The sequence below is a fragment of the Oncorhynchus gorbuscha genome, linkage group LG24 (genome assembly GCF_021184085.1).
Source record: "Oncorhynchus gorbuscha isolate QuinsamMale2020 ecotype Even-year linkage group LG24, OgorEven_v1.0, whole genome shotgun sequence".
Lineage (NCBI taxonomy): Eukaryota > Metazoa > Chordata > Actinopteri > Salmoniformes > Salmonidae > Oncorhynchus > Oncorhynchus gorbuscha.
This window is the reverse complement of record NC_060196.1, coordinates 49,888,763-50,032,941: the sequence shown is the minus strand read 5'-3', so window position 1 is coordinate 50,032,941 and position 144,179 is coordinate 49,888,763. Positions and strand designations below refer to the sequence as shown.

At 42.6% G+C, this 144,179-nt stretch overlaps 5 protein-coding genes across 22 annotated transcripts in view; all 5 read left to right on the top strand.

The window, feature by feature from the left end:
- grinaa (glutamate receptor, ionotropic, N-methyl D-aspartate-associated protein 1a (glutamate binding)) overlaps positions 1–17,329 on the top strand; it is a 28,535-nt gene extending 11,206 nt beyond the window's left edge. Inside the window, exons 2-7 of the mRNA XM_046327164.1 lie at positions 6,424–6,795; positions 7,351–7,463; positions 8,190–8,390; positions 8,968–9,096; positions 12,770–12,913; positions 14,985–17,329. Of these exons, the coding sequence (XP_046183120.1) occupies positions 6,447–6,795; positions 7,351–7,463; positions 8,190–8,390; positions 8,968–9,096; positions 12,770–12,913; positions 14,985–15,134 (1,086 nt within the window). The 5' untranslated portion in view covers positions 6,424–6,446 and the 3' untranslated portion in view covers positions 15,135–17,329. The remainder of the gene's footprint in view (positions 1–6,423; positions 6,796–7,350; positions 7,464–8,189; positions 8,391–8,967; positions 9,097–12,769; positions 12,914–14,984) is intronic.
- Positions 17,330–32,523: 15,194 nt separating this feature from the next.
- LOC124012543 (regulation of nuclear pre-mRNA domain-containing protein 1A-like) lies at positions 32,524–51,297 on the top strand. 2 transcript variants are annotated; one of them, XM_046326289.1, is made up of 7 exons: positions 32,524–32,906; positions 39,622–39,751; positions 40,038–40,144; positions 42,450–42,541; positions 42,826–42,952; positions 47,264–47,439; positions 49,731–51,297. In XM_046326289.1, the coding sequence occupies exons 1-7, from the start codon at positions 32,756–32,758 to the stop codon at positions 49,884–49,886; spliced, it is 939 nt and encodes a 312-aa protein (XP_046182245.1). In that variant the 5' UTR covers positions 32,524–32,755; the 3' UTR covers positions 49,887–51,297. The 2 variants fall into 2 exon arrangements, with proteins under 2 accessions (XP_046182245.1, XP_046182244.1); XM_046326288.1 differs by lacking the exon at positions 49,731–51,297 and having other exon boundaries at positions 32,527–32,906; positions 47,264–48,085.
- A 217-nt stretch (positions 51,298–51,514) lies between these two features.
- Positions 51,515–63,447, top strand: si:ch211-13c6.2 (uncharacterized protein LOC100000125 homolog). 2 transcript variants are annotated; one of them, XM_046325903.1, is made up of 13 exons: positions 51,515–51,832; positions 51,966–52,034; positions 54,860–54,884; positions 58,895–58,981; positions 59,093–59,238; positions 59,382–59,501; positions 59,840–59,885; positions 60,051–61,245; positions 61,378–61,423; positions 61,938–62,015; positions 62,164–62,277; positions 62,432–62,660; positions 62,780–63,447. In XM_046325903.1, exons 1-13 carry the CDS (start codon positions 51,773–51,775, stop codon positions 63,028–63,030), a joined length of 2,466 nt encoding a protein of 821 aa, XP_046181859.1. In that variant the 5' UTR covers positions 51,515–51,772; the 3' UTR covers positions 63,031–63,447. The 2 variants fall into 2 exon arrangements, with proteins under 2 accessions (XP_046181859.1, XP_046181860.1); XM_046325904.1 differs by lacking the exon at positions 54,860–54,884 and having other exon boundaries at positions 51,770–51,832.
- A 1,608-nt stretch (positions 63,448–65,055) lies between these two features.
- LOC124012608 (nuclear transcription factor Y subunit gamma-like) lies at positions 65,056–123,969 on the top strand. 16 transcript variants are annotated; one of them, XM_046326422.1, is made up of 12 exons: positions 88,598–88,705; positions 88,856–88,861; positions 106,036–106,139; positions 106,283–106,354; positions 109,758–109,871; positions 113,410–113,505; positions 115,263–115,421; positions 117,520–117,591; positions 121,241–121,393; positions 121,669–121,779; positions 122,102–122,155; positions 122,238–123,969. In XM_046326422.1, exons 3-12 carry the CDS (start codon positions 106,041–106,043, stop codon positions 122,355–122,357), a joined length of 1,050 nt encoding a protein of 349 aa, XP_046182378.1. In that variant the 5' UTR covers positions 88,598–88,705; positions 88,856–88,861; positions 106,036–106,040; the 3' UTR covers positions 122,358–123,969. The 16 variants fall into 16 exon arrangements, with proteins under 16 accessions (XP_046182375.1, XP_046182373.1, XP_046182389.1 ...); XM_046326428.1 differs by having other exon boundaries at positions 88,599–88,705; positions 106,286–106,354; XM_046326429.1 differs by lacking the exons at positions 88,598–88,705; positions 88,856–88,861 and adding exons at positions 90,234–90,382; positions 90,560–90,661 and having other exon boundaries at positions 106,286–106,354.
- Positions 123,970–139,573: 15,604 nt separating this feature from the next.
- The window catches only part of LOC124012854 (potassium voltage-gated channel subfamily KQT member 4), a 149,257-nt gene continuing 144,651 nt past the window's right edge, over positions 139,574–144,179 (top strand). The window contains exon 1 of the mRNA XM_046326859.1: positions 139,574–140,758. Coding sequence (XP_046182815.1) covers positions 140,457–140,758 — 302 coding nt within the window. The 5' untranslated portion in view covers positions 139,574–140,456. The remainder of the gene's footprint in view (positions 140,759–144,179) is intronic.

Genomic DNA, 144,179 nt, shown 5'->3' with positions numbered 1-144,179 from the left:
TGAATGAAATATTCTTATTAAATACTTTTTTCTTTACATAGTTGAACGTGCTGACAACAAAATCACACAAATTATCAATGGAAATCAAATTTATCAACCCATGGAGGTCTGGATTTGGAGTCCCACTCAAAATTAAAGTGGAAAACCACACTACAGGCTGATCCAACTTTGATGTAATGTCCTTAAAACAAGTCAAAATGAGGCTCAGTAGTGTGTGTGGTCTCCACGTGCCTGTATGACCTCCCTACAACGCCTGGGCATGCTTCTGATGAGGTGGCGGATGGTCTCCTGAGGGATCTCCTCCCAGACCTGGACTAAAGAAACTCCTGGACAGTCTGTGGTGCAATGTGGCGTTGGTGGATGGAGCGAGACATGATGTGCTCAATTGGATTCAGGTCTGGGGAACGGGCAGGCCAGTCCATAGCATCAATGCCTTCCTCTTGCAGGAACTGCTGACACACTCCAGCCACATGAGGTCTAGCATTGTCTTGCATTAGGAGGAACCCAGGGCCAACCGCACGAGCATATGGTCTCACAAGGGGTCTGAGGATCTCATCTCGGTACCTAATGTCAGTCAGGCTACCTCTGGCGAGCACATGGAGGGCTGAGCGGCCCCCCCAAAGAAATGCCACCCCACACCATGACTGACCCACCGCCAAACCAGTCATGCTGGAGGATGTTGCAGGCAGCAGAACGTTCTCCACGGCGTCTCCAGACTCTGTCACGTCTGTCACATGTGCTCAGTGTGAACCTGCTTTCATCTGTGAAGAGCACAGGGCGCCAGTGGCCAATTTGGCAATCTTGGTGTTCTCTGGCAAATGCCAAACGTCCTGCACGGTGTTGGGCTGTAAGCACAACCCCCACCTGTGTACGTCGGGCCCTCATACCACCCTCATTGAGTCTGTTTCTGACCGTTTGAGCAGACACATGCACATTTGTGGCCTGCTGGAGGTCATTTTGCAGGGCTCTGGCAGTGCTCCTCCTGCTCCTCCTTGTACAAAGGTTGAGGTAGGGGTCCTGCTGCTGGGTTGTTGCCCTCCTGCGGCCTCCTCCACGTCTCCTGATGTACTGGCCTGTCTCTTGGTAACGCCTCCATCCTGTGGACACTACGCTGACAGACACAGCAAACCTTCTTGCCACAGCTCGCATTGATGTGTCATCCTGGATGAGCTGCACTACCTGAGCCACTTGTGTGGGTTGTTGACTCCATCTCATGCTACCACTAAAGTGAAAGCACCGCCAGCATTCAAAAGTGACCAAAACATCAGCCAGGGAAGCATAGGAACTGAGAAGTGGTCTGTGGTCACCACCTGCAGAACCACTCCTTTATTGGGGGTGTCTTGCTAATTGCCTATAATTCCTGTTGTCTATTCCATTTGCACAACCGCATGTGAAATTTATTGTCAATCAGTGTTGCTTCCTAAGGGGACAGTTTGATTTGGAGTTACATTGTGTTGTTTAAGTGTTCCCTTTTTTTTTGAGCAGTGTATAAAGTTTGTACGTGAAAACACTACTTCTAAGACCCGTACATTCAGATGTTTCTGAACACACTTCGCTCGTGCTAAAGAGGGAGGCTCTCGGCAGGTGTTAGCAAATAGACCGCTGGAATGCTGATTTTTAAGGTTTTTACATGTCCTAATAATGCAAAAGATTGCTCAGAAAACCAGGTGTTTTAATTGGCATATGCTTACTTCGGTTTTGACCTCACACTGATTTAAGATGAGCAGAGTAAGGTGTTTACATAACTATTGTAAACTCTGCCTACTGCCATAATCAGTTTAGTATCCAATTATTAGTGTGCATGTAAACATACTCAGTGTTATTTCTTATCCCATATAACAGTGCTTGCGCTTTCTCCCCAGACCCAGTCAGATAAAACATCAGTCGACCTGTTGGTTGCTTGTTGTAGCCTTCTCCTTCTCATTTCACAAACTGTCATTTTATTAAATCTTGCATTAGTAAACTCATACTCCACTTATTAAATCATTTGAAATGTCATGTAATCCTTGTATGTAACAGTCACGTGGTTATTTGAATTTAATTTAGAAAAAGCCTTTTCAATGTGAAAATGTAGATCCTAACGTTCCAGAATCACCTAGCCTATTCTAGTAGGGATGTGCAAGATTATTAAAATATCCGAACAGATGTTAGTATTCGAATACTTGTGGGTATGATTTTTTTCCCCTGAGAAATTGGCCAGAAAACCTTTCTAGGCATTGGGACAACACTCATCCGTGAGCCAATCTCAAAGCTTCACATAAATGTTTTTAATCCATTTAAGCTATTGTATTTGATGCATTTAAATGTATGTAGTTCTGTCCTTGAACTGTTATATCATGTTCTGTATTATGTTGTGGACCCCAGGAAGAGCAGCAGTTTATGGGGATCCTAATAAGTAATTAACTTGTTCATCGCTTGATAATTTCATCAGTCATTTCTCTTTGCATGTTTTACTCCTATTATTTAGATAACTGTCTGCTGCTACTATAAAAAATATATAAACATCAGTTGTCGAGGTTGTTCAGTCGTGTCTGGACTTTCATTAAATGTGTAGACTTATTTGTATAAAATCAGTTCTATAGGTTAAATTATTACGTGATTAAACTAATCATGTAAACATTACTTAACTAGTCGGGGCACCATGGAAAACGTTGATTACGAAGTTATAATTTATAATATCTGATCAATTAATCTTCTATTAATGGATTATAACCTCATCAGTTCTCATTACTGAACGTTGCAAACCCTTGGATATCTGCAGAAACTCTAGTTTCCATAATGAATCGGCAATAGTAAATAAATAATTAAGCCAATTTATATAACTAACTAAATAATCACACAGAATTGCATAACAAACAGTAGATATTGGTTACTAACAATGATAGAAAAGTCCTTAGTGGGCTATGCTGATATGATGGCTTGGTAGACAAAATAAAGGGGTGGGGACTGAGAGAGCGGGAAAGACAAAATGGATTCACTACACACAGCGGAAATAATTATAATAATTAAAATGCTAATCCTTTGCACATGAACGGCTGCTCATTCGAGAATAATTGCAATGTTTATATTTACACCGTATGTTGTTTTCTCTGTTGGAATGTCTCAATCGTCCTGTAGAGTTCATCAGAGTCTCTGGTTAACTTTCCCAGAAGTCACCATGTCTTTCGTGGTTAGAATGGAACATTTTCTCATAGAATAGCTGCTTCGGTGGTTTTCGGTATTTTCGTTCAAGGTTTACGCAATTTCTAGCTGCACACTAGTAATTTGTGTCATCAAGATTTGCTACTTCTTCTGTAGTGATCGATAGTCTCAGAGTTGAACCATTTCCAGCCGTGTAGACAAAACTACAGCTGTATGGTCTTGTGGTCTATAGAATTGTAGCCATTCCAACGAGGGGACTCTGACTTGTCCTTTGGTAGAGTTGTAGTTTAAACCATTTCACATGAAGTGTGAGCTGCATGTTTTCTAGTCTAATGTGAATTTCGCCAGGAGTGGGTTTTATACACTTCAGGGAAAAGGTTGGTCCATGGCGCCTAATGGGATGTCTGGGTTCACGGTGGTGTGGCCACTGACTAGTTAATCTTTATTTGAAAATTCATACTCTCATATAGAAGGTCAACATCACATTACATCTTTTCACAAATAGTTTCATGTTTACAATCACATATGTTTCACAATATTTAGATGTTAACCTGTAGCTGGGAAGTGTACACTTTAAGAGTTGTGTGTTTCCTGTCCTTTGCGAGAGAGCGAGAGCGAGAGAGGCCATGTTGTCACTAACTTTACATCAATCTGAGGACTGTTATTTATCTAAATATGTTTAATTGTTACCTAATTTTTAAATGAATCATGTAACAATTAACGCATTAGGATCTGGGGCACCACGAGAGTGGTTCTTTAAAGAGTTACCATCTCCCAAATTAAACTCTAAATGTCTTCACCTATCACATCCGTAAACCGTTAACTTTTAATCATAAACTCGTATCATATCATCATTCTGAACAGTTGTAACCCCCTTGCATCTGTAAAATCCCGAGCCTTACGTATGATTCAGTACTACAGAAATTGGTTTGATTATTTATTTATTAGCTAACTAAATGGTAACACAGGATAAACATACCCACTTAATACATTAAAAACTGGTCCCTAGCGGACTAACAACAATATGGCTGCTTGTTACAAAAGATATGGAGAGGGCGAAAGAGGGACAGAGACACTTAACATTGGTACATTTTAGAAACTACTCTCACTTATAGCACTCCTATACTTTACACACAAACCCGCCGCCCGCTTGGAGTAAGAAATCATGAATGTGTTACGTGAAATTCCTCGGTTCGCCGTGTCTCTTCTCAGAATCGTACCATCTTGGAAAGGGTGTTTGGGGCCTTTTCGCGGCATTCTTTTAAAGCTCTGATTTTCCAAAAGGGTTTTCTCTGTTGTTCTCCTCTGCAGTCGTCTGGTATCCGGTGACTTGTCGTAGTCCTGAACAGAGCACCAGAGTTTATTCTACTTCCATTCGCTCTGGAAGATGCTTCTTTGAAGATGGGCTAGCCAGCTGTGTCGATGTTTCCCAGTGGGGTGATGAGTAGCGTACTATGGTGGTTTAAGAAGAGTAGTAGAATGGTCCCACTTAAATTCACTTTTCTAGATACTTTACTTAGGACAGCTAATCAGCCGTACCCGTGATTGTCCGGGAGGTGAATTTATCGTCTTTACCTCGTGTAGAGCTGCAGAGTTCAAACCACTTTAAACGTCAGCTGCAGCTCTACGTCTCTTTGGTCTGATATGTTAATTATTAACCAATAATTTTATACAGTTTGTTAGAAAGTGCGGTTCCGTCAGGCTGACACACTCCCTGACCTCGCTCAAGGGCGTGACTTGTCACTGTGCAAAGTTTATGTAAACAATTCTCTTATGGCACCTAAAATCATTTCCCTTAACAAAAACACTTTCATCATTGTTCATATTTCATGCACAACGCGGATGTAAACGTGGGTATACTTCAAATTTACAGTATTTCCTTTATAACATTTTTAATAACATCAAAATAACAACCGCAATTACATTAGTGTTCTTTAGATCGCCTCAGACCATACCCCATGTTCTATGTTCAAAATATTGTTCCAGTATTCGCTTTAGAACGTGTTAGAGTTTCATTGGGAAAAGTCTGAAACAATTAATATGCCATTTAGCAGACGCTTTTATCCAAAGCGACATACAGTCATGTGTGCATACATTCTACGTATGGGTGGTCCCGGGAATCGAACCCACTACCCTGGCGTTACAAGCGCCATGCTCTACCAACTGAGCTACAGAAGGACCACAAACAAAGGCACATTCCTCTGATGAACATTGGAGAGGGAAACCTGAATGTTCTGTCCTTGATTTACAACAGGGTGTGAGGTGTTAACCCCCACCAGTTCCCTCCTTCCCCCTCTGTGGGTGAGAGGGGTCTGGTTGAAGTTATTTATTGCAAAGCTGATCTGAATTATTTGGATCCTACAGAGGTTCATCCAGGTCAGACATTTGATTCCTATACACGATCGGAAAGATATCACTTTTTTGGTTGAAAAACAGTTTGTTCCTGCGACACTCAAGTTGTTTATAAAATATGTGTGTTGCCTGTGATCAGGGCAGGGGAATGTAATTGTGTCTTGTCTGTTTTAAGGAACTATATTGATTTCATTTGAATGGCACAGCCATGGCCTAGGCTGCACAAACCAGTGACATATTTAAATTTAAAATATGCTATTCTATTCTTTTGAATAGAATACCCACATCGGCACACCCCTGTTCCCACCCGTCACCGGTGCCGGCTGCGCAACGGGGATGTATAAAAGGTGTAAACCGGCAAGAAAGTGGTAATAATGGGACTGTTTGGAAGGGGGTCATATAAACATTGCCCAATTTTTAATTAAAACATTTTTCATTTAACATACCGTCAATACTGTGTGAAAACTCTGGGGGTTTCAGGAAGACCCACTGGGCTGCTGCCTGGGCCTCTTGCCAGCCTGCTTCCTCATTCTCATCACTCTTTTTGTAAACGGACAGATGCAGTGCTTGTATCTTTAGCAGTGTGGCCAAAACTGTGCTAAGACATTCATTACTTTCCCCGGTGCCTCTTGTTAGAGGGAGGGAGTAAAACAAGCAAGGAAAAAAACTTCACTTCCTCATGTTATTGGCCTAAGATGTCTGTTAAACCTTAATGCTGACAACTGGCTAACCGGTATGACAAATTAGAGAAGATGTCAAACATCATCATAGTCTAAGTTCACTATGTTTCACAATTTCACTTCCACACTTTCCAGAACTCCAGCTAGTCATGTTATCTCAAATGCAAACTCTCACCCAACACAGTGGTATGTGCATGTAAATGCCATACAGGTTTAACTCATGTTTTTGCTTGGTTTCCTTGTTCCTCAGGCCAACAGTGAGCAAAACAAACCATGTCTCAGGACAAGAACATCTACCCCGGGTTGATGGGGGAGAACAACCCCCTCCACAACAATGTCTACGGACCGCCCCAGCCCGGGTTTGGGATACCCCCTCCCAACTACACCCAAGCCTCAGTGCAAGCTCCATACCCCGGCCAGCCTGCACCCTACGGCCAGCCTGCACCCTACGGCCAGCCTGCACCCTACGAACAACCTGCACCCTATGGTCAGCCCGGGTTCCCCCAGGGAGGCCCTGGATTTGGACAGGGACCGTACCCTCAGATGCCTTATCCCCAGGCCCCGTACCCCGCGGGTCCTTACCAGCAACCTGCACAGCCAGGGTTCCCTAGTGACCCCAACGGTGAGTGGAAGGAAGTTGGCATCTACTAATACAGAATATGTTTTCAGAGACTGCTTTTTGTTGGTCATCGTTTAGGCGAGTGGAGTCTTCTTTCCTACACTGTAACACTGTAGGTAACTCTCAGGCTATACTGCAGTTTGGGAACCTTAACTACCCATGTGTTCCACATCATTATTCCATCATTATTCAGCTACAGTTAAATTAATTCTGTTACGAAAGTCTTCACTCCCGCTTATGTGCCATAAACCTATGTCAGTTTTCTGTTTTAAAAGGCACGTTTGGAAATTCTTTCTATTTAGGTCGTGGTTTGGTTTTCCACTTAGATGGATGTATAATTACCCATGGAAGCTGCTGCCTGTGTGTTTTTATTTCACTGTCCTTCATTAACCAAGTTTGTCTTTTTTAGCACACTATCTGACTAACTGATTGACAGATCAATGACTATCAATCTAGAACTCACTCAATGACCTGTGTTAGTAACGACCCATGCGGTGGTCTAACAATTGACAAGCATTTGATTGCCAATACTTTGTTGCTGTTGTCGGGGGTTTTCAGCTTCTATGGGTGACGGTTACCATGGTGATGTGCCACCATCTTACTACGACAATGAGGAGTTCACCAACTCTGGCTTTGAGGACAAGAGCATTCGACAGGCCTTCATTAGAAAGGTGAGGAAGGAGAGGGGACTGCATGAATGAGAACAGAATAGAAGCTTACCCTATTGCATGATAGTGAAAAGGAGAGATGTCGTTTGGGGAAACTGCTTTTTTTCTCCCGAACTGTCCACCTTATCGCCTCAAATGTAAATAAAACACTATAAAGAGTTTCTATGTGTCATTGCATACCTAGATTTGTGTCGAATTTAAAACCGTTTTGAAGGGCGGCACTAAAGTTAACAGCGGCTTTGGAGAGTCATGATGACTTGCGGTGATGACGCAAAAAATGACTAGGTATCCCCCTTACCCTGTCCCTGTCTTGTTTTTAAACAGTGAGAAAAGTGCTACATCTGGTGGAGAGAGGCTGTAAGACAGAATGAGTTGCTTCATACGTTACGTCATGACACGTCACAATTTAACGTACAGCGTCGGAGGAGTCCATTTTTAAAAACTTTTCTCCAATACTATAGAGCCATAACCATGTCAACCAACACTTGAATAGAAACGTAGTTCACACGCCAGATGTTGATGCCGACACAGTCGCTACAGTCCCATTCGTTTTCATTGCAGCCTCGTTTGAGTGTCGCGGTTGCGCAAGTCACCGTAAGCTAGAAAAGTTTCAGGATTTTATTTCCAAAGCCAATGTTATGTGTTGACTGACCTTTTATCATAGTTATTCAAAAACTTTGTTGAAACAGTCCTATAACATCTGTCTATCCAACCTTCTCCCCCTCCCAGGTGTTCCTGGTGCTGACCGTTCAGCTGATGGTCACCTTCTCCTTCGTGGCCGTCTTCACCTTTGTGGACGACGCCAAGTTGTTTGTGCGTCGTAACCCCTGGACATACTACGTGTCCTACGCTATCTTCTTCGTGTCTCTCATCACCCTCAGCTGCTGTGGAGAGTTCCGCCGCAAACACCCCTGGAACCTGGTGGCATTGGTACGGCCCTACCATATTCATTATACTAAACACCCCTGGAAACTGATGGCATTGGTACGGCCCTACCCTATTCATTATACTAAACACCCCTGGAACCTGGTGGCATTGGTACGGCCCTACCCTATTCATTATACGAAACACCCCTGGAACCTGGTGGCATTGGTACGGCCCTACCCTATTCATTATACTAAACACCCCTGGAACCTGATGGCATTGGTATGGCCTTACTCTGACTGCATCCCAAGTATCACCCCATTCTGTAAATGGTGCACTACTTTTGAAGTATTGCACTATTACATTTACATTTAAGTCATTTAGCAGACGCTCTTATCCAGAGCGACTTACAAATTGGTGCATTCACCTTATGACATCCAGTGGAACAGTCACTTTACGATAGTGCATCTAAATCTTAAAGGGGGAATGTAGGGAATAGGGTGGGATTGGGATTTATATCAACTATAAGATGGAACACAGATTTGAGTGATGACCTGACTGTCTACATATTAGTTGTATTAGACTCTGTGAGAGGAATGTGTTGTGGTTGTAATCCTGACGCTGTCTCGGTGTCTGTCCTCAGTCCATCCTGACCCTGAGTCTTTCCTACATGGTGGGGATGATCGCCAGCTTCTATGACACAGAGACTGTCATCATGGCCGTAGGTATTACCGCTGTGGTCTGCTTCACCGTGGTCCTCTTCTCACTACAGGTCAGTAGTACCCCCCCCCCCCCCCCACACACACACAGGCATGAACACACACTCTCTGTCCTTATTCCCACCTTGCTGTCAGTACCAGTCCCTCACATGGTCTTTTTCTGCCTCCGTGGCCTTTTGTTTCAGTTTTACTATCGCGTACTATTACTATAAATATAATGTACTATCCCACTGTTCCCAGGCCGTCATTGAAAATAAGAATTTGTTCTTAACTGACTTGCCTAGTAAAATAAAGGTAAAAAAATAAACATACATGCATACTAACACGTACTATCACTATCACCTACCATTACAATATCACCTACTATTACCATCACTTACTATCACCTACTATTACTTACTATCACTTACTATCACCTACTATTACTATCACTTACTAGCACCTACTATCACTTACTAATGCCTATCACTATCACGTACTATTGCCTGCTATCACTTACTATCACTTAATATTACTATCCCTTACTATTGCTTACTATCACCTGCTATTGCTATCGCTTACTATCACCTGCTATTACTATCACCTACTCTTACTATCACCTACTCTTACTATCGCCTGCTATTACTATCACTTACTATTAGTCACCTACTATCGCCTACTATTACTATCACCTACTATTACTATCACTTACTATGACCTACTATGACCTACTATTACTATCACCTACTATTACTATCACTTACTAGCACATACTATCACTTACTAACGCCTATCACTATCACGTACTATTGCCTACTGTCACTTGCTATCGCCTGCTATCACTTACTATCACTTAATATTACTATCACCTACTATTACTATCGCTTACTATCACCTGCTATTGCTATCGCTTACTATCACCTGCTATTGCTATCGCTTACTATCACCTGCTATTGCTATCGCTTACTATCACCTGCTATTACTATCACTTACTATTACTATCGCCTACTCTTACTATCAACTACTATCGCCTGCTATTACTATCACTTACTATTACTGTCACTTACTATTACTGTCACCTACTATTACTATCGGCTACTATTACTATCGGCTACTATTACTATCGGCTACTATTACTATTGGCTACTATTACTATCACTTGCTATCGGCTACTATTACTATCGCCTACTATTACTATCGCCTACTATTACTATCGCCTACTATCACCTATTACTATCACTTACTATCGCCTACTATTACTATCGCCTACTATTACTATCACTTGTTATCACCTATTACTATCGCTTACTATCGCCTACGATTACTATCACTTACTATATCGCCTACTATTACTATCACTTACTATATCGCCTACTATTACTATCACTTACTATCGCCTACTATTACTATCGCTTACTATCGCCTACTATTACCTACTATTACTCGTTTACTATCACTTATTATCACTTACTTTCACCTACTATCGCTTTCTATCACTTATTATCACTTACTTTCACCTACTATCACTTACTATTACTATCAAGTAGTAGTAAATATCACTTACTGTCGCGTACTGATAATATCAATTACTGTCGCGTACTGTAAATATCGCATACTGTAAATATCACGTACTGTCACGTACTGTAAATATCACTACTGTCAATATCACGTAATGTCACGTACTGTAAATATTGCTTACTGTATTACTACTACCTATCACTCACTTCCTATTACTATCACTATCACCTGTTATCAATTACTATCATGATCACTTAGTATTACTATCACTATTACTGTCACCTAGCGTACTTTAAATATCGCTTACTATTACGTACTGTAAATATTCGCGTAATATCACGCACTATCGCCTACTGTCGCGGACTGTAAAGATTGCCTACTGTCGCGTACTGTAAATCACTATTGCATACTGTAAATATAATTTACTACTGTCAATATCATGTACTATCACGCACTGTAAATATCACTTACTATCACGCACTGTAAATATCACTTACTATCACGTACTGTAAAGATCGCGTACTGTCGCGTACTGTAAAGATCGCCTACTGTTGCGTACTGTAAAGATCGAGTACTGTAAATATCACTTACTACTGTCTATCACATACTGTCACATACTGTAAAGATCACTTACTGTCACATACGGTAAATATCGCATACGGTAAATATCGCGTACTGTAAATCACTTACTGTCACGTACTGTAAATATCACGTACTGTAAATATTTCAAACTAAATATTGCGTACTGTAAAGATCACTTACTGTCGCATACTGATAATATCACTTACTATTGCGTACTGTAAATATCGCATACTGTCACGTACTGTAAATATCACTTACTATCGCATACTGTAAATATCACTTACTATTGCGTACTGTAAATATCGCATACTGTAAATATCACTTACTACTGTCAATATCACGAACTGTCTATCACGTACTGTAAATATCACATACTATCACCTGTAAATATTACGTACTGTCGCATACTGTAAAGATCGCCTACTGTCGCGTACTGTAAATATCACTTACTACTGTAAATATTGTGTACTGTAAATATTGTGTACTGTAAATATTGCGTACTGTAAATATTGCATACTGTCACGTACTGTAAATATTGTGTACTGTAAATATCACTTACTACTGTCACGTACTGTATATATCACTTACGATCGTGTACTGTAAATATAACTTATTATCAATTACTGTAAATATCACTTACTACTATTGCGCACTGTAAATATCACTTACTATCACGTACTGTCAACATAACGTACTGTCACGTACTGTAAATATTGCTTATTGTAAAGATCTCCTACTGTCGCGTACTGTAAATATTGCGTACTGTAAATGTTACTTAATATTGCGTACTGTCACGTACTGTCTATCACTATCGCGTACTGTAAATACATTTACATTTAAGTCATTTAGCAGACGCTCTTATCCAGAGCGACTTACAAATTATCACTTACTACTGTCAATATCACGTAGTGTCACGTACTGTAAATATTGCTTACTGTAAAGATCTCCTGTCGCGTACTGAAAATATCACTTACTGTCGCGTACTGTAAATATAACGTACTGTCAATATCACGTAATGTTGCGTACTGTAAATATCGCGTACTGAAAATATCACTTACTGTCGCGTACTATTACTATCATGTATTATCGCATGCTATAACTAACACATGCTATAACTAACACATGCTAGCCCATAGCCTTGACAAATGAGGAACTATGTTTTTAACCTGTGAGAATTGAGGAACTTGCGGAGGTGTCACGAACCGGCTCAAAGCCTGTAACAAAGGGAGACAACGTGGAGATAAGGAGTAGCAAAATATATATTTATTAACTAAAGCAACTAAGTATAATATACAATGGTGTGTGTAATCAGTAATCAGTAGTGTAAGTGAGTGTTTTGCATGAATGTGATAATGCAGGGTGTTGAAAGGTGCCAAAGCAAACAAACAAAAGGCCACCAAGAACCACAACAGAATCTACAAAAGGTGTCTGCATGGAGAGAGTCCCTTCCATGAATGTGGAAGAGGTCTATTTATCCTGGGAGACACCTGGCCCAGGTGTTTCCCATGTAGCTGACGACCCTCCCAACTCCGCCCACCGGCATCCTAATAAGGAAACAAGAACAAAGAGAGAATACGGCAGACAGAGTGGGAGGGTCGTCACAATCCTTGACAATCCCTAATTTCCTTGTTTTCTACCCCTATCCAGAGCAAGTATGACTTCACTTCTTGTCGGGGCGTTCTGTTCGTGTGTCTGATCGTCCTGCTGCTCTTCTCCATCCTCTGCATCTTCATCCGCCACAGGATCCTCCACATCGTCTACGCCTCCCTGGGAGCCCTGCTCTTTACCTGTGTAAGTAGTCACTTGACTGCATCAATAATGGGCTGCATATGAATAGCAGTTTTCATACAAATTGCTCAAACAGCTTTGTAAGGGGTGGGCAGTCAACTCATCCACCACCACTGTGTCACCTGCATAAGTATATTAATGATACGTGGCATAGTTTAATCCCAGGAAGAGACAGCTTTATTATAGAGGGTCTCTATTGTTTATCAAGTACATCTGTAATTGTTCTTGTATGGTCAATGGGATGGTTGCAAAATGAGAAGGTTGAGGCAGGGCTATACACATTGAGCTCTAACAGCATAAAATGCCATCTGCGTGGAAAAGTGGGAACGAAGCAAGAATTTAAAAAACGGTGCTACATTTTGGAAACTCGAAAAGGGAAGAAAATGACCTTAGTGATGCCATCAGTCAGTGATGGGAGCCAGTCAGACTTACCAAAAGTCTCATTCACCTTAAACCAAGGCAGTATAAAGGGAATCTGAGGGAAGAAGAGAAGGGATGGGAAGAGGACTGTGTGTTGGTGAGGATGGGGAGAGGACAGTGTTGGTGAGGACTGTTGGTGAGGATGGCGAGGGGATGGGGAGAGGACTGTGTGTTGGTGAGGATGGGGAGAGGACAGTGTTGGTGAGGACTGTTGGTGAGGATGGCGAGGGGATGGGGAGAGGACTGTGTGTTGGTGAGGATGGGGAGAGGACAGTGTTGGTGAGGATGGAGAGAGGACTGTTGGTGAGGATGGCGAGGGGATGGGGAGAGGACTGTGTGTTGGTGGGGATGGGGAGAGGACTGTGTGTTGGTGGGGATGGGGAGAGGACTGTGTGTTGGTGGGGATGGGGAGAGGACTGTGTGTTGGTGGGGATGGGGAGAGGACTGTGTGTTGGTGGGGATGGGGAGAGGACTGTGTGTTGGTGGGGATGGGGAGAGGACTGTGTGTTGGTGAGGATGGGGAGAGGACTGTGTGTTGGTGAGGATGGGGAGAGGACTGTGTGTTGGTGAGGATGGTGAGAGGACTGTGTGTTGGTGAGGATGGGGAGAGGACTGTGTGTTGGTGAGGATGGGGAGAGGACTGTGTGTTGGTGAGGATGGGGAGAGGACTGTGTGTTGGTGAGGATGGGGAGAGGACTGTGTGTTGGTGAGGATGGAGAGAGGGGATGGGGAGAGGACTGTATGTTGGTGAGGATGGTGAGAGAGGGATGGTGGAGAGGACAGCGTGTTGGTGAGAGAGGGATGGGGGAGAGGACAGCCTGTTGGTGAGGATGGGGGAATAAGGCTCCCGAGTGGCGCAGCGATCTAAGGCACTGCATCTAAGTGCAAGAGGCGTCACGACAGTCCCTGGTTCGAATCCAGGCTGAATCACATCCATCTGTGATTGGGAGTCCCATAGGGCGGAGCACATTTGGCCCAGTGTCGTCCGGGTTTGGCCGGGGTAGGCCATCATTGTAAATAATAATTTGTTGTTAAATTACTTGCCTAGTTAAAGGTTCAATTTTAAAAATAAGGAAGGACATCTGGAAAAGAGGGGTGGAAAAGCGGGCCCAGTGACCTGTAATGATGCCTGGAGGAAAGCAAGGAAACGGTGACATAAGGTTGTGGGACGCGAAGGAGAGCGGAGATGAAGAAAGACAATTTAAAGACGAGAACATTATTAAATGATTGATATTTTATTCAGTATCGTGTATATGATGATTTCAGGCTAATGCAGTATGGCAGACCATCACTGGTAACATTTTAAGAACTTGAGGCTTTAGAAAAACATCAGCATAACGGGCTGAATCCTAACCTGCAAATCCTGATGATGTACCTACTCTCCCCTATTTGACTGAGAGTTTGTGTGTGTATCTATTGATATGTAGGCTACGTGTGCTATTTCTGTCCTTGAGCTGTTTATATTGTATATTAATATAGAAAATGTCATGTTTTGTGTGGACCCCAGGAAGAGTAGCTGCTGCTTTTGTACCAGCTAATGGGGATCCTAATAAAATACCAAAATACTCAGATCTGAATGCATGAGTTACGATTCATTCCTACGTGACTGATTGCCTCGAAGTAATTATTCCTGACTCTATGTTCTGTGTTGTAGTTCTTGGCTGTGGACACCCAGCTCCTCCTGGGCAACAAGAAGCTGGCTCTGAGTCCAGAGGAGTACATCTTTGCCGCTCTCAACCTCTACACCGACATCATCAACATTTTCCTCTACATCCTGGCAATCGTAGGCCGTTCCCGCGAGTGATGGAGTGGCCCCCTTAGGGGAAAGGGAGAGGAAGGCATCCAGGAACCTCTCCTCAGTGTGGAAGAATGAATGATGCTCTTTCCCCTCGCTGTCTTTGTATGATTTGTTCCTGCTCTCATTCCTCTGTTACACCTCCCCCACCTTCACCCCACACCCTTCAGGAGACGAATTGGGTGACAGAAAATATGTTCTGTCACCTTTAGCAGTAGCGGATTAAACTCGGTTGAGTGTAAATCGGGAATTTAGTTTAGTCTGCTACTTTAGCAGCAGGTCTGTCATAGAGTGCCGCAAAGGGCATACTTTAATTTATTTATGTGAAATTCCTTTGAAGTATGTTACTACAGTGACAGAAGTTACACCTTAACATTCCTTGTTTTGTTTTTAATGCCTTCTGCTTGCTCTGTCATCCTTGGCAATCTGCTTCTACTTACACAGATGGTAGCTAGCTAGTACAGCACTTCTTAACATTAGCTGAACAAACACTATGGAACTCTCCTTGGCGCTCTGCCTTGCCTTGTAGGTTAAGTGCTGTAGAGAGATTGAGAGGGAAGAGAGAGTTATGCTATCTAATTGAGAGCAGTGCTGTGATGGAGGCAAGCGCTTTATAAGGAAGAAACCGTTCTAGAAACACCTTTCCTGCTATATCTTCTCCCTCTGGTGTTCCCTCCTTTTCCTGCCAATGTAAATGAACTCTGCATGGCACCTGAAACACAGCTGAGATGAGCTGAATAGATGAATAAAAACCCTCCAGAGGGATGATACCTCTCCTGGCCTTCTCATTACGTAGCTGTACATAGATCTATGGGAACTGTATATGACACTTCGTTCCCTAACTAGCTCTTTCTAGGCATGCCCGGGGAGTGTGTGCCTGTAATGCTTGAAGGGAGAACAATATGCTCACTCAATGTACAGTATATGACTAATGACATCACTACGCATAGCAGTACAAAGACCAAAACTTGAATAAAATGTGACTGATGTTATTTTTGTTAACATGGATGTGTGACTTATACACTAATACACATGAATATATTTATGGAATCCCTGATTCCCACCCACACTAAGCTAAGTGTGGAATGTATCATCTGCTTTTTTTAAATGTATTTTCCCCCTCGTATTTTCCCCTTTTCTTACTAATTCCTAATTTGTCTCCTTGTCTTTATGTATAGTAAACAATAGTGTTGATTTTTTTCTCTCCATTATTACTAATGTGAAATGTTGAAGTATTGGAATTTCTGAACACTTTTATACAGATGTTACAAAAATATCACTAGTTGCTTGTGATTTTAAAAACCTGACATGCTGTAGTAGATAGATGGACACGGAGATTGAAGGACTTAAGTTATTAATGATCTATTTATTGAAGTTGCTGTATAAGGCAAGGCTGCTGTGAAGTTGAAAGTGAATGAGAAGGATACTCAACACTACATTTTCTGCCCTTCTGAATGATGCATGGATGAAAGGTCCTCCTAGGAGAGGGAAGTTTATTATTCACCATTTGCGTCCCAAATGGAACCCCGTTTCCTACTTAGTGTGCTACTTTCCTACTTAGTTCTCTGGTCAAAAGGAGTGCTTTAAATTGTAAATCAGGTGGGCTTTGAGATGCAGAGTGATGTATATTCTGAGGTTTCCTGCTCAAACGTCAAGGATTAAATGAAATACTTGAAGACTCAAATGTACAATAAGGAAAGGCTGAAAACGGACAGAATCATTAACACTAGTCACTAGAGAGAACATTCTTAGTTTTAACACTCCACTACTACCAATGCTGACCAAGCCATTGAGATGTTCTCCATTGAAACAAAACACAAGATGCTTAATTTACATCTACTAACATGAATACCATTTTGAAAACCACATCAAAACTTTGAAACTCTTGAGTTCAGTTATGTTTTGACTCCTGTTGCATGACCCTTTCCCGTTGTTGCATGTGTTGTGATTGCACACTGGGCAGTGCACTAGCTGTTTCTTTGAGACATGTGGAATGAAGAGTAATCATAATGATATAATGATAGTGTTATAGTGCTGCCTAGAGCCCTGTTGTAACCATGTTGATTTAAATGGTTTTTACCTAACATATATATATATATACACACACACACACAACTCCTTAGTGGTTTGATGTGTTGAGTAATTTTGGGCTTTGTAGTTCTGTTTGCACTGTAAATTCTCATTAAAATTGAACTGGAATTGCATTCCTCTACATTGCTGTTTTGCTTTTCATCAGAGTTACAACAGAAAAATTGTCTTGGATTGTGTGGGGTTTGAACCACTGATTGATGTTAACACTATAATAGTGCTTACACGTTAAACTGCTTTTAATATCAGGGGCAAATTCATAGACAAGGGGCATGAGACAAGTATAATTATTCAACTTGGGCATGATTGATAGGCTACACATTACCAATAATGGCAACCTGAACATGTGGAAGAAGAATCTTAATTGTTAACACAAGCCACTGCTCTCCCCCACCACCTGACTATCTCTGAGAGGCCTACAATTATATCCCAAATGGCACTCTATTTACTTCAGTGAACTTCTTAAGACCAGGGCACATAGGGCTGTGGGCAAATGTACTGCACTACATGGGGAATAGGGTGCCATTTGGGATGAATCCAAAGTAGTTGCTTTATTTCCCAGACCAGCTTCTCCCATCTCCATAGAGGCAGTCTAATGGCAGGCTGCACTACTGGCTGATGACAATGATGCCTCTCCATGTCCTCTTTCCTCCTTGTTGTGGATAATTACATGAAGTGTGGTTCATGCGCACTTGAATGCTCCTGAGTCATTGCTTGCCACAGTTTAACGGAGACACCAGGGCCGTGCACAGACTTTTCAGGGACTGTGCTCCACCTATCCTACAAACTAAAAGTATTGGTCAATGCACATTGTGGTAATTGTATTGGATTGTTTGTGGTTTGAACATGGTATCACGCTTGACAGGAGAGAAACTGAACTGAACCACAGACTTTCTAACCCCAGATATGAAACATTGTGCGAGTTCCGAGTACGCAGGGTTTTTTTTAGAAGTCAATGAGAGAAGTGACAAATAATTCCTTGAGTTAATAAAAAAAAAAAAGTTAATATCTTTAACTGGCTAAGTCAGTTAAAAAACGCCCTATGGGTTTCCCAAAAAATGGCCGGTTGTGCTACAGCCTGGAATCGAATCAGGGTCTGTAGTGACGCCTCTACCACTGAGATGCAGTGCCTTGGACTGCTTGCGCCACTCGGAAGCCCTAAAGGCACAACCTAAATTCGAGCCAATGTCTTAAGTATTTGAACATGTTAGTCACTTTCACGAGGTTGGACTAACTGACACGATTTTATTTTAGTAAAAAACGTATTTAAATATTGGAGTGCCTTTGAGTTGTCGGCTGGCACTTGCGCAGTTCGGCACGAGACGAGCCTTATACCCGAGATGACGTATTCTTGCGCATGGGCTTGCCTAGCCAACGTCGCCATGTTATAACCGTCATCGGGGATTTCTGTTGGAGAATCAGTTGTAGCCTATTTTCATGCTCTCCTGTCTTTTTCTGAACATCTAAGATTTGAGAATTGTGTTATGATTACGTGATATGTTTAGACGTTGCAACTTAATTCAAATAGTGGGGCAAACTGTATTGACTTTATTAACACTTCGGTTCGGTAGCGACACTCATCATACACGGAAGCACACGTATGGTACCTTTTTTCTCGCGCTCTCACGGCACACTATATATCTTGTATTGAAAAGTACTGCTTTTATTTTTCTAATTAGTCCAATAACCTTTCAGCTTTGCTCCAAATCGTTTTGAAATCGAAGCATCTGCGCCTACATTTTGACCTAACGAGAGAAACCTCTATAATGTTCCTGACCTTTCACATCACTATAATTCGCGGCACATTGAAGCATATGATTGGTCTAGATACGTAAGGGACCAAGGGGATTGGATGCATGTCTTAAAGAAACGCCTCTCAATATCAGAGTGGGGTTGAATCGAGAGAACGTTCTCCGCTGAGTTTATAAACCTAAAAATATTAGCACGGTATTGCTGTTTTATGTCTAAGTGTGTTCAACATAATTTGGTTGATTTAATCCACACTTGCATTACTCCCCTCGTTTGGTGATTGGCATTTAGGCTGTGTCAACGAAAACGTAGCAGATAGAGACCTACAGTATGTTCAGCAGGGAAGTTTGGTACGGTGACCTGATTTGTAACTATGACAATTATTTTGTCTAACCGACCGTGAACCCAAAAGTGTAACCTAGGTAAAGTTGGTTTTATATTCACATATTCGGACATTCATCAGACATTCGCCAGAAGCCATTTAAATTGTAAAAATCAATAACTAATTCACCGTTTGTCACAGAATCATCAAGATAAGCTAGATATGATTTAGTCTATAAATGTCAGGCATACTTTATACAACCTGTGTTTTGAGGAAAAATTCGTTTTGATTTAATAGAAATACATCAAATCTATAAAATGCTATTTTAAAGCGGTAAAAATCGAACTAATTCACTGTTTGTCACAGAAACATCAAACTATGTATGATTTATTATATAAATGTCTAGCATACTATTTTATAACCTTTTTTGAGGAAAAAATCCAGTTCTGATTTTATAGATAGATTTATATATACATTCAGCAGACATTTGTTTTTAATAACTGTTTATATTTTTAGATTGTCCTTCGCTTAACTTTTTTCCTTCAACTTTTTCATCACGAACGCTATATCTGTAGATGGTTCTACAGGACATCCACCAGCCGAAGCTAAGTAGTAACATTAACATGAGCAGTGATACATTTCTGAACTTATTTGATGAAAAGATCATGACCATTAGAAAGCAACTCTGCGTATTTATCCAAAGCTCAGTTGTCCTGAGTCTACAAAACATTGCCAGGACCTAGGATCAATGGAGGCACTCAAGTTTTTTAATACTATATCTCTTGACACATTAATGAAAATAGTCATAGCCTCTAAACCTTCAAGCTGCATACTGGACCCTATTCCATCTAATCTACTGAAAGAGCTGCTTGTTGTGCTTGGCCCTCCTATGTTGAACATAATAAATGGCTCCCTATCCACCGGATGTGTACCAAACTCACTAAAAGTGGCAGTAATAAAGCCTTTCTTGATAAAGCCAAACATGACCCAGAAAATATAAAAAACTATCTGCCTATATAAAATCTCGCATTCCACTCAAAAATGTTAGAAAAAGCTGTTGAGCAGCAACTCACTGCCTTCCTGAAGACTAACTATCTATACAAAAAGCTTCAGTCTGGTTTTAGACCCCATCATAGCACTGAGACTGCACTCGTGAAGGTGGTAAATGACCTTTTAATGGCGTCAGACCAAGGCTGTGCATCTGTTCTCGTGCTCCTAGACCTTAGTGCTACTTTCTGACAAATCAACTGTACATTTCAGTGTTTCTCTTTTACACGTTTAATGATCTTCTGACATTTTTATTGAGAAACATTTCATTGTTAGCTAGTAATTCTTCATAATTAAAATGAAATTAATGTTGTAAAAGTGTATGATATAAATTACAGTGATCTGTCTTTGAATTTACTTCCTTGTTCATTTAATTTAAGCAGCATATTTTTGCTTTTGTTTATCTGTCTTTTCCCCTGGTGGCATTCATAAAGTATGTCTTTGTGTCTACAACTTGAAAACAAAACACCATTGAATTACACCCTAACCAAATAAAATGTGTTTATGAGTTGTGAGTCCCCCTACCATCTCTGCCTAGCATGTGCACAATACTAAAATGTCAAGAATGATATTTGTTTGCTGGAACATGTAATATATCCTATGCTTATTTGTATGACTTATTCAAGACTGTCCATGAATATAATACAATTTCTAAGAGAAAAGTAGGCATATCAGATTTGAAATATATGACTACATTGGAAAAATTTAGAAGAAGTGGAATAGTAAAATGAGTTTAAAGGGGTGTCCTAACTCTGTGGTCACTAAAGATCCTATGGAACGTATTGCAAGAGTATGTAAGTACCATTTTAGTTGTAAAACTATATTCCTTTCATGTAATGCTGTGTATTAAAGTACCATGTATGTGAAGTTTATGAATAATGTATATGCAACAAAATATTTGTAAAAACACAAACAAATGTTAAACAAAGTTACTTTTGCCCTCCGAAGAGGAGGGGTGAAATACATAAAAATAGAGTATGTAAGTGGGGTTATGGTGGTGATTTTGGGCCCAGTTATAACCCTTTCTTATTATACTGTAGCTCAGTGGTTATCGTTCTCGCTTCGCCTCTTCCTATCTGGTGTGACTCACACATTTCAGTTTTTTTTTAAATCCTCCTTTTATTTATTATTAAAAATTATTATTTTATTAACAACAACTCAATACAGGAAGTACATGTGGAACACAAGTGTATATAAATAATATACAAAGGACAATTGTGCTAGGGGGTACAATTTCACATTACACAAGGACCTTAAGGGACAAACACATTTTAAAGTTAATTACTGGAGCTCCCGCCTTGGGCCAATCAGTGTAATTTTGCAAATGGCAAGACGCATCATTCACTCAAGTTTCGTCAAAATCGGGCTAGTGCTGTCTGAGATGTTGTGTGTGATGAACGGACAGACAGATAGACGGATGGAGACCAAGGAACTTGAAGCTCTTCACCCTCTCCACTGCGACCCCGTTGATGTGGATGGGGGCGTGCTCTCTCTGCTATCTTCTGAAGTCCACGATCATCTCCTGAGGGAGAGGTTATTTTCCTGGCACTACTCCACCAGATCCCTCACCTCCTCCCTGTAGGCTGTCTAGTAGTTGTTGGTAATCAAGCCTACCACTGTAGTGTCGTCTGCAAACTTGATGATTGAGTTGGAGACGTGCATTGCCAAACAATTGTGGGTGAACAGGGAGTACAGGAGTGGGCTGAGAACGCACCCTTGTGGGGCCCCAGTGTTGTGGATCAGTGTAGCGGAGGTGTTGCCTACCTTCACCACCTGGGGGCAGTCCGTCAGGAAGTCCAGGACCCAGTTGCACAGGGCGGCGTCGAGACCCAGGGTCTCAAGCCTAATGATGAGTTTGGAGGGTACTATGGTGTTGAATGCTGTAGTGTAGTCAATGAACAGCTTACATCGGTATTCCTCTTGTCCAGATGGGATAGGGCAGTGTGCAGTGTGATGGCGACTTCATCGTCTGTGGACCTATTGGGGCAGTAAGCAAATTGGAGTGGGACTAGTGTGACAGGCAGGGGGAGGTGATATGATCCTTGACTAGTCTCTCAAATCACTTCATGATGACAGAAGTGAGTGCTACGGGGCGATAGTCATTTAGTTCAGTTACCTTAGCTTTCTTGAGAACAGGAACAATGGTGGCCATCTTGAAGCATGTGGGGACAGCAGACTGGGATAGGGATTGATTGAATATGTCCGTAAACACACCAGCCAGCTGGTCTGTGCATGCTCTGAGGACGCGGCTAGGGATGCCGTCTGGGCCGGCAGCAAGGGTTAACACGTTTAAATGTTTTACTCACTTCGGCCATGGAGAAGGAGTACCCACAGTCTTTGGTAGCGGACCGCATCGGTGGCACTGTATTGTCCTCAAAGCGCCTAAAGAAGTTGTTTAATTTGTCTGGAAGCAAGACGTCGAAGTCCGCGACGGGGCTGGTTTTCTTTTTGTAATCCATGATTGTCTGTAGACCCTGCCACATACGTCTCGTGTTTGAGCCATTGAATTGCGACTCCACTTTGTCTCTATACTGACGCTTTGCTGGTTTGATTGCCTTACAGAGGGAATAACTACACTGTTTGTTTTCGGCCATGTTTCCAGTCGCCTTGCCATGATTATATGCGATGGTACGTGCTTTCAGTTTTGCGTGAATGCTGCCATCAATCCAAGGTTTCTGGTTAGGGAAGGTTTTAATAGTCACAGTGGGTACAACATCTCAAATTTACTTCCTTATAAACTCGCTCACAGAGTCAGCGTATACTGTATGCCAATGTTATTGTCTGAGGCTTCCTGAAACATATCCCAGTCCACGTGATTGAAGCAATCTTGAAGCTTGGAATCCAATTGGTCAGACCAATGTTGGATAGACCTAAGCACGGGTGCTACCTGTTTTAGGTTCTGCCTATAGGAGGGGAACAACAAGATGGAGTCATGGTCGGGTTTGCCGAAAGGAGGGTGGGGGATGCATCGCGGAAGTTAGAGTAGCAATGGTCGAGCGTGTTTCTTGCTTGTGTACTGCAATCAATATGCTGATAGAATTTAGGTAGCCTTGTTCTCAAAATAGCTTTGTTAAAATCCCCAGCTACAATAAATGCAGCCTTAGGATATATGGTTTCCAGTTTGCATAAAGTCCAGTGAAGTTCCTTGATGGCCGTCTTGGTATCCGCTTGCGGGGGGATATACACGGCTGTGAGGATAACCGAGGAGAGTTCTCTTGGGAGATAATACGGTCAGCATTTGATTGTGAGGAATTCTAGGTCAGGTGAACAAAAGGACTTGAGTTATTGTATGTTGTTACAATTACACCATGAATCATACACCCCTGCCCTTCTTCTTACCGGAGAGATGTTTATTCTTGTGGGTGCGATGCACTAAAAATCCCGTTGGCTGTACGGACTCCAACAGCATGTCCCCAGCTAGCCATGTTTCCGTGAAACAAAGTATGTTACAATCCCGGATATCTCTTTGAAAAGCAACTCTTGCCCTGATTTCGTCGACTTTGTTAACCAGGGACTGGACATTAGTGAGTAATATACTCGGAAGCGGTGGGTGGTGTGCACGCATCCGAAGCCTCATTAGAAGACCGCTCGGCTCTCCTCCGGCAAGTTTGTTTTGGGTCAGCCTCTGGAATCAGTTCAAATGCCTTGGGAGCTGCAGACAAAGGATCCGCTTTGGGAAAGTCGTATTCCTGGTCGTAGTGTTGGTTGTGAAGCTGCTATCTCTATTGGCGCCATTTTGCTAATCATTCAGGACAGTTGGGGGTTAATACGCTTAAATGTCTTACATATCCACAAGGAAAGGTGTTGTTCTCCAAGTAGGTCAAATGGAGTCATCTTCTGTTATCTGTCTTCAAGATCAATGTTTTGTGGCTAATGATAACAATGCATGCATGTTGTATGTAGTTTGCTATCTCCCTTCAGGTTTTGGTTCTGTTGCCTCTGTTGTGTTCACTTGACAGTGGTAACCCTTAATGTCTATGGTGGTAATGCTGTCTCACTACACAGGGGCAGCGAAAACACTGATAAGTCAACATAAAGCAGCAGCCCCATTAAGAAATGATTCCTATGTACTTCTTATAACAGTCCCCTATAATAGTCCCTTGCTATTGAACTGCTCACACTCCCCTTCCCCACTCTACCATATCCAATTGAACTCTCTGAGGACAGATTTAGCAAACTGCAACTACTGACAATCATTGTGAATAGAGTACGTTGTGAGACATACCAGCTATGAGCCCTTTCTATTTTAGGGGAGCTCAGGTTAAGAATATAACACCTGGGTCTCTGGAATGTTATCAGACAACATAAATTACTTGATTACCGTTACAACCTATTGCTGTCAATGTACTTATATTGTAGGAGGCAGAAGGTTAAGATTTGGTTACAGTATTGGGTACATAATGTATTTTTGACTAAGAAATACATGCATAATAACAAGTGTGAGTATAGTGCAGCATCTAGATTCATGTGACCCTCTCCATTTTGACTGTTAGCACGATGACTATCGGGATTTTTGGCACTTGGGACCATTAGTACAACACCACTGAGCAAGCACTCACAGACAAGATCAAAAACAGACCGAGTTAACCATTCACTATGAGATCTATCGTTTACTCCTCTAATTTCTATTTCACTGCTTATTTTTATTTTTTCAGATGTTCCATTAAAGCTGGTTTGCTGGTTGATGATAATATGATATGATTTATTACAGTGTTTGTTCTTGAATACCTGCATGAAAACATTGGGAAAGGTTCACTGCTTGTCACGTTATTCGTAATAATGGTTGGGCCAAGGCGCAGCGTACATAGAGTTCCACATTATTTATTAAAGAAAGTGAAACTTAGAAAAAACAAAACAATAAAGAATAAATGAACTGTGATGACAATGCAGTGCTAACAGGCAATGAAACATAAACAATATCCCATAACCCACAGGTGGAAAAAATGCTACTTAAGGGAGGAGTACCACTACTACATCCACTCACACCTATGCCACAGGGGCCCCTTGCAGTTTCACAATTCCTGACATTTAATCCTAGTAAAAATTCCCTGTTTTAGGTCAGTTAGGATCACCACTGTCAGGTATGCGTAAATGGCTGTAAGGGAGTCAGGTGCAGGAGAGCAGATATTTGGTAGCAAACGGAGCCTTTCATAGGCAAAACAAAAGCACAAGGCACAATGAACGAAATAACAAAACGGGTTTAACATAACCCAGCGCAACAGACTAACATGAGCATACAATAAATCCAGAATAAACAATACCACACAAAGACATGGGGGAAACAGAGGGTTAAATACACAACACATAATGAGGGAAATGAGAACCAGGTGTGTGGGAAAACAAGACAAAACAAATGAAAAATGGATCGGCGACGGCTAGAAGAACGGCGACGTCGACCGCCGAGCTTTGCCCGAACAAGGAGAGGCATCGTCGTGACAACCACTTTATTTTAAGAATGTGAAATGTCAGAATAATAGTGGAGAGAATGATTTATTTCAGCTTTCATTTCTTTCATCACATTATCAGTGGGTCAGAAGTTTACATACACTCAATTAGAATTTGGTAGCATTGCCTTTACATTGTTTAACTCTGGTCAAACGTTTCGGTTAGCCTTTCACAAGCTTCCCACAATAAGTTGGGTGAATTTTGACCCATTCCTCCTGACAGAGCTGTTGTAACTGAGTCAGGTTTGTAGGCCTCCTTGCTCGCACATGCTTTTTCAGTTCTGCAAACACATTTTCTACAGGATTGAGGTCAGGGCATTGTGATGGCCACTCCAATACCTTGACTTTGTTGTCCTTAAGCCATTCTGCCACAACTTTGGAAGTATGCTTGGGGTCATTGTCCATTTGGAAGACCCATTTGTGACCAAGCTTTAACTTCCTGACTGATGTCTTGAGATGTTGCTTTAATATATCCACATAATTTTTGTGCCTCATGATGCTATCTATTTTGTGAAGTGCACCCGTCCCTCATGCAGCAAAGCACCCCCACAACCTGATGCTGCCACCCCCGTGCTTCACGGTTGGGATGGTGTTCTTCGGCTTGCAAGCCGCCCCCTTTTTCCTCTAAACATAAAGATGGTTATTATGGCCAAACAGTTATATTTTTGTTTCATAAAACCAGAGAACATTTCTCCAAAAAGTACCATCTTTGTCCCCATGTGCAGTTGCATACCGTAGTCTGGCTTTTTTATGGCAGCTTTGGAGCAGTGGCATCTTCCTTGCTAAGTGGCCTTTCAGGTTATGTCGATATAGGACTCGTTTTAGTGTGGATAGAGATACTTTTGTACCTGTTTTTTGCTGTTGTTCTGGGATTGAATTGCACTTTTCTCACCAAAGTATGTTAATCTCTAAGAGACAGAATGCATCTTCTTCCTGAGCGACATGAAGGCTACGAATGGGAAAAAATGTCAGTCGCTCGATGTGCAAAACTGATAGAGACATACCCCAAGCGACTTATAGCTGTAATCGCAGCAAAAGGTGGCGCTACAAAGTATTAACTTAAGGGGGCTGAATAATTTTGCACGCCCAATTTTTCCGTTTTTGATTTATTAAAAAAGTTTGAAATATCCAATAAATGTCGTTCCACTTCATGATTGTGTCCCACTTGTTGTTGATTCTTCACAAAAAAATACAGTTTTATATCTTTATGTTTGAAGCCTGAAATGTGGCAAAAGGTTGCAAAGTTCAAGGGGGCCGAATACTTTCGCAAGGCACTGTATGCATGATTACACAGAAGATTGATGAGGTGCTACGTACTGTTATTCTATCACCGTCAATGGGGCATTGTGATCCTTCATTCATGTCTCTGGGTGAAGGTCAGTCATGGACAACTGATGCTGAGATAATCAAAACAAAAGTGAAGGGATGGATGATGAATGGATGTCCAGAAAACAGACTGGTTTGTCTGCTATATCTCAAGGCACTGCAGGCTAATTAATGTTTATGACATGATTTCAGGACAGGGATTGCTATAATATAATAATAATAATAATAATAATATATAATAATAATAATAAATAATAATAATATAATAATATAATAATAATAATAATAATATAATAATAATATAATAATATAATAATAATAATAATAATATAATAATAATATAATAATAATATAATAATAATAATATAATAATAATATAATAATAATATAATAATAATATAATAAATATAATATATGCCATTTAGCAGACGCTTTTATCCAAAGCGACTTACAGTCATGTGTGCATACATTCTATGTATGGGTGGTCCCGGGAATCGAACCCACTACCCTGGCGTTACAAGCGCCATGCTCTACCAACTGAGCTACAGAAGGACCACTGATTGCTGATGTATAAGCTGATGCTGAATGGATGCAAAAGAGCAAGTTCAGTCGCTTCTCAGAGAAATGTGAGGCATCATTGCTGAGTGTAATGACTATTGGGTAAATACATTTGAATTAAATCCATTTTAAGCAAATCTGAGTTTACATGTTTTTAGATAATTGAAGTTCAAAAATTAAAGTTTTTATTCAGATTTTTTCTCAAGAAACCTTGTTTGTAAGCTTTTAAATCATGTCAATCTCAACCTTCTACCATGGGCAAACAGTCACTTCTGAGCCCTTCTACCATGGGCAAACAGTCACTTTCTGAGCCCTTCTACCGTGAGCAAACAGTCACTTTCTGAGCCCTTCTACCAATGGGCAAACAGTCACTTTCTGAGCCCTTCTACCATGGAAAACATGTATCAAATCAAATGTTATTTATCACATGCGCCAAATACAACTGTGAAATGCTTACAAGCCCTTAACCAACAATGCAGTTTTAAGAAAATAGAGTTAAGAAATATTTACTAAATAAACTAAAGTAAAACATTTAATAAAGTAACAAAATAAAATAACATTAATGAGGCTATATACAGAGGGGTACCAGTAGAGTCAATGGGGTACCAGTAGAGTCAATGTGCGGGGGTACAGGTTTCGTTCAAATCAAAAGGGGTGCTGTCAAAAAGTGACTGAAAACATGAGGGTTCTGGACTGCTGCTCAATCAATCATATACTGTATTTTAGTAAACATCTGACCACAGTGTAGTTGGTGATAGGACTGTTCAATCTCTCCCTTACTCATCCACTTACAGTAGTCATCACAGCCAGTGTTATTTTTTCCCCACGGCTGTTGGAACGCTACAATCAAATGTCTTTGCGTGTTTTAATATTATTGTTTTCTGAATGATCTCTTGAAATCATTAATTTGGTCTTCTACACCCAAGTCTTTATCAAATCATGTTGCCATCCCCAATATTATGCTTCAACTGTGACTATCTTTCCACGTTGCAACATATACAGTGCCTTGCAAAAGTATTCTCCCCCTTGGTGATTTTCCTATTTTGTTGCATTACAACCTGTAATTTAAATGGATTTTTATTTGGATTTCATGTAATGGACATATACAAAATAGTCCAAATTGGTGAAATGAAATGAAAAAAATACTTGTTTCAAAAAATTCAAAAGAATTTAAAAAACGGAAAAGTGGTGCGTGCATATAATTGCCTTCAGAAGTCACATAATTAGTTAAATAAGGTCCACCTGTGTGCAATCTAAGTGTCACATGATCTCAGTATATGTAAATATATATAAATGTAAATATATATATATATATATATATATACATACATATACACCTGTGCTGAAAGGCTCCAGAATCTGTAACACTACTAAGAAAGGGGCACCACCAAGCAAGTGGCACTATGAAGACCAAGGAGCGCTCCAAACAGGTCAGGGACAAAGTTGTGGAGAAGTACAGATCAGGGTTGGGTTACAAAAAAAATTCAGCAACTTTGAACATCCATTATTAAAAAAAGGAAAGAATATGGCACCACAACAAACCTGCCAAGAGGGCCGCCACACCAAAACTCCAAAACTCACAGACCAGGCAAGGAGGGCATTAAACAGAGAGGCAACAAAGAGACCAAAGAGAACCCTAAAGGATCTGCAAAGCTCCACAGCGGAGATTGGAGTATCTGTCCATAGGACCACTTTAAGCCTGAAGAGTGGCCAGAAAAAAGCCATTGCTTAAAGAAAAAAATAAGCAAAAGGCAAGTGGTAGACTCCCCAAACATATGGAAGAAAGTACTCTGGTCAGATGAGATTACAATTGAGATTTTGGGCCATCAAGGAAAATGCATTGTCTGGCGCAAACCCAACACCTCTCATCACCCCGAGAACACATTTACATTTACATTTAAGTCATTTAGCAGACGCTCTTATCCAGAGCGACTTACAAATTGGTGCATTCACCTTATGACATCCAGTGGACACCATCCCTACAGTGAAGCATGGTGGTGTTAGCATCATGCTGTGGGGATGTTTTTCATCGGAAGGGACTGGAAAACTGGTAAGAATTGAAGGAATGATGGATGGTGCTAAATACAGGGAAGTTCTTGAGGGAAACCTGTTTCAGTCTTCCAGAGATTTGAGACTGGGACGGAGGTTCACATTCCAGCAGGACAATGACCCTAAGCATACTGCCAAAGCAACACTCGAGTGGTGTAAGGGGAAACATTTAAATGTCTTGGAATGGCCTAGTCAAAGCCCAGACCTCAATCCAATTGAGAATCTGTGGTATGACTTAAAGATTGCTGTACACCAGCGGAACCCATCCAATTTGAAGGAGCTGGAGCAGTTTTGGCTTGAAAAAAGGGCAAAAATCCCAATGGCTAGATGTGCCAAGTTTACAGAGACATACTCCAAGAGACTTGCAGCTGTAACTGCTGCAAAAGGTGGCTCTACAAAGTAGTGACTTTGGGGGGTGAATACTTATGCACGCTCAAGTTCTGTTTTTTTGTCTTATTTCTTGTTTGTTTCACAATAAAAAATATTTTGCATCTTCAAAATGGTAGGCATGTAGTGTAAATCAATCTATTTTAACCAGGTTGTAAGGCAACAAAATAGGAAAAATGCCAAGGGGGTGAATACTTTCGCAAGCCACTGTACAGTAGGAATCTAACACTAACCAGGACTCAGTGGTAGACATAACATAGTAAATTTACATCCGAGATGTCCATAATCCATGTTATGCAATGTGTTACAAATTACAATTCATATATGTTCCGAAATTTGAATCCATACAAATGTCACAAATTGCAATTTGTACTATATGTTACAAATTTTCGAAACGTATGATATGCTACGAATTCCAATTTGTCGTGGCTAATGTTAGCTAGGTGGCTAACGTTAGCTATGCTAGTAGTTAGGGTTAGGGCGGGGTTAAGGTTAGGGTTAGGAGTTAGGTTAAAGGGGAAGGGTTAGCTAACATGTTAAGTAGTTGCAAAATAGAAAAACATTTGTAAGTAGTTGCAAAGTTGCTAAATAGCTCAATTGTTAATGTTGTCCGTGATGAGATTTACTTTAGTTTTTGCCTTAAAGCTGCAACATATAACTTTTTGGGTGACCTGACCAAATTCACATAGAAGTGTGAGTTATAGAGCTGTCATTCTCATTGAAAGTAAGTCTAAGAAGAGGTAGATATGTTCTATGTGCCCTATTTCTAAGCTTCCTGTTCTTAAGTTTAGTTTTTGTGTCTTTTACTTTTGTTTTTTGTTCACCAGCTTCAAACAGTTGAAAATAAAACATTTTTGGTTATTGAAAATATATTTCAGATGTAGATCATACATTGATTCTCTACACTATACATTGCTTGATTTGTCACAGTTTATCACAGTGCCATCCGTTTTGTCACTAAAGCACCTTATACCACCCACCACTGCGACCTGTATGCTCGAGTCGGCTGGCCCTCGCTACATATTCGTCGCCAAACCCACTGGCTCCAGGTCATCTACAAGTCCATGCTAGGTAAAGCTCCGCCTTATCTCAGTTCACTGGTCACGATGGCAACACCCACCCGTAGCACGTGCTCCAGCAGGTGTATCTCACTGATCATCCCTAAAGCCAACACCTCATTTGGCCGCCTTTCGTTCCAGTTCTCTGCTGCCTGTGACTGGAACGAATTGCAAAAATTGCTGAAGTTGGGGACTTTTATCTCCCTCACCAACTTCAAACATCTCCTATCTGAGCAGCTAACCGATCGCTGCAGCTGTACATAGTCTATCAGTAAATAGCCCACCCATTTTTTACCTACCTCATCCCCATACTGTTTTTATTTATTTACTTTTCTGCTCTTTTGCACACCAGTATCTCTACCTGCACATGACCATCTGATCATTTATCACTCCAGTGTTAATCTGCAAAATTGTAATTATTCGCCTACCTCCTCATGCCTTTTGCACACAATGTATATTAACTCTCTCTTTTTTACTTTTTTCTACTGTGTTATTGACTTGTTAATTGTTTACTGCATGTGTAACTCTGTGTTGTCTGTTCACACTGCTATGCTTTATCTTGGCCAGGTCCCAGTTGCAAATGAGAACTTGTTCTAAACTAGCCTACCTGGTTAAATAAAGGTGAAATAAAATAAAATAAAAAACATGAACGTTTGCAACCAGGAAATGACAGAGCAATTTCTGATTATTTTTATTTCACCTTTATTTAACCAGGTAGGCCAGTTGAGAACAAGTTCTAATTTACAACTGCGACATGGCCAAGATAAAGCAAAGCAGTGCGACAAAAACAACTACACAGAGCATATTGCACCTTTAAGTAACCGTTTGTCTTGTTATACTTTTTATTTTATGTTTTATAAAATATACAAAAAATACACATACAAACGACAACTTCATTCAAACATCAACTATATCACACCTGCCTTGATCCACTAGCACACACACCCATCTTCGATGCCCACATCACTTTCTGCTACATGGCCTGAAACTGCACCATTTTATTTCTCTCTGTAGCCCATACACTTTTAATACTTAAATAATAAATCATTAGATATTTCCATTGTATTAACGATGGTAGATTGATTGATTTCCAAGTTCCAAGCCATATCTTGAACTTTACAGACAGAGGGGTTAAAAGTAATTTGCTGTGTTTTGTAACCATACCAAACATAACATTTGAGACTAATTGGTATCCCGGAATTACGTTTACTATGGTATGTCTAGTCCATGAGATCAGGCTGCTAACACAGTTCATGAGATTGTAACGAGAATGTAAAATAATGCAACGTGGTATGTTTTACAAGCCACATCCCGCCTTCATTCTAGAATGAACCAATGGAAACACAGAAACATACGTGCACGGAAATAAAGGGGACAACGTGACCCTGCCTCTGTCCGTACACTTGCAGGGCTGGATTTTTTAAAATACAGAAACAGGCGTGCACGTAAATAGAGAGGGTAAAGTGACCCTGCCTTCGTTCGTACACACTTGCAGGGCTGCAGCGTTTGCACAAGCATATCTCGTGCTAGCCCAATTGCTAATTTAGCTAGCTGTAGGCCAGAGCTAGCATCCAACATTTGTTTTCCCCAAAAGTCGTCGACATGTCAGCTTTTTCAGAGGCAGCGTTGGAGAAGAAACTATTGGAGCTTAGCAACTCTCAACAAAGTGTTCAGACACTGTCACTTTGGCTTATCCATCATAGAAAACACTCGAAGACCATCGTCAACGTTTGGTTCAACGAATTGAAAAAAGGTAATGTTAGTTAGTTAGGTGAAGTATGTTCATCAATATTAACATGTATCTTTTATTTAGATATGACCGTGTAGTTAGCTAACATGTTAACGAACAATTGCGAAGGTTAGCTAGCTTGCAAGCTTTTTAGCTAACTACTGTTAGCTGAACAAGCAATGGTAGCAACTTAGCTAGCTAGATTACTAAACGTTGCAAGTAAACAAACACCAAATGTCGTCGGCTGCATCACAATCTACTAACCGTGTCATCAATTTATCTAATCTACATAACGTCAATTTGTCAACTACTGGCGGTTGGATACTTTACTTACCAGCTAACTTGTTTGTCAATTGTGTAGCTAGCTTACAGTAGTTGACTAATTAAGTGCAAATAAAGGCTTGCTAACAAGCTAGTGATCAAACTTAACGTTTAACGTTAGTTCTAGCGTTCGTTCTAGCTCCCCGGAAGGGTGCTTGGGGATAGTCGGTTAACAATCAACCTGCTAAGGTATTGCTGGAATGGACAACAAGACTGGCACGAGGCCCCAGTCAAGCAAGCCAGCGGCTAGCTAGGTACCTCGAGTCCTTTATGAAGTTGCAATTTAGTTACCTGCCTAGTTAATACAGTGCCTTCAGAAAGTATTCCCTTTGAATGATTCCACATCTTCTTGTTACAGCCTGAATCCCAAATAGATTGTAGCAAATGTATTACATTAAATTCAGAAATATCTGATTTCTCAAGTATTCACACCCCTGAGTCAGTATTTTGTAGAAGCACATTTGGCAGTGATTACAGCTTTGAGTCGTCTTGGGTATGAATCAGCTTTGCAGAATTGGATTTAATTTTCTCACGGTCTTCCTTGCATATTTACTCAAACTCTGAATTTAGATGGGGAGCGGTGGAGAAGGGCAATCTTTACACAGATTTGCGTTCAGGCCAAGGAGTGCAATTTGTCTCGGACAACAGAATCTTGTTTAAACTGTCATTATGGGTTATTTTGTATGTGTTTGATGGGTGAGAATAAAAATCAACTTTGAATTTGGGCTGTACGTCGAGGGATATGAATACTTTATAAATTCCCTATATCTCAAAGTTGGGTGATTGGAGTGATTGCTCTGATAGTGAATGAGAATGCAGTAACTATTAGCTCGCTACTCATTTGACACCTAAAACCAGGTAGTCTTGTTACAGGTAGAACCCCTCACATTGGCACTCCACTTCACTGTCATATTTCCTAGTATGTTCTACTTAACATAAGGGTGAACTAGGGTCAGTGTTGCTGCCCATAAAAATGTACATGTAAGTGGGTTATAGCTAGCCCAAGATGTTCTTAAGGAGTAATTGTAAGTCTCCTTAAGGTCCAAGGACCTGGTTATTTTCAGAGGTAGACTGGCTCTGGCAGTTAGTGCATTCAGAAAGTATTCAGACCTCTTCCCTTTTCTACATTTAGCTACTTTACAGCCTTACATGCTGACCACACCGCTCGAGTCACAAAGTAAATGTACACGTTATTCAGTCATTGCACCCACACTGCTCATGAGCGTCTGCGTAGCCAGGTGCGAAAATAGAATTTGGTTCTATTTGTGATGCTTGATGGGCTGCAAGTCCCATCTCTCCCATCTCATTGTTTTTTTAGGAGCATATGATGTGGGTGATTGAAAGTTGAACTGAGGTCCACACTCCAGTCGGTAGTGGTAATGCACCTTAAAGTTGGTTGGCAACAGCCATGGAGTCCGAAGAAGCATGAAGGAGGAGAGATTACTTGAAACCAATGTTTACCCTTTGAAATGTGGATTAATTGTCGGAGTGGAGGACCATGTGCATTTAAGAAAAATTAACAACACAATGTTTATATCCCAGGGCAAATTAGCTAGCTAGTTAAATTACCATAAGTGTTTAATGCTTTTTGACCTGTCCCGGAATTAATATAGCTGGTTCAGAGTTCGTTTTGATATTTCAACCTGCGTGTCCTGATCTCGTCTGGGTGGACAAAATCAACATGCGGTCGGTCTGGTCAGCTTGTTAATCTAAAATGTATTAAATACATTTCCCCCCTCAATCTACACACAATACTCCATAATGACAAAGCTTTATTAATTAAAACGGATACCTTATTTATGTGAGTATTCAGGCCTTTTTGCTTTGAGACTTGAAATTGAGCTCCGGTGCATCCTGTTTCCATTGATCATCCTTGATGTTTCTACAACTTGGGGTCCACCTGTGGCAAATTTAAATTGATTGGACATGATTTGGGAAGGCACACACCTGCCAATATAACGTCCCACAGTTGACAGTGCATGTCAGAGCAAAAACCAAGCCACAAGGTCGAAGGAATTGTCCGTAGAGATCCAAGACAGGATTGTGTTGAGTCACAGATCTGGGGAAGGGTACCAAAAATGTCTGCTGCATTGAAGGTCTCCAAGAACGCATGGGCCGCCATCCATCTTAAATGGTAGAAGTTTGGAACCACAAAGACTCTTCCTAGTGCTGGCCGCCTGGCAAAACTGAACAATCGGTGAAGGGCCTTGATTGGGGTGGTGACCAAGGACCCGATCGTCACACTGACAGAGTTCTCGAGTTCTCTGTGGAGATGGGAGAACATTCCAGAAGGACCAACAGCTCTGCAGCACTCTACCTATCAGGACTTTATCGTGAAGTGACCAGACGGAAGCCACTCCTCAGTATAACGCGCATGACAGCCCGCTTGCGTTTGACAAAAGGCACCTAAAGTACTCTGACCATGAGATGCAAGATGTTCTGGTCTGATGAAACCAAGATTGAACTCTTTGGCCTAAATGCCAAGTGTCACGTCTGTAGCAAACCTTGCACCATTACTACGGTGAAGCATGTTCGGGGCAGCATCATACTGTGGGGATGTTTTTCAGTGGCATGGACTGGGAGACTAGTCAAGATCGAGGCAAAGGTGAACGAAGCGAAGTACAGAGCTCCTTGATGAAAACCTGCTCTAGAGTGCTCAGGACCTCTGACTAGGGCAACGTTACACCTGTGCAGTGATGCTCCCCATCCAACCTGACAGTGCTTGAGAGGATCTGTCGAGAAGAATGGGAGAAACTCCACAAATGCATTGTGAAACCAAAGACTTGAGGCTATAATCGCTGCCAAGGTGCTTCAACAAGGTACTGAGTGAAGGGTCTGAATACTTATGTAAATGTGATGTTTCAGTTTATTTGTAATAAATTAGCAAAAAATGTCAACTTGTTTTTGTGGAAAAAGTTAAGGGGTCTGAATACTTGATGAATGCACTGTAATTACTCCATCTGAACGTGAATCGATTCTCAATTGCTTTACGGTTCTAGAAACATACTGTACAAATATAAACACAACGAAGTGTTGGTCCCATGTTTTATGAGCTGAAATGAAAGATCCCAGTAATGTTCTTATCCATAAGATTATTTCTCAAACTTTGCACAAATTTCTTTACATCCCTCTTAGTGAGCCTTTATCATTTTCCAAGATAATACATCCACGTGACAGGGATATCAAGATGCTGATTAAATGATATCATTACACAGGTGCATCTTGTACTGGGATAAAAGACCACTCTAAAATGTGCGGTTTTTGTCATACAATACAATGCACGCAATTGGCATGCTGACTGCAGGAATGTCCACAGGAGCTGTTGCCAGAGAACTGAAAGTACATTTCCCCACCATAAACTGACTCCAATGTCGTTTTGTATAATTTGGCAGGTAGTTTTGGTGTTTTTCAATGTGAAATCGTGTCAAAAGCGATATCAGGGAAGATTATCTGCGTGCTCGTCGTCCTCACCAGGGTCTTTGCCTGACTGCACTTTGGCGTCGTAATTGCTGTCAGTGGGCAAATGCTCACCTACCATGGCCACCGGCACGCTGAAGTGTGCTTTTCACGGTTTAATCTGTTTCAACTGTACATGGCAGATGGTATCGTGTGGGTGGGCACTTTGCTCATGTCAACATTGAACAGATTGCCCTGTGGTGTCGGTGGGGTTATGGAATGGGCAGGCTTAAGCTACAGACAACAATTGCATTTTATTGATGGCAATTTGATGAAATCCCGGGGCCCCTTGTCGTGCCATTCATCATCCTCCCCCTCATGTTTTGGCATGGTAATGCACGGCCCAATGTCGCAAGGATCTGTACACAATTCCTGGAAGCTGAATGTAATTTCTTCCATGGCCTGCATACTCACCAGACTTATCACCCATTGAGCATGTTTGGGATGCTCTAGATCGCCATGTGCGACAGCATTCAAGTTCCTGCCACAATATCCGGCAACTTTGCACAGCTATTGAAGAGGAGTGGGACAATGTTCCACATGCGACAATCAACAGCCTGATCAACTCTACAATGGAGATGCGTTACGCTGCATGAGGCAAATGGTTGTCACACCAGATACTAACTGGTTTTCTGTTCCACGCCCCCTACTTTACACATTTTGTAAGATATCTGTGACCAAGAGATGCATATCTGTAGTCTCAGTCATGTGAAATCCATAGATTAGAGCCTAATTAATGTTTTGCAATTGACTCATTACCTTCTATGAACTCCGTAAAATCTTTGAAATTGTTGCGTTTATTCAGTGCAAGTCCCTTTTTTGCTTTCATCACATCAAAATAATTGTACAAACTCATTGTTTTTAACCACCTTTATCGCGGTTGCAGCCAAATGCATTTTTCAGTTGCAGCATGTTTCTCACACGTGATCAGTGTGCTATTTAATCCCTCGGTTTTCCGTTAACACTCGCTGTGACATGGCTGTGTGGGAACACTAACCCTATGAAGGTGTGTATCAATCTAACTTTAGATTAAATTGTTATTTCTCGCTGATATGAAAGATAGGGAGGGTCCTTATGCTTCCAAAACCGTACCTCAGGCGCTGCACTTTAATGTTAAGACATTAACTAAACTCCCCTGTACAGAAGACCCCTTCATCCAATAACTTGTGGAATGGAATGGTGATCAAGTGGTAGGTTATAGCCTATATGCTTCATGCATCTGTTCAAAATGATTGCAAAGTCCCTCTTATGAAACGTTTTCCAAAAATGTATCTCTGCATCACATCACTGCACATGAGTGATGGGCTATATCTGAAATAAGTTGACTGGAATTAGCCTGCTTTGCCAAGGAATGTTCACAATAAAATTACACGGAAACACCAATGGAACTTTTATTTTTTTTAAAGGATTTCTTACACTACCACAAGGTCTCAATGATTACAACAGGTTCCCACAGGTATTCAATGACTGCCACATTCAGCTGTAGGGTGGCTAATTATTTTGGTCTTTTGCCATGTGAAATTGATGAGATGTTATGTAAAATGTGTTTGGGAAGAGGACAATCTGCATTGTGTATGACATTGCCTACTGATACTTGTAGCTGTCTCTCGTTTTAAAAGCCTACTGCCTAAATACAAATCTGAGCTTTTGTGGTATTTGATGCGGTCTGTTTTTTCTTTTGGTTAAAAGAACTCAATGATATCCCATTTGGGCCTCGGTATTTTGGGAGCTGCTCATACTTCTGTGGACTGGGAATAGCATCTGATGTCTTAGCATTGCCCTGCCTGTAGTCTACTCATGGTTAGTTGTGCTCTCATTTTTGTAGGTTTCTTTGTCATAACTTTCTTTTGTCATTTGTGTTTTGAATGAGTTCACTAACAATGTCACAGGGTTAGCTCTGGCTTCAAGTCTTTATGAATAGCTACAAAGTTTTTTGTGCTGTGTACTAGAGGTCGACCGATTATGATTTTTTTTTTTAACGCCGATACCGATTTTATTGGATGACCAAAAAAAAGCTGATACCGATTAATCGGCCGATTTTATTTGTAATGAGAATTACAACAATACTGAATGAACAATGAACAATTTAATTTTAACTTAATATAATACATAAATAAAATCAATTTATCCTCAAGTAAATAATGAAACATGTTCAATTTGGTTTAAATAATGCAAAAACAAAGTGTTGAAGAAAGTAAAAGTGCAATATGTGCCACGTAAGAAAGCTAAAGTTTCAGTTCCTTGCTCAGAACATGAGAACATATGAAAGCTGGTGGTTCCTTTTAACATGAGTCTTCAATATTCCCAGGTAATAAGTTTTAGGTTGTAGTTATAGGACTATTTCCCTCTATACCATTTGTATTTTATTAACCTTTGACTATTGGATGTTCTTATAGGCACTTTAGTATTGCCAGTGTAACAGTATAGCTTCCGTCCCTCTAGTTAGCGCGTGTTGACTAGCCAGCCATTACACTTCGGTTACACCGGCCTCATCTTGGTTGTTGATAGGCTTGAAGTCATAAACCAGGTACGGGCATGTCCAGCTTTTTGTTTACTTCGGTTGATCGCTCAGGGGGAGAAACCCTAAAGGCAGATCCACTTCCTACAATAGAGCTACATAACACCTGTTTGTCAACTGCATTATGATGTAAGGGCAATTGAATTTTGGCTTTAATATGCAGCGTCATACTGTTCTGCTGTTAGGTCTTAACCCAACACAGGCTGACTAACTGGGTTCTAAGTTAGTCATGTGTAGTCTGCCTGAGTCGTCCTCTCCCCTGTAACTATTCCACCGGTCCTTGCTCTAAATGACAATGTGTTCTGTCAACTTGCCTGGTAAAATAAGGGATAAAGGTATCCTGAGTTGAAACCCAGCAGGAGCATTTGACACTTGCCTCTGTTGCTTTGTGTAAGATCACTCTGCTTTGACTGTTTCCCACACTTGACTGTGATCTGTCTGCAGCCAAGGTATCCAGGAAGCTCACCTTCCTCTACCTTGCCAACGATGTCATCCAGAACAGCAAGAAGAAAGGACCCGAGTTCACCCAGGACTTTGCTCCTGTCATCGTTGATGCCTTCAAACACGTGTCCAGGTAAGAATCAAACCTGGCTCCAGCTGTTTTAGTTATTGTCGTGGTTGGCAGCAGGGTAGCCTAGTGGTTAGAGCGTTGGACTAGTAACCGGAAGGTTGCAAGTTCAAATCCCCGAGCTCACAAGGTACAAATCTGTCTTTCTGCCCCTGAACAGGCAGTTAACCCACTGTTCCTAGGCCGTCATTGAAAATAAGAATTTGTTCTTAACTGACTTGCCTAGTTAAATAAAGGTAAAATAAAAAAATTGTCACATGAGCCTTCTGATGGTAATTGGATGTGTGTGCAGGGATGGAGAGGATGGATGTAAGAAACAGCTGGGCCGGGTTCTGTCAATCTGGCAGGAGAGAGCGGTGTATGAGAACAACCTGCTGGACCAGCTCTCACACGTTCTGTGTAAGTACCCTCCTAACCAACGGAGACCTCGGGTGTGTTCATAGTCTTAAGTGTCTTCCTTGTCCTGGCCTCTTCCATGTACTCTGATCTGAACATGACTCCTTCTCATTTTCTACATTTTGTTACATTGCAGCCTTATTCTAAAATGGATTAAATATTATTTTCATGTCTATACACAATTTTTGCACTTTTTTAATTGATGTAATTAAAAAAAAAAATTAACAGATACCTTAGGTGTTCAGACCCTTTGCTATGAGACTTGAAATTGCGCTTAGGTGCGTCCTGTTTCCATTGATACTTGATGTTTCTACAACCTGATTGGAGCACCTGTGGTAAATTCAATTGATTGTACATTATTTGGAAAGGCACACACTTGTCTATATAACGTCCCACAGTTGACAAAGCATGTCAGAGCAAAAACCAAGCCATGAGGTCGAAGGAATTGTCCGTAGAGCTCCGACTGAAATGGCCGCCTCGCTTCGCGTTCCTAGGAAACTATGCAGTTTTTTGTTTTTTTTTACGTGTTATTTCTTACATTAGTACCCCAGGTCATCTTAGGTTTCATTACATACAGTCGAGAAGAACTACTGAATATAAGATCAGCGTCAACTCACCATCAGTACGACCAAGAATATGTTTTCCGCGACGCGGATCCTGTGTTCTGCCTTACAAACAGGACAACGGAATGGATCGCATGCAGCGACCCAAGGAAACGACTCCGAAAAAGAGGGAAACGCGGCGGTGTTCTGGTCAGACTCCGGAGACGGGCACATCGCGCACCACTTCCCAGCATTCTTCTTGCCAATGTCCAGTCTCTCGACAACAAGGTTGATGAAATCCGAGCAAGGGTGGCATTCCAGAGGGACATCAGAGACTGCAACGTTCTCTGCTTTACGGAAACATTGCTTACTGGGAAGACGCTATCCAGGGCGGTGCAGCCAACGGGTTTCTCCACGCATCGCGCCGACAGAAACAAACATCTCTCTGGTAAGAAGAGTGGCGGGGGCGTATGCCTCATGACTAACGGGACATGGTGTGATGAAGGAAACGTACAGGAACTCAAATCCTTCTGTTCACCTGATTTAGAATTCCTCACAATCAAATGTAGACCGCATTATCTTCCAAGAGAATTCTCTTCGATTATAATCACAGCCGTATATATCCCCCCCCCAAGCAGACACATCGATGGCTCTGAACGAACTTTATTTAACTCTTTGCAAACTGGAAACCATTTATCCAACTAAGCAATCAGTGGAGAAGGTCCTTCGTCAGGGAGGTGACCCAGTACCCGATCGGCAATCTGACAAGCTCTAGAGTTCCTCTGTGGAGATGGTTGTCCTTGTGGAAGTTTCTCCCATCTCTGCAGCACTCCACCCGTCAGACCCTTATGGTAGTGGCCAGATGGAAGAATCTCATCAGTAAAAGGCACATGACAGCCCGCTTGGATTTAGCCAAAAGCCACCTAAAGGACTCTCAGACCATGAGAAACAAGATTCTCTGGTCTGATGAAACCAAGATTGAACTCTTTGGCCTGAATGCCAAGTGTCATGTCTGGAGGAAACCTGGCATCAACCCTACAGTAAAGTGTGTTATTTGTGGCAGCAGCATGCTTTGGGGATGTTTTTCAGCGCGAGGGACTGGGAGACTAGTCAGGATCGAGAGAAAGCTGAACGGTGGAAAGTAGAGGGATCCTTAATGAGGGGCAGTGCCAAGTGGGGGTGGACCCCCCCCCCCCCCCCATTTTGACAGACGTGCATTGCGTTAACCAGCCTGATAATAGCTCACTTCCAATCTGGTTAATTTTTCTAAACTCTGAATAGAATAGGAATTGAGTTATAGGCCGACTCAGTCTGCCTCTAGCCTAGTTTTTGTTATTAAGCCCCAGTTCTCTTCAAGTAGTCAAGCACTAGGGCAGCCCACCTCTTCCAATGCATTGTGGAAAAGTGTGTCAAATTCTACTAGATGAAATAAGTAGAACATCCTGGCATTTTAAAACACTTGATTTTAGAAAATTCCCATTGTGTATGTATGTAATTTCTTATACTGGAAATGAGAAGTTCCTGCTAGTTGTTGATTTCGGCATGGCATCCCTGTATCTTATTGTTCAGCTGAAATGAGTGATGGAATTTATACTAGATTTTCAATGTTGTGTTCTGTTAGACTTTTTTATAGTGTACTCAATTGGCCTACTCGGACAGAAGTACGTGTATTCAGACATGGCCAGTGTCAAAGGATGTGACATAGTATTCATATCAGTATGTTGTCATCTTCACATGAGCGCTCACCCTGTATCAATGTTCCACAGTGGGAGAGAAGGCCAAGAAGAGGCCGTATGAGGAAATTCAACTGGATGACCAGGACATGGCCTCCCGGAGCTCCCCAGCAGAGCCCCCACAGGTACAGGCCAACCCAACACCTCACAGGGGGTGGCGTGGACTGTGTGAGGGGGGCTGTTTAATGGCTATGTTCATTCAACCGATCTGAGGTTCTTTCTGTCGTTGCATTTACCTCTTTGTATCCCACTTTATGATTTTTTTTTCTTCTTTTATCCGCATGGCTTTAAGAAGTTTCTTTGTTATTTTCTCGGATGTTTGGCCTGCTTTCTAACTGCAATGTGAGTCTGTCCCCATCTGTCATTTCTTCCTCACTCTCCCCCTTCCCTCTTTTTCTACCCCTCTCAGACGGCAGAGTTAATCCGGGCCCTGCAGGAACTGGAGAATTCCGCCACTGGGGACTCAGCGCTGTGTCAGCGGATCTCCTGCCTGCCTGCTGAGGTGCTGGACACGTCACTACTGCACAGGATCACAGGTGGGCCCTGGCATACACTTCTATCCCACACTCTTGCACCAGCTACAGTCAGCCCTGCGGAATGCTCCCGAGTGCCACTGGGGGTGTGGTTCTACTCCAGAGTGTGGCTTGGCCATTGCACTACTGCTGTGCTGACCCCTGCAAGTGCCCTAGTTGTTTTTGATGTTTCGGGGAACGTGTTAGTGTCTTCTGAAATCTACGACAGATATACACATAAACCATACTTAGTCAGTTCAACAGTTAAACAAACTGTATATTAGTTGTCCCTACAATTAGCAAGGTTCTCAATCACATACAGTACATTTGGAAAGTATTTAGGCCCCTTGACTTTTTCCACATTTTGTCACATTACAGCCTTATTCTAAAATTGACTAAATTGTTTCCCCCCATCAATCTCTCATCATGACAATGCAAAAACAGGTTTTTGGATGTTTTATAAATATCCCATTAGTATTCAGACCCTTTACTCAGTACTTTGTTGAAGCACCTTTGACAGCGATTACAGTCTTGAGTATGATTTTATTTTTTACCTTTATTTAACCAGGCAAGTCAGTTAAGAACAAATTCTTATTTTCAATGACTGCCTAGGAACAGTGGGTTAACTGCCTGTTCATGGGCAGAATGACAGATTTGTACCTCGGCTCGGGGGTTTGAAGTTGCAACCTTCTGGTTACTGCTACAAGCTTGTCACACCTGTATTTTGGGAGTTTCTCCCATTCTCCTCTGTAGAAACTCTCAAGCTCAGGTTGGATGGGGAGCGTTTCTGCACATCTCTTTTCAGGTCTCTCCAGAGATGTTCGATCGTGTTCAAGTCCGGGCTTTGACTGTGCCACTCGGTCATTCAGAGACGTGTCCCGAAGCCAATGCTGCATTGTCTTTGCTTAGGGTTGTTGTCCTGTTGGAAGGTGAACCTTTGACCCAGTCTGAGAACCTGCTCCAGAGTGCTCAGGACTTCATCAAGGATCTCAACTTTGCTCCGTTCATCTTTCCCTCGATCCTGACTAGTCTCCCAGTCCCTGCCGCTGAAAAACATCCCCATAGCATGATGCTGCCACCATGCTTCACCGTGGGGATGGTGCCAGGTTTCTTCCAGATGTGACGCTTGGCATTCAGGCCAAAGAGTTAAATCTTGGTTTCATCAGACCAGAGAATCTTGTTTCTCATGGTCTGAGAGTCCTTTAGGTTTTTATTTATTTTATTTTTATTTCACCTTTATTTAACCAGGTAGGCTAGTTGAGAACAAGTTCTCATTTGCAACTGCGACCTTTTGGCAAACTCCAAGTGGGCTGTCATGTGCCTTTTTTAGTGAAGAGTTGCTTCTGTCTGGCCAATATACCAAAGATGCTTGATGGGTGGAGTGCTGCAGAGATGGTTGTCTTTCTGGATGTTTCTCCCATCACCAGAGGAACTCTGGACCTCTGTCAGTGAACGTCTGGTTCTTAGTGACCTCCCTAACCAAGGCCCTTCTCCCCCGATTGCTCATTTTGGCTGGGAGGCCAGCTCTCGGAAGATTCTTGGTGGTTCTAAACTTCCATTTAAGAATGGAGGCCACTGTGTTCTTGGACCTTATATGCTGAATACATTTTTTTGGTACCCTTCCCCAGATCTGTGCCCTGGCACAATCCTGTCTCTGCACTCTACGGACAATTCCTTCTACCTCATGGCTTGGATTTTTTTATCTGGCATGAACTGTCAATTGGGGGACCTTTATATAGACAGGTGTGCCTTGCCAAATCATGTCCAATCAATTTAATTTACTACAGGTGGACTTCAATTTGGGTTGCAATTGGTCGGAAACTTTCTGTTAAATTTCCGGAAGCTTTTCTTGAAGTTTAGGGAATTTTGTTTTAATTAATCAGAAGTGGGATACACAAGGCAATTCTAGTTATTGTGGCTTATTTTTAGTTAAACTATCCCCAATTCAATGGAATTGCAACCCTCTGCATGCACAGTGCTCTCTTCCATCATGTACAGCTGATTCTCAAGATCTTGCACACTAATGAGATGCTATTGAGCCCACACTACACTCTGTGCCAAGGACTACATGCTTTCTGGTAAGTTTTGATTACAATACTGGGTGAGGTGAATATATTTTAAGACGAGATAAAAAATAAAAACTTGTAAATAGTAGCCTATAGCAAAGTGTTTAAATATTTTCTGCTGGTTAGTTTTTGCTACCATGTGGGTTAATTCACCTGTTTCCATACATGTTTAATTTGAAACCTCTATCTTACAAAGGAGTTGTTTAATCTAACTGCCTAACTATATATCTGTACATGGAATTGTATTTGTTTTTTTCTCATTTTCCCCCCTTATCTTTACAGGAAAATGCCACTGGCACGATCTGATGTGTGGAGACATTTCACTGCAGCTGATGTAGGAGGAAAAGCTATGAACATTTGCAAATTATTTGAAGAATGCAACAAAGACACAGAATCATCTGACCAAGTGCATAAAGTTCCCTCAGCGCTCACAACAAGCAACCTCTGGAAAAAGTCCCTCTACTTCTATTTGAGGTGAAAATGATGAATCAGACACTTTATCAATAGCAACAGCTTATGGTCCTCCTGGAATAATTTTTTTGTTTGTTTAACTCAATAGAGGTACGTAGTCAGAGAAATGCTGATGAATGTCTTGCTAAAGCTGTGTATGCAACTCACCTCTGCTCACAGGCAATGTGTATTGGAAGATATTTTTTCTCTCATCCTGTCTGATGTTCCGACTCTGCTTACAGATGTAAGAGAAATCTGAACTTCCCTGCCCACTTCAATGTTGGTCCAAGCAGAGAACTGCAGTTCTGAAATACATTTTAAAAAGTGTGAAGAATTCTGCCTGAAGCCTATACATGCCACAGTGTTCGTGTTGGACCCCAAGTGTGCTGGCATGAGCATCCTCCTGTCTGTTGCAGAGATCAACAATGCCTATGGTGTCATCACTACCATGTCTTGCCACCTTGGCCTGGATAAGGCCAAGGTTCTTGGCAGTCTGGCGAAGTACACTTCCAAGCAAGGACTTTGGGATAGAGATGCAATATGGCAGTCGTGCAAACATATCTCATCAGCCACCTGGTGGAAAGGACTTTGTGGATCTGAGGCTCTTTCCCCTGTTGCCTCTTATCATACTCTGAATCCCACCATCATCAGCCACCTCAGAGCGCAACTGGTCCTTGATTGGGAACACACCAAAGCACGCAACAGGCTGACCAATACAAGGGTTGAAAAATCGGTGGCCATCCAGGCAAATTTGAGGCTTTTTGAGCTTGACAATGAGCCACCCTCAAGGTTGGAAAGGGACATGAGGCCTCAGTTTGTTGAAGAGGTGGACATTGAGAAGGTCCAGGGCGAAGACATGGAAGACAACCAAAGCTTTTGTTTCTAAACTATCATTTTACAGATGTTAAAAATACTTTGGAGTTGCGATGGATCATTCAAAACGGTCTTTTATTCAGGGAAATAAATCATCCCATGTGAAGTCTACTCATTTAATTAAAGTTCAATTTGTAACAACTGTTTTTTTTTCTATTGGAAGGATTTAATCATTTGCAACGGTCCACTTCAGGTAAAATGTTTGTCTCCATATATGGTAAATATATCCAATGCAAAAAAAATCAACATTTTTAAATGGTATTAATATTAATTCCCATACTTTACCATGGAAAGTTACCACCTCTGGATATTCCCCAAAATGTGCAACCCTAACTCCAAGCTGTAGAAACATCTCAAGGATGATCAATGGGGTGGCAGGTAGCCTAGTGGTTAGAGCGTTGGATTACTAACCGAAAGGTTGCAATATCGAATCCCCGGGCTGAATAGGTACAAATCTGTCTTTCTGCCCCTGAACACTGTTCCTAGACCGTCATTGAAAATAATAATTGGTTCTTAACTGACTTTCCTAGTTAAATAAAGATACAATGGAAACAAGATGCACCTGAGGTAAATTGAGTCTCATAGCAAATGTCTCAATACTTATGTAATTAAGATATTTAAGTTTTATTTGTAATACATTTCTAAACCTGTTTTCACGTAGTCATTAAGGTGTGTAGATGAGGGGAAGAAAATATTTAATCCATTTTTAGAATAAAGCTTTAATGTAGCAAAATGAGGAAAAACGTTAAGTTCTTTGCCACAAATGACAAAGGGCTGTTAGGTTGGCGATGTAACAAAAGGCTCTTAAGTCCTCACCCGATTTACCTAAATGCTCATTACAACCACCCTGTCAGTGCTTGATATCGTTTGTCATCATTGGAGACACTCACTTGTCGCAATTAACCCATTCAGCTGAAGTGAAAGCGTTCTCTCATCCCTGTCTCAGATAAAGAGCAGGGCGAGCGCCTGTCCAGGCTGGTGGAGGAGGCTTGCTTGTTGCTGGCAGACTACAGCGGACGTTTAGCGGCAGAGGTCGATGACCGGCGGCAGCTCACACGCATGCTCACCCTGTTTCTACACAGCCAGAGGGATGGCCTGGCCCAGAACGAGCAGAAACTAGAAGTGCGTAAATCATCACCTTTATTTCACTACACTCTTGTCATTCTCCAGCTTCATTCGGTCTCTCTCACATGTTCTGTTTTTGTAGCAGGCTTTTTCCTCAGTTTGTGTCCTGTATCCCCTCAGCCTTTTGAATGTCTCCAATTGAATAGACTGTGGACTACTCACATTTTGCACAAGCAACACTTCTGAAGTATAATGATCTGTCCCTTATGGAGTAAAACTTTGATGGGAGAAATATTTTTATTTGGCCATGTCCAAACTTGAGATGCACGCTTAACTGGAACGGTCATGCTAATCCTGAATTGATGTCAGTGGGAGATTTGCACAACAGTTTGTTAGATGTTTACCTCAAGTTACGATTCAAGTCGTTATGCCTCCACTTTCCAGTGCTGTCATTCACATGATTAGTACAGGCTCACAATGCTTTAGCGAAGATGACATCTCTCACCCCATTACTTGCAGAACTACAATCTATTGCCATTGGTTTCTAATACACAGTGGAGGTAAAATGTGTGTTTTTGCAATTGCTGAATGCGTAACTGTCCAGCCTTTACCCACAGGAAGTCGGCAAGATCAAGTATTCTGGTCAATGTATCTGCAGTTCAACAAATCTCTTGTAATAAAGAAAAAAAAAAGAGAATAAAAATGAATCTGAGTGCTGTTATTTGCCTTTACTTGTGTGTATTGGTGGTGGTGGGTTGAATGACTCCAGTCCTATTTGATAGACCTTGAGTTATGGTATTAAATAATAAATGAAACTCTTAAGCATAACGCTCAACTTCACCTGTTATCGCATACACATGACATTTTTGTATATCCAAACCAAATACTTTACATTGAAAATAGCCATTGAGGTCATAGCTTCAACAAAGTAGACCAGAGAAATGGGATTGAATGCTGTTTAAAAGTTCTACTCAATGCACAAAGTAATGACAGATGGGCTCAAATGATATTTATTTTAAGTGTATTTAGGTGTGGTTAGTGTCAGGTTATAACACTCTTACTCATACTGGGGTAGTAAAAGTGTCTGAAATGGGCATGTTCAGCAGGTGTATATTGTGTTCATTGACCATTTATACTAGTCTTTGGTTTTCTCAATTTGAATTGTCAAGCCCCTAACTAAACCAGGCATGGGCCACTTGCCCTAGAGGGCTGTAGTAAGTGTAGGCTTTTGTTTCAGCCCAGCACTAACACACCAAATCAATAATACTGGGTCAACCCTAGACAATTTTCTTTAATCGGGTTTTAAGAGCCGGCCTGGAATAAAAAGCTGAATGCTGCAGCTCCCCAGGACTTGAGTTGCCTACCACCTTTCTCTAAACACATGTCTATTTGTGTCAGGACTATTGTCTATGGCTATTTTCTGACTTACCATGGCTGTTTACACTGGCAGCCCAATTCTGTTATTTTCCTCTAATTGGTCTTTTGACTAATCACAGCTCTTTCAGAGCTGATCTGATTGGTCAGAAGACCAAATAATTGAAAAATATCAGAATTGGGCTGCCTGTATAAGCAGTCATTGTTTGTGGGTAGTTTTACTCTTCCACTCTGAGGATGGGGGTTGACCTAGTTTTTACCCAGGTGTGTAGGGGAGTCATACACTTCAGTTAAGGGGTTGTTTTCAAACTGGGCCTTTGTTACAGGCCTTAACATATCCGTGACTTGCCTAGAAGGATGAATTTATCCCACACTACTAATAATTTGACTGATGTAATGCTCAATTTGCATATATTTGAATAGTTAGATGAGTTAAACTGACTTAAAAATAGTAAGGAGAAACACCTTGGTTTTTCGCTGTAGTAAATACATGACTGGATCAAACACTAGTTTCTGTCACTTCAAATTTAATGAAAGGATTTCATAGCTCACAACTAATGCCAGAATGGCTATAGGAAGGTTATTTCAGAAATATTTCCTTTTCCATAAAAGCTGTGATCCTGATGTGAGAGGTTGATGTAGGGAGGTGGTTTTCAGTTCAAGAAACAGTTCAAGAAACAATTCCTAACACAAACTAGTAATATAAAACCATGGAGAATGCACAGCACAGTTTTCACTCACTTATCTATACTTTAATGTTCTGTTTGCCACTTAAAGTAAATAGGACTTCACAATGAAACCAAAATGATTGAATGTCATCAGTTTACTCTGATGTGCCCAAATTACTTTGTAAACCCTCCCTTTCCCTAACCATTGTGCTAAAAGGTTGTGTCTAATAATTGAACAGTTTATCCCACTCGAAGTATGTTTTACAAAACATATCACATCACTCTTCATACCTACTCTTGTTTCAGGAGTACAAGCGCAAGCTGGCACGGGTGACCCAGGTACGGAAGGAGCTGCGTACTCGTCTCAGCAATCTACCAGACCTCTCTCTGCTCCCCAGTGTGACCAGTGGACATTTGCACCTGCCCTCATCTGGTGTCGAACTTTATGACCCCACAGCCTGACAGTTCACCTGTGCTTTTCACCCATGACTGACCACCCACCCTCTGATTGACATCTCTCACCATATCGTTTAACATCTGGACTTCATTGCACTACTTACTGTTTGACCTAGGCTCTCTCCTATCTTTCCCCATGTAGTCATGTTTATCATTGCTCCCTGATCGACACTGTCCATGCCTCTCTTACCAGTCATCATGTAACCCTCCCTCCTATTTGCCAATAATCTCTCATCTTTTCACAACGATAGATCATTCGTCTGATATATAATATATATAGAATTGATATATCCTATGCTTTCACATCTATTGCTATTTATTGAAAAGCATGACCCAGGTTTTCCATACATAATGAACTCTCTTTCTTCCCCTATTCTGTTCTTCCTCTGTATACATGGATACAGTGATTCCCTCTTGGCTTTTACTGACAGTCTTCCCATGATATTCCTTTTCTGTTTTCCCCTCTCTACCTTACCCCAACCTCCCGAAAATGGTCAGGAAGATATTGTTGTGATATTATTTTTGTATCGACAGGTATAGTGAATTTAGATAGCACCAGAAATTGTATACTGAAGTAGTCCCAATGAATACATCCCCTCTGTATGGTATCATTATAATCAGCTGCAGTATTTTATTACAAATGATTATCTTTGTGTTGTTTTATAACTGTTCTAAAGTATTCCCATTATGCGGACACAGCTCATGGGTTTTAGATATTGCTCTTGGGTGCTTCACTAATAGCAGGGATTGTTGCTGTTTAAGTTCTATATCAATGGCCTTAAAATAGTTAAGCATGTTCAGAGAGGTTCTCTTGCCCAGATTTAATTGCAAAATTAAATAGTTGGGAAATGTTAGGTTACTGTTAAAAGTAACAGGTTTGAATATGTTTCACTTGTTTTGAGAAAAGCTTTTGAGAAAACAGAAACATGCATTGTTCATTGTAAACATTGTTCTTGAAGCGGATAACCTATTTATTTATTTTTACCACATAGACAAAGTTGCATGTAAATACTAGGAACCATTTGGTTTTATCTTGTATGGTCGTTATGGGCTCTCCAAGACCTGCTAGTCATTCCAAAAAATCCTTGAGTCTCATTGCAGATGCAGCTTTATAGAAGTTGAAGGTCTCCATAATAGTTGAAGCCTTTCCCATTTTGGAACAAGTGAGTTGAGACATCAGTGTTGTGTGCTTGTTTACTGTATTATTTACTGCCCCTTGGCTTTAACCTCTAGTGAATGTTGTTCAGCCGCCTATGACAGCTATGCTCTTTAAAGAACTTGAAGGGCCCCACTGTTTGCAAAACCATACCTTATAACTTACTTGACTGATTTGAAAGTGTTCATTGAAACACATTGTTGTAACGCGTTCAGTTCTCAGAACCAAATAAACAGCAAAACAGAGGATAATCTATCAAGACTTGTTGTCATGTTTGTCTGCATCAATCCAGAATGATTTATTTTGGGGTGATTATTACCTGTAGTTTTAAAATGTGCATGTGTACTTGCAGTGACACATGACCTCTAAAAATACAGTACTTTCAATGTCACATTGTAAAGCGATGTTTGCACCAGTCCAGCAGGTGGCGGTATAGCATTTAGACCAGCAACATGGGGAATTATGTTGGTCGACCAGATTAAACAGGAAGTGGGTTTCTAAAAGCCAGCAAGCCATTTTCTCTTTTATTTGATCGAAAAATAACTAGCATAGTTTGCAAAAACTGTCTTATATTTATACTGTGTGAAATACGGTTGTCTTTTAACCTTGTTCTCGCTAAATTAGCATTAGCTGGTTATTCACCCATCAGCTAACGTTCGTTTACTAACAACAGGGTATCTTTAGGTCGGTTCAGCTAGCTAGGTAAGTGGCTACATTTCAAATTTCCGGGGCAACAATGGAAGGTTTAGAAACGACATACGAGGATTCTAATGCCGAGGACTACATTGATTGTGCTGTAAGTGAGGTTGAGTGTAGCCTAGGCACAATAAGCTAAACAAAAATATGTTTGTAACAAGCTAACGACGTTACTAGGCTCGGCTAGCCGTTTTTTTCCACCACCACATCATGAAGAAAATTCTGTTTTTCAGATCTGTACCAGATCCATTAGGGGTGAAACCCTGTATAAGATCCACCGGACTACAGTACTACACATGAGGGTAAGAAGCAAAGTTGCAGTCAAATATTTTAACTACTCAAGTCACAACGATCTGTTACCATCTTATAGCTAATAGAGTAATAAGGTCAAGACAAATCATGAGTAAAATTCCTGTTCATAAAATCAATCACAACGGTAAGTTTAAAAATAGTTATCAATTTCAAGCAGGAGGATGTGCTGAATGGGGCAATTCCATGGTGATGGAATTACAGACTTGTGATTATTTATTTTTTCACTTTAAAAATGTATGCCAACACAACCATTGATTTCAAAGTGTAATAATATAATATATGCCATTTAGCAGACACTTTTATCCAAAGCGACTTACAGTCATGTGTGCATACATTCTACGTATGGGTGGTCCCGGGGATCGAACCCACTACCCTGGCGTTACAAGCGCCATGCTCTACCAACTGAGCTAACCATACAACTCTATGCATACTGATTACTTGAACAATTTACACAGTAAAACAAATGACTGGATAATTATTTTTGCCGAGTTACGGTAAAATCTCCCTCAGTTATATTCTGTTATCCGCACAGTTCTTCCTGTAAATGTGTTGTAAAATTTTCTATGGAAATTGTTAAGTAATCCTTGTGCATCATCCATAGAGTTCAAAGTTTAACAAACCATAGAAATCAATGGTATTTGTTTGGTATACAATTGAAAAATAAGTCAGCATGATTCCTTTACCATGAAATTGCACATAGACGTCCTCTGTTATTAACCTCTTCTTTCCAGAACCAAGGTACTGTGTTTTGTGTTCTTCAAGAGCTTCCAGAAAGCAGCTTTTGTTCACTTGTGGTCTCGTATGATATTTCTCCTCTTTCCAGATGGCTTCATTCTGCTTGTACAAATAACCAACAAGGTATGGACTTAAATAAAGTTCATCTTTGCTTTCACCTTCTGGTGCACCTGATTTATTATACAGTATTTTCCATAAAACTCTTGTTTTAGTGAATATTGTTGATGAACATGGCACCACGCCAACAAGAATGAACGAACAAATCACCATGAAGTATCTAAAACCTCTTGATGTGTAACAAATATGTGCACACTGGAACTGTTTTAGTTTATTTCTACTATCTCTTGATTCCTCTTGCTCCCAGTAACATCTTTAAGATGGGAGTGTGCCAACAATATACTTTTTCATGTTGCGTCATGGTTGAACAGAAGCCACGAGAGGCAAAATCGTGGTTATATTCTTCTTGGAAAGGTGTTGACTTTGGAACTTACCGAATCCCTTCATTTTTACCCTGTGCCGTATTCATGACGCTTGGAGATGTCCCCTGTCTAGGTGCTGTAAAATACTGATGGATATTGCTGGGTTTGAGTCGTCATGACAACTTGTGGGAATATTGGAATGTAGAGAGAGTTGGTAGAAGGGAAAATGGTCTAATATTATATGTCATTTGGAAAAATGCAACTTGCATACATTTTTTACGTATGGGTCGTCCCAGGAACCGAACCATCTATCCTGGCATTGCAAGCGCCAGGCTCTACCAATTGAGTAACAGAGGACTATGTCTAGGCTCGTCTTTAAAGGATCAAATTAATCCCTTTACTTTTCCCATGCAAAGTTGAGTCTACTTTTGCCGTTAGGTTTGGTTCTTCAACCCCCATGTTTCATTCTAATGGAACAACTTGACTTTCCGCTTCAACTTCACTGCTGCTCCAAAGATGGATCTTTTTGCCCTCAAAAGCAGATCATCTCGAGAAGGGACACCTATGTCTTGTCTTCCTGCTTGGGTCTCTTCGTGATTTATATCAAAATCAAAAATGTCCTTTATAACTGAGTATTTCAAGATTTTTTTCTAAGTACTGTTGGCTCCTGTTAAGTGAGACAAGTGAACTCCGTACAAAGCTGTTCACTAGTCTCAATTGGAATATTGTTCATAATTTTTTACATTTTTATACACCAGATCTGCATGCTCTGGTTTAGTGTACAAATTCAGTCCGAAGCCCTATCCGGAGTCCTTTGGATTGAACCGTCTTCGAGCCAGGTATTATAGTAGAGAAATATCTTGACAATTTATTAGGGCAATGATTCGCCCTTAACTTAATATATAATAATAATATATGTCTTTTAGCGGATGCTTTTATCCAAAGCGACTTACAGTCATGTGTGCATACATTCTACGTATGGGTGGTCCCGGGAATCGAACCCACTACCCTGGCGTTACAAGCGCCATGCTCTACCAACTGAGCTACAGAAGGACCACAGGACTTTGTCACCATAATATCATGGTTCTTATTCACCTCTGAAGCATGCGGAGTGTCTTCCACTGGAATATTTCTGATGCTAGAAATTATAGTTCGAAGCAACCACATTCCGCTTTCAGTCGTTGTATGCCTCTTGGAGATATTTCATAGTTTTTAAACCACAATTTTGCATTACAATGAGCTTGTGATCATAAGAGGATGGACAGAGCAAACAAACAAAACACAAATTCCAATGTACTCAATATTTTTTAAAAGCTTTCAAATCAAATGAAGACACCCAGTTGCTAAGTTTGTGTCAAACCCAAACAGCGAAAGTATAGGTACTAAATTAAGAGGGGCAGGTAAGATCCAGGTCAGAGTCCAGATTGGGATGTATAGTATTACTCTCAAATGGCCCATCAGTGCACCTCGAGCTTTAGGTGTGGCTTCCTATTATATGTGTATGGTGTGCATGTGATTCCGTCCCGGGTCCTAACCCCATCTTTATCTGTAGTTCTGATAGCAAGGTTGCTGGTTACACCAACCAGTTACCCGCTGATCCATTGCTGATTGACTTAACTGAACCTGTTTTTCTCGGTTGCGTCTCCCTTCATTCCTGACAGAAAGAGGACCACCTGGTTTCTACTGGTAAGTAATTTCATCTTCCCTTCATTCACTGATTGTCGACGATGAGCTTGGGACCTCTGTAGGTGTCTTGTTGCTGCCCCTTCCTTCTGGCAGGGGTAAAGGAAGTTCAAACAGGCTCACTACCCTCTGTGCCAATAGTGTTAGTGCACGTTGTATGGAAGGGTTGGTACATTGTCATTTTTGTTGAGTAAAATTCAATTAAACTGAGACTGCGACATGAACCTGCCACGATGAGCACTATGCAGCACCTCAGATCAGATGTGTGATGCAAGACCATGTGCTCAGAGTATCTGCTCATATAAATGGAACAATACATTTAACATTAATGTGCACCCGTTTATTTATTATCCTATGAACTACTACTAGTTTGATGGCTGGAGCCATCAATTGTCCCATTAACAATCATACATATTAGCAAACTTTATTTTCAAACTTCACATTTCTCTTGTATAAGCTACTTATCGTAATGAACAATGTCAGCAAAATGCTTGCGATAAGTGATCGGTGTCGATCATTCTCGGGTTTATTGTCCCAGCTCTAGGGTATGGATGTTCCAAGGATCCCGGATAGCACTAACCATGCTTTCAGTTGTTGGGGAAATCAGTCCTATATTGCTGTTTGCTTTGCATTACTGACTCTACCTTCAGAGAGAGAGCGCAGTACCTTAGCTTCACATCATGGTAGCAGTTTCTGTGAACATACAGTACCAGTGAAACGTTTGGACACACCTACTCTTTGCAGATTTTATTTTTATATGATCAAATAATAGCTACGACATCAACTATGAAATCATGTAGCAACCAAAAAAGTGTTAACCAAATCAAAATATATTTTATTTTTGAGATTCTTCAAATAGCCATCCTTTGCCTTGATGATAGCTTTGCACACACTCAACCAGCTTCATGAGGTAGTCAACTGGTGTGCAATTTTTTATTTTACCTTTATTTAACTAGGCAAGTCAGTTGAGAACAAATTCTTAATTTCAATGACGGCCTAGGAACATTGAGTTAACTGCCTTGTTCAGGGGCAGAACGACACATTTTGTACCTTGTCAGCTCGGGGATTCGATCCAACCTTTCGGTTACTAGTCCAACGCTCTAACCACTAGGTTATGCTGCCGCCCCAAAAATTAACAGGTGGGCCTTGGTCATTTGTGGAATTTCTTTCCTCCTTCAATGCGTTTGAGCCAATCAGTTGTGTTGTGACAAGGTAGGGTTGGTAAGTAAGACACATCTCAACATCAACTGTTCAGAGGAGACTGCGTGAATCAGGACTTGATGGTCGATTGCTGCTAAGAAAACACTGCTATAGGACAGCAATAAGAAGAAGAAACTTGCTTGGGCCAAGAAACACATGCAATGGACATTAGACCGGTGGAAATCTGTTTTTTTGGTTCCAACCTCTGTGTCTTTGTGAGACGCAGAGTAGGTGAACGGATGATCTCTGCGTGTGTAGTTCCCATTGTGAAGCATGGAGATGGTGTGGGGGTGCTTTGCTGGTGACACTGTCTGTGATTTATTTCAAATTCAAGGCACACAACCAGCATGGCGACCACAGCATTCTGAAGTGATACGCCATCCCATGTGGTTTGCGCTTAGTGGGACTATCATTTGGTTTTCAACAGGACAATGACCCAACACACCTCCAGGTTGTGTAAGGGCTATTTTACCAAGAAGGAGAGTGATGCATCAGCTGACTTGGCCTCCACAATCACTTGACCTCAACCCAATTGAGATGGTTTGGGATGAGTTGGACCGCAGAGTGAAGGAAAAGCAGCCAACAAGTGCTCAGCATATGTGGGAACTCCTTCAAGATTGTTCGAAAAGCATTCCAGGTGAAGCTGGTTGAGAGAATTCCAAGAGTGTGCAAAGCTGTCATCAAAGGATGGCTACCTCAAAGAATCTCAAATAACATTTATTTTGATTTGTTTACAATTTTTGGTTACTACATGATTCCATATGTGTTATTTCATAGTTTTGATGTCTTCACTATTTTTTACAATGTAGAAAATAGTGGGAAAAACCCTTGAATGAGTAGGTGTCAACTTTTGACTGGTACTGCACCTGATTATGTAAAAAAAAAAATGCTCTTCCCATTTCCTGTGACGTCCACTCATTGGTATGAGAGAAACATAACTTTATTGTTGGTTACTGCAAAAAATAGCTGTTTTGTCAAACCAATCTAGCTGGCTCTTGCTGAAATAAGAATGGATTAAAGTCCATGCTCCCCGGTGGATTTCAACAGGTCATTAAACCATAGTATGTCTGCAGTCTACCACCTGAAACCATTAAGACTAAAGTAAATGTGTCTGTATGTGGAATGAAATTTCACACCAATCAATTGGATCCAAATCTGTGAACTGGGATTTGAGTCTAAGTAAGTATGTGCTTCTCCTGTTCTCCATGTACTGGAAGATGCTAGCTGGACAGAGGAAAATAAACATCCAAAGACCATTGTTGTCTATGCTTTTAAGAGGAGGACATGGCAATGGAATTGGAAAGCCCCTCAATCATTTTCTTTAAAGGACTCTCTATATAGGGAACTCCTAAGTACGAATGCAGTGAAGGCTTTGGCCCACAACTGACCTGCCAGCAATCACACAGCCCTTAACCAGACATGTGATTTAGCAAAGTCCCTTGCTTAGTGCAAGTGGCTATGCGTTGTCCCATTCTCCCACCCTGAGGACTGAAAAAAATCCACACTTTGGGTGATGTGTTTCTGAGTGAAAAGCACCTTTTCTGAGGCCGCAGTCATGTGGTCCCACAGCCTTCACACACTTGCTAAAAAATCCGGGACTCTTTGCATTGTGCTCACTCTTGTAGCTATCGGTATGCACACTTGAATGTTACTTTACAAAACTGTTTCGGCTGGCTTTTGGCGTAGAAGTATTTTCCTTTTATTTTTGAACAATGTTAAAAAGCTTAATCTGTATATATCGTATGAACTAGAATTAACAGCAAGAGGGCCGTACACATGAATGGTCACCTCGATGTTGATTTGCGTCACTATTCCTCGACTGCCTTCTATTTTTCTGCAATCGAATGTCTTAATGGACACTTCGAGTTCTACATTACACAGACCGTAAGACTTAACAGTGGATGTGTTGAGCTGTGCCTGCTATTCTCACAGGTCAGTGTGCAAAAAATAAAATCGGCTGAGATCTTAGACAAACATTGCGCAATCCTGTCCCTGGTAAGCATGCTGCAATCTCTTTGAAGAGACTCAGTTCTATTAGGATTGCAGTTCACTCCCCTTGGACCCACAGCTACTTCTGGTTTTCCTGCAGTTGTCAGAAATGGGATTTCTGCGCTGTATGCTCTATGGCTGATTTGGTTGAAGGAACTCTCCAAGAAACACTTGAAAACACCAGTCTCTTGGTAGTGACTCGCAGTCTGTGTGGAATGTCTGAAGGACTCAAACCATTTCCTTCAGCAGACCAATCCATCATTTCAGTATGTATCCGTAACGTATATCACGCATGGATGATGGCCAGGTTATCCATGAATTTGAACCATTCGTGAAAAACAAACACTTGAATGCAGTTGGTTGAACTGGAGAGAGAGCAGTTCATACACGCAGATGAAGGACCTGGAAGGATTCTGTATAGAGGAATGGTCGAAGAACCCTCCCAATGTGTTCTACAACTCATTAAACATTTTAGAAAAAGTTTTGAAAATAGGGATATCAATTTTGACCCATACTTTTGAAAGAACTTGATTGTTTAATAACAAGTAATCTTTATCTGAGCAATTGTATTAGCATAATATAATTTCCCTCTCTGTTGCATGCAATATAGATCAGTATATTTATTTGAGTCATTTTTGCTAGGGTTTATCAAGGGTGTCAATAATTCCAGACCCCACTGTATGTATGTCAATTATTGACTTTTCCAGTGCTACGATTTGTTAAGTTTTTACCGCTGTAGTCTGTTCAAGCACTATTTGTCATCTAAAGACCATGTCATTGATTGTGGCATTGATCTCTAACTTCTGATGTTGTGGATCTCACAGGGCGGGCTACCAGGGATCATGAGTTACCAGATTTCAAGGATATCAAACACTACCTCCAATACCTGAAACTTGATGAGCCAATCATCGGTAACTACTGTATTTTAAAACCATGTCTAATTCAACACACAATTAGTTAAGAGAGAGTTGTCGGTTTAAAGTATCCCTTTCTGACCTGTACGTCTCATTTCTTCATGTCAGGTTTGAGTTTTCTGGAGGAGGTGGAGCCAGTCTCCCATGACCGTCAGCCTGGCCCCAGATACATCTGCAGATTATGCGATCTGGAGGCATCCTTACCCAACATGGTCAATCATTTAATTGGTCGCAGACATCGACAGAATTACCTGGTAAGGAGGAGATTTACTGGCATAACCTGAATATGCGTCTCATGCATGATCCTCTTGCTGGACGTTTTATTAAAGCTAAGCAAGGATCATGGTGGTCAGGATCTTAAATATAGTGATGATTTGATGTACTTTCCTTTTTCTAGGATATGAAAAGGAAAGACTTGGTGACATGGAACAGTACCAATGCCCTGGCTCAATCAGGGAAGGCTTTACGAGCTTTGGCGGAGATTGTGGAAAGACAGAATGGGAAAGGAAGTCCAAAGGTAAGTCATCATGATTCCATCTGGTAAGGTACCTGCTTATTGACAAGAGTTTGCATTTATATTTTAGTCATTTTGCAGACGCTCTTATCCAGAACGACTTACAGGAGCAATTAGGGTTAAGTGAACATCAACAGATTGTTTTTACTTAGTCAACTCTGGGATTTGAACCAGCAACCTTTAGGTTACTGACCAACAATCTTAACGACTAGGCTACCTGCCACTGTACGTCTACATACCAGTCTATGTGCCTCTCGTAAAGTAATTGTTTCATTTATTTGCAAGTGTTATTTGTCTTCTATTTGAAATCTTCTGATCCTAATCTTTGGTTTTTATTTTAGCCTTTGAGGAAAAAACGAAATGTGGGCAAATTGAACACTTCTAGAGGTAAGATCTTTTCAGAATTCTTTCGACACGTCTATTACTAAAATCAGGAAGAAAAAAAAATCTAAACTAAACATCCGACCATGAGTCATTGAACTAGTAGTGTTTATTCTCAACTTGTCCAATATCAAACAGAAAACATTGACAATGTTATTTTCTCTTTTTCAGTTCCCCCGAAAGAAAGAGGGGCCAAGAATCAGTCAAAACCAACACTTTCTCATCCATCAGACATGAGGCGGGAAGGACACCTGCATCCAGGGAGGATGGATTTCCCGGACGGGGAGTACCACCACAGAGGAGGCCGTCCTGAAGATGATCTATATAGACCTCCCTTCCATGAAGACGATCCTTACTTATTGTCCGGGGCAGTGCGAGAGGTTTACCTGAGAGGAGGAGACCCCAGCCTGCGTGGTTTTGAGGAAGACGAGCTTCGTAGAGCAGGCTATCGTGAAGATGACCTTCGTAGAAGGGATCACTACCTTGAAGGACAAATCCATGGTCAGGATTATTTGGAGGACATGCGTAGACGAGAGTTTTTGGAGGCCAGGCCAGGCCACCAAGAGGAAATCCCTCATCGCCAAGCATACCCTGAAGAACATCCACGCAGGAGTGTCTACCCGGAGAATGATCCTCTCAAACAGTTCTATTCTGATGAGGTTCTCCGTAGAACATTTCATGCTGCTGAAGCTTCTAAGGAGCGGGCCTTTCGAGAAGATGAATCACCACATGGGAGGAGCTATCCTCATGTTCCAGCCTATCCGCAGGAATTTCCTCCTGAACGTGCCTATCCTGACAAAGCTCCTCTCTGCTTTGAACACGCCCATGGAAGGGCAGCCCACGGACCACCTGTTCATGAAGACCCTTACTCCGAGGATACCCGTAGAAGTGGATACCTTGAGGAGGCACAACGCAGGGCGTACAATGAGGAACAACATGGGCCAGCCTATCCAGAAGGCAACCCTCATAGGCGTTCTCACGACAGGGATCCAAACGGCCGTGGCTACCCCAAGGGGCCAGATGGGCAAGGAGCTGCTGACGAAGACTTGAGGTTCCCAAATCAAATGGAGGGACCAATGGAGACAGGGGGTCAAGGCAGCAGGGAGCATTTGTTTGACCTTGTCAAGGCCATTCGTCAGGAGGGGAGAGGTCCGCAGCATCCAGAGATGGAGCGAGGGATGGGACCACCAGGAATGAGGGGGACTCAGAAGCCAGCAGAGGGTGGCAGAATGAGAACAGAGATCCCTGAACCTTTCCGGCGCTTCCTGGAAGGAGCCACAGATGACCACAAGAGCCCCGGGAAACGGAAGAGAAAGAGCAGGTTCTCTGATGCCACAGAACAGGAGGAGGACGTGTTGAAGTTAATGTAAGTGTGAATAAGTACACATCACCACATGTTAAACTTCTCCATCATAACATCCTGAGGTGAAAGGTGTTTTGGTAACTATTACGCTAAGGGTGTTCTATAATGATTCTTACAAAATCTTCTTCCCTACAGGCAAGCTGGTGACAATAGAAGGTCAGAACCTTTTGCCAAGCCACAGGTATATAGACAATGTTTTTAATTAAACCTTTATTTAATTAGGCAAGTCAGAACAAATTCTTCTTTACAAGGACGGCCTACACCGGCCAAACCCGGACGACGCTGAGACAATTGTGCGCCGCCCTATGGGACTCCCAATCACGGCCAGTTGTGATACAGCCTGGAATTGAACCAAGGTGTTGGTATTAACTTCAAACACCGATGCAGTGCGTTAGACAGCTGCGCCACTCGGAAGCCCTCTGCTAAGCGTAACTGACATTTTTAAATGTTTTAAATTTTTTGTAATTCAGCAGGCACTCTTATCCAGAGTGACCTACAGGAGCAATGGGGTTAAGTGCCTTGCTCAAGGGCACGTTGACAGATTTTGCCTAGTCGGCTCAGGATTTGAACCAGCAACCTTTCTGTTACTGGCCCAATGCTCTTAACCACTAGGCTATCTGCCGCAACTGACAATTGTTAAAGTTTGTTAATTGTCTATGTAATGTCTTATTGAGTACCTTATTCTAATTGTTTAGGGTGCTTATCAAGGAGTAGCAGGCTCCAGACCAATGGCAGAGGCAACTCCAGACACTGGGAATGTTTTGGATGTACTGGTAAGATCCTAATAAAAGAGTAACACCAATCAAATGCCATACCTTTTGCATAAAGACAACTGTCGTAGCCTTTAGTTGACGACTTTTGGGAAGAGAAACTGTATTATTTAACTGACCATGTTCTTTAATGTACTTGCTTTCCCTCTAGAATAACATACAGGTTGAGAATGTGGAAGAGGCCAACTTCCTGAAGGACAAGCTGTGTAACCTTCTGAAAGAGTTCCAAGACAAAAAATATGAGAAGACAGCAGTAATGTCTGCGGTAGGTATTCGTTGTGTTGCACAGCATGTTGAGCAGTTTCTTTACAGATGTCAGTTGACGATGAATGGATCATAGGCTGACTTGAGAATGTGAACATTTCCCCAAAAAGTTGGTTTATGTAAGTAAGATGGTCCTTTCCTCATTTCAACTGTAGTACAAAAGCCTACATCCAACAGTCATTTCCAAAGAATATAATCACATGAGCAAGGATCACCTGGAAAATCCCAGAGATGACTATGAAAGAAACTACAGAGAAGTGCAAGAGGAGAGACATTACGAAGGCCATCCTCCCAGACACTCACAGGAGCACTACACTCCAGAGACCCCACAGGATCCTTACAGAGACACAGACATGAGAATGGAGAGGAGAGCTCAATATGAAGGTAAACTATGTATGCATGTTTCTCACAACAAAATTGCAGAAGTTCATTACAGTCATTTTGTATATCTTTTTTTGGGACTTTAAAATAATAATAATTCTACTACATCATTCTTCTTTCAGAGGTCTTTGGGCATGTTGAGATGTACCCACAATCTCATGCTCGTCCAGAGGAGCCAATGGCATACCCCCACGAGAGTTGTCAGGGGCCGATGTACCCTCGTGATTACCCACCTGCAGGGGATCTTCACAATCCATTCAATCCTACACCCCCAATACACTGGGAGCGGGGGTACAGGACGGGTGTCCCTCAATCCACCAGCCTAGACAAAATCACCTCCACTCTCCTGGAGCTTGTGGCAAGGAAAAAGTGATTTTACAGTAGAACCACCATGTGTGAAAAATATTTGTATTGATCTGAGCTCAACTGTATTTCTGTTGGAATTTTGCTTTTGAAATGTTTCTACACTTTTATTTGCTTTAATTGATCATCTTGATGGCTAGTTTTAAGGGTTAAAGGTTTTGTAGCAATTATTTGACATTAGTAATCCAAAAATATGCTTTGAAAGGTGTAGGCATGTTGTTGAAAACAAAATTATTTCTTTTGAATGACTTCTATTCACTTAACACTGCATTGTAACTGACAAAACATTTGTGACCACAAATCAGTTCTGATCCAAACAAGATGGTTAAAGAAATATTACACTGAACAAAAATATAAGCGCAACATGTAAAGTGTTCGTCCCTTGTTTCATGAGCTGAAATAAAATATCCTAGAAATGTTCCATACACACCAAAAGGTTCTCATTTTGTGCACAAATTATTTTACATCCCTGTTCTTGATCATTTCTCCTTTTCCAAGATAATCCATAAACATGATCATTACACAGGTGCACCTTGTGCTGGTGTCAACAGGTCACTAAAATGTACAGTTTTGTCACACAACACAATGCCACAGATATCTCAAGTTGAGGGAGCATGCAATTGGCATGCTGATTGCAGGAATGTCCACCAGAGCTGTTGCTGGAGAATTTAATGTTAATTTCTCTACCATACACTGCCTCCAACATTGTTTTAGAGAATTTGTCAGAACATCCAACCGTCCCTACAACCACAGACCACGTGTAACCACGGCAGCCCAGGACCTCCACATCCGGCTTCTTCGCCTGCGGGATTGTCTGAGATCAGCCACCTGGACAGCTGATGAAACTGGGTTTGCACAAGCGAATAATTTCTGCTCAAACTGTCTTAGGGAAGCTCATCTGTGTGTTTGTCGTCCTCACAAGGGTTTTGACCTGACTGCAGTTTGGTGATGTAACCAACTTCAGTGGTCAAATGCTCACCTTCGATGGCCACTGGCACACTGGAGAAGTGTGCTCTTTACAGACTAATACCGGTTTCAACTCTACATGGCAGACAGCGTGTATGGCATTGTGTGGGCAATCGGTTTGCTGATGTCAATGTTGTGAATAGAGTTCCCCATGGTGGCTGTGTGGTTATGGTATGGGAAGGCATAAGCTACAGACAATGATATTTTATCAAAGGCAATTTGAATACATAGAGATACCGTGACAAAATCCTGTGGCCCATTGTGGTGCCATTCATCCACCGCCATCACCTCATTTTTCTACATGATAATGCATTGCCCCATGTCTCAAGGATCTGTACACAATCCCTGGAAGGTGAAAATGTCCCAGTTCTTCCATGGCCTGCATACTCACCAGACATTTCACCAATTGAGCATGTTTGGGATGCTCTGGATCAACATGTATGACAGCATGTTCCAGTTCCTGCAAATATCCAGCAACTTTTTACAGCCATTGACGAGAAGTGGGACAACATTCCAAGGCCAGAATCAACATCATGATCAACTATGTGAATGAGATCTGTCGTGCTGCATGAGGTGACCAACAGATGCATATATGTGACCAACAGAATCATATCTGTATTCCCAGTCATGTGAAATCCATAGATTTGGGCCCAATTTATTTATTGTCAATTGACTGATTTCCTTATATGAACTATAACTAAGTAAAAGCTTTGAAATTGTTGCATTTTATATTTTTGTTCGGTGTAGTTTTCCATACAATGATTGGAAAAATATGGACATTGGGATAGAATGGGAACACAGAGTATTTTGGTTTTCAAATGTAGGTTATTATCATATAAGTGATGTGGTAGAATAAAATGTTTTACTTGTTCTTTCTGTGGCAGATACACGTTTCTCTGCATATTTGATGCAGAGAATCTCTTATGGAAAGGGGGTGGAACAGCACCATAGATTTATGGCCAGCAGCCAGCAGGTCCCTAAATTATTCACACACCATTGCACACCCTTTGACTTCCTGGGTTTGTAAAATAATTATGTGAAGCATTTTGTAGTTTGAGGCTCAGAATTTGAAGTTCTTGACGTCAGCGCACAAACGTAGCACAGTTTCCGGTTAGAGAAGAAGTACTTAGCAGCCATCTTGTTTCCCGTTGCTACTGAAATAAAATAAATAATACAGTGAGCTGAACTTCACTTGTGCTAACCCGTAAAACAAAGTGAGTAAAAATCAGATTATATACATGGTTAATATCTATATGTGAAACCATACTGTGTCGCTATGGAATTGGGGCTATGACTTTGCGCATTTTCAATTGCTGTTCTTGTCCAATAGACGATTGTTTTGGAAGATGATCATAGGCGCCATTTCCCTCCCAGCTCTCTGAGCCGCTTATTGGTGGCCAGCTGAAAGGAACCGAGGCGGCCAAGAAACTACCGCACTGAGGCCGCCATGTTGGCTCTTGTCTAAATTCTGCCTCGTACGACTGGCGATTTTTGGTAGATCCCTAATGGCGTCAGTTTCACAACTAACTGAACCCGTAGAAACCTTGATTGGTGGAATCTAGTCCGAGGTTTGATTGGTCTGAAGGACAGATCCAAACGTAGTCTTTATTGGTTAGAGAGCTTTACCCCAGTTTTGTAAACTTTCCATTGATCCGCAGTACCTGTTGTTCAGTGGCGAATTAGCTCTAACACATGGGCCAATGTGTAGCGTGTATCATCGTCTTCCATTGACTGCGTTGGGTTTACCATCGAACACAAGTAAACTAGCTTAAACAACTACCCGAGACCAGGCTCTCTAACCCTGTTTCTGGAGAGTTACGTTCCTGTAGGTTTTCGCTGCAACCCTAAAGCACCTGATTCTAATACTTATTGGTTGAGCAATTGAATCAGGTTAGTTATAACTGGTTGGGTTGAAAACCTACAAGGGTTTAAAAAGGGCAAAGATTGTTGTGGAAAATGAGTCTGAGTCGTTTCTTGTTGGAATATGTTCTTTGGATAAAGGTGTTTATTTTGGAAACTCTTTTGAAGTCAAGAGGATGGTTAAAAGGGAGAGTTGGGAAAAGTGAATTCGGTCAAAGTAACAAAGGAGTGTTATGGTGTTGATATCGTGTGTATCTAAAGAGCAAAAGGAGCGTGAATTGTGGCTTATCGACGCACGAAGTAGACTACATTGATTTTTGGAGTAGGGTATCGGTAAAAGGTGTCTTCTCTGGCATCCCGTTGGACATAGATAAATAATATCTTAGACCAAAAATTCCCGGAGTAGTTAATGTACTGGCTTGACCCGTATGGAGAATGGGGGAAAAGGAGTAAAGTTTATCTGTATGTTTGATGAGTATTTACCACCCTCTGTAAAGTTGGGATATACAGTGCATTCAGAAAGTAGTCAGAGCACATAACTTTTTCCACATTTTTGTTACGTTACAGCCTTATTCTAAAATGTATTAAATGAATGTTTTTCCTCGTCAGTCTACACACAATACCCCATTATAACAAAGAGGAAACAGGTTTTTAGATTTTTTTGCATGTTCATAAAAAATAAAAAACTTAAGTATTCAGACCCTTTGCTATGAGACTCAAAATTGAGCTCATGTGCATCCTGTTTCCATTGATCACCCTTGAGATGTTTCTACAACTTGTTTGGAGTCCACCTGTGGTAAATTCAGTTGATTGGACATGATTTGGAAAGGCACCTGTCTATATAAGGTCCAACAGTTTGACCGTGCATGTCAGAGCAAAAACCAAGCCATGAGGTCGAAGGACTTGTCCGTAGAGCTCTGAGACAGGATTGTGTCAAAGCACAGATCTGGGGAAGGGTACCAAAACATTTCTGCAGCTTTGAAGGTCCCCAAGAACAGGTCCCCAATGATGGCCTCCATCATTCTTAAATGGAAGATGTTTGGAACCACCATGTCTCCTTCCTAGAGCTGGCTGCCTGACCAAACTGAGCAATCGGTGGAGAAGGGCCTTGGTCAGGGAGACCAAGAACCTGATAGTCACTCTGACAGAGTTCCGGAGGTCTTCTGTGGAGATGGGATAAACCTTCCAGAAGGACAAATATCTCTTCAGCACTCCACCCATCAGATCTTTATGGTAAAGTGGCAAGACAGAAGCCACTCTTCAGTAAAAGGCAGATGACAGCCCGCTTGGGATTTGCCAAAAGGCACCTAAAGACCCTCATACCAAGAGAAACAAGATTCCCTTGTCTGATTTAAACCGAGATCGAACTCTTTGGCCTCAATGCCAAGCGTCAAGTATGGCGGAAACCTGGCACCATCCCTAACGTGAAGCATGGTGGTGGCAGCATCATGCTGTGGGGATGTATTTCAGTGGCAGGGACTGGGACACTCGTCGGGATCGAGGGAGAGATGAATTGAGCAAAGTTCAGCGAGATCCTTTATGAAAACCTGCTCCAGAGCAATCAGGACCTCAGACTGGCGTGATGGTTTGTCTTCCAACAGGACAATGACCCCTCCAGCCAAGGCAACGCAGAGGTGGCTTCGGGAAAAGTCTCTAAATGTCCTCAAGTGGCCCAGCCAGAGCCCAGACTTGAACCCGATCAAACATCTCTGGAGAGACTTGAAAATAGCTGTGCAGTGACGCTCCCCATCCAACCTGGCAGAGCTTGAGAGGATCTGCAGAGGATAATTAGAGAAACCCCCCAAATACAGGTGTGCCAAGCTTGTAGTGTCATACCCAAGAAAAGTCAAGGCTGTAATTGCTGCCATAGGCGCTTCAGCAAAGCACTGAGTTAATGGTCTGAGTACTTATGTAAATGTGATATTTCAGCATTTTTAAAACCTGTTTTGCTTTGTCATCTCCAATTCCACCAGACATTTTTCTTTACATTTTGCTAATGGCCATTTAACCAAAATATGCACCATATTCATTGTTTACATTTCCACGTACTGACTGCCAGTTATTGTGAACCACATTTTTGTGTGCACTGACTCTTATCAGAGAATGGGTTGCAAGCCCTGTCACATCCTACGAGCGTCAGAGCCGGTGTAGTACTATTTGACCTTAGTCCTGTATTGAAGCTTGTTTGATGGTTCATCGGAGGGCATAGTGGGATTTCTTATAAGCTTCTGGATTAGTCCCGCTCTTTGAAAGCGGCAGCTCTAGCCTTTAGCTCAGTGAGGATGTTGTCTGCAATCCATGGCATCTGGTTGGTATATGTACTAGTGATGCACCGATATGACATTTTTGGCCGATACCGATATCCAATATTTTCCTTGCCAAAAAAAACCTGATACCGATATTTTAAATTTTAGCTGCCTTTTAAGCATTCTAGTACAGTTAAATAGTTAACACACACACAAGCGGACACAGCGGTCTAAGGCACTGCATCTCAGTGCAGGAGGTGTCACTACAGTCCCTGGTTCGAATCCAGGCTGTGTCACATCCGGCTGTGATTGGGAGTCCCATAGGGCGGCGCACAATTGGTCCGGGTTTGGCTGGGGTAGGCCGTCATTGTAAATAACAATTAGTTCTTAACTGACTTGCCTAGTTAAATAAAGGTTACACACACACACCACACTGACCAAAAAGGTATTTTGTTGGCATTTACATATGTCCCCATTACAGTAAAACATAATCAAAACCCATTTATTTCACTTACTTGCTGTGCTGTTTCGTTGTTCAGTCGTTTCATTCTCAACCAGGATTTCTATGGAACGCCGTTTGTGTTTTTGCGTGTCAAAAAAGAAAACAATGACCAGTAGATAATGCTATTTGACATGTCAAATAAGCTTGTTGCCCAATCCGGACCTGAATATGACTGCATGCCACATAATTGAACGCGTTCATTAATTTTATACATTGATTTCACCATCGCTTGTATTTCATGTCACAACGATTCATCGATACATATGCTAAGATGCTGGTAAAGTTGTCCCGTGCACCTACAGTGCTGGTCATAAACATTTTTTATTAATTTGCATCACTGGCAATGACATTATTTTGAAGGCAAACTGCAAATTCCACTATTGTGCCTAATTTTTATTGTGGCTAACTTCACAACACAACCAAGTCCGGTCATGCCTCACAAGCTAGATGAAGCTAGCTGGCTGCTTATAATGTTAGCTTTGGGCAACAGGGTTAAGTAGCTGGCTAGATATTTATTTTCATGAACTGAAGTTCAATTTCAATAGGTGAACAACAAATGGCAACCTAGCTAATACTTACTCACAAGGATTCCTAAATCATTGCTAAGAATAATGAAAATGACTGCAGTTTCTACTGGTCATTGTTTTCAGGCTGGTTGTATTGGTGCTAGCTAGGTACCAAGCTAAAGCTAGCTACCCCAGAAGTTGTGGTCGAACAAATGATGCTTTATTACCGACACAGTAAATGCATCGTTTGTGGCCGGTATTTGCTGGTTTGCAGACTTTTTTTGTACAGCTTTGACAGTGCTGCTGTATCTTTTTTGACACGCAAAGACCCAAACGATGTTCCATAGTGTGTATGTTGGGGCGGCAGGGTAGCCTAGTGGTTGCACATTTAACATCCTGATAGAAATATGGTAAAACTGATTTAAGTTTCCCTGCATTAAAGTTCCCGGCTACTAGGAGCGCTAGCTCTGGTTGACCGTTTTAAGTTGCATTCGTATTGTTATTTTATGCCCCATTGTAAATCATCAACATCTAGAATCAGTTTTTCATATTGAGCGCAGCCAGGATTGAAGCCGGTGAGAGAGACTGTTTTATGATCCACATCTAGGATGGAAAATTGTGTGTGCATATTTTTGTGTTGGTAAGCCTATTTTATTCAGGGGTGTGTGCGTGCATGGCTTAGCCAAGCAGCCCTGAGGGCTCTCTTCTGTTGTGTGTTTATAAAACTGATAGCTCGGCTCGTTGTAAAAACGGATTTGTAAAACTGATAGCCTGGCTTGTTTATCTCTAAACAGTGTCAGTAAGCGAACATGTCCCAGGCAGCAGGCACCAGTTGCACATGTCATGGGAAGGCTTCTGCTGCAGAGTGACCTTGTCAGGTGTCATCATGGAGGTTTGGGTTTAGGCAAGTTTGCCTGCACCGCCATAGAGCTGCTCTATAATCATTAACCACCCTGGAACCAGCTCTACTCTGTTTGCCTGCTCTCCCTGTACCACAATTGAAAAGGAAACATTGAGCTTTGTGTGTGTCTCTTTCTCTCTCTCGCTTTCTCTTTTTCATATTTACCACTTAGAGGCAGATACGCCCCTTGTATTCATATCAGTGTGTAACTGGCAAATTGTGAGGGGTGCTGTTAAACCATGGGGGCTGTTTTCAGTTCAAATTAGGGAGGTGTGTTCACCATTCACCCAGACTCTATACCTGTATTTTGGTTACAGGGTCTTTGAAAATGCAGAACTCAAGACTAGGGCCCTATCCCAACTACGAGAAATGGAGATTCTGAGGAGCGGAATGCCTAAAGAGATTTCTACTTTTGAGTTCACATTACATCCTTGCCTACCTTTCATTGTCGCTGGCAACTCGACTTTCTTATCTGCAGCTGAAATTGACCGTAAATATCACAGTAGCCGCTAGCCAGTAAACACAAACGATTATAAAATGCAAGAAAATGTTAGTTTTTGAAAACGTTTTTTATTTGACCTTTATTTAACTAGGCAAGTCAGTTAAGAACAAATTCTTATTTACAATGACAGCCTAACCCGGACAACGCCGGGCCAATTGTGCGCCGCCCTTTGGGACTCCCAGTTACGGCCGGTTGTGATACAGCCTGGAATTGAACCAGGGTGTCTGTAGTGACGCCTCAAGCAATGAGATGCCGCAGCTTAGAACACTTGCACCACTCGGGAGCCCTTCTAAAACATATTACAATATTGAATAATCCAACCAAACCATATTACACTTGAATAATGCAACAATTCACAAGAATGTGCAGACAATTAAAGGGTTTGTCTCAGCCATACAAATTAAATTAGCTGAAAATACACATTATCAATTAACATCAGCATATCAATAATGAACGTTTACCCCTCCAATGCGAATATTAACGTTCTCGTACATTGTCACTGATATTATAGCCAAGCTACACCAGGGTTTTAGTGGTGGTGCTGAATAACGTCATTGAAAATAAGAATTTGTTCTTAACTGACTTGCCTAGTTAAATAAAGGTTAAATTAAAAAATAAAAAATAAAAAACGTGACCTGGAAGATTTTAATTTACCATCCGTTTGAGAAATTTTCATTGGGGCCATAACTGATCCACCCACGGTGCTCAGAATGTCAAAAATCATATTTAGATTATGGTAATTAATCTTAACAGAACATGCAAATCATGTAATGAAGCAGCCAATAAAATGTAATTTTCAAACATTTTCCAAAATGCAATTTGCGGGAAAATACCAGTCTAAACAGCGCACCTGATAGAGGTTCCATATGTGACAGATGGAATTCTCTTTTGGAAACTTAGAAGAATCTAAAGATGAAACGACTAGGATGGGTTGCTAATATGACTAGGCCTTTGCTTCTGGACAACGAAAGAAAGTTTAAATGAAACCAATAGAACAGGAGATAAATTGCATAGCGGTGGGTCCAATAGGGAAGTATATGGAAATAAATGATATAATTACTCCTGTCTATGCATGTGTATATATATATATATAAGATCATTCACCAGAAAGCATGACTTAGCCACAGAGTAATCGAGGATCATTAGCTTCTTTGGATTGTTTCAGATCACAAGCTTGTAGGCCTATGCCCATTTGGGAACCCCGCAATTTGGTCAGTGCGAGTGGCAATAGCACTAGCTGATTATGGAGTTGAGGTTGTCAGTAAAAAGCATCTAAAAATATGTGTGAAGATGTCTTGAGTATAATATAAATTTTGAGGCAAGAAGGAGAGGGGTGTGTGGCATATATATATATATATATATATGATTGTTTTACCTTTATTTAACTAGGCAAGGCAGTGTTAAGAACAAATTCTTATTTACAATGATGGCCTAGGAACAGTGGGTTGTTCAGGGGCAGAACATTTTTTTTCCCCACCAACCTTTCGCTTACTGGCCCAACACTCTAACCACTAGGCTAACTGCCGCCCTATATGTACATACATACACTACCGTTCAAAAGTTTGGACACACCTACTCATCCCAGGGTTTTTCTTATTCTACATTGCAGAATAATAGTGAAGACATTAAAACTATGAAATAACACATGGAATCATGTAGTAACCAAAAAAGTGATAACATCTTTAGAGCTACCCCCCTATTTTTTCCAATTTCTAACAGCCTGTAGCTCAGGCACAGAACCAAGGATATGCATATTCTTGGTACCATTTGAAAGAAAACACTCTGAAGTTTGTAAATGTGAATTGAATGTAGGAGAATATAACACAATATATCTGGTTTAGATAATACAATGAACAGAACCATACGTTTTTTAAATTTATTTTTGTATCATCTTTAAAATGAACAAGATAAAACAAACATTCAGATAGAATGATGGGGACAATTTCAGTGAAAAATATAAGAGGACAACAGTACTTGTGCAAAGTTTCAGAATGATGAACTTCCAAAATGAGTGTGCTACATGACATTTATCATGAAGTCACCGAGGTGTCCCACACAAGTAGCCCAAATGTACCCAAGTGGCCAAATTGGTGAAGGTGGACATTTTGAAACAAATAACTATATACAAAATGCCAAAATGGTATTCTAACACCACCCCCCCCCAAAAAAAATGGATTAAAAAAAATATGAAGAAAAAAATATATACATTTACAAAATAACATGGGTAACTATTTACACATTTTCAATATTTCGAAGACCCTCAGTCCTCTATCAAATCAAATGTATTTATATAGCCCTTCGTACATCAGCTAATATCTCAAAGTGCTGTACAGAAACCCAGCCTAAAACCCCAAACAGCAAGCAATGCAGGTGTAGAAGCACAGTGGCTAGGAAAAACTCCCTAGAAAGGCCAAAACCTAGGAAGAAACCTAGAGAGGAACCAGGCTATGAGGGGTGGACAGTCCTCTTCTGGCTGTGCCGGGTGGAGATTATAACAGAACATGGCTGAGATTTTCAAACGTTCATAGATGACCAGCAGGTTCAAATAATAATAATCACAGTAGTTGTAGAGGATGCAACAGGACAGCACCTCAAGTAAATATGAACAGTTTAGGGTTCCATAGCCGTAGGCAGAACAGTTGAAACTGGAACCGCAGCAAGGCCAGATGGACTGGGGACAGCAAGGAGTCATCATGTCAGGTAGTCCTGACGCATGGTCCTAGAGCTCAGGTCCTCCGAGAGAGAGAAAGAGAGAATTAGAGAGAGAGCATATTTAAATTCACACAGGACACTGGATAAGAGAGAAGATGTACTCCAGATATAACAAACTAACGCTAGCCCCCCGACACATAAACTACTGCAGCATAAATACTGGAGGCTGAGACAGGCGGGGTCAGGAGACACTGTGGCCCCATCCGATGTGACCCCCGGACAGGGCCAAACAGGCAGGATATAACCCCACCCACTTTGCCAAAGCTCTACACAATATTGTGCTGCTGATGTCATGTGCCATAGCAGTCTTTTTCTGCTATAAAGCAGAGGGTCACCAAGCATGTGGCGCAGGTGATGGGGGACTTAATTTTGCAAAGAACACAGAGACGCCTCCATGCTGTGCCCTTTTGGCCCTGAGGCACATCCATGCCTGCAGAAATAAATTTGGGCAGATGAACACCACTTGTGGCAGGAGCTGGATGAACCAGCTTCAGTGGGGGATGGAGACCTAGGCCCTGGGGGCTGCCATTCGGAGTCAGTGTCACTGTGAAAGAAAATGTTCAGTTAGAATAGTTTCACATATGAGCCCTGTATCAACAGATATGTATGTATGTATGTATATATATATATATATATATACAGGGAAAATAAGGTTGAATATATTATGACAGACCAGCTAGATCTACTGTCTTTATTATATTATAACAGACCAGCTGTATCTACTGTCTCCATTTCACTTTGGCCATTGTTGTGGGCCTGCCCTCCCCTCAACAGCCTCAAATAGGCTGTTGTGGGTTGGGGTGGGGCGGCAGACACGCGCATCTCACATTACATGTTTATATATTGCTTCTAAAATTAAAACAAATCACAAATAATATTTTATATTATTAATTCCAAACAAGGGCATTAGCATGAGAAGAACTCACCAGCCCAAAACGATGTCCTCTCCCGTTCAAAAAATATTCCTCCACTTGGGAATCGCTAAATTAATCGTCCTACAACAATCTCTGTCTCACTTTCCCAATCAATTTATTCTAAAATTGTGTGTACATCTGTATATCTAGACTTAGATTTAGCTTTCCCTAACTTAGTCGCCATAATGATTGTTATGTAAACAGCTGAATATGCGAAACAACGCTGTGCGTAATATGTGTTGCTCCTTCCGGTATGAAACTTCAATAGCGAATTACTCTCTATACGCCGATACGCCGGAGCTTACTACATGGGTTGTTCTTGCAACACATAAACATGACCTATGCCATTTACGTCAGCTCATTGGCTATCTACCCAGCTAGATTTCAAGACGAAAACAGCGGGCAAATCATTGGTGCACAATGATGTCATTACTTGTTGTCTTGAAATCGGTTTCTTTCAGTCAATACGTTCTGTGAAATGACCCATCAGGTTTGATTGTGTTACAAACAAACCAGTTGATTGCAGTGAAACCAAACATGCCTGGAAAAGTCACGTTCTGTGTGGGTTATTTACCTGGAATGTGTTGTCGAAAATGGAATGAGACGGAATTCACGACACAAGCAGTTCACAAAATGTTTTGTGTTAGGCAATGTGTAACAATTAGGCAGTGTGTAACAATGAGCATTGAGATTGCAAACAGACGAAGATCGTCAAAGGTAAACTATTTATTTTAATGCAGTTTGTGATTATGTTATGACTGTGCTGGTTGAAATTGTTTTTTTTATGGGGCTCTATCCTCAGATAATCGCATCGTATTCTTTCACAGTAAATCCTTTTTTAAATCTGACAACGCAGTTGGATTAGCAAGATTCTAGGCTTTCGATACATGTGAGACACTTGTATTTACATGAATGTTTAATATGACTATATATGTAGCGATCACCGTATGTTGTGGAATTTCAGCCCGCTACCGGGTTCTGTGCTCAGAGAGGTTAAACAAATCAAAGATATTTTATATTTGAGATTCTTCAAAGTAGCCACCCTTTGCCTTGATGACAGCTTTACATACTTTTGGCATTCTCTCAATCCTTGCTGTGAATGAGCAATGGAAGTTGTTGGCCTACTGCTGCATTCGCCATTGGCCTGCAGGCTATTTTTTATTTATTTGTGGATCCCCATTAGCTGCTGTCAAAGCAGCAGCTACTCTTCCTGGAGTCCAGCAAAATTAAGGCAGTTAATACAATTTTAAAACATTACAATAAATTCACAGATTTCACACCTCACTGTGTTACCTCAGGCCCCTATTCCTATATCCAAGATGGCGTAGCAGTCAGATGTCTTTGTTTTTCTTGTACACAGTGGGGCAAAAAAGTATTTAGTCAGCCACCAATTGTGCAAGTTCTCCCACTTAAAAAGATGACAGACCTGTAATTTTCATCATAGGTTCACTTCAACTATGACAGACAAAATAAGAAAAAAAATCCAGAAAATCACATTGTAGGATTTTTAATGAATTTATTAGCAAATTATGGTGGAAAATAAGTATTTGGTCACCAACAAACAACCAAGATTTCTGGCTCTCACAGACCTGTAACTTCTTCTTTAAGAGGCTCCTCTGTCCTCCACTCGTTACCTGTATTAATGGCACCTGTTTGAACTTGTTATCAGTATAAAAGACACCTGTCCACAACCTCAAACAGTCACACTCCAAACTCTACTATGGCCAAGACCAAAGAGCTGTCAAAGGACACCAGAAACAAAATTGTAGACCTGCACCAGGCTGGGAAGACTGAATCTGCAATAGGTAAGCAGCTTGGTTTGAAGAAATCAACTGTGGGAGCAATTATTAGGAAATGGAATACAAGACTACTGATAATCTCCCTCGATCTGGGGCTCCACGCAAGATCTCACCCTGTGGGGTCAAAATGATCACAAGAACAGTGAGCAAAAATCCCAGAACCACACGGGGGGACCTAGTGAATGACCTGCAGAGAGCTGGGACCAAAGCAACAAAGTATACCATCAGTAACACACTACGCCGCCAAGGACTCAAATCCTGCAGTGCCAGACGTGTCCCCCTGCTTAAGCCAGTACATGTCCAGGCCTGTCTGAAGTTTGCTAGAGAGCATTTGGATGATCCAGAAGAAGATTGGGAGATTGTCATATGGTCATATGAAACCAAAATATAACTTTTTGGTAAAAACTCAAATCGTCGTGTTTGGAGGACAAAGAATGCCGAGTTGTATCCAAAGAACACCATACTTACTGTGAAGCATGGGGGTGGAAACATCATACTTTGGGGCTGTTTTTCTGCAAAGGGACCAGGACGACTGATCTGTGTAAAGGAAAGAATGAATGGGGCCATGTATCGTGAGATTTTGAGTGAAAACCTCCTTCCATCAGCAAGGGCATTGAAGATGAACCGTGGCTGGGTCTTTCAGCATGACAATGATCCCAAACACACCGCCCGGGCAACGAAGGAGTGGCTTCGTAAGAAGCATTTCAAGGTCCTGGAGTGGCCTAGCCAGTCTCTAGATCTCAACCCCATAGACAATCTTTGGAGGGAGTTGAAAGTCTGTGTTGCCCAGCAACAGCCCCAAAACATCAATGCTCGTGAGGAGATCTGCATGGAGGAATGGGATAAAATACCAGAAACAGTGTGTGAAAACCCCATGAAGACTTACAGAAAACGTTTGACCTCTGTCATTGCCAACAAAGGGTATATAACAAAGTATTGAGAGAAACTTTTGTTATTGACCAAATACTTCTTTTCCACCATCATTTGCAAATCAATTCATTAAAAATCCTACAATGTGATTTTCTGGATATCTTTTCCTCATTTTGACCGTCATAGTTGAAGTGTACCTATGATGAATATTACAGGCCTCTCTCATCTTTTTATAATGTATGTAATGTAATGTAATGTAATGTATGCCATTTAGCAGACGCTTTTATCCAAAGCGACTTACAGTCATGTGTGCATACATTCTACGTATGGGTGGTCCCGGGAATCGAACCCACTACCCTGGCGTTACAAGCGCCATGCTCTACCAACTGAGCTACAGAAGTGGGAGAACTTGCACAATTGGTGGCTGACTAAATACATTTTTGCCCCACTGTATGTCCCATGTATATATATTTTTATATATTTTTTCTTTCCATATCTTTTATATTTTTCTAAACCTCAACTTCAAAATACTCTCCTGCAACCCGCCTCACCCAATGTGGTGTGGATCTGTCTCTTCTAAAGTATTCTTATCCACCTCTGAACCGGTATTCCCCAACAGAAGCTAGCCAGCTAACTAGCTAATAGTCAGCTAACCACTGCTAGCGGTCATCAGCTAACCTTTAGCTCGAAAAGCTCCCTCCAGGTTGTACAACGCGATTCAAAATAGAGCATACCGGACCTATTTTCTTTCCATATACCTAGATTCCTACCGCAAGCTCTGAACCTTTTCACCTGGATCACCACAGCTAGCTAGCTGCAATCGGAGTGACTATTCCTGGTTTAACGTCACGTCCCTGTCCCAAAGCTAGTACCAATTAGCCTGTAGCTAGCCCATGCTAGGCCCATATCCAGGCTAGCAGAAGAAGCCCAACAGCCACTCCTGGGCTATAATACCCTTTTTGCCAACTGGCCCGGACCCCCTTCTACTGCCAGTACGGGGCACGGAACCCTGCCGATCTTTCACGACTGAACTACCGACGACATCTGCTTGAGTGGGTACTCAAAACTGGCTCTGCGGCACTGATAGCCGGGGCCCGCTAACGTTCGCTGTCTAGAGCACACCGGACTGTTAGCTTAAGAGGCCCACTGGACAAATTCTTCAGCCCTATACCTATTTTGCCAATTTGCTTGGTTTACCAAACGGAGCCCTGCTGATCCGTCTGCCAACATGTTCAGCCCGAGAGGGCCACAACAGACTTTCTTCCGTTGCGACGTCCTTCAAAGGCCCTTCCCATGATTACTCGACTACGCACGCCTCTCCCTAAAGTCAATATGCCTTGTCCATTACTGTTTTGGTTAGTATTTATTGCCTTATTTCACAGTAGAGCATCTAGCTCTGCTCAATACGCCTTAGTGAACACTTTAATTCCACCTCCAATACATTCGGTGACATCACCTGGTTTAAATTATATTCCTAGAGACAATATCTCCTTCATTGTCACTCTATGCACAGGTTTACCTCCACTGTATACACATCCTACCATACCATTGTCTGTACATTATGCCTTAAATCTATTCTACCTCGCCCAGAAATGTTCTTTTTACTCTCTGTTATGAACATACTAGGCGACCAGTTCTTTTAGTCTTTTTCCGTACCCTTATCCTACTCCTCCTCTGTTCCTCTGGTGATGTGGAGGTTAATCCAGGCCCTGCAGTGCCTAGCTCTACTCCTATTCCCCAAGCGCTCTCCTTTGTTGACTTCTGTAACCGTAAAAGCCTTGGTTTCATGCATGTTAACATTAGAAGCCTCCTCCCTACGTTTGTTTTATTCACTGCTTTACCACACTGCCAACCCGGATGCCCTAGCCATGTCTGAATCCTGGCTCAGGAAGACAACCAAAAACTCTGAAATTTCCATTTCCATCCCAATATGCAACTTTTCAGGGAAGTTAGAAACCAATATACACAGGCAGTTAGGAAAGCTAAGGCTAGCTTTTTCAAGCAGAAATTTGCATCCTGTAGCACGAACTCAAAAAAGTTTTGGGACACTGTAAAGTCCATGGAGAACATGGTCACCTCCTCCCAGCTGCCCACTGCACTGAGGCTAGGAAACAATGTCACCACCGATAAATCCAATATAATCGAGAATTTCAAGAAGCATTTTTCTACAGCTGGCCATGCTTTCCACCTGACTACCCTTAACCCGGTCAACAGCCCTGCACTCCCCACAAAAAAATATTAGACAACAATAGGACAAAGTGACCAGTAGCAGACGAGCGTAACAAAAATAAATGAATAATAATTATATATACAAAAATACAATAAATAATTCATAATAAATAAATAAAATAATGAGACATTGGATCATATGGTCATCTGCCGTAGGCTACATATTATACATTACGTGTGAAATTTTATAAAAGGATTATATAGAGATTCAATCAATGTGATGTGGGGGGAGATTCTTGATATCAGGGTTGAACTTGTGCAGTCTAGATGGGGTGATCTAGAGCTGATGGAGGAAATTAAACTGGATCAGTCTGTATCTGGAGTTCAATGTGGAAGTTACACCATCCCTGCATAGGTCACTCCATAGACCCTCATCAAGATCAATACCCAGATCTTTCCCCATCTAAGTCGGAGTTTATCTAGCTCAGGCAGTGTTAGTCCTGACATAAAAGCATCGTAAACACGGGAAATGGTCTTGAACAGTGGTTGGTCTGCGTGGCAGAGTTGTTCAATAGGTGACATCTTAGGTAGGTTCCATTGTCCCTTGAGAGTCAATCTAATAACGTTTTGTAGTTATAGCTAACTAAAGAAGTCCCTGTTAGGCAAGTGGTATTTCTGTTTCAGCTCGTAACAATGTTCCAGAAGAGTGATCCCCTTATCAGACCATGGTCTAAAGTTACTATTCTGGAAAAACATAGGGATCAATCTATTGTTCCATAAAGGGGTTTTAAGGGAAAGGAATCCCCCTCGTCTGAACAGCTCATGCAGTTTGCACCATGCCAGGACAGAATGTATGATTAAAGGGTTGTCTGTGATGGTTTTTATAGATTTTCTGTCCCATTTGTAAAACAACTCTGCCCCAGTGTCATCATTTACCTCTAGCTTTTCAATGTTCAACCATGAGGGAGAAGGACCATTGTCAAACCTCTGAGCCAGAAACCTAGACTGTGCAGCCCAGTAGTACATTCTAAAATTGGGTAGGTTTAAGCCCCCTTGACCGTAATCAAGGGTCAGTTTATCCAGGCCAACCCTAGGGGTTTTGCCGTGCCAGATAAACCGTCTGGTCAGCTTGTCGAGAGAGGAAAATAATGCTACAGGGATAGGGAGAGATTGAAGTAAATATAGAAATCTGGGCAGGACATTCATTTTAGTTACATTGATTCTACCCCGTAGAGTGAGGGGCAAGTCCATCTATTTACAAAGGTCACCCTCCACCTTTTGCAACAAACTGTCAAGATTGAGTTTATAGAGGTTGTTCAGATTATCTTCCACCATTATGCCCAAATATGTGAAGCCCATAGGTGACCATCTAAAAGAAAACTTGTGCTTGATGGTATGATGGTCAAATACCGACAACGGTAAGATTTCGCTTTTATCAAAATTGACCTTATATCCAGAGAAAGAACTATAACACTGTAGTAGGGTCTGCAAGTGAGAGATTGAGTGTTCTGGGTTTGTTAGAAATAAGATAAGGTCGTCCATAAAAAGAGTGATAATTTATGGGTATGAGGGCCCACCTCAAAGCCATGTATGTCAGGGCACGTTCTAAGAGCCTCAGCCAACAGATGGCGAGGGCAAAGAGGTGGGGGCTAATTGGGCAACCTTGTCTGTTCCCCCTATAGAGAGGGAAAGAGGAGGAAGTAATGCCATTGGTAGCAATCCTAGCTTTAGGAGATTTGTAGAGTGATTTTATCAAATTTACAAACACGGTACCTAAACCAAACTTTTCCAGGACACGAAAGAGGTATGGCCATTCAACCCTATCAAAGGCCTTTCAGCGTCGAGGGAGACTGCGACACCAGGTATTTTGTTTTTTGTTAGCAAGGTGAATTATATCAAATAACCTTCTGAGATTATTGGAGGACAATCTATTAATTTTGAAGCCAGTCTGGTCTGGGTTGACCAACAGGGGAAGACATGACTCCAATCTCTTAGATAGCATCTTGGTGACCAGTTTACAATTTGTGTTAAGGAGAGAGATTGGTCTATAGGAGGCAGACTTTAGCGGGTTTTTCCCTTGTGGATTACAGTAATCACTGTTTGAGAGAAAGACTCTGGAAAGCAGTTGTCGTCCCTGGCTTGTTTAAGCACCTCCATAAGGTAGGGGACCAACAGCTCCCTACATTCTTTATAGAACTCTGGAGGGAAGCTAACTGGTTTAAGTCTTTTCCTGAGTGGGCTGCTTGATGATAGCCAGTCCAATATTTAAATCACCCAGAAAATATACTTCTCTGTTGATATCACATACATTATCAAGCATTTCACACACATAGTCCAGATACTGACTGTTAGCACTTGGTGGTCTATAGCAGCTACCCACAAGAATGGGCTTTAGGTGAGGTAGATGAACCAGTAAGCATATTACTTCAACAGAATTTAACATTAGATAGTCTCTAAGCTTTACAGGAATGTGGATCTGAGTATAGACCGCAACACTGCCTCCGTAGGAATTTCTGTCTTTTCCATAGATGTTATAACCATGTATTGCTACCACTGTATCATCAAAGGTATTATCTAAGTGAGTTTCAGAGATAGTCAGAATATGAATGCTATCTGTTACAAACAAGTTATTGACTTCATGGACCTTGTTTCTTCGGCTACATATGTTAATATGGCATTTTTTTAAAGCACTTTTCTGGGTTGCTTGATTGTTTTTAATGCATTACTGGGAAGCTTATCAGAGGTAGACTTACTCATGTTATTTACATTGGAGATGATAGTGCAGGGTGAGCTGCATAAAGTGGTCAGTGCTAACAGTGTAACTGGTTTATAGGCTCATGATTACGGCTTACAATAGCTGTAGGATAAACATATGTTATCGGTGCAATTAGGGGTAAATAAATTAAATTACTTGCATTGTGTTTGCCAATGCCTCTATGATCATGTACAGTTGAAGTCGGAAGTTAACATGCACTTATATCATTATAACTTGTTTTTCAACCACTCCACAAATTTCTTACTAACAAACTATAGTTTTGGCAAGTCGGTTAGGACATCTACTTTGTGCATGGCACAAGTAATTTTCAAACAATTGTTTACAGATAGATTATTTCACTTAAAATTCACTGTATTACAATTCCAGTGGGTCAGAAGTTTACATACACTAACTTGACTGTGCCTTTAAACCGCTTGGAAAATTCCAGAAAATGATGTCATGGCTTTAGAAGCTTCTGATAGGTTAATTGGCATCATTTTGAGTCAATTGGAGGTGTATCTGTGGATGTATTTCAAGGCCTGCCTTCAAACTCAGTGCCTCTTTGCTTGACATCATGTGAAAATCAAAAGAAATTAGCCAAAAAGTTGTAGACCCCCACAAGTCTAGTTCATCCTTGGGAGCAACTTCCAAATGGCTGAAGGTATCACGTTCATCTGTACAAACAATGGTACGCAAGTATAAACACCATGGGACCACGCAGTCGTCATACCGCTCCGGAAGGAGACGCGTTCTGTCTCCTAGAGATGAATGTACTTTGGTGCAAAAAGTTCAAATCAATCCCAGAACAACAGCAAAGGACCTTGTGAAGATGCTGGAGGAAACAGGTACAAAAGTATCTATATCCACAGTAAAACGAGTCCTATATTGACATTACCTGAAAGGCTGCTCAGCAAGGAAGAAGTCACTGCTCCAAAACCGTCATAAAAAAGCCAGACTACGGTTTGCAACTGCACATGGAGACAAAGATCATACTTTTTGGAGAAATGTCCTCTGGTCTGATGAAACAAAATACAACTGTTTGGCCATAAGGACCATCATTATGTTTGGAGGAAAAAAGGGAGGCTTGCAAGCCGAAGAACACCATCCCAACCGTGAAACACGGTTGTGGCAACATCATGTTGTGGGGGTGTTTTGTTGCAGGAGGGGCTGGTGCACTTCACAAAATAGGTGGCGTCATGAGGAAGGAAAATGGTGGATATATTGAAGCAACATCTCAAGACATCAGTCAGGAAGTTCAAGCTTGGTCGCAAATGGGTCTTCCAAATGGACAATATCCCCAGCATACTTCCAAATATGTGGCAAAATGGCTTAAGGACAACAGTCAAGGTATTGGAGTGGCCATTACAAAGCCCTAACCTCAATCCTATAGAAAATTTGTGGGCAGAACTGAAAAAGTGTGGGCGAGCAAGGAGGCCTACAAACCTGACTCAGTTACACCAGCTCTGTCAGGAGGAATAGGCCAAAATTCACCCAACTTATTGTGGAAGGCTACCCGACAGGTTTGACTCAAGTTAAACAATTTAAAGGCAATGCTACCAAATGCCAATTGAGTGTATGTAAACTTCTGACCCATTGGGAATGAAAGAAATAAAAGCTGAAATAAATATTTCTCTACTATTATTCTGACATTTCACATTCTTAAAATAAAGTGGTGATCCTAACTGACCTAAAACAGGGAATTTTTACTCTGATTAAATGTCAGGAATTGTGTAACTGAGTTTAAATGTATTTGGCTAAGGTGTATGTAAACTTCAGACTTCAACTGTACATTTGATGTAGCATTATGACAACTCATCGTCACAGTGGTAGGGATTAACTGAGCTGGTCTTGGATCATTTACCAGTCATTTTTTTCAACTCTATCTTGCAATGCGAGTCCAGGAGCCAAGATGATTTGGATGGACACATTCCTGTAGAGTATCTTCTGTTTCCAGAAGGTGTCAAAGTTCTCAATAAAAGTGACTCCAGCAGAGCTACAGTAGTCCTTTAGCCAGATGTGTAATCCCAGCAGTCTGCTGAATCTTTCACACCCGCAGCCCAACGATGGTACTGGACCTGAAATGATTGGCTGTTTTTGGAGTCCTTTAATGCTAAAATCAGTTCTTTAAAATCCATTTTCAAATGTTCAGAGCAAGCCCTCCTGATGCAGTTTGACCCCACATGGACTACAACAGTGTCAGCTCCTGGCATCTGTGGTAGAACAGTCGGAAGAAGCCTTGTTATTTCCTGTACTCCGAAATGTTTTCTCACCATAGAGCTGCCTATGACGACAGCTGGTGATGTTGAATGGCCCGGTCTCTCAAGCAGCTCCTAGGATCTGAACCTGAGGTAGAAGCCACCGGAGAGGGAGACAGAACTGAAGACGCAGGTACCTCCGGATCCGATCTTAATTGGGAAGCCAACATGGACGAAGGCGCCGGAACCTCTGGATCCAGGGCGGCAAAGCTGTTTCTGGTCTGTATCAGTTCCAGGCTCAACATCTCCATGGAGATCCCCGTTGCCAGAGGATGCTTTCTTTGACTTCCACGGCGAGTGACGTACTTCTACGGCTGGTTGGTTTGAGATCAGCGATATCCTCCAGGGAAGGGGGAGACCCCTTCAGGGATGGAACCCTGCCTATCACCGGCCATTCGACTGTGGAGAGCTGACACGGCGGAGAAGCTTTCACCAGACCAGAGCAGCATCCGGCTACTGGGGTGGAAGAAAAAGTAAAAGTCGGTGGGCGTGGGTTCCCCAGTAGGTTTGCTACTTGCTTGCTAAAAGCAGAGTAAGAAATTTCTCATAATATGAAATAAAACAACAATTAAGTACTGTATGATTTCAAAATGCATACTGCTTCCAGCTCACATTGTAAAGTGTTGTGTGACGTGCTGACAGCCTGTTGCCTGCACTTGATGGTGAATGGGAGGTGTGCTTCAATTACCAGTTGAGAAATAAAAATAGTAGCGCTTTTTAATCTTACACCAAAATAGTTTAACATGATTGCATTTGGAATTTTTGCTCATTGAATGCTTACAAAAGCACATGTTTTACTTCTGCAGCAACCAGCAGCAGGAGAAATCCCAGTCACACGCTGTGTGTGTGTGAGAATTTTAATTCCACTAGATGCAAATAACTTAGACTGATATGCATGACGATCCAATCTATTTCCATCAATGAATAAAAATAATTATTTCGCTTTTTTTTCCTACGGGTCATTATGGCCGGCAACAGTTTTAGTTATTGACTTTCATTTTTATTATAAACCAAAAGCCAGCAATGGCCAGCTAATGGAAACCCTGGGCTACACAGCTAGGTAACTTTAGCTAGCAAGCTAGATACCTGGCTGAACAAAATAATTTATTTCTCACATCAACGTGCTGACATTATGCTAACTTTAGCAAATTCAAGTTACCTTAACAAACCAGGCTTTATTTAAAAAATATCATGGAAGTGTTTAGGCCTTATAAGAGGCGAAAGCAAATTGCACCTAAAACATTGGTAGTTCCCTTGGGAGTTGCTTCTTGCCTGGACGTGGATGTCGGTGGCTCAGTGCAGTCAAGAAAAACAAAACATACCACTTGATATTTAAAGCTACGACGGCAATTTCAGAATGTAACAGGCTGTTACTACAATTTCAGGTAAAACTAAATCAAATAACTTTTAAAAAGAAGGTAAATGTCTGTACATTTCAGCGGTTTCAAAAACATTTCTCTGCTATAACAATTTTTACTTTGCGTGTTGGCTCAACGAGACAATTCTGTTTACATTGCACTGCTTAGAGGGGGGCAACTGTCAGGCTAGTGTCGTGCTCTAACTCCGGATGTAGCAGTCGAGACGTGTCATTGCAGTAATTTGTGTAGCCAATGGTATCTTTGCAAAAAAGTCTGTGTGAAGACTCACTAGTTCAGGGATCATCAACAAGATTCAGCCACGGATCGTCGGGGGGAAGGAATATAAATACAAATAATTTGTAGACTGCAGATTGATCGCAAGATGCCCAAATAGATATTTGACTAAAACATAATCATTTCAAAACTTTCTTACATTTGTATACGATCACGTGTCTCTCTATTTTGCGTGGGAATACTTGGGAACATATTTCTTAAATTAAAATCACTTCGAGCTGATTTCCTGGTGTTTTTCCGATCTTTAATGTCCGCCCTGCTCTAAGGTCCGCCCTGCTCTAGTTCCACCCTGCTCTAGGTGTTTTAGGTTGCTTTTATTTTTCCACATTTTATTTTTTTTAAACTTTTTTTCTATGCCTTTCTGAAACAGCTGGTTTATGAAAGAGATCCCCCCCCCATCCTGAAACAGCACTCTCCTTTCTGTCCTTCTTTCCGCCTCCCCCTTTCCCTGGATTGTTAATTATTGGAGAAGGTTTGCTCTCTCTCGCTCTTCACCCCTCCACTTCCTGTAGCAACACTCCTCTGTCCTTCCTTCCGCCTCCCCTCCCCCTGGTTAGTTCATTAATGAAGCAAGTTTGTTTTCTCTCTCTCTCTGGCTTGTTTCTCAGTACAGTAAGGGATTTGCAGCGGTAATATGCAGGATAATCCTCAGGTCATTCCACCATCATCTGTGCAGACTGCCAGCTAAAAGCAACTGTTTCAGCAAATTGCTTTGCCCCCCCCTCACATAAAATCTCTCACTTCAGTGCCAGGATATTTTCTTAATCTGTTGTTAACCAGATTTTTAGCCATACAGTGCTCCTCCAAACACCATATACAGTGCTCCTCCATACACCATATACAGTGCTCCTCCATACACCATATACAGTGCTCCTCCATACACCATATACAGTGCTCCTCCATACACCATATACAGTGCTCCTCCATACACCATATACAGTGCTCCTCAAACAAGTGCTCCTCCACCATATACAGTGCTCCTCCATACACCATATACAGTGCTCCTCCATACACCATATACAGTGCTCCTCCATACACCATATACAGTGCTCCTCCATACACCATATACAGTGCTCCTCCATACACCATATACAGTGCTCCTCCATACACCATATACAGTGCTCCTCCATACACCATATACAGTGCTCCTCCATACACCATATACAGTGCTCCTCCATACACCATATACAGTGCTCCTCCATACACCATATACAGTGCTCCTCCATACACCATATACAGTGCTCCTCCAAACACCATATACAGTGCTCCTCCATACACCATATACAGTGCTCCTCCAAACACCATATACAGTGCTCCTCCATACACCATATACAGTGCTCCTCCATACACCATATACAGTGCTCCTCCATACACCATATACAGTGCTCCTCCATACACCATATACAGTGCTCCTCCATACACCATATACAGTGCTCCTCCATACACCATATACAGTGCTCCTCCATACACCATATACAGTGCTCCTCCATACACCATATACAGTGCTCCTCCATACACCATATACAGTGCTCCTCCATACACCATATACAGTGCTCCTCCATACACCATATACAGTGCTCCTCCATACACCATATACAGTGCTCCTCCATACACCATATACAGTGCTCCTCCATACACCATATACAGTGCTCCTCCATACACCATATACAGTGCTCCTCCATATACAGTGCTCCTCCATACACCATATACAGTGCTCCTCCATACACCATATACAGTGCTCCTCCAAACACCATATACAGTGCTCCCCCATACACCATATACAGTGCTCCTCCATACACCATATACAGTGCTCCTCCATACACCATATACAGTGCTCCTCCATACACCATATACAGTGCTCCTCCATACACCATATACAGTGCTCCTCCATACACCATATACAGTGCTCCTCCATACACCATATACAGTGCTCCTCCATACACCATATACAGTGCTCCTCCAAACACCATATACAGTGCTCCTCCATACACCATATACAGTGCTCCTCCATACACCAAAACAAACTGCAAATGCATCCAATGAGTTTGTAGTCACAAACTTAACAAAGTCATTGAGTGCTACAAATATGGAACCAAATAAAGTGCATATACAGTGCTCCTCCATACACCATATACAGTGCTCCTCCATACACCATTCTTGCATCCCAAATGGCACCCTATTCCTATAGTGCATTACTTTTGATCATCCGAATGTTAAGGTTATTTTGTAGAACAGCATGGCTGACTGTCTGTTTAATTCCTGGCCAGATAACAGAACAGCAAGGCTGACTGTCTGTTTAACTCCTGGCCAGATAACAGAACAGCAAGGCTGACTGTCTGTTTAACTCCTGGCCAGATAACAGAACAGTAAGGCTGACTGTCTAACTCCTGGCCAGATAACAGAACAGCAAGGCTGACTGTCTGTTTAACCCCTGATCAGATAACAACAGCAGTTATATACTCCCAGCCACTACTCCTATAAAATAAAATAAAACCTGATTTTATTAGTAGCCTAGAGCTAGGTATTCAGTATTTCATTAAGCTATTGCTGAATCTGGATCTTACTATCAGATAGCATGGACGTGTAGCCTCATTAATTCACACGAAGTTCATTGTGTAATAAGCAGTTATTCTAGTACATTTTTGTGAATGAACGGACGCATACCTTTCAATTATGTTATTGTGTTATTATCACTTAAACAGACAGCCTGGATGTTGAGATTCTCTCTCTACCTGCTGTGACAGCGAAAGGACAGGCGTGTGTGCCTGTGGGTGTGCACTTTATGCCTGTGCACACGTATCAGGCGGAGTGTCTGCTCAATATGCCGTTTCTCTTTAAATCATGTGGCTTCAACATGCGGCATCCATTCTGACACTCCCCTTGGCCAATCAGGGGTGGCAGGGCTGCTGACATCACTGGCCAGTCCGGGCTGTGGGGAGGCGGGACTCAGGGAGACATTTAGTTTGACATTGTAAATAAGCAGGGAACAGTTGTCAGAGAGAGCAGCCAGTGGTTCCTTTCTTCTCCGTACAGCCATGAGAAACGCAAGATCAACTGGAGGACACAGAATGCAGAGGCAAGCTACCTCCATCATTTCCACACTCACTCTAACGCACCACTTCCTCACTCATTCTAACACACTTTTTAAAAATAACTTTCTTTCTTTTTTGTCTGCTTCTTCTTTCTCTCTCTTCCTCGTTTTCTTTCCTTGACCCCTATCCTTCAGCTCAAGGTAACTTAAAACAGGAAGTTGGCTGGCGGTGAAATGGGTGATTGGGTGGAGGAAGGGGGAGGAGCGTGGAAAGTGTCAGAGCCTACGAGCATGTGGCTCGGCCAATAGAAAGCAAGGCCTTTGTCCTGTCATTGGGGGATCGTCTGAGAGCGGGGCAGGGGCCCGGTCAGGGGCGGGGTCTGAGTATCATGTTGCAGGCTAGATTGATTACTTTTGAATATTAAAGGGCAAGGAGGCAGGAGGAGATGTTTAACTGGGACGCCGGAGTGCCGCTGTTCTGCCGTTTGTCGCTCCTTCACCTCTTTTTTTATTTTTTGTCCTCCTGTGTGTTGAGGCAGGGGTCAACTGAATGACAAACGAAAGGGTCGCTGTCCTGGAGAGCGAGAGAGAGGAAACGAGTGATAGGAAGAGAGGGAGAAAAAAGAGGGAGACTGTGGGGCAAATGAGCGTACTTGGTCAGAGGAGAAACGGGAAAGAGGGGTGTGTGTTTAGGAGAAGGAGGGTGGTGGGGGGAGCGGTGGAGACTCAGTTGAGGGGGAGGGGTAAAGGGGTGGTGGTGAATGCTCTTCTCTCTGTCGTGCAAGCTATATGCTTTGTAAAGGCGGCGGACAGGCAGACTGCCTTTTGTCTGTTCCTGGTTCCGGGGCCCGAGGAAGTTGAGGGCTACAGAGATTTTGTGTGTCAACCAGCCACCCCTCTCTCTTCTACAATGCAGAGTAGAATACAGCCTTTCTCTCTCCTGCTCTTCCACAGCCTACTACACAGCATGAAGGGCACAGGGTAAGTGTGACAACTCAAACACACTAGTAACCACAGACCTGGCTGTGTTTTAGACCACAGCAGGACTCCTCCACTACCCATGTGTACTTTGTCACTTCTCGTCTTTATCTATCTCTCTCTCTCTGCAGAGATGGGATGCTCTCTCTGACCTCGTCTCTCCTCTCTCCTCCTCTTCTGTCGTCCTCTACTTTTCTCCTTGAGAGAAATCTGTGTGTGTGTGTTTTGGTTGTTTATTTCTGCACCGGACAGCAGTCTGCCCGGCCACCCTCATGTCCTTTAACTGTCACTCCAGTACAGGATCGGTGTTGTTGACATCTTTAGTTAGCATTTTGCAGAACTGAAAGTGGTGAGAATGTGTATATCTTTTTTTTCACAGTTGATTTGAGTCATGTTAATGTTTTCCTATGAACACTACAATGTAGGCTACTAATATTGAGACAAGTTCTATTGGGTAAGGCTGTTTGTTCTGTGGAACAGCCGTAGCTGGCGTTTGAGACCCTGCTACTGCTGTGCTTTGACTTTGGACTTTCAAGCAGAACATTACCAGCTGTTTGTCTCTCTCTCTGGGCTGTGTTGGTTATTGACTCTGTAGCGCTGTGGTAGACCGGCCCAGCACTATACTCACAGGGAGACAGACTTCAAAGTCATCCAGGATGGTTGCGGTGCTGTGAATGCGGTTGCTGACCAGGGCCAGCTAGGGCCAGTAGCTAACACTCGCCTGACAGTGATGCAATGGAGAGGGTAAGATGGTTGCTGGGCTGACTGCTGGATGTTTGGGGGACAATCCAAGACCTCGTAGTTGTGGGGTTTTTGATGTGGGATTGTGAGCTCTCTTTTAGATGGAATCTTTAACATCTTTAGCTCTGTCCTCCCTAATTGAACGTTTCTATTGGTGCCTTTCTCTCTGACAAAATGAAGTCCCGTTGGGGAGACGGAGGACAATAACTCCAGAGCTGAAGCCCTGGCTGCCAAATCCCAGCTCCCGTCACTGTTTGCATGAGATTTGAATATCATTTGCAGGTGAGCGGGACTGCATCGTAAGCAAAATGGTTGGGAAAGTAAATGAAAATCCAAACAAACACACAGACACACTCGACCATACACACATACTTGCAGCAAGCACGCTCTCCAGCTAAAGTGACGACACACAGGTCTTGTGTGACTTATTCCTTTGCCCTTGCAGGCAGCCCAGTTTTGAGTGTGTATGTAATGTTGTGTGTTGTCAACACATGAGCCAAACTGCCAGGTAAAGGTTGCTGGTGGTGTTATGTTATTGAGGCTAATATGCAGGTAGCAGCAGTGGGTGCCAGAGCTGCCTCGGCCTAGTTGTTCGATGAAGGTCACAAGAATGTGAGACTGACTCCCGCAGTCTTTCTGTCAGCGGAGAGAGGGATGAAAGGACAGTGAGGGATGAGGAATAAGGGACTTGCGGACAGAGATGTCTTTCTTTGCGTTCAAAGGAAAGAAGTGATGAAAATGGGGTCGTCCATGCAAGTGCTGCAGTGAAAGTTGAAAAACCTGTTCTCTCTTTCCCCGTCTCGCTCTCTCTATTGCTCGCTCTCACCTCTCCTCCCTCTCTCTTTCCTCCTCCCGCTCTCTCACCCCCCTCCCGCTCTCTCGCTCCCCCTCCCTCTCTTTTTCCCCCTCCCGCTCTCTCGCTCCTCCCTCTCTCTTTCCCCCTCCCGCTCTCTCTCACCCCCTCCCTCTCTCTTTCCCTCTCTCGCTCCCCCTCCCTCTCTTTTTCCTCCTCCCGCTCCCCCTCCCTCTCTTTTTCCTCCTCCTGCTCTCTCGCTCCCCCTCCCTCTCTTTCCCCCTCCCGCTCTCTCTCTCCCCCTCCCGCTCTCTCTCTCCCCCTCCCGCTCTCCCCTCCCGCTCTCCCCCTCCCGCTCTCCCCCTCCCGCTCTCCCCCTCCCGCTCTCCCCCTCCTGCTCTCTCTCTCCCCCTCCCTCTCTCCCCTCCCTCTCTCTTTCCCCCTCCCTCTCTCTTTCCCCCTCCCACTCTGGTTTCTCTCTCTCCTCTGTTGAATGACCTTGGGAGATCAGAGCGGAGCGAGTTCTTCCTGGAGTTGGTTTGAAGCAGAACCAAGGGCAAAGTTTGTAGGGACAGAGCACAGCACAGGGCCAGTGGGATGGACGACTTTGACACAGGTCAGGGCTGGCTGTCAGACATTATTACAGTCCGTGGCTCTCTTCAAGCACAGCATCCACCGCAAACTGATCACAACGTGCTCATACAGATCTAGCTACGTGTTCTTGGTTAGTCTGTAATTCACTGACTGGCTGAGAACGTGAGCCGGGCTCCTATTTTGTTCTTGAGTAGATAATTTACCCGGCACGCTGCAACACTGCCAATTTCTGTTCTCTTGTGTGTGTGTGTGTGTGTGTGTGTGTGTGTGTGTGTGTGTGGTTTGGGGTTTTTACCTCTGACCTGAATGAATATAGGTACATTTGGTTTGATATGCCGCTGCTGCTTTGCCCATAATAGGATTCAACAATGATTGATTCTTCTGTTTTATTTCTTTCTTTTCAGTTTCTTTTCCGTCAGTACATTTTTTTTTCAATGCTTTATTTAGAAATGTTCATGTTCACACTTGTTCTTCCCAGTCTTTCCCCCGCTGATGTCACTGGATGAAGCAGCTTGACTGAGCTTCCCATGTCAATCCATAACGTGAGGAGAAGAAGCATGAAATTGTGTTTTATTTGCCCCCCATAACATTCCCAAAAATGGGACAGTGTTTTTCTTCTAAACAGAATCCTAGAGGGCTTGTAATTTTAGTGACTTTCCTTGAGTTGACCAAGGCATCCTTCTAGAATGTGACCTCTGCTATTGACGTTGCATGCAGCTTGTGCAATGTGTACCCTTACTGTTTGCACTGTAGGCTTATCATACATCATTTACTGATAGCCTAGCTAACTTATATAGCCTAGCCATAGCCTTTGGTTGAATAACTGCAGTTTGTGTGCTCTTGCACCTGACATTTTGCAGTAGCTCACCTTAATGATCATTATAAGGATATCGTTTTATTCCGACAACACAAAAAGTTTACATTCCCATCCTATCCTGTTGCAGTCCTTTGAGAAAATTCTCTCTCCTTCTGTCTTTTTCTCTCCTCTCTTTCTCCCTTTCTTTCTCTCTCCTCTCTTTCTCCCTTTCTTTCTCTCTCCTCTCTTTCTCCCTTTCTTTCTCTCTCCTCTCTTTCTCTCTCTCCCTCTTTCTCTCTTTCCCTCTCTCTTTCTTTCTCTCTTTCTTTCTCTCTTTCTCTCTTTCTTTCTCCCTTTCCTCTCTTTCTCCCTTTCTTTCTCCCTTTCCTCTCTTTCTCCCTTTCTTTCTCCCTTTCCTCTCTTTCTCCCTCTCTTTCTCCCTTTCCTCTCTTTCTCCCTCTCTTTCTCTCCTCTCTTCTCTCCTCTCTTTCTCCCTTTCTTTCTCTCTTTCTCCCTTTCTCTCTTTCTTCCTTTCTTTCTCCCTTTCTCTCTTTCCTTTCTTTCTCCCTTTCTCTCTTTCCTTTCTTTCTCTCTTTCCTTTCTTTCTCTCTTTCCTTTCTTTCTCCCTTTCTCTCTTTTCTCCCTTTCTCTCTTTCCTCTCTTTCTCTCTTTCCTCTCTTTCTCTCTTTCCTCTCTTTCTCCCTTTCTCTCTTTCCTCTCTTTCTTTCTCCCTTTCCTCTCTTTCTCCCTTTCTTTCTCCCTTTCCTCTTTCTCCCTTTCTTTCTCTCTTTCCTCTCTTTCTCCCTTTCTTTCTCTCTTTCTCCCTTTCTCCATTTCTCTCTCTTTCTCCCTTTCTTTCTCTCTTTCTCTCTTTCCTCTCTTTCTCCCTTTCTCTCTTTCTTTCTCCCTTTCCTCTCTTTCTCCCTTTCTTTCTCCCTTTCCTCTTTCTCCCTTTCCTCTTTCTCCCTTTCCTCTTTCTCTCTTTCTCTCTTTCCTCTCTTTCTTTCTCTCTTTTCTCTCTTTCTCTCTTTCTTTCTCTCTTTCTCCCTTTCCTCTCTTTCTCCCTTTCCTCTCTTTCTCCCTTTCTTTCTCTTTCCTCTCTTTCTCTTTCCTCTCTTTCTCTTTCCTCTCTTTCTCCCTTTCTCTCTCCCCTCTTTCCTCTCTTTCTCCTTTCTTTCTCTCTTTCCTCTCTTTCTCCCTTTCTCTCTTTCTCCCTTTCTTTCTCCCTTTCTCTCTTTCTCCCTTTCTTTCTCTCTTTCCTCTCTTTCTCCCTTTCTTTCTCCCTTTCTCTTTCTCCCTTTCTTTCTTCTTTCCTCTTTCTCCCTTTCTTTCTCTCTTTCCTCTCTTTCTTTCTCCCTTTCTTTCTCTCTTTCTCCATTTCTTTCTCTCTTTCTCCCTTTCTTTCTCCCTTTCTTTCTCCCTTTCTCTCTTTCCTTTCTCTCTTTCCTCTCTTTCTCCCTTTCTCTCTTTCTCCCTTTCTTTCTCCCTTTCCTCTTTCTCCCTTTCTTTCTCCCTTTCCTCTTTCTCCCTTTCTTTCTCTCTTTCCTCTCTTTCTCCCTTTCTCTCTTTCTCCCTTTCTTTCTCCCTTTCCTCTTTCTCCCTTTCTTTCTCTCTTTCCTCTTTCTCCCTCTCTTTCTCCCTCTCTTTCTCCCTCTCTTTCTCTCTTTCTCTCTTTCTCCCTTTCTCTCTTTCTCCCTTTCTTTCTCCCTTTCCTCTTTCTCCCTTTCTTTCTCTCTTTCCTCTTTCTCCCTCTCTTTCTCCCTCTCTTTCTCCCTCTCTTTCTCTCTTTCTTTCTCTTTCTTTCTCTCTTTCTCCCTTTTCTCCCTTTCCTCTCTTTCTTTCTCTCTTTCTCCCTTTCTTTCTCTTTCCTCTCTTTCTCCCTTTCTTTCTCTCTTTCCTCTCTTTCTCTCTTTCCTCCCTTTCTTTCTCCCTTTCCTCTCTTTCTCCCTTTCTTTCTCCCTTTCCTCTCTTTCTCCCTTTCTTTCTCCTTTCCTTCTTTCTCCCTTTCTTTCTCCCTTTCTTTCTCCCTTTTCTTTCTCCTTTCTTTCTCTTTCCTCTTTCTCTCTTTTTCTCTCTTTCTCCCTCTCTTTCTCCCTTTCTCTCTTTCTCTTTCTTTCTCTTTCTTTCTCTTTCTTTCTCTCTTTCTTTCTCTCTTTCTCCCTTTCTTTCTCTCTTTCTCCCTTTCTTTCTCTCTTTCCTCTCTTTCTCCCTTTCTTTCTCTCTTTCTCCCTTTCCTCTCTTTCTCCCTTTCTTTCTCCCTTTCTCTTTCTCTTTCTTTCTCTCCTTTCCTCTTTCTCCCTTTCTTTCTCCTTTCCTCTCTCCCTTTCTTTCTCTTTCTTTTCTCTTCTCTTTCTCTCTTTCTCCCTTTCTTTCTCCTTTCTTTCTTTCTCTCTTTCCTTTCTTTTCTCCTTTCTCTCTTTCCTTTCTCTTTCTCCTCTTTCTCTCTTTCCTCTCTTTCTCCTTTCTTTCTCTCTTTCTCTTTCTTTCTCTCTTTCTCCCTTTCTTTCTCCCTTTCCTCTCTTTCTCCCTTTCTTTCTCCCTTTCCTCTTTCTCCCTTTCTTTCTCTCTTTCCTCTCTTTCTCCCTTTCTTTCTCTCTTTCCTCTCTTTCTCTCTTTCTTTCTCTCTTTCTCCCTTTCCTCTCTTTCTCCCTTTCCTCTCTTTCTCTTTCCTCTCTTTCTCCCTTTCTCTCTTTCCTCTCTTTCTCCCTTTCTCTCTCCTCTCTTTCCTCTCTTTTCTCCCTTTCTCTCTCCTCTCTTTCCTCTCTTTTCTCCCTTTCTTTCTCTCTTTCTCCCTTTCTTTCTCTTTCCTCTCTTTCTCCCTTTCCTCTCTTTCTCCCTTTCCTCTCTTTCTCCTTTCCTCTCCTCTTCCTCTCTTTCTCTTTCTTTCTCTCTTTTCTCTCTTTCTTTTCTCTTTCCTCTTTCTTTCTCTCTCCTCTCTTTCTCCCTTTCTCTCTCTCTCTTTCTTTCTCTCCTCTTCTCTCTCTTTCTCTCTCTTTTTCTCCTCTCTTTCTCTCTTTTCTCTCTCTTTCTTCTCTCTCTTTTCTTTCTCTCCTTTCTTTCTCTCTTTCTCCTTTCTTTCTCTCTTTTCTCCTTTCTTTCTCTCTTTCTCTCTTTCTCCTCTTCTCTCCTCTTTCTTCCCTTTCTCTCTCCTCTCTTTCTCTTTCTCTCTCTCTCTCTTTCTCTCTCCTCTCTTTCCTCTCTTTTCTCCCTTTCTCTCCTCTCTTTCTTTCTCCTCCTCTTTTCTCCTCTCTCTTTCTCTTTCTCTCTTTCTCCCTTTCTTTCTCTCTTTCTCCCTTTCTTTCTATTTCCTCTCTTTCTCCCTTTCTTTCTCTTTCCTCTCTTTCTCCCTTTCTTTCTCTTTCCTCTCTTTCCTCTCTTTCTCTTTTTCCTCTCTTTCTCCCTTTCTCTTCTCTCTCTTTCCTCTCTTTTTCTCTCTTTTTCTTTCTCTCTTTCTCCCTTTCTTTCTCCCTTTCCTCTCTTTCTCCCTTTCTCTCTCTCTTTCCCTTCTTTTCTCCCTTTCTTTTCTCTCTTTCTCCCTTTCTTTCTCCTTTTCTCTCTTTCTCCCTTTTTCTCTCTTTCTCCCTTTCCTCTCTTTCTCTTTCTCCTTTCTCTCTCTTCTCTCTTTCCTCTTTTCTCCCTTTCTTTCTCTCTTTCCTCTTCTCCCTTTCTTTCTCTTTCTTCTCTCTTTCTTTCTCTTTCCTCTCTTTCTCCCTTTCTCTCTTTCCTCTCTTTCTCCCTTTCTTTCTCTTTCTCTCTTTCTCTCTTTCTTTTCTTTCTCTCTTTCTCTCCTTTCTTTCTCTTTTCTCTCTTTCTTTCTCCCTTTCTTTCTCTCTTTCTCCTTTTTCTTTCTCTCTTTCTCCTTTCTTTCTCCTTTCTCTCTTTCTCCTTTCTTTCTCTTTTTCTTTCTTTCTCTCTTTCCTCTCTTTCTCTCTTTCTCTTTCTCTCTTTCTTTCTCCCTTTCTTTCTCTCTTTCCTCTTTCTCCCTTTCTTTCTCTCTTTCCTCTTTCTCCCTTTCTTTCTCTCTTTCCTCTCTTTCTCCCTTTCTTTCTCTCTTTCTCCCTCTCTTTCTCTCCTCTCTTTCTTTCTCTCTTTCTCCCTTTCCTCTCTTTCTCCCTTTCTTTCTCTCTTTCTCCCTTTCTTTCTCTTTCCTCTCTTTCTCCCTCTCTTTCTCCCTTTCTTTCTCTCTTTCCTCTCTTTCTTCCTCTCTTTCTCCCTTTCTTTCTCCCTTTTTCTTTCTCTTTCTTTCTTTCCTCTTTCTCCCTTTCTTTCTCTCTTTCTCCCTTTCTTTCTCTCTTTCTCCCTTTTCTCCCTTTCTTTCTCTCTTTCCCTTTCTTTCTCCCTTTCTCTCTTTCCTTTCTTTCTCCCTTTCTCTCTTTCTTTCTCTCTTTCTTTCCCTTTCTTTCTCCCTTTCCTCTCTTTCTCCCTTTCTTTCTCCCTTCCTCTTTCCTCTTTCTCTTCTCCTTTCTTTTCTCCTCTCTTTCTCCTTTCTTTCTCTCTTTTTCTCTCTTTTCTCCCTTTCTTTCTCTCTTTCTCTCTTTCTCCCTTTCTTTCTCTCTTTCCTCTCTTTCTCCTCTCTTTCTCTCTTTCTCTCTTTCTCTCTTTTCTTTCTCTCTTTCTCCCTTTCTCTTTCCTCTCTTTCTCTCTTTCTCTCTTTCTCTCTTTCTCCCTTTCTCTCTTTCTCCCTTTCCTCTTTTCTCCCTTTCCTCTCTTTCCTCTTTTCTCCCTTTCTTTCTCTTTCCTCTCTTTCTCCCTTTCTTTCTCTTTCCTCTCTTTCTCCCTTTCTTTCTCTTTCCTCTCTTTCTCCCTTTCTTTCTCTCTTTCCTCTCTTTCTTTCTCCCTTTCTTTCTCTCTTTCCTCTCTTTCTTTCTCCCTTTCTTTCTCTCTTTCTCTCTTTCTCCCTTTCTTTCTCCCTTTCTCTCTTTCCTTTCTCTCTTTCCTCTCTTTCTCCCTTTCTCTCTTTCTCCCTTTCTTTCTCCCTTTCCTCTTTCTCCCTTTCTTTCTCTCTTTCCTCTTTCTCCCTTTCTTTCTCTCTTTCCTCTTTCTCCCTCTCTTTCTCTCTTTCCTCTCTTTCTCCCTTTCTTTCTCTCTTTCTCCCTCTCTTTCTCCCTTTCCTCTCTTTCTCCCTCTCTTTCTCTTTCTTTCTCTTTCTTTCTCTCTTTCTCCCTTTCCTCTCTTTCTCCCTTTCTTTCTCTCTTTCTCCCTTTCTTTCTCTTTCCTCTCTTTCTCCCTTTCTTTCTCTCTTTCCTCTCTTTCTCCCTTTCTTTCTCTCTTTCTCCCTTTCCTCTCTTTCTCCCTTTCTTTCTCCCTTTCCTCTTTCTCCCTTTCTTTCTCCCTTTCCTCTTTCTCCCTTTCTTTCTCTCTTTCTCCCTTTCTTTCTCTCTTTCTCCCTTTCTCCATTTCTTTCTCTCTTTCTCCCTTTCTTTCTCCATTTCTTTCTCTCTTTCCTTTCTTTCTCCCTTTCTCTCTTTCCTCTCTTTCTCCCTTTCTCTCTTTCCTCTCTTTCTCCCTTTCTCTCTTTCTCCCTTTCCTCTCTTTCTCCCTTTCTTTCTCTCTTTCTCTCTTTCCTCTCTTTCTCCCTTTCTTTCTCTCTTTCTCCCTTTCCTCTCTTTCTCCCTTTCTTTCTCCCTTTCCTCTTTCTCCCTTTCTTTCTCCCTTTCCTCTTTCTCCCTTTCTTTCTCTCTTTCTCCCTTTCTTTCTCTCTTTCTCCCTTTCTCCATTTCTTTCTCTCTTTCTCCCTTTCTTTCTCCATTTCTTTCTCTCTTTCCTTTCTTTCTCCCTTTCTCTCTTTCCTCTCTTTCTCCCTTTCTCTCTTTCCTCTCTTTCTCCCTTTCTTTCTCCCTTTCCTCTCTTTCTCCCTTTCTTTCTCCCTTTCCTCTTTCTCCCTTTCTTTCTCTCTTTCCTCTCTTTCTCCCTTTCTTTCTCTCTTTCCTCTCTTTCTCTCTTTCTTTCTCTCTTTCTCCCTTTCCTCTCTTTCTCCCTTTCCTCTCTTTCTCTTTCCTCTCTTTCTCCCTTTCTCTCTTTCCTCTCTTTCTCCCTTTCTTTCTCTCTTTCTCCCTTTCTCTCTTTCTCCCTTTCTTTCTCCCTTTCCTCTCTTTCTCCCTTTCTCTCTCCTCTCTTTCCTCTCTTTTCTCCCTTTCCTCTCTTTCTCCCTTTCTTTCTCTCTCTCCTCTCTTTCCTCTCTTTTCTCTCTTTCCTCTCTTTCTCCCTTTCTCTCTCCTCTCTTTCCTCTCTTTTCTCCCTTTCTTTCTCTTTCCTCTCTTTCTCCCTTTCTCTCTCCTCTCTTTCCTCTCTTTTCTCTCTTTCCTCTCTTTCTCCCTTTCTCTCTCCGCTCTTTCCTCTCTTTTCTCCCTTTCCTCTCTTTCTCCCTTTCTTTCTCTCTTTCCTCTCTTTCTCCCTTTCTCTCTCCTCTCTTTCCTCTCTTTCTCCCTTTCTCTCTCCTCTCTTTCCTCTCTTTCTCCCTTTCTCTCTCCTCTCTTTCCTCTCTTTTCTCTCTCCTCTCTTTTCTCTCTCCTCTCTTTCTCCCTTTCTCTCTCCTCTCTTTCCTCTCTTTCTCCCTTTCTCTCTCCTCTCTTTCCTCTCTTTTCTCCCTTTCTCTCTCCTCTCTTTCCTCTCTTTTCTCCCTTTCTCTCTCCTCTCTTTCCTCTCTTTTCTCCCTTTCTTTCTCTCTTTCTCCCTTTCTTTCTCTTTCCTCTCTTTCTCCCTTTCTCTTTCCTCTCTTTCTCCCTTTCCTCTCTTTCTCCCTTTCCTCTCTTTTCTCCCTTTCTTTCTCTCTTTCTCCCTTTCTTTCTCTTTCCTCTCTTTCTCCCTTTCCTCTCTTTCTCCCTTTCTCTCTTCTCCCTTTCCTCTCTTTTCTCCCTTTTCTCTCTTTCCTCTCTTTTCTCCCTTTCCTCTCTTTCTCCCTTTCTTTCTCTTTCCTCTCTTTCTCCCTTTCTTTCTCTTTCCTCTCTTTCTCCCTTTCTTTCTCTTTCCTCTCTTTCTCCCTTTCTTTCTCTTTCCTCTCTTTCTCCCTTTCTTTCTCTTTCCTCTCTTTCTCCCTTTCTTTCTCTTTCCTCTCTTTCTCCCTTTCTTTCTCTTTCCTCTCTTTCTCCCTTTCTTTCTCTTTCCTCTCTTTCTCCCTTTCTTTCTCTTTCCTCTCTTTCTCCCTTTCCTCTCTTTCTCCCTTTCTTTCTCTCTTTCTCCCTTTCTTTCTCCCTTTCCTCTCTTTCTCCCTTTCTTTCTCTCTTTCTCCCTTTCTTTCTCCCCTTTCTCTCTTTCCTCTCTTTTCTCCCTTTCCTCTCTTTCCTCTCTTTTCTCCCTTTCCTCTCTTTCTCCCTTTCTTTCTCTTTCCTCTCTTTCTCCCTTTCTTTCTCTTTCCTCTCTTTCTCCCTTTCTTTCTCTTTCCTCTCTTTCTCCCTTTCTTTCTCTTTCCTCTCTTTCTCCCTTTCTTTCCCTTTCTTTCTCTTTCCTCTCTTTTCTCTTTCCCTTCTCCTTTCTTCTCTTTCTCTCTTTCTTTCCCTTTCTTTCTCTTTCCTCTCTTTTCTCCCTTTCCTCTCTTTTCTCTCTTTCTCCCTTTCTTTCTCTTTCCTCTCTTTTCTCCCTTTCCTCTCTTTCCTCTCTTTTCTCCCTTTCCTCTCTTTCTCTCTCATCTCTCTCTCTTTCCTCTCTTTCCTCTCTTTTCTCCCTTTCCTCTCTTTCTCTCTCCTCTCTCTCTCTTTCCTCTCTTTCTCTGGTGGAGGATCTGATTAGTGTCCTCTTACTCTGTATCTGCCCTCATCACTTCAGTATTTTCACAACAATCAAGGAGGGGAGAATGGAGGTGGCAAGTGGGAATGACACGAGATGTCTCTTTTGAGCACCTGTCAACCTATTACAGATCTGTGAATATTTAATCATTTGGTAACCAAAGAATGTATTTCCTGTAGAAGTTACAGGCTGTTAAACAGTGAACTACATGTTTTGTTTTTGGAATAGATGTTTTAGTTGTTGGCCAAAGGCAAAGTGGTAGGCTACATTCCTCTGTTCCCGAAAGGTCATTCAAGTTAGAGGTTGACTAAATAATCCAGGAGTAACATTATGTCAAATCATGTTAGTGTTAAAACAACACAATGCCCAGAGCCAAATAAACCCTCACATGAGCATGTAGTTGACCATTGAATGCATTCTTGTTTTTCTTCAACATTTCAGAGTTATTCAGTCCAGGCTCTCCTGGGGGAGTTTCACAAGTCTGGATTAATGAGTTAGCCAGAACTACTTCTGTCAACATTTTGAACCAGTCAGGAGGAGTCATGGTACCATGACTGCAAAATCGTTATCCTTTAACCTGCTCCATGCTAGCCTTACTTGAAACAATACCGACTACTGCATACCATGGAAGCATATTATTGATATCCTACTGATGTTATTGGAATACATTAGAAAACACCTTTTTGGATGTCGTCCTCACAGGCCAAGTTGTGGCTATAGGCTAGGTTATAGGCTAGGTTATAGGCTAGGCTACACTTATTGTCCATTAGTCAATAAATCTATTCCCTTTGTGAAGTTCCCCTGTGGTTGCATTACGTTGTTAATGCACTCTAAAGCTTGAGGTTTGAAATAGGACCATCTAGTGTTGTGATGGTCATGGAATTGTGGATGACCATAATTGTCTCATTAAAATCCACCAGCCAGGCCATTAAGGAAGCGATTAACTCAGTGTTCATCATTAGTGTTACTCATTCATTTTCTTTCCGTCAAGCGATGCATTTACCTGAGCAGCGAACACCTCCCTATGCAGAAACGGCTACCTGCAGTGCATCACTCCAATCTGAAAAGACACTCCTTTCTTGCACCGCGGACTCTCCCCTTGCAGAATCTACAAGAACAGGACCAGTACAGGCAAAATGGTAATATCGTCTCTAGTCGAGATCTGAGAGGACTAGATGAAGAGATTCCACCATTTTCCTTGCCCCTATCCAGTTGTTTCTGACATTCTAGGGCGAGTTCAGTCCCAGAAGGGCCCAGGTATGGAGTGTCATTGTCAGTTTGGACCTGAAGCTGATGACACTGCTGTGAGTGTGTCCGTGGCCGACCTGCCAGGGGAGAGCAGAGGGGCTGGGCTTGGCAGGACAACAATGCTGCTGATTCAGCAGATCCGGCTGCTGAACACCATTTTACTTTCTCAGAGGGGAGAGAAAGGGGAGACACGGATGCAGGAGGAGAAGCGGCAGCGGATGGTCAGTGTTGCCGACAAAGCAGATCAGGAGAAACTGTACACCGCCATCTCCTCTTCTCTGACCACTGAAGGGCAACAGAACTGCAGAGGAGAGGAAAGCAGCACAGTGCAGCATAGCACCGCCAGCACAGTGCAGCATAGCACCGCCAGCACAGTGCAGCATAGCACCGCCAGCACAGTGCAGCATAGCACCGCCAGCACAGTGCAGCATAGCACCGCCAGCACAGTGCAGCATAGCACCGCCAGTGCAGCACAATGCAGCTTAGCACCGCCAGTGCAGCACAGTGCAGCATAGCACAGTGCAGCACAATGCAGCTTAGCACCGCCAGTGCAGCACAGTGCAGCTTAGCACCGCCAGCGCAGCACAATGCAGCTTAGCACCGCCAGCGCAGCACAGTGCAGCTTAGCACCGCCAATGCAGCACAGTGCAGCTTAGCACCGCCAGCGCAGCACAGTGCAGCATAGCACAGTAAAAAAACAGAGTAATGGCAGTGAAGAACACATATCAAAGACCAGCACATTACATCATGTCACAGTGCTATGTGGACATAGGGTCCAAGTAGAGAGACACACCAGTGCAGCCAAGTGTAACCAGTCAACACCACCAGCGGTGTAGCGGAGAGAGAACACAGTTTACATACCTTTTTTTAGTTTGCGTGAGCACCTATCGTAGAAAACATCTATTAAAATGACTCATTGTGAACGGTGACTGGTTACACTTGGCTGCACGGGTGTGTCTCTACTTGGACCCTATGTCCACATAGCACTATTTTGTTCTTTACCTCTACATCACACTGAACACCACAGACTGACGCTCCAAATGAACATGTGTTGGTCACTGCCTCTTCAAGGACATCAGTCCCCATTTGGAGAGGCTCACTCATAGATATAGGATCAGGTTTCTGCTAGGCTAAGACTGCAGAAGGAGACTGGTTTATTGCCCACAGTGCTTATATGCATAGAGTGTCTATTGACGTGAGAACTGGTCTGTGGCGGGCGTCGTGTGTATATTGAAGGTCGTAGGGTCACATAGTGAGATTAATAATTGTATCACATGCTCTCCCCGAGAGAGCAAAGCCCCGCTCCGGAGCTATTTAGTTCAGTCAGCTGAGGTTTGGTGTGTGTGTGTGTGCGTGTGTAAGTGGAGACAGCTGTGGCGGTTCGGTCCTACTTGTTTATTTATTAATTCATTCATTTATCGCTCATTAATTGAAGTGTTTGCTCTTTTAATTCCTGTTCCCGCTCTCCATTTCCTCCCTGGGCCACCACAGAAATCCCACTGTTGCCGTGGTAATTAGCCAGATAGTCCTCTGTCATGGTGTTAAGTGAATCGTCTAATTATCATTTCTTATCTGGCTACCATTTGGAGAGAATACACATTTTTTATTTATTTAAATGTAACCTTTATTTAACTTGGCAAGTCGGCTAAGAACAAATTCTTATTTACAATGATGACCTACCGGGGACCAGTGGGTTAACTGCCTTGTTCAGTTGGCAGAACAACAGATTTTTACCTTGTCAGCTTGGGGATTCCATCTAGCAACCTTTTGGTTTCTTGCCCAACACTCTAACCACTAGGCTACCTGCTGCCCCCACATACACGCATACGTCAAAACAAAAGTTTGGGGTCACTTAGAAATGTCCTTGTTTTTGAAAGAAAAGCACATTTTTTTTGCCCATTAAAATAACATCAAATTGATCAGAAATGCAGTGTAGACATTGTTAATGTTGTAGCTGGAAACGGCAGATAAAAAAAAAAAGATATATATTTTTTACATTGAATATCTACAGAGGCGTACAGAGGTCCATTATCAGCAACCATCACTCCTGTGTTCCAATGGCACGTTGTGTTAGCTAATCCAAGTTTTTCATTTTAAAAGGCTAATTGATCATTAGAAAACCCTGTTGCAATTGTGTTAGCAAAGCTGAAATCTTTTGTTCTGATTTAAAGAAGCAATAAAACTGGCTTTCTTTAGAATAGTTGAGTATCTGGAGCATCAGCATTTGTGGGTTCGGTTCCAGGCTCAAAATGGCCAGAAACAAAGGACTTTCTTCTGAAACTTGTCAGGCTATTCCATGTGAGAATTTGCCAAGAAACTGAAGATCTCGTACAACGTTGTGTACTACTCCCTTCACAGAACAGTGCAAACTGGCTTTACAACATTTACAATGTCTACACTGTATTTCTGAACAATTTGATGTTATTTTAATGGACAAAAAATGTGCTTTTCTTTCAGAAACAAGGACATTTCAAAGTAACCCCAAACTTTTGAACGGTAGTGTACATACAGTACATGCATACACGGATGTCCTCTCCTACTGCATCCATCACAGGATAAACTCCTGGCGCCGCTGTTAAAACTCTGGGCTGCCTTGGAGCTGTACAAAGTAGACTAATGAAACAGTGTTCCTGGAAGGCGTGTCATTATACTGTTCTTTATGGTTTGTTTTGTCATTCTCCCACTCAGACCAGATCAGGTATGGTTAACTAGAAACAAGGGCATTTGGTTCTTCATTGTAGGCTTAGCCTGACTCCACCATAAGACTACAAATCCCATCATTGTTATCTTCATCTGTGCCCTCATGAATGCTGGGGATTGTTTTGTCGGCTAAGGGGAAGCGGGTCAGTGATTTGCAACAGGACTTCAATCAACCTTGAAATGAAACTGGACACTGGGCACTCCAACTCATCACAAACACTTTTAGAGGACAATAACTATCCTGGCCTGCCATTATATCTGGTCTGATTGATTAATCGACCCCTCCACCCCCCTGATTTCATTCTGATTGATTTACTCTCTATTTGAAAATAACAGGAAGGAATGCTCATGGTTCAGAACTGATTTATTGTCATACTGTCTGTGTTTTGAACTAATGGAGGACGTGAGCTCAGCTGTGGCCAATGGTTGAGAGGCAGGACTAAGCTGTGGCCAATGGCTGAGAGGCAGGACTAAGCTGTGGCCAATGGCTGAGAGGCAGGACTAAGCTGTGGCCAATGGCTGAGAGGCAGGACTAGAGTCTTTGTGTGGTCATGTTTTTATGCTTCTCGCTCTCTCTCACATTCTTTCTTCTTTCTCTTGCATTCTCTCTCTCATATTCTCATCATCATGTTTGACCCACATAGCTGGTTTGCATAGCCGTCGGACTGCAACGACCCTCCCTCCCTCCTTCTCTGTCTCTTACCTCCCACTGTTCCAGCCTCTGGCACCTTTTCTCAGCGTTGGGTTAATGATGCTCCGCTGTGTACACCCCTGACTGGACACACACCACACCCAGCTATTATAGTGTTTCCCTTTTCTCTTGTTGCCTGTCCATTATTCCCAGGAAAGAAGAGAGGGAGAGGTGAGGTTGCACTGTAGACCGACTCAGACAGGCAGGCTAATGTTCACAGCAGAATTCCTGGCATGCCATAGTAACCTGGCGCGTTCCTTTTCTGGGAGCCAGGCTCAGGCCTCACGTTGCAGAGTTATGTGGATATGGAGGTGTGTGTGTTTTGGTGCTTGAGTGCGGGGGTGAGTTGTTACTACAGGGAGTGGAATACTCTGAGCTAGGCTTGTGCCAGTATACCGGGGTATTTTCAATTACCTGCGGTATGTTTTTTGTCAAAAGCAAATGTGCGGGCGTCCCAAAGCTCTGGGGGGTGCGTGCTACCCCACTGCTTATAATATGTTAACTATCTAAGATGTGCCAAATAATTTATGTTCAGTCAGGGCTCCAGCTATGCATGTAGTTTGCTAAGTAGCTAAATGGCAGGATCAAGATCCCTGCTGTCTAAAGAATGGGGCACTCAGGCCTGTCCTCAGACTTGGGGTCACTAATACCCCACAGTGACATGACAGTCTAGAGTCTTCTGTTTGATGCAGTTTGATGTAGCTGTAGGCTACTAATGTGGTTGTGCCATGCAGCGATCTGTCGTTAGGCATGTCAAGGATTGATGGGCGGCAACAGAAATAGAAACGGCCCGGCCTATATTTAAAATTCAATGTATTCTAATTGAAGGTTTTCCTATGGAGTTGCTAGAGCTCTGGCCAGTGGGGCCTTTGGCTGCCATTGTCGGTCAACTCTGGTGTGCTGTTCTTGGTAGATTTGATTCACTCATCCGCCTTTCATTGATCGACTCTTTGCTCAAGATCATTGTTCATTCATACAGTAAATCATTGTTCATTCATACAGTAAATCATAGTGTATATGTTGTTTTTTCTGAATCTGATATTTTGCCCTTTCACACTCTTTTCCTGTCTATCGGTCTCTCCCTCCTCCTCTCTCCCTCCCTCCCCATGCAGTGAGCATGTCTGCAGATTCGTTTGGCGCCGGGGGCAGCGATGCCCAGCAGAGCCTACAGTCGTTCTGGCCACGCGTCATGGAAGAGATCAGGAACCTCACGGTGGTACGTCACGCCCTCCCTCCGTCACGCACACACACACCCAAGCATGGATGTTGCAGACACACACCCTTCATTGTGGTACACATGCATACCTCACAAGTGGTTTCCACATGACCTGCCCCTAACACCCCTTGGCTGTGTTTCAGAAGGATTTCCGCGTGCAGGAGTTGCCTCTCGCCCGAATCAAGAAAATCATGAAGCTGGATGAAGATGTGAAGGTAGGAGGCGGGACTTTCACATCACAGGTCACCACTCTCTGTGATCACTCTGATGTCTTCATCAACACCCTATTCAGATTACAAAACATGGCAATGTGTAGTTGAGGTGTCCACAGCTGGCTGAAATGAAGAGGATTCACAGGACCCACTCGCTCATTCTGTAGAAAAGGCTTTGAGGAGACATGTTATTTGCAATCGTACTTCATCAAATTGTATTTGTCACATACGCGTGTTTAGCAGATGTTATTGCGGGTGTAGTGAAATGCTTGTTTCGAGCTCCAACAGTGCAGTAATATCTAACAATTTACAACAATACACACACCCATCCCGTAGTGGCTAATAGACATGCAGTAGCAGCTTAATAGACGAGCATTAGCAGCTTTAATAGACGAGCAGTAGCAGCTTAATAGACGAGCAGTAGCAGCTTAATAGACGAGCAGTAGCAGCTTAATAGACGAGCAGTAGCAGCTTAATAGACGAGCAGTAGCAGCTTAATAGACGAGCAGTAGCAGCTTAATAGACGAGCAGTAGCAGCTTAATAGACGAGCAGTAGCAGCTTAATAGACGAGCAGTAGCAGCTTAATAGCGAGCAGTAGCAGCTTAATAGACGAGCAGTAGCAGCTTAATAGACGAGCAGTAGCAGCTTAATAGGCGAGCAGTAGCAGCTTAATAGACGAGCAGTAGCAGCTTAATAGCGAGCAGTAGCAGCTTAATAGGCGAGCAGTAGCAGCTTAATAGACGAGCAGTAGCAGCTTAATAGACGAGCAGTAGCAGCTTAATAGGCGAGCAGTAGCAGCTTAATAGACGAGCAGTAGCAGCTTAATAGCGAGCAGTAGCAGCTTAATAGGCGAGCAGTAGCAGCTTAATAGACGAGCAGTAGCAGCTTAATAGACGAGCAGTAGCAGCTTAATAGACGAGCAGTAGCAGCTTAATAGACGAGCAGTAGCAGCTTAATAGACGAGCAGCAGTAGCAGCTTAATAGACGAGCAGTAGCAGCTTAATAGCGAGCAGTAGCAGCTTAATAGGCGAGCAGTAGCAGCTTAATAGACGAGCAGTAGCAGCTTAATAGCAGTAGCAGCGAGCAGTAGCAGCTTAATAGACGAGCAGTAGCAGCTTAATAGACGAGCAGTAGCAGCTTAATAGCGAGCAGTAGCAGCTTAATAGACGAGCAGTAGCAGCTTAATAGACGAGCAGTAGCAGCTTAATAGGCGAGCAGTAGCAGCTTAATAGACGAGCAGTAGCAGCTTAATAGCAGCTTAATAGGCGAGCAGTAGCAGCTTAATAGACGAGCAGTAGCAGCTTAATAGACGAGCAGTAGCAGCTTAATAGACGAGCAGTAGCAGCTTAATAGACGAGCAGTAGCAGCTTAATAGACGAGCAGTAGCAATAGACGAGCAGTAGCAGCTTAATAGACGAGCAATAGACGAGCAGTAGCAGCTTAATAGACGAGCAGTAGCAGCTTAATAGACGAGCAGTAGCAGCTTAATAGACGAGCAGTAGCAGCTTAATAGACGAGCAGTAGCAGCTTAATAGACGAGCAGTAGCAGCTTAATAGACAGGAGCAGTAAGCAGCTTAATAGACAGGCAGTAACAGCTTAATAGACAGGCAGTAACAGCTGAACTGGGTGGAGGAAGAAGCTGAACTGAAGGCTGCAGTTACAACTTGCACGCAATTTTTGTTGATTGTAACTGAGTTGCTTGTTGACTGCTTCGTGAAACACCCCTCTGCAACTTATCTGCAACTTGGTTGCACCCAGTTGAAACTTTTCAACTTTGTGCAACTAGTTGCAAGCAACAGCCAATCAAAACAGACACTTTTGTCACAGGATCCATTCTAAGGTTCGGAATTCCGACCCAATTGTCATGTCAACACAGCTGTCAGTGCTGCGCAGCACAAACTGCAATCAGGGTAGAATGTATGCACACATGACTGTAAGTCGCTTTGGATAAAAGCGTCTGCTAAATGGCATTTATTATTATTATATTAGGGTAGACAGAAGAGAGACTAGCACAGCAGGAGAAGTATACAAATGATTGTACATGGTTTAGCAGTCAATAAATGTAAGTGAATCCAAACTTCTCCCTTACCAGTTTCAACTGAAATGGGCCAACCATTTGATACAGCAGTGTGAGGGGTTGAGAGGGCCCGCCTCGCAGGGGACTGTTTCCTGACTACTGCCGAGGTGTAATGGTTTTTCTGGTGCTTATAGCTGCCAAGCATCACCTAGATGGGTGCTACACTTCAGTAGTGGACTATCCAGCCTACCTACAGAGGAGGAGACAACAGACCAGGTGCCTGATGAAGATCACTGGGCTTGTCTAAGTAACTGACTGACACGGCTCCCTCTCTGTGCCATCGAAGCTCCCTCCTCTTAAGCTACTGCCCAGCCTTCCTGAACTGCTTGTCTGAATGTAACAGTATAGCTTCTGTCCCTCTCCTCGCCCCTACCTGGGCTCGAACCAGGGACCCTCTGCACACATCGACAACAGCCACCCTCGAAGCATCGTTACCATCGCTCCACAAAAGCAGCGGCCTTTGCAGAGCAAGGGGAACAACTACTTCAAGGTCTCGGAGCGAGTGACATCACTGATTGAAACGCTATTAGCACGCACCCTGCTAACTAGCTAGCCATTTCACATTGGTTACATAAACAACACCTTATCTGAATCTGTGGAAGACCATCGCCCAAGACTTGCCAGATCTTTTATACATTTTACAGTGTTTTTGAGATTCTGTTCGTAATGCAAAAAGATATATAAAAATAAATATATTGTAGTTTGTTGCTAGCTTGGTTAGCTCATAGCTAGCTAGCTGTGTTGGTGTTTACGATGTCATTTTGGCTAACTAGCTAAATTGTACAGGCTGTTCTATATCAGTGTTGTTACAATAACCAAACGGTTGGATAAACAAATTATTTGTGAAACCACAATGTAAGGCAGCAGGTGACATGATTGGCTGTTGCATGCAATTTTATTTTCGTTTGAGTTCCTTCATGTAACAGCAAAGTTGCTTGAGATGATGTAATTTGCAACTAAAATTGCATGAAAGTTGCTTCATATAACCCAAGCCGTGGAGATCAGCAGATCACTGACATGCTGCACATCTAGAGGGACCCTTCTGCTAGCCATGACGCAGAGTGTGTGTGTTTGTTATGCTAGCCATGACCCAGCAGCTCTGTAGCCTGCTGCTTGCCTTCCGGGCGAACTCCCAGACATGCCCAAATTCTAAATGTCACTCAGTGGAAATTTTTTCAAAGGTTTAGGTTAGGTCTCTTCCCTTTAGTAGCAAAGGCTACGGGCGGCCTATCTATACAACCCTATCTAGTTGTGTAAGTTTGTCTGTTCTGTGTGTGTGTTCCCTGTTTCCCCCTAGTTATAACATGTCATCACTGTGTCTCCATAGATGATCAGTGCGGAGGCTCCAGTGCTGTTTGCCAAGGCAGCTCAGATCTTCATTACAGAGCTCACGCTGAGGGCCTGGATTCACACTGAAGACAACAAGAGACGCACCTTACAGGTCAGTTACACCCTCCCTAGTGTGTAAAGAGGTCACGCAAGCATCTTCTCTAGTCTGTAAAGAGGTCACGCGCCTGTGCGCGCACGCAGATGCACATGCAGTCTGCTGACCCAATTTTACATTTAAAGACAACACATGCAGTTGTGCTGGTCCCTGTGTGTGTGTGTGTGTGTGTAGAGGCCCCACACCGCCATCCCCTGAGGACCGGCTCTGTTAAAATCCTTTTCTGTCTGTCCCCTCTGAAAGCAAACCTTGGCTCCCGTGACCCACTTTTACTCGCAACGCCATTTTGCTCTCTTATCCCAGAGCCAGGAGAATTACATAATATAATATATGCCATTTAGCAGACGCTTTTATCCAAAGCGACTTAGTCATGTGTGCATACATTCTACGTATGGGTGGTCCCGGGGATCGAACCCACTACCCTGGCGTTACAAGCGCCATGCTCTACCAACTGAGCTACACAGGACCACTTACATGGATCCTGGAGTGAGGCTAGGGAATGGGGAAGACCTAGAGAGAGACAAAGTGAAAGCGATTGTGGGGAGAGAGTGTGAGAGAAGAGAACGGGAGAGCGAGTGAGAGAAGCAAGAGGAAGGGACAGAGAGAAAAGAGGGAGACTGGGAGAGGGATAGAAAAGAGAGGGAGAGAAGAGTGGGTTGATCAGAGTGGTTTTGAAAGCCCGGGCTAGTCGCACCTGTGTGTCAGGGAGGGCAGACTAGCCAGTCAGCCATACAATGAAATATTAAAGCAGAGTGCCCCAGTTCTCTCTCTTCTTCATCCATGCACATAAAGCCATCAAAGTATTCACACCCCTTGACTCTTTCCACATTTTGTTGTTACAAAGTGGTATTCAAATACATTTAATTGAAATGTCTTGTCAACCTTCTACACAACATACTCTGTCAAAGTCAAAGAAAAATTCTAACATTTTTTTTTTTAAATTACAATAACTACTAATATCTTGATTAGATAATTATTCAACCCCGAGTCAATACATGTTAGAATCACAGCTATTACAGCTGTGTTTTTTGGGGGGTATGTCTCTAAGAGCTTTGCACACCTGCATTGTAAAATATTTGCTAGACAGCCATTTTTAAGTCTTGCCATAGATTTCGAAGCCAATTTAGGTCAAAACTGTATCTAGGCCACTCAGAAATGTTCAATGTCATCTTGGTAAGCAACTCCAATTTGCAAGGTTGCTAGTCGACTAGCGTTACGTTAGCAATGCATTAGTCATCCAGTTCCTATCAACACATATCTTACAGCTGTATTAAATTAAACCATCTAACCAGTTATCAAATAATGTTACCGGTTTATGTAGTTCTCTTGGCCAGCTAGCTAAAGTTAGCTGGCTGAGCTAGCTAACAGGCTAAAATAACTAAGTAATCTAGCCAACCACCACCGTCAACAAAGCTAAGTAGTAAGCCAGAGAACAACTAGTCTAGCACAGGCAGGGACCAACAGAACACACGCAAAAAAAGCCAGCAGACGTGAAGTAGAGAAAGCGGAAACTTAACGATTGACGGTTGGGTCATTCTCACGGAACTGGTATTTGACCCCAAAATTCTCAAGTGTTATTTTTCACGAAATTACCTTTTGGTTCACTGAGATTAGGATCAGATTTTATGCATTTTTTCACAAAAATGCACAATATATATATATATTTATTTTCCCTCCACAATTACCAGTGCAAAAATGTTAATTACCGCAAAATGTTAATTACCGCAACTTTTTATCCAAGGTCTTTACAGGTAATATTGGGTTATTAAAATGTCGATATTCATGGCATATAAGAGAATAACTTAACTTAAACTTTATTTCAAAACTGATTGGAGTGTTACGGTAATGAGACCACACACACTGGTTTTATGTAATAAATATTTTAGTTTAATGTCAATTTAAAGTAGTATACCATTTTTAAATTACAAATTACAGCAAGATATTTTGTTTTATTCAAATAAATTAGCTTTTTCTAAAGTAAAATTGTATAAAATTACCAGAGAATTTAATCCAGACGCATTTCGGTAATGGGAATTTAGGGTGGAAATCTATTTAAAGTAAAACAACATGATTGTTGATTGTTGCAGATGCATCATGGTTTTGTAATCCCATTTGCTGCAGACATGTTTAAAATTGGTTTCATGATAATCACCTAGCTGAGTTGGCTAAGGAGAGAGGTGCTTCAGAGGGAGAGGCCATATCGCCAACCGAGGGGGAGTCTGCTAATCCAATAGCGATATAGTGAGGTAAATCTAAAGAAAGATTCCAGAGGCAATCATCCAGAGGCGGCATTGGTCACAGGAGATGAGGAGGAGAGTCTACAATAAAACTGCGATCATAGGAAAACTCCAGGCAGATTGAAATTATCACAACAGTACAGTCAGTCATCTACGGTAGCTCGCTAGTACTAAGCCAAGGTTGAAAAACTCTGGTACCCTACTTTGTGGAGATCACGCGGCCCTCACGTGTTGGAAATCTGATTGGTTGTTTACTTAACACCGCCTTGTGTTTGGTGGATTATAGCTCACCACTGACAACACTCGGTCTGCATGGCTAGTGGCTAACGTTAGCCAACTCAAGCTAACTAACGCAGAGTAGTTTCTCTGTAAGACGTTGAGAAATAGTGCATTGTGGGTAGTTTAGAAGATATCCCTGGACATAAGTTATTAAATATGTTAAAAAACTCAACATAAGTATGTTTGTAGTTATAGGTAACCATATATCGTGACTACAACTAAGTTACTAAGTCTTTGACCACACTGTGTTTTTACTTTGGTGAGTAAAAACAAATGCTTCCTACCCTTTAATAACCTCGAAATAGAATGCCAATTTGGTTTCAAGTTCCTCACGTTAATTGCATTTTTACACCACAGGTGGTGTTACATGTGTTTTATTAATAAGACAGCTCTGCTTGCAATCACACTCATTCTATCTCTCTTTCACACACACACACACTCCGGCTCTCGTCGGTGCTAGGGTTCCGTTGTGCCAACGGCACGCCGATCAGGGTCTCCATGGCGACGCTCATCAATATAACAACTGGATGTGACCCAGTGTTACCTGATATATTAATCTCACAGCGCTATAAATACACATATGTAGGGGGCCCCAATGGGGGGACTTAGATGCCAATATCCTGTGGAAAATGACACACACACTAGAGGAGTGGGCCTCGGGAGGACAGTGATGCTAAGAATACATCACACAACTCCCGGTGTCCTGAATCTGGTGCTGCTCACAGTGGGCCTATGGCTCTATGGCTAATTCTGCTGTTTTTACATGGTATGTGTTGATTGAAGTAGGCAACGCTTTTTACAGTTCCACTGAGAGCAAACTCCTTTTTACTATTGTCTACAAAGCTGTTGGAGTTTGACCTAGAAGTTTTTTATAAACTGTCTTTTCTTCGAACGCTTTCAAAAGGCTATATTTGGAGCAGCAGCAGAAGTACAAAGACAGTTTTATATTTAGCCTAGTTTTTTCATATACTGATGAGGAGCCTAATGTTCAACCTCAACTCTTATTTCCTGTGTTACAGAGGAACGACATTGCCATGGCGATAACGAAGTTTGACCAGTTTGACTTCCTTATCGACATTGTGCCCCGGGACGAGCTCAAGCCCCCCAAACGACAGGTAGGGGTGTGTGTGTGTGTGTGTGTGGTGTGTGTGTGTGTGTGTGTGTGTGTGTGTGTGTGTGTGTGTGTGTGTGTGTGTGTGGGTCTATCTACATTTACTTTCAGGACCCCGTCAGGGTGGAGTACCACTCCTGGCAGCCTAGAGACGCTGTAAACATCCTTGACTGGAAGCTGGGGTTTGGACAGCAAGGGCTTTCAGTCGGATGTTTGCAGCGTCTGGCTGCCCATTACTTCCAACAGTGCCACCATAGCCTCTAATCTCCATCAGAACCACCACCAATAAATACACCACCATAGCCTCTAATCTCCATCAGAACCACCACCAATACACCACCATAGCCTCTAATCTCCATCAGAACCACCACCAATAAATACACCACCATAGCCTCTAATCTCCATCAGAACCACCACCAATACACCACCATAGCCTCTAATCTCCATCAGAACCACCACCAATACACCACCATAGCCTCTAATCTCCATCAGAACCACCACCAATAAATACACCACCATAGCCTCTAATCTCCATCAGAACCACCACCAATACACCACCATAGCCTCTAATCTCCATCAGCACCACCACCAATAAATACACCACCATAGCTTCTAATCTCCATCAGAACCACCACCAATACACCACCATAGCTTCTAATCTCCATCAGAACCACCACCAATCCCCCATTTGAATCACTATCAACATAATCACCACTGTGTTAACGGCTGCCCCCTCTACCACATTACAGTCCTGACTCAGATTAATGGTGTGTTAGGCTGAACAGTGGCTCCTAAGCATTTTAAGTTGTGGCCAATTAAATAGACCGATTCACCAAGTCTGTGGCCAGGGGTGTAAACATCCTACACTCTCAGCTGTGACATCATCGAGCTGGGAGAGGGGTGTTTACGCTTCTGGTGACGGGGAAACTGCCACCTCCTACAGTACCCTGGAAGATCAACCAACCCACACCTTTTAGGGAACTGTTACCTTGTACTTCTGACAATGATGAGGCCTTGAGTTGACTTTTCTGAGCACAAAGAAACATGGTGCTTATAGTGCTGTGGCATTGCTCTAGCTGGCAGTTGTTAGACCATATCAGACTAGACACAAAGAGCCTTCGTGCTTGTTAATGGCTGACGAAATGTCCAATGTGTCATTGAATGAGCTTTCCATTCACAGTTTATGATTAAAACATTCTCAATAGTGTGCCAAGGTCTTGTTTTCATGAATGGAAACGATCCCTTTCTGTCTGCTGAAGTGTTCTTGTGTTCTGAAAAGTGTTGTTGGGTTGTGAAAACCCATTGTCTTGACGAAGACCCACAAGGCCTTGAGCCTGAGTGTTGTTGACTGGGGATCATCAAGGTCCTCCAGTGCTAATGGATCCTCTGACTGTGTCCCAATCGGTACCCTATTCCCTATGTAGTGCACTACTTTTGACCAGGGCCCATAGGGCTCCCATAGGGCTCCCATAGGGCTCTGGTCAAAAGCAGTGCACTGAATAGGGAATATGGTGCCATTTGGGATGTACACTCTATTTAGAATCAAATTACTCATCCATCCAGGCCCTATCAGTTATTAATCTGGGTCTCTTACCTATTGTATTACACTGGCAAAATAATTAATGGAGATGTAATGGACTGATAGGCTTCTCTGTTATCCCCTCTCTCTTTCTCTCACCATCTCTCTCGCTCTCTCTCTCACCATGTCTTTCTTTTTTTCTCTCTCTCTCTCTTTCCCCCTCTCTTTTTGTATGTGTACAGGAGGAGGTGCGTCAGTCGGTGGCCCCAGCAGAGCCGGTTCAGTACTACTTCACCCTGGCTCAGCAGCCAGGCCAGGTGCAGGGCCAGCAGGCCACTGGACAACAGGCTACCACCATCCAGCCTGGACAGATCATCATCGCACAGCCACAGCAAGGACAGGTAAACTGGAGAACAGACCTGCACTGACACAGACGGAGAGACCACGTGTGCAGACACACACGCACCACACCAGACACACGGAGCATACTACTCCACAAACAACCGGTAAGCTACCAACAGTCAACCTAGGCAAAGATGTAGTGTACACCACACACACCGTGGCACAGCCTGGCAGATCACCAGCTCTCCTAACACTCTCCCAGTCAACAACCCTCTCCAACCCTGTCCACTATAAAGCAGTGTGAATGGGGTAATAACAGTGGGTTTTATTGATATTATCCTTGGCAAGCACAAACCGCACTCTGGCCTCCACTCTTTCCCACCAGCAGGGATGAATGTCCCGTTCACACCCAGCACACAAACACACAGCTATAAAAGCAGTGATGCAGGGCCATTTGATCTGCCCACTTCAGTCACTCCCCTCTGCTGGATGTCCAGAACAGTACAGTAACACTAGGGCTGTGTCCCTGTCACCCTATTCAGTGCACTACTTTTGACCAGGGCCCATAGGGATTAGGGTGCCATTTGGGATGTAACCTAGACTCCCTGTGAGACTGCTCTCTGCCACTCCACTGTACTTATCTCTGAAGAGGAGGAACATATGACTAAACAGATGGGTGGGTTGCCCCCTCATCCCTAGTCTTTTTCCTTCTCTGAGTGTGGTTCCCCAGGCACCCCTCTGTCTCTCTTTTGTGTTCCCTCTCTTGCTCCATTATTCTCGCTCCCTGTTGAATGTGTTCTCTCTCCTTGCTTCAGCAGGCTGCCTTCGTTTCACTGATCTTTCACAGTTCCAAAGCCACAGTCAGGCTAGAGCTGCTACTGTTACTGTTACTACCACAGTCCCCTCACAGTCACCGAGCAGAGCAGGGGAGGTCACTACATGACTGGCACCTTAGAATAGGTGACTAGTTTAGACTACTGGGTTACAGTTAAGAGGCCAGGGAGGAAAGGGATGGTGGGATGGAAGAGGGGAAAGGATCTGAAAAACAGATGGATAAAGTGTGAGATTCCTGGGGATTGAGAGAGGAGGGTAATGAGGTCCTAATTCATTGCTGTGTGTGTGTGTGTGTGTGTGTGTGTGTGTGTGTGTGTGTGTGTGTGTGTGTGTGTGTGTGTGTGTGTGTGTGTGTGTGTGTGTGTGTGTGTGTGTGTGTGTGTGTGTGTGTGTGTGTGTGTGTGTGTGTGTGTGTGTGTGTGTGTGTGTGTGTGTGTGTGTGTGTGTCTTTGCCAGACTTGCCTGCTAAGAGCTTTCGGTGTCACTAGTCGTCACTGTTGCACCAGTTCTGTCACATTCCCACAAAGTTCCTAACGGACTGATCTGTTACGAAACCAAACCCTCATTTCTATTGCACATCTACAGTGTCTTATTGGAACTCCCATTTCCTACTGTAGGATACATCTTTATCTTCATTAACAGCTGCTCTTTCTCCATTAAATCTGCATCCCTTCGGCTCTATGCATTTCTTCCAACCATAATTCAGTTCACATGCTCATTGTTTGTTGTGTGTGATCTGATGACCGGTGTCTGACTGTGTGTGTGATCTGATGACCGGTGTCTGACTGTGTGTGTGATCTGATGACCGGTGTCTGACTGTGTGTGTGTGTGATCTGATGACCGGTGTCTGACTGTGTGTGTGTGTGTGATCTGATGACCGGTGTCTGTGTGTGTGTGTGATCTGATGACCGGTGTCTGACTGTGTGTGTGTGTGTGATCTGATGACCGGTGTCTGTGTGTGTGTGTGTGTGTGATCTGATGACCGGTGTCTGTGTGTGTGTGATCTGATGCCCGGTGTCTGACTGTGTGTGTGTGTGTGATCTGATGACCGGTGTCTGTGTGTGTGTGATCTGATGCCCGGTGTCTGTGTGTGTGTGATCTGATGACCGGTGACTGTGTGTGATCTGATGACCGGTGTCTGACTGTGTGTGTGTGTGATCTGATGACCGGTGTCTGACTGTGTGTGTCTGACTGTGTGTGTATGATCTGATGACAGGTGTGTGTGTGTGCTACTTTTTCCTCTGCACTCTGCACTCTGCATGTGCTTGTAGTCATGTTTGTAAAGCTCCCTCTTTCTCTTCCTCTCTTCCTTCCCCCCTTCAGGTGCTGCAGGGGACCACAATGCAACAGTTACAGCAGGTGCAGGTAGCCCAGTCACAGGGCACACCTATCACGGTAACCCCCCCACATCTGAAACACCCCTCCCCATCCCAGTACTCCTAGTTGTAGGGTGAAGTTGCTCCTAGATGCTGATCTTGGATCAGTTTTGCAATTACCCCACTAAATAGTTAAAGTTAGGGTTGGGAGAGGGGATGCTGATTCTAGATCTGTACCTAGTGGAAATGTCATCCCGGAGCGCACCCCTCCACATTTAATCAGGAAGGTTAGTTTACCCCATGAGGGCCTTCCTTTCTCTCCTGTCCATCTCATCTCCTGTTGGTGCTCCAGGTCTGCAGTTTAACTTTTGACTCAGCAGCAGCTGGCTCATTAGGGATGTTAGTCAGATCAGATTAACTGTCTCATTAGGGACGTTAGTCAGATCTACTGGCTCATTAGTGATGTTAGTCAGATCTACTGGCTCATTAGGGATGTTAGTCAGATCAGATTAACTGTCTCATTAGGGACGTTAGTCAGATCAGATTAACTGTCTCATTAGTGATGTTAGTCAGATCTACTGGCTCATTAGGGATGTTAGTCAGATCAGATTAACTGACTCATTAGGGATGTTAGTCAGATCAGATTAGCTGGCTCATTAGGGATGTTAGTCAGATCAGATTAACTGTCTCATTAGGGATGTTAGTCAGATCTACTGGCTCATTAGTGATGTTAGTGAGATCAGATTAACTGTCTCATTAGGGACGTTAGTCAGATCTACTGGCTCATTAGTGATGTTAGTCAGATCTACTGGCTCATTAGTGATGTTAGTCAGATCTACTGGCTCATTAGTGATGTTAGTCAGATCTACTGGCTCATTAGGGATGTTAGTCAGATCAGATTAACTGTCTCATTAGGGACGTTAGTCAGATCTACTGGCTCATTAGTGATGTTAGTCAGATCTACTGGCTCATTAGTGATGTTAGTCAGATCTACTGGCTCATTAGTGATGTTAGTCAGATCTACTGGCTCATTAGTGATGTTAGTCAGATCTACTGGCTCATTAGTGATGTTAGTCAGATCTACTGGCTCATTAGTGATGTTAGTCAGATCTACTGGCTCATTAGTGATGTTAGTCAGATCAACTGGCTCATTAGTGATGTTAGTCAGATCTACTGGCTCATTAGTGATGTTAGTCAGATCAGATTAGCTGTCTCATTAGGGATGTTAGTCAGATCAGATTAGCTGGCTCATTAGGGATGTTAGTCAGATCAGATTAACTGTCTCATTAGGGACGTTAGTCAGATCTACTGGCTCATTAGTGATGTTAGTCAGATCATATTAGCTGTCTCATTAGGGATGTTAGTCAGATCAGATTAGCTGGCTCATTGGGGATGTTAGTCAGATCAGATTAGCTGTCTCATTAGGGACGTTAGTCAGATCAGATTAGCTGTCTCATTGGGGATGTTAGTCAGATCAGATTAGCTGTCTCATTAGGGACGTTAGTCAGATCAGATTAGCTGTCTCATTGGGGATGTTAGTCAGATCAGATTAGCTGTCTCATTGGGGACCTTAGTCAGATCAGATTAGCTGTCTCATTAGGGATGTTAGTCAGATCAGGTGGCTCATTAGATCAGATCGGATCGGCTGGTTTATTAGGGACGTTAGATCGGATCGGCTGGTTTATTAGGGACGTTAGATCGGATCGGCTGGTTTATTAGGGACGTTAGATCCGATCGGCTGGTTTATTAGGGACGTTAGATCGGATCGGCTGGTTTATTAGGGACGTTAGATCGGATCGGCTGGTTTATTAGGGACGTTAGATCTGATCGGCTGGTTTATTAGGGACGTTAGATCGGATCGGCTGGTTTATTAGGGACGTTAGATCGGATCGGCTGGTTTATTAGGGACGTTAGATCGGATCGGCTGGTTTATTAGGGACGTTAGATCGGATCGGCTGATTTATTAGGGACGTTAGATCCGATCGGCTGGTTTATTAGGGACGTTAGATCGGATCGGCTGGTTTATTAGGGACGTTAGATCGGATCGGCTGTTTTATTATGGACGTTAGATCGGATCGGCTGGTTTATTAGGGACGTTAGATCGGATCGGCTGGTTTATTATGGACGTTAGATCGGATCGGCTGGTTTATTAGGGACGTTAGATCGGATCGGCTGGTTTATTATGGACGTTAGATCGGATCGTCTGGTTTATTAGGGACGTTAGATCGGATCGGCTGATTTATTAGGGACGTTAGATCTGATCGGCTGGTTTATTAGGGACGTTAGATCTGATCGGCTGGTTTATTAGGGACGTTAGATCTGATCGGCTGGTTTATTAGGAACGTTAGATCTGATCGGCTGGTTTATTAGGGACGTTAGATCTGATCGGCTGGTTTATTAGGGACGTTAGATCTGATCGGCTGATTTATTAGGGACGTTAGATCTGATCGGCTGGTTTATTAGGGACGTTAGATCTGATCGGCTGGTTTATTAGGGACGTTAGATCTGATCGGCTGATTTATTAGGGACGTTAGATCTGATCGGCTGGTTTATTAGGGACGTTAGATCTGATCGGCTGGTTTATTAGGGACGTTAGATCTGATCGGCTGGTTTATTAGGGACGTTAGATCTGATCGGCTGATTTATTAGGGACGTTAGATCTGATCGGCTGGTTTATTAGGGACGTTAGATCTGATCGGCTGGTTTATTAGGGACGTTAGATCTGATCGGCTGGTTTATTAGGGACGTTAGATCTGATCGGCTGGTTTATTAGGGACGTTAGATCGGATCGGCTGGTTTATTAGGGACGTTAGATCTGATCGGCTGATTTATTAGGGACGTTAGATCTGATCGGCTGATTTATTAGGGACGTTAGATCTGATCGGCTGGTTTATTAGGGACGTTAGATCTGATCGGCTGGTTTATTAGGGACGTTAGATCTGATCGGCTGGTTTATTAGGGACGTTAGATCTGATCGGCTGGTTTATTAGGGACGTTAGATCTGATCGGCTGGTTTATTAGGGACGTTAGATCTGATCGGCTGGTTTATTAGGGACGTTAGATCTGATCGGCTGGTTTATTAGGGACGTTAGATCTGATCGGCTGGTTTATTAGGGACGTTAGATCTGATCGGCTGGTTTATTAGGGACGTTAGATCTGATCGGCTGGTTTATTAGGGACGTTAGATCTGATCGGCTGGTTTATTAGGGACGTTAGATCTGATCGGCTGGTTTATTAGGGACGTTAGATCTGATCGGCTGGTTTATTAGGGGCGTTAGATCTGATCGGCTGGTTTATTAGGGACGTTAGATCTGATCGGCTGGTTTATTAGGGACGTTAGATCTGATCGGCTGGTTTATTAGGGACGTTAGATCTGATCGGCTGGTTTATTAGGGACGTTAGATCTGATCGGCTGGTTTATTAGGGACGTTAGATCTGATCGGCTGGTTTATTAGGGACGTTAGATCTGATCGGCTGGTTTATTAGGGACGTTAGATCTGATCGGCTGGTTTATTAGGACGTTAGATCTGATCGGCTGGTTTATTAGGGACGTTAGATCTGATCGGCTGGTTTATTAGGGACGTTAGATCTGATCGGCTGGTTTATTAGGGACGTTAGATCGTCTGGATTTCTTTCTTTCCTTCTTTCTTTGGGACAATCATCACATTACATGTCTCAGTCACCAGACTCTGTCGTTCAACAATGAATCTTCCTTCTCCACCCCGAAGGGAGGGGCTCCAATGACCATGCAGGTGGGAGACCAGCAGGTCCAGATAGTACAGGCATCGTCCCAGGGCCAGACCCAGACGGTGCAGTCAGGACAGACCATGCAGGTCATGCAGCAGATAATCACCAACTCCGCAGAGATCCAGCAGATACCAGTAAGAGAGACAGATATAGAGGAGGAAAGTCTCCTAGAATGACCTTACTGGAAAGATTATAATCATTGTAAAGCTCCATTTTCGAATGATATTTACACAACATTTTCTTCAGTTAAATATTGGAGATAAATCTCCTTATAGTTGGTGAACCTTATACGGTCCTCCATTTTGACGCTCTGCTCTAACTAGCTCAGTGATCATGATAACCTCTGCGTTGTGTATCTATGACCTTCCCATCCTAAAGTGTGTCTCCCCTGTGTGGTGACTGTGTGCAGGTGCAGCTGAACAATGGTCAGTTGCAGTACATTCGGCTGGCACAGCCTGTCTCTGGCACACAGGTGGTTCAGGGACAGATCCAGACGCTGGGTAACACTCAGCAGGTACAGGTACTGAACATGGACCTTTAAAAAAAATCCATAGTATCGCATCAGATGTGTGTAGACACTTCACCTCTGTAATGTAGTGTCTGGTACCGTATCACTGTTAGTTTAGGAAATATCATTAAGGTAGTAAAAATATGATAACATTCTAAATATGATACGATTATTCGTCTTAAAATTGTGTGTTTTCAATATTGTTTTGTAAATCTATTTCTATATTGTTAATTTCCTTCAGTTGCATTTTAAGAGGTGTAGGTTTGAATAGTGGCTGTGTGAAGCACTGTGACTGACTGACTCCTCTCTCTCTCTCCCTCTGGTTTGTTCTCAGATTACACAGACTGAGCAAGGCCAGCAGCAATTCAACCAGTTCACTGACGGACAGGTAAGAGGAACATCTCAGTGACCTCTCACTCCTGTCGCTCGCTCACTCACTCACATCCTTTACTCTCTCTCTCTCCTTACAGCAGTTGTATCAGATTCAGCAGGTGATGCCGGCGGGACAGGACCTGAGCCAGCCGTTGTTCATCCAGTCCACCAATCAGACTGCTGATGGACAGGTCACCACACAGGTCAGCACAGACTGAGGCTCTGGAAGCATCCTCCTGACCACCAAACCATTGACCACACCACCTGCTACCATCCATAAGGACAACACTGGCTCAAACGCCAAGGGATCTCCTAGGAGGCGTCCAAAATGGTCAAAAGTAGAGCCCAATATAGGGTGCCATTTGGGATGTACCCTTACTTTCATTCAATACACTGGTCTATGACATGATATCGGTACTTAAAATGAACTGTCTGACAACAACCGTTCTTAATTCAGTATACTGGGTCACATACCAAAGGGACTGCTCTACAACTCCCTCTCATTCCCATTTAATATCGTCTCACTCTGCCTCCGTTAGTTCCTCCAGGCACCCACTCTCACCTGATAGGTTCCCCAAAAAAAGCACCCATTCATGAGAGCTACACACAGGGTATCTGAACACTGAATCCTCCAGGACCCAACTCTCCTCCGTTTTAGTGACCAGCTGTCTGTCTGTAAACCCTTTATGTACAAACCTCCTCTGTATATTCTCTGTCTCTCTGAAGTACACTATATGGGTGGCTCGTGTGTTCTCTATGGGTACGTCCCAAATGGCTCCCTATTCCCTATACAATGCACTCATTTTGACCACGGTCCAAAGGGTTTTGGTCAAAAGTAGTGCTCTATATAGGGAATAGAATGCATTGGGATGCATCCTATGGAACTCTTGGCCCTTGTTTTGTCTACAAGCCAAGAGAACATAAATCCTTTCTTTGTAATGTTTTTATGTGTAGACGTTTCAAATAATAATCTATAAAGCCATACTCTTACCTAACCCATTTATTTCACAATAAATCATTGTCAATTGTACGAGACCAGCCATGATAGGTCAATTAAGTTATGTTAGTTTCTGGCAGGTTTTTCACATTGACGAGACATTGCCATCGATGAAAGGGCTTCTAACTGTATGATTGAGTTTGAATTGTGTGTGTGTGTGTGTGTGTGTGTGTGTGTGTGTGTGTGTGTGTGTGTGTGTGTGTGTGTGTGTGTGTGTGTGTGTGTGTGTGTGTGTGTGTGTGTGTGTGTGTGTGTGTGTGTGTGTGTGTGTGTGTGTCATTCAATATTGTGCAGTTACTGCAGTATACTTTCCCCATGGCCCAGTGATCCTATTCACCTCTTCAGTGCCCCCTCTTCTCTATTTCCTCTTCTATTCCCCTCTCTGTCTCTCCATTCATTTCCACTGATCACTCTATCATTGTTAGAGCAGGGAGAGGTTAGGCCTTTCTGTCTCTGCAGTCTCTTCTTTCTCTCTTTTTCTCTCCATTTACTGTTTCCTGTATCCAGAGAGGTTTGTGGTTCTCCTGCCTGCTCTGAGGACGTCTCCTGTATAAAAACAACTCCATTGGGAGAAAGGCCTCTTTTTATAAACTCTTATTTTGAAATCCTGTTGTAACTTGTCAATGTTCATTTGTTTTTATGATCACCCCTCTCCCTCCTCCCCTTTCTTATTTAGTAAGTTTAATTGTTATCATTGCTGTTCTTATTATTGTCGATTTGCATGTAGTTTAAACTGCCAGCATGATATGCAATAGATGGGTAGACATTCTATTTTGTAAGCAAACTTTGGGTTTGTGAGTAAATAAAATGCAAATAAAAAACATTACATGCAATCTTTTTTCAACAGAAGTTTTTCTGCATTTTTCCCCCCGACAGTATTGTTGTGATGTGTGCATAAAAAAGATTATGTAAGAGGATTTAAATCTATTCATAAACTATTGGTAACCACTGTGTAGTACAACAAGCACTGTTCTTTAGCAAAGCGTATTTCGCATACCGTATAGCCATTTTGGGTACTTCAGATAATTACAGACATCTGTGATAATCTACGGATTTCTGTGCGGCCTTATCACATAGAATATATCAAATAATTAAATAAGATCATTTTAAAATAACAATAGAATAACAAAGCCTTAAAATATAATCTTTTTAAATATAAACCATCAATGGAATGGAGCCAATGGAATGGCATCAAACGCATGGATACCATGGAAACCATGTGTTTGATGTATTGGATACCATGGAAACCATGTGTTTGATGTATTGGATACCATGGAAACCATGTGTTTGATGTATTGGATACCATGGAAACCATGTGTTTGATGTATTGGATACCATGGAAACCATGTGTTTGATGTATTGGATACCATGGAAACCATGTGTTTGATGTATTGGATACCATTCCACTCATTCTGCTCCAGACATTGCACATCTATTTGACTGAAGTCAATAATTGTAAGAGTTGCCGTGTTAATTGAAAATAATGCCATTGTTGGTCATTTTTTCATACATTTTGGTATTTTCTCCTGAACCATATGGTATATCCACTAGAAACTCATGGATACAGATTTAAAAAATGAATACTATATTAATATATTTGACTAATGTTGCCATAGGTTATCTGTTCATTACCAAAATGACAGAATATTCTGGTGATTAGATTACCAGTAGTTTAGCAACCCTAAATGTAAGTGCTCTATGGCCACACAGTAGGTGTCTTAAGTTTTCACCCTCTTGAATTTCTTCATATTTTTATTGTTAATAATAAAAAATGGATTTGTCATTTTCTGTCAACTATCTATGAAAAATAGACAAATGTCAAAATGAAAGATGTGTTTATTTATATAAAATAAATGCTAATAAATACCCTGGTTTAGATCAGTATTCACCCCTCTGAGTCAATTCATGTTAGAAACACCTTTCGGCAGTGATTACAACTGTGTCTCCTTGGATAAGTCTCTTATTTGCACATTATTATTTTCAAAATTCTTTAAGCTCTGTTAAGGTGTTGGGGATGATGGCTAGACAAAACATTTTCAAGTTTTGCCATAATGTTTCAATCAGATTTATGTCAAAATTGTAACTTGGCCATTCACAGACATTCACTGTCTTCTTAGTTAATGCCTCCAGTGTAGATTGGCCTTGTTGTAGGTTACTGTCCTGCTTAAAGGTGATTTCCTCTCCCAGTTTCTGGTGTAAGCAGGCTGAAGCAGGTTTTCCTCTAGGATCTTTCCTGTGCTTGCTTAGCCATACCATGATGCAGTCACCACCATGCTGGAAAATAAGGAGGCAGTTACTCAGTGGTGCTAGTTACTCAGTGGTGCTAGTTACTCAGTGGTGCTAGTTACTCAGTGCTATAACAAGTGTTTTGGTAGTATTACTTTAGTGCCTTGTTGCATACAGGATGCATGTTTTGGACTATTTTCATTCTGTATTATTTTTATTTTCACTGTCATTTAGGTAATTATTGTGGAGTCACTACAATGTAGATCCATCCTCAGTTTACTCCCATCACAGCCATTGACCTCCGTAGCTGTTTTAACTTAAAGAGATAATGTCTGATTTATTTTTTTACCCATCAACCAATCACTGCCCTTCTTTGTGAGGCTTCCGACAAGCTTCCTGGTCTTTGTAGTTGAATCTATGCTTGAATTGCAATACTTGACTGAGGGATCTTACAGACGAAGTGTTAGTCGTTCAAAAAGCATTTCAACCCTTATTATTTCACGCAGAGTGAGTCCATGTAACTTATGTGATTTGTTAAGCCACATTTGACTCCTGAATGAATTTAGACTTGCCTAAAAAAAAGGTGCTGAATACACTTTGACATTATGAAGTATTTTGTGTAGCTCAATGACAAAAATATATATATATTTCAATCCCACTTTAACACAACAAAATTTGAAAGAAATCAAGAGGGTTGAATACTTATGATACCCAAAATGTATAGATTACAACACCTTGATTTATTGCCCCACATAGGTTTATAACACATTTGCACTGAACACAAATATAAATGCAACATGCACCAATTTCAAAGATTTTACTGAGTTACAGTTTACGTAATAAGAAAATCAGGCAATTGAAATGAATTCATTAGGCCCTTATCTATGGATTTCACGACGAGATTTCACGACGACTGGGAATACAGTTATGCATCTGTTAATCACAGATACCTTAAAAAAACAACTGGTGTGACCACGATTTGCCTCATGCATGAGGACACATCTCCTTCTCATAGAGTTGATCAGGCTATTGATTATGGCCTGTGGAATGTTGTCCCACTCCTCTTCAATGGCTGTGCGAAGTTTGTGGATTTTGGCAGGGACTGGAATACACTCTCGTACACATTGATCCAGAGCATCCCGAACATGCTCAATGGGTGACATGTCTGGTGAGTATTGTTACGAATCCCTTTTGGCCCGACAGTCTAGGGGGGATGGTAATGAGACCCGTAACCTAACTCATGCAAATTATTATTGTGACAAAGTAAAAGTGTGAACGAAATAACCACGACAACAAATCTACCGTCAAACTCTAGGTTTATTTATAAACACACGGTAATGGGGGGAGCAGGAAAAGGGGCTGAGCTGGACCCAAGGAAAGAAACAATATATATACAAAAACACACCCCTAAGCTAGACTAGCCTACTTTAACAACAACTAACTAACTAACAAAAAAATACAGTGGGTGGTCCGCCCAGTTCTACCTAGTGTATTTAACAAAGTTCACCTACGGGTAGTGTATGCCCATGGGCGACTTGTCTTGGTTTCCCCTTTTCCCACCAGCAAACAAACAAACACCATGACCAAAAACAATACTCACAGGTGATGACAAAGTGCTATGGAGGTGCTTTAAACAAAAGAGAGGTTAAGACATAAAGTGAGAGTGAAACACAGAGACCTACAGACATGACATTTACAGAGAGATTGAGCTGAGCTGAGCTGAGCTTTCGAACAAACAAATGATGGGGTTTTTAAACCATGGGGAAGGAACTGTGATAGGTCAGGAAATAGGAGGAGGTGTGTCTTCTGATTGATGATTGATTGTTGACTGATTGGGGAGTGATGATTTTCACCTGTGAGGGGAGAAGGAGAGAAAAGAAACACACACAGGATACACACACACACACAGGATAACTGTATCCGTAACAAGTATGCAGGCCATGGAAGAATTGTAAAATGTTCAGCGTCCTGGAATTGTGTACAGATCCTTGTGACATGGGGCAATGCATTATCATTCTGAAACATGAGGTAATGGCAGCAGATAAATGGCACGACAATGGGCCGAAGGATCTTGTCACAGCATCTCTGTGCATTCAAATTGACCTTGATAAAATGCAATTGTGTTCATTGTCTGTATCTTATGCCTGCCCATACCATAACCTCACCACCACCATAGGGCAATCTGTTCACAACATTGACATCAGTAAACTGCTCGCCCACACAACGCCATGCGCCATGTACAGTTGAAATCGGGGTTCATCTGGGAAGAGTACACTTCTCCAGTATGCCAGTGGCCATCGAAGGTGAACATTTGCCCACTGAAGTTGGGTACATCGGCGGAACTGCAGTCAGGTCAAGACCCTGGTGAGGACGACGAGCATGCAGATGAGGTTCCCTCAGATGGTTTCTGACAGTTTGTGCAGAAATTCTTCAGTTGTGCAAACCCACAGGTACATCAGCTGTCCAGGTGGCTGGTCTCAGATGATCCCGCAGGTGAAGAAGCTGGATTTGGAGGTCCTGGGCTGGTGTGGTTACACATGGTCTTAGGTTTTGAGGCTGGTTGGATGTTTTGCCAAATTATCTAAAATGACATTGGAGGCTGCTTATGGTAGAGTAATTAACATTAAATGATCTGGCACCAGCTCTGCTGGACATACTGCAGTCAGCATGTCAATTGCAAACTCCCTCAGCTTGAGACATCTGTAGCATTGTGTTGGGTGACAAAATTGTCATTTTAGAGTGGCCTTTTTTGTCCCCTGCACTAGGTGCACCTGTGTAATGATCATGCTGTTTAATCAGCTTCTTGATATGCCACGCCTGTCAGGTGGATGGATTATCTTGGCAAATGTGAAATGCTCACTAACAGGGATGTAAACAAATTTGTACACAACATTTGAGAGAAAAGCATATTTTGTGCGTCTGAATAATGCCTGGGATCTTTTATTTCAGCTCATAAAACATGGGACCAGCAATTTACATGTTGCTTCTACATTTTCATAACAAACACATTTTTGCAGTGCACTGCAGTAGTATTTTAGGGCAAAAGTCCATTTATCTAAGTTCTACCCCTAGATTCCCATACTTCAAGATCAGAACAATGTAGGTCCTACTGTTTTTTCTCTCACTTCTCTACTTCTGGAATGGGCTGTTCGTTGTGAAAGGGCAAGCGGGCAACAATGGAATCACGAGTTCGTTAGTTAGTTAGTTGGCTGGAGACAGCTCAGCCCTTTAGAGATCAGACAGCATTCCTTATCCGACCTAAATCTTAAAAGGAAAAGAGGTAATTACGCTGGGACAGAAAATTAGGGAGACACATAGTTCCCTCACACCTTGAGGAATTGGTTTTGTCACACAGGCCAAAACTGCAACTTGTCAACAAAAAAGGTTGTAATATATTACAGATATTTCCCTATAAGAATCAGTTATTATTACTAAGACCAGGAGTTTTCTCAGGAATATCACTTGGCCCAACCAAGCCCTATCTATGTAATGTATAAGTAGTGCCAGGAGTTATTCCTGTCTTCATGACTGACCATGAAAAACTCCTGGTTCTACTTATTACTAACCTCTTCCCCAGGTGGGCCGGCGACTCTAATTTACAGCTAATGGAAAGATTTACCCAGCCCTATCTTTGTGGGTGGGTATTTAAAATCTGTCTTGTCTAATAACAGGGCTAGGTCTATGTTTGTCAATCAGGCTTTGAAGGGGCTAGGCTTTCTTTGGTTGGGTCAGTGAGGGTTTTAAGGGGCTAGGCTTTCTTTGGTTGGTTCAGTGAGGGTTTTAAGGGGCTAGTCCTTCTTTGGTTGGGTCAGTGAGGGTTTTAAGGGGCTAGTCCTTCTTTGGTTGGGTCAGTGAGGGTTTTAAGGGGCTAGTCCTTCTTTGGTTGGGTCAGTGAGGGTTTTAAGGGGCTAGTCCTTCTTTGGTTGGGTCAGTGAGAGTTTTAAGGGGCTAGTCCTTCTTTGGTTGGGTCAGTGAGGGTTTTAAGGGGCTAGGCCTTCTTTGGTTGGGTCAGTGAGGGTTTTAATAGGCTAGTCCTTTGGTTGGGTCAGTGAGGTTTTTAAGGGGCTAGGCCTTCTTTGGTTGGGTCAGTGAGGCTCTGAAGGGGCTAGTCCTTCTTTGGTTGGGTCAGTGAGAGTTTTAAGGGGCTAGGCCTTCTTTGGTTGGGTAAGTGAGGGTTTTAAGGGGCTAGGCCTTCTTTGGTTGGGTCAGTGAGGGTTTTAAGGCTGGACACAGTTTAGGTTATGAGACACTATTCTGGTCTGTAAGCCTACTGGTGGATTGGGATGCGTTCCTGCACTAATCAACTTAATTGCTGAACAATAACTGCATTAATGAGTACAGACTCATGCTCACCTCCATCTAATAAGGGGCAATGAGGACTGCGAGAAATGTTTGAGCTTAAGTCAAGCGTGAATAGGATTGTCCAGCGCTATTTTTCTTTGCTGCCCCGTCCTCTTGAATCAATGGAACCTCAGAGAGATGAATTAGGGCTGACTGCCCTGGCTCCACATTGGATCTAAATCCTAATTGGCACCCTATTCCCTATCTAGTGCACTACTTTTGACCAGGGCCCATAGTGCTCCTATGGTTCTCTGGTCAGAAGTTGTGTCCTATATAGGGAAGAGGATGCCATTTGGAACGCACACTGTAACTTGTGATATGGCCGCCACACCAGCTCCTCTTACCAAGTTAACCACACAGATCGTATTAAGACGAGTTGACTTTAAGTTAGATGGGTTCTGGATCATAATGTGCTCGATGGTATTTATTTTCCTTGAGGTGTGGGAGATCTGTGAGGTGATGGAGCTCATTCTGTGGTTATCCAGAGCTCAGGCATCACAGTTAAAGGCAGAAGGTCAGGGGTCAATCCATGATTAACCAACCAGGATTCAGTATGTAGCAGTAATAGTATGGACATAATGTAAATACTTGATGTACATAAATTGAGGGGGATAATCTGATAATAGTTAGATTAAGCCCTGAATTATAATCTTAATCTAACTATTATCAGATTATCCCCTCAATTTGTTTCTAAGCAGTTTCTTCTGAAGACGACTTGGCCTGTTTGTAACTGGACAAAGCTGTGGATCTCTGGTCAAATCAGGAGCAACAAGACTAGACATGATGCAAGTAACTATCTTTAATCTCTTTACGTGAAATACATAGAAAGATAGTACTAAACTAGTCTAAAAAAAAGTAAAAAATGGTCTGGGGGTGTCACTCTACAGATGGCAATTGTTTGGAGTCCAGAGTTTAAATTGGAGCTGTGTGACACACACACACACACACACGCACGCACGCACGCACGCACGCACGCACGCACGCACGCACGCACGCACGCACGCACGCACGCACGCACACACACACACACACACACACACACACACACACACACACACACACACACACACCTAGCTCGTGTGTGGTTAGGCCTGACTTTTTATAGTGCAGGGCTATCTAGGGACTGTGGCAGATATGCTAGGGGAGTGGAGGCAGTGATGTGAGATTTGTTTTGGAACAACCAACCTTCCTCTCACGCTCTCTTGCAGGAAAAGGAAAGCAGACTACTTCACACTGCCACAGCTGAGCCCTGCTTACTCATAGTTTATAAGAGGCAAGGGGTGGGGGGGTGGCAGGCAAGGTACAAAAACTCTTTTCACGAGTAATGAATGTGTTGGTAGTTAGCGAGGCCTCCACCCATCCGACTGTATCCTCCCAATGCAGACAGACAGACTGTTCAGTTAGTATGTTCTTGTTTAAAACCATGTAATATCATGAATATAAATGTTACAACAGTGTATCACTGATAGAATCTTGAGGTTCAAGCCTGTCTGACATTTTCCATCTCTACGTGAATCTTAGAGTAGATTTAGCCAGTTCAGATGTAGGTTAAATGATAGCAGCATCTCTTCAAAGACTACTACCAAGTCTATCACAACATTAAGCAACAAACACAACAGCACACACTGTATCAACAAATACATCTGTGTTTCCCTCCCTCATTTTTCCTCTGATGTATCCCATTACGTGGAATCTGGGGTAGAAAGGAAACTCACGCAGATTAATGGAATAGAAAGAGGTGAAATAAAACCAAGCAATAGTGTGGTCTGCAGAGGACATTAAGTGGCGTAAGAAAAGCTCCAAGTTGCTCAGCCGATATAAAAGGTTGGTGGGGTCCGTCGGAGCGAGAGCGAGCAGAGTTCTGCACTGTGTACTGCTGATGTGGGGGTATTTTTAAGTTCCCATAGTTTCTCAGTGCGGCTGTCGACTCCTGGAGCTCAGCTAGGCTGAGTGAGTGAATAGCGGTCTGAGAGAACAGTGAAACGGGATGGAGGAGAGGAGAGCACAACCATACCAGCCTGACGCCTGTCCCCTTTGACCCTGTACATTACATGTTGGCACCTGTCCCTTTTCACCCCTCACGTTACATGGTGTTACCTGTGCCCTCTGACTCTTTACATTACATGGTCTCCCCTGTCCCCTTTGACCCCTTACATTACATGGTGTCACCTGTGCCATCTGACCCCTCACGTTACATGGTGTCACCTGTGCCCTCTGACCCCTTACATTACATGGTGTCACCTGTGCCCTCTGACCCTTTACATTACATAGTGTCACCTGTGCCCTCTGACCCCTCACGTTACATGGTGTCACCTGTGCCCTCTGACCCCTCACGTTACATGGTGTCACCTGTGCCCTCTGACCCCTCACGTTACATGGTGTCTCCCAAAATAACTCCATCCTGATAAAGAAGACAAGAAGACAAGGAGTGTTTCTGATTGTGTGAGTGTTGGCTTGTAATACCAAAGTGGATAGTTGTGCAGTCTGTGGTATATGTGTGTTCACAAGTGCCTCTCTGTGTATTTGTGTTGCTTTCTCAAGTGTACAGTACTGGAGTGTGAGAGAAAGAGTCCATGTGTGTCTGGGTGTGTATGAAGTGTGTAAATGTGTTCTTTAGTGCCACTCTGTGTGTGTGTGTGTGTGTGTGTGTGTGTGTGTGTGTGTGTGTGTGTGTGTGTGTGTGTGTGTGTGTGTGTGTGTGTGTGTGTGTGTGTGTGTGTGTGTGTGTGTGTGTGTGTGTGTGTGTGTGTGTGTGTGTGTGTGTGTGCGTGCACGTGCATGTCTGTGTGTTAGAGAGGAAGTCAGTGCTTGCTGTTGTAACTGTGACCTTGTCTAGCTGTTGTGTCTTGTCAGAATCAAATCAAATTGATTTATATAGCCCTTCTTACATCAGCTGATACAGTGGGGCAAAAAACATGGACTTTCAACTCCCTCCAAAGATTTTCTATGGGGTTGAGATCTGGAGACTGGCTAGGCCACTCCAGGACCTTGAAATGCTTCTTACGAAGCCACTCCTTCGTTGCCCGGGCGGTGTGTTTGGGATCATTGTCATGCTGAAAGACCCAGCCACGTTTCATCTTCAAAGCCCTTGCTGATGGAAGCAGGTTTTCACTCAAAATCTCACGATACATGGCCCCATTCATTCTTTCCTTTACACAGATCAGTCGTCCTGGTCCCTTTGCAGGAAAAACAGCCCCAAAGCATGATGTTTCCACCCCCATGCTTCACAGTAGGTATGGTGTTCTTTGTCCTCCAAACATGACGAGTTGAGTTTTTACCAAAAAGTTATATTTTGGTTTCATCTGACCATATGACATTCTCCCAGTCTTCTTCTGGATCATCCAAATGCCCTCTAGCAAACTTCAGACGGGCCTGGACATGTACTGGCTTAAGCAGGGGGACACGTCTGGCACTGCAGGATTTGAGTCCTTGGCGGCGTAGTGTGTTACTGATGGTAGGCTTTGTTACTTTGGTCCCAGCTCTCTGCAGGTCATTCACTAGGTCCCCCCGTGTGGTTCTGAGATTTTTGCTCACCGTTCTTGTAATAATTTTGACCCCACGGGGTGAGATCTTGCGTGGAGCCCCAGATCGAGGGAGATTATCAGTGGTCTTGTATGTCTTCCATTTCCTAATAATTGCTCCCACAGTTGATTTATTCAAACCAAGCTGCTTACCTATTGCAGATTCAGTCTTCCCAGCCTGGTGCAGGTCTACAATTTTGTTTCTGGTGTCCTTTGACAGCTCTTTGGTCTTGACCATAGTGGAGTTTGGAGTGTGACTGTTTGAGGTTGTGGACATGTGTCTTTTATACTGATAACAAGTTCAAACAGGTGCCATTAATGCAGGTAACGAGTGAAGGACAGAGGAGCCTCTTAAAGAATCATTTACAGGTCTCTGAGAGCCAGAAATTGCTTGCTTGTTTGTAGGTGACCAAATACTTATTTTCCACCATAATTTGCAAATAAATTCATTAAAAATCCTACAATGTGATTTTGTCTGTCATAGTTGAAGTGTACCTATGATGAAAATGACAGGCCTCTCTCATCTTTTTCAGTGGGAGAACTTGCACAATTGGTGGCTGACTAAATTATTTTTTGCCCCACTGTATATCAAAGTGCTGTACAGAAACCCAGCCTAAAACTCCAAACAGCAAGCAATGCAGGTGTAGAAGCAAGGTGGCTAGGAAAAACTCCCTAGAAAAGCCAAAACCTAGGAAGAAACCTAGAGAGGAACCAGGCTATGAGGGCTGGCCAGTCTTCTTCTGGCTGTGCCGGGTGGAGATTATAACAGGACATGGCCAAGATGTTCAAATGTTCATAAATGACCAGCATGATCAAATAATAATAGTCACAGTAGTTGTCGAGGGTGCAGCAAGACAGCACCTCAGGATGTCAGTTGGCTTTTCATAGCCGATCATTGAGAGTATCTCTATCGCTCCTGCTGTCTCTAGAGAGTTGAAAACAGCAGGTCTGGGACAGGTAGCACGTCCGGTGAACAGGTCAGGGTTCCATAGCCGCAGGCAGAACAGTTGAAACTGGAGCAGCAGCACGGCCAGGTGGACTGGAGACAGCAAGGAGTCATCATGCCAGGTAGTCCTGAGGGCTCAGGTCCTCCGAGAGAAAGAAAGAGAGAATTAGAGAGAGCATACTTAAATTCACACAGGACACCGGATACAACAGGATAAATACTCCAGATATAACAGACTGACCCTAGCCTCTCGACACAAACTACTGTAGCATAAATACTGGAGGCTGAGACAGGAGGGGTCAGGAGACACTGTGGCCCCATCGGATGATACCCCCGGACAGGGCCAAACAGGAAGGATATAACCCCACCCACTTTGCCAAAGCACAGCCCCCACACCACTAGAGGGATATCTTCAACCACCAATTTACCATCCTGAGACAAGGCCGAGTATAGCCTACAAAGATCTCCGCCACAGCACAACCCAAGGGGGGGCACCAACCCAGACAGGAAGACCACGCAGTTAGACTATAGCGGCCTAGGAGTCAGCCCTGGTAGTGCTTGGCCCCGTCCAAGCAGTGTGGTGGGAGATAGACGGAGGCGTGGAGGGATGGAGGAAGTAGTGATGGGGGGTGGCTGAGATGGGAGGGTTTGTGGAGGGTCCATGGGTTGCTTTTCCCTGTGAAACTTTGATGTTAATCCCCGGTGCAGGCCCAATTCAGAGCTGTCCATCATCACCTTCTGGTGTAGGCCCAGATCAAAGCTGTCTATCATCACCTTCTCTCCTCTCGCTTGGCTGGATTTCAGGACTCACTGCTTAGCCACCTGAAGACACACAGAGAGGGACTGCTGAGAGGGAGAGGGGGGAGACTGGAAAGAGAGAGCGAGTAGAGGGAGAGCGAGAGCGAGAAGGGTTGAGATAGAGAGAGAGAGAGGAAGGTTTGTAGATTGGTCTGTTTATGATTTGCTGATGGCCTCTCCACTATGACTACGGGTATGAGGGTATCCCCACTTGTTGAGTGTTCTGGATCTTCCTCCAGAGAGCCTCTGGGTCCATTTGCATGTCTGATTTTATTGTGGCTAAGCTTTCGGTCAAACTGGCCTTCTTCAACGGTGCAATATTTCCCTAGAGTCAGGATGGATGGAGTCTAGTGTCAAACCAAGCCAATGATGACATCCAATGATGATTTAGTCCACTAGGGTATAGTTTAGCTGTAATGTTGTGTGTGTAGGTGGTAAGGAAGACAGGCACAGGAGAATCGAAGTGGGTACAAGAAGCCGTCGCGCACTAATACATAATACACGAACATACAAACAAACAATCTCTGACCAGGACATGAGGGGAAACAGAGGGTAAATACACAACATGTAATGAATGGGATTGGAACCAGGTGTGTAGGAAGACCAGACAAGACCAATGGAAAATGACAAATTGATCAATAATGTCTTGAAGACCGGTGACGTCGACCGCCGAGCACCGCCCGAACAAGGAGAGGCATCGACTTCGGTAGAAGTCGTGACAGTACCCCCCGACACGTGGCGGGGACGACCCGGAGGACGAGGCGCAGGGCGATCCGGATGGAGACGGTGGAACTCTTGCAGCAGGGAAGGATCTAACACGTCCTCCAGCGGAACCCAGCATCTCTCCTTCGGACCGTACCCCTCCCTTTCCACGAGGCACTGAAGGCCCCTCGCCCGAGGTCTCGAATCCAGGATGGATGGAACGGAGTACACCGGTGCCCCTTGATGTTCAGAGGGGGTGGAGGAACCTCCCGCACCTCAGACTCCTGGAGAAGGGCCAGCGGTAATCGGGGGGAAGCTGTAACCTATAATATACCTCGTTCACTCTCCTCAGGACTTTAAATGGCCCCACAAACCGCGGACCCAGCTTCCGGCAGGGCAGGCGGAGGGGTAGGTTTCGGGTCGAGAGCCAGACCCTGTCCTCACTGCGGTGACGGTCTGGGAATAATGTGGAGATTTGTGACTCCAGCACAGCAATGGCCCCACCATGCATTCCCCTGCTAATTCCTCAACTTATGTTCCATAAACTAATGTAAACAATCTGACACAGAACAGGAGAGTGTATATTATGCACCACAGTACATTAAGCTACATACCAAAACGGTGACAATGAGTGCTTGTATTGTAGGTTACTTAGGCTAAACATTCCTTGTTTTCCAGTCACAGAAGCAGTGCCCCTGTGACAACAATTTTGGACCCCCTTGTGGACCCCCTAAATGTGGAGTATGAAATAATTTTTACATAACTGATTTTTGCTTTCGCTCTTTTTTTACATCCGTTATTAGACAGTGGCAACGATGATGATTATGAACATGGTCTTTTGCCTGCTAATGCCTGCAATGCAGTGAAGAAAATGGTGACAACAATAAGGTCTAATGTAACTGGCCCCTCTAACAGTATAACTGGCCCCAGCTTGGCCCCCCCCAGTTGAAATGGTCTAGAACCGCCACTGCACAGAAGGTCATAAGTTATATACCTCTTTAATTTAGTTTGTGTATGTTTTGGGGTTCCTGTCTTGGATTTTATACTTTAAACCAGTAGTTCTGAACTGATTTTGTTTTGGGTCCCAAATTTCCTCAAGTTGCCTCAGTCACGACCCAATATTGTAATCGAGGGTGGGAAAATCCTACAAATACAATATGGGGAAACTATTTATAATGTTGCATTGATAATAAATGTAGCAATTATGACAAGGGATAAATGTTCCCTCCTAACCTATATCGATAAGTACAGTGCCTTGCAAAAGTATTCATCCCCTTTGGAGTTTTTCCTATTTTGTTTCATTACAACCTGTAATTTGAATGGATTTTTATTTGGATTTCATGTAATGGACATATACAAAATAGTCCAAATTGGTGAAGTGAATGGAAAAAAAATACTTATTTAAAAAAAAATCTAAAAACGGAAAAGTGGTGCAAATATTATAATATTATTAATAAGAATATGGCACCACAACAAACCAGCCAAGAGAGTGCCGCCCACCAAAACTCACAGACCAGGCAAGGAGGGCATTAATCAGAGAGCCAAAAAAAGAGACCAATGATAACCCTGAAGGGGTTAAAGCTCCACAGCGGAGATTGGAGTATCTGTCCATAGGACCACTTTAAACCGTACACTCCACAGAGCTGGTCTTTCCAGAAGTGGCCAGAAAAAAAGGCATTGCTTGAAGAAAAAAATAAGCATTTGGTGTTCCCCAAAAGGCATGTGGGAGACTTCCCCCAAACATATGGAAGAAGGTACTCTGGTCAGATGAGACTAAAATTGAGCTATGTCTGGCGCAAACCCAACACCTCTCATCACCCCGAGAACACCACCCCCACAGTGAAGCATGGTGGTGGCAGCATCATGCTGTGGGGATGTTTTTCATTGGCAGGGACTGGGAAACTGATCAGAATTTAAGGAATTATGGATGGCGCCAAATACAGGGAAATTCTTGAGGGAAACTTGTTTCAGTCTTCCGGAGATTTGAGACTGGAACGGAGGTTCACCTTCCAGCAGGACAATGACCCTAAGCATACTGCTAAAGCAACACTTGAGTGGTTTAAGGGGAAGCATTTAAATGTCTTGGAATGGTCTTGTCAACGCCATTCCAATTGAGAATCTGTGGCATGACTTAAAGATTGTTGTACACCAGCGGAACCCATCCAACTTGGAGGAGCTGGAGCAGTTTTGCCTTGAAGAATGGGCAAAAATCCCAGTGGCTAGATTTGACAAGCTTATAAAGACATACTCCAAGAGACTTGCTGCTGTAATTACTGCAAAAGGTGGCTCTACAAAGTATTGACTTTCGGGGGGGTGAATAGTTATGCACACTCAAGTTTGCAGTTTTTTTGTATTATTTCTTGTTTGTTACACAAGAAAACATATTTAGCATCTTCAAAGTGGTAAGCATGTTGTGTAAAATATATTTTAATTCCAGGATGTAAGGCAACAAAATAGGAAAAATGCCAAGGGGAGTGAATACTTTCGCACGCCACTGTAATACATTTTCGTTGTCAATAATTCCATATTGCTAAATTCTTGATGAAGAATGTTGAAAAGCTAATTGTTTTGAAACCACAAAATCAACCAATTAGAGTTGCTAATAGTGCTATATTGAATCTACTGTCATCATATAAAATAAATGTTTTACTCAAACCTCCCACCAGTTGAGAAACGCTGCTTTACACCATTGATGTTGGATCCATTTTGCATGCTTGGTTTCCAGGTTGGCTTGATCTGTTTCCTCTTTCTCTCAATACCATAGAACTAGGATTCCCATTCTATTCCTATTGTCCCACTGTGTCATTCCCAGAATTCCTATTATATTATTATTGTCCCACTGTGTCATTCCCATAATTCCTATTATATTCTTATTGTCCCACTGTGTCATTCCCATAATTCCTATTATATTCCTGTTGTCCCACTGTGTCATTCCCATAATTCCTATTATATTCCTGTTGTCCCACTGTGTCATTCCCATAATTCCTATTATATTCCTGTTGTCCCACTGTGTCATTCCCAGAATTCCTATTATATTCCTGTTGTCCCACTGTGTCATTCCCATAATTCCTATTATATTCTTATTGTCCCTCTGTGTCATTCCCAGAATTCCTATTATATTCCTGTTGTCCCACTGTGTCATAACTGGAATTCCTATACTATTTCTATGGTCATAACACTGTTCTGTGATCTATTGTCAGGCCACTATCTGTGCCTCACACCTGTCCCTCTTATCTGGTAACCCCTGCCCAGTGTTACTAGACAGCTCTCAGACGTTAAGCATAGATATGACTCTCTGAGGTCATTAAAGATCCTATGGCACTTATCGTAAGAGTAGGGGTATTAACCCCAGTGTCCTGGCTAAATTCCCAATTTGGCCCTAAAACCTGTAACTATTCCCCAGGTCGTTACTGTAAACGAGAACGTGTTCTCAGTCAACTTACCTGGTAAAATAACGGATAAATAAAATGTAAAAAATAAAATAGGCTACATGGCATTTTCATCGAGATTCTGTATTGGCCTACAGTGCCCATGCCTCCTTAGTCATTAAAAAATACTTACTTGAAACAATTTATTTGGTCACCGCTGATAAAGGCATGACATACAGTATATGTGACAACCATGTCTATCAATGTGGCGCTCCCCCTAAAACAGCTTTGTAAAGGTCCAAATACTATGATATAGGCTTACCGTTTCCCTGTAATTGTGAGGTTTGCATCCTTATTTCTAAGTTGTCAGCCTCATCAAATGTATGAATGCTTAGCTCTGATATATTACAACTTGCTCGTACCACTGAGCTAGCTACACACCCAATATCACCGTGCGCAATTCCACTCTCTCTGTCACTTTATTGCGTCCAAACCCGTGTGTTCAAGCTAACCGGATGCTTTTGGTTGGCGCGTGAGAACTTCGAAGTCGTCCGTAGGGCTGTACCTCTCGTTTCTCTCTGGACCATCTGACAAGCCTGCTGCGTGTTACCCATGAGTTCTCGCTCATATAACTGAAGTTTAGAGTTGACTTTGATTTTAGCTATCCTCGAACGGTCTTCTTCGCTCCTCACCACTAGCGCACTGGACCAGCGAGACGCACAGGAAAGGAGGCGGTTCTGTGGGCATTTTGTACAGCCGCGAACCTCAGATATACGATTAAGAAAATATTAATACCAACAGAAATCTTGAGGAAAGAGCAGAGGGATCACGAATCGACAGTTCTTTGCCTAATTTAACCGTAAACCTATAATAAATACGCTTGTCCACTAAACTTTTGATGCTTTCAATTGCGCGCTTTAAATGTTTTCTTAATAATTTCGAGCAAAAAGCTAATTTATGATGACGACAATGCAAATTAGCGACAGTATAGGATAGGTTACAAAGTTACTGTTGCCACTGTCAAATGATCTTGTAATCATATTATTCGATGGAACCTCATGTTAAAGGTTTAACGGTAATTGGGATTATCATATTACCAATTTAACATTTTCTTCAACTTGCATTTGACATACCGCACATGTCAAAATGCCATGAGCATTTTCTTTTGTGGTCGTGACTTGATTTATAGATCACTTATTTACGAAATTCGAAGTAGACCCTGACATTGGAGGAATTAAATTATGACCTAGTCCAAGTAGGCTAATTATTATTCAACGCGGAGAAGTTGATCATGACTTCGATTTCAGTTGGCTAAATCACCAACGTAGATATGGGATCACTGTTAAATAGGTGATTTAAACTGTATTCCGTTGTATTTAATAGGCCTACTTCTATCGGTAGGCCTATATTGGCTAACCATGTTAGGGAGCCCATCAAATAACGGCGGCATTAGAATGTTGGTGCCCCCGGCAACCAACGACGAAAGGCGGGTTGAATTTGTGGCTCTTACCGCAGTTCATATGGAAAGGAGCGAACCATCGACCCCGGAGCGCGCGCACCCCTCTCACCGCACCGGGCTCCTCGGTACCCCGCTGCCGGGGCGTCCTGGACCACGGGCGACCACCTCAGCCTCCAGCAAGCGCTACAGAAAGTTTCAGAACTTCTTGTACAACGTACTGGAGAGACCACGAGGATGGGCATTCATCTACCATGCGTTCATGTAAGTAATTGTTTTTCAATACAATGAAGGCTACTAGTGTCATCGCATTTGCTGAAAGTATATCTTTACGTTGGCTTATTTTTATTTACATACATTTTTATTTGTTTTTACGTCATTGTTAACTTCTTTGCATTGAAACATTTCATGTTGTATCTTGAATAACGCAACAGCCAAGCTTTCCTCGGAGTAGTTTTCTAATTAGCCAGGTGGAGTCAGTGGAGTTGCTTATTTGGCAATTAACTCACACATTCGACATACAACATGGGGCCTCACACTCAATTTTTGTCCTTCATCACTTGATTAAATCACAGTTAGATCTTTGCTTTCAAATTAATTTACAGTTTGTTTTGGACAAAATCATCAGAAATTTTTCAAAGTCTCTCACTAAACATCCACGGTAACTACAGAGACATTTGTCATTGACGTTATGGACAGGCTACCTGCCGCCCGTTGGGTTAGTCCTATGATAACCTCACCAGGTGGCAGGGTTGGTTAAAGGTGCTTCCCAGCGGAAACAGTTCGGTAGAGTTTGTATATTATGATGACATTTGTGACGTTTTTGTTCATTTTAAACTTTTTTTTCAACTGTTCAGGCACATTTTTTTTCTGGAGGCAAGCCCCTTCTTCAGTGCTTAAATTGAAGCATGCTGACGCCTTAACTCTTGAAGTCCCTCTGCTATTTAGGGAGAGGCAACATCTATTTCTAAAAAAGAAACCCACTTTAAATCTTAGCTTTTTAACTTGTTCATTCTGTATGTTTTTTAAACATAAAATCAATCCAAATGCCCAGATTTCTGTAGGCGGGAACCCGATCGATGTGAGAACTATCTAATGAATAAATATCTTGTCCATCTGAAACATTTTTGCAAGAATTAGAGAACATTTATCTAGTCTTTTAGCACGTTTTGCTCACTGTCAGTTGACCAAAACAATGATTTAAAATTAAGTGGTGGATGGGAATGTGGATTATGGCTGGTTTACATGGTACGCAAAATACAGCATCCCCAAGTTGTCATGTGTGTTAGAGGGACCATTGGAGGGCCAATTGTGTAAAGAAGAAAACATTTCCTCTGAACAAATTTAATTTACAGCAGCGTTTTGGTGACAGTCGAGGTAAATGATACAAAACAGAATGTAATTACCAAAATGTATGGTACTTATGTATGTATGAACACAATATTCCACAGTATTCCTATGGTACCACAATATTCCACAGTATTCCTATCGTACCACAATATTCCACAGTATTTTGCTATGGTACCACAATATTCCACAGTATTCCTATGGTACCACAATATTCCACAGTATTCCTATGGTACCACAATATTCCACAGTATTCCTATGGTACCACAATATTCCACAGTATTCCTATGGTACCACAATAAACTTCTGCTAACTGTGAGTTCCGACTTCATTGCTTCGGGGTCCTATTGCACATATGCCCCTAAGTGTATACAATATATTGGCTACATAGCTCTATCCAATCCAATCATTTATCTCCTATTAACACTGCGAATGATGAGGTTATCCACCAGCACTCTGAATCCATCACAACCCTGGCTTTCCCCCATTAACGATCATTCTTCACTGGTGCTCAGGCAGTACTGGTGCTATCCCTATGGCATTTCTGGAGCCTATCTCAGAGCTGAGAGGGAGAGGGAGAGGGAGAGAGGATGTTGGCAGTTCTATTGTTGTTCTTTCTCCCTCAGAGTGGTGGGCAGAGTGCTAAGTTGCTGGGATCATGTTTCAGATGCCAGGCCGTCTGAGACTCTCACGGACTCTGTTCTTATGGACGGGAGAGAGGGGGTTGTCCGGCTCTCTCTCTCCCTCTCTGCCAGGCACTAAGACTAAAGTCATCACACCACTTTCCCAACTCCTGTGTTTTTAACACATACACGCACACACACGCACGCACGCACGCACGCACGCACGCACGCACGCACGCACGCACGCACGCACGCACGCACGCACGCACGCACGCACGCGCATGCACATATGCATTAATCTGTTAGCCAAGGTTGATGTGCTCTGCTCTACAACACGCATCCCTACAATTGCCTACATGTTTGTGTGTGTGTGTTCGCACTTTGGGTTGTTGGATGAACTCTCATGTAATGCCATTAGCCACACTTGTGCTTACCTGAGCACATTTCCTCCTCAATATTATTACACCTGAGCTATGCATTTCTTGTGATTAATTACAATAGTCACGTAGCATGATAATAACTACAGTATTTCTGTGTACAGGATCAGTGCTTTATTAGAGAGCCTCATTAAGACATGGTTGGTTAATCTATCTATCATAATTGAATCGAGCCACACAGTGCTGCGTGGGGAGATAGAGTACACATCGAGTGCTAATATCCCTAGATCGTTTAATTAGGCCTGGGCTCCGAACACGGACAGGCAGCTGGTGCAGATGTGTCATTCCTAGAAAGAGAGGGTTACATGGCAGAGTTGCATGGCAGAGTTGCATGGCAGAGTTGCATGGCAGGGTTATGTGGCAGGGTCACGTGGCAGGTCACATGGCAGGGTCACATGGCAGGGTCACATGGCAGGGTCACGTGGCAGAGTTACATGGCAGGGTCACATGTATAGGAAAAGGAAGTCAAATGGAGGCTCATCATTCAGTAGGGCGAGTTCCCTAAAGACTGATCAAAGGTCAGCTTTACTTTCTTTTCATATTTGAGATTAGAATTTGCAAGCGGGTAAGCTGATCCCAGAACTTCTATCCAAACCGTTCAACTTGGACACCCACTTCGACTCCTTTCTCAAGCTTCTGTCGAACAACCGCTGAACCAGAGATACAGAGACACACAGCACCATTCACGGGGCTTCCCCTGGTTTCAGCACCTGGTCATACACACACGCACGTACACACACTCTTGATTCCAGACTGGTGATGTTTTGACTAGAGAACTGGCTGAGCCCTGGGTGATGACTGAGGGAGAGGCTGAACTAAATGCTTTGTGTCCTGTGAGAACCTGGGAGATTAAGGAGAGTCATTGAAACATAGCCTCAGCCTGCATCCCTACGGGCCCTGGTCAAAGTAGTGCTCTACATAGTGAATAGATAGAGTGCCATTTGGGATGCAGACTGAGTCCGTGAGGTGCTGCTGCTCTTCCTGACAACGTTGTCCTAACAAATTCCTGTGCTCACCAACCTGAACCGTTGCTAAGACACACGGCCTTACGTCCGACGAGCTTTTCGTTTAAATGTTGCGGAGAAAGTTTGTGTTAAGTACCACATTTTAAAACAGGAGCTCCACTTACATAAAATCCTGAAACCTCTTTGTTGCCCTTCAGGGGGGAGGTGGGGGGGTTGTAAGAAGAGAGTGTGTGTGCATGTGATGCTACTTAGGAGCACAGGGACCTTGGTAAACAGTGTGTGCGTGGTGTCAATCCGTCAGATGCCTGGCATT

Coding starts and splice junctions, on each gene's coding strand:
- LOC124012543 (XM_046326288.1), top strand. CDS start 32,756: ATGTCAGCTTTTTCAGAGGCAGCGTTGGAGAAGAAACTATTGGAGCTT. Junction 32,907..39,621: donor GTTCAACGAATTGAAAAAAG/GTAATGTTAGTT, acceptor ATCTGTCTGCAG/CCAAGGTATCCAGGAAGCTC. Junction 42,953..47,263: donor ACTACTGCACAGGATCACAG/GTGGGCCCTGGC, acceptor TCCCTGTCTCAG/ATAAAGAGCAGGGCGAGCGC.
- si:ch211-13c6.2 (XM_046325903.1), top strand. CDS start 51,773: ATGGAAGGTTTAGAAACGACATACGAGGATTCTAATGCCGAGGACTAC. Junction 59,886..60,050: donor CAAATTGAACACTTCTAGAG/GTAAGATCTTTT, acceptor TCTCTTTTTCAG/TTCCCCCGAAAGAAAGAGGG. Junction 61,424..61,937: donor AACCTTTTGCCAAGCCACAG/GTATATAGACAA, acceptor CTAATTGTTTAG/GGTGCTTATCAAGGAGTAGC.
- LOC124012608 (XM_046326417.1), top strand. Junction 117,592..121,240: donor CACAGGGCACACCTATCACG/GTAACCCCCCCA, acceptor TCCACCCCGAAG/GGAGGGGCTCCAATGACCAT. Junction 121,394..121,668: donor CAGAGATCCAGCAGATACCA/GTAAGAGAGACA, acceptor GACTGTGTGCAG/GTGCAGCTGAACAATGGTCA.